The 144,179-nt window shown below is 38.2% G+C and overlaps 2 protein-coding genes and 1 non-coding gene across 11 annotated transcripts in view; all 3 read right to left on the bottom strand.

Annotated features, from left to right (window-relative positions):
- Positions 1-367: 367 nt before the first annotated feature.
- ANKRD26 (ankyrin repeat domain 26) lies at positions 368-105,588 on the bottom strand. Of its 8 annotated transcripts, none has more exons than XM_075997616.1 (35): positions 105,166-105,588; positions 100,341-100,455; positions 100,006-100,179; positions 98,128-98,234; positions 93,447-93,517; positions 87,792-87,822; positions 84,911-84,983; positions 80,508-80,568; positions 80,214-80,416; positions 75,151-75,271; positions 74,800-74,861; positions 71,383-71,476; positions 69,130-69,228; positions 68,500-68,528; positions 68,333-68,405; positions 62,338-62,408; positions 59,724-60,830; positions 56,336-56,496; positions 50,318-50,485; positions 48,143-48,176; positions 47,629-47,770; positions 43,485-43,698; positions 40,795-40,978; positions 40,124-40,261; positions 37,380-38,336; positions 35,555-35,707; positions 31,015-31,085; positions 30,588-30,681; positions 25,293-25,405; positions 23,604-23,733; positions 7,415-7,705; positions 6,629-6,846; positions 4,331-4,559; positions 1,634-1,679; positions 368-597 (listed from the first exon to the last, which is right to left on the bottom strand). In XM_075997616.1, the coding sequence occupies exons 1-35, from the start codon at positions 105,405-105,407 to the stop codon at positions 461-463; spliced, it is 6,213 nt and encodes a 2,070-aa protein (XP_075853731.1). In that variant the 5' UTR covers positions 105,408-105,588; the 3' UTR covers positions 368-460. The 8 variants fall into 8 exon arrangements, with proteins under 8 accessions (XP_075853731.1, XP_075853732.1, XP_075853730.1 ...); XM_075997617.1 differs by having other exon boundaries at positions 50,318-50,482; positions 62,338-62,411; XM_075997615.1 differs by having other exon boundaries at positions 62,338-62,411.
- Positions 94,627-94,734, bottom strand: LOC142864681 (U6 spliceosomal RNA). Its single transcript, XR_012915032.1, has one exon. It is a non-coding gene; the product is annotated as a U6 spliceosomal RNA (small nuclear RNA).
- A 23,436-nt stretch (positions 105,589-129,024) lies between the features above and the next one.
- Positions 129,025-144,179, bottom strand: part of YME1L1 (YME1 like 1 ATPase) — a 36,128-nt gene continuing 20,973 nt past the window's right edge. For both annotated transcript variants that reach the window (XM_012777304.3, XM_075997601.1), the window contains 14 exons: positions 144,175-144,179; positions 143,696-143,779; positions 142,234-142,316; positions 140,220-140,310; positions 138,007-138,159; positions 137,294-137,426; positions 136,126-136,188; positions 135,771-135,883; positions 134,312-134,467; positions 133,012-133,163; positions 132,445-132,571; positions 132,282-132,355; positions 131,185-131,271; positions 129,025-129,415 (listed from right to left, as the gene is read on the bottom strand). The exon at positions 144,175-144,179 is cut by the window's right edge and continues 146 nt beyond it. In XM_012777304.3, coding sequence (XP_012632758.2) covers positions 129,272-129,415; positions 131,185-131,271; positions 132,282-132,355; positions 132,445-132,571; positions 133,012-133,163; positions 134,312-134,467; positions 135,771-135,883; positions 136,126-136,188; positions 137,294-137,426; positions 138,007-138,159; positions 140,220-140,310; positions 142,234-142,316; positions 143,696-143,779; positions 144,175-144,179 — 1,465 coding nt within the window. In that variant the 3' untranslated portion in view covers positions 129,025-129,271. The remainder of the gene's footprint in view (positions 129,416-131,184; positions 131,272-132,281; positions 132,356-132,444; positions 132,572-133,011; positions 133,164-134,311; positions 134,468-135,770; positions 135,884-136,125; positions 136,189-137,293; positions 137,427-138,006; positions 138,160-140,219; positions 140,311-142,233; positions 142,317-143,695; positions 143,780-144,174) is intronic.

The following is a 144,179-nucleotide window of genomic DNA, read 5'->3' on the forward strand; positions in this document are numbered from 1 at the left end:
GCTGACGCCTGTAATCCTAGCTAGCACTCTGGGAGGCTGAGGCGGGCGGATTGCTCGAGGTCAGGAGTTCGAAAACCAGCCTAAGCAAGAGCGAGACCCTGTCTCTACTATAAATAGAAATAAATAAATTGGCCAACTAATATATATATAGAAAAAATTAGCCGGGCATGGTGGCGCATGCCTGTAGTCCCAGCTACTTGGGAGGCTGAGGCAGGAGGATCGCTTGAGCCCAGGAGTTTGAGGTTGCTGTGAGCTAGGCTGATGCCATGGTACTCACTCTAGCCTGGGCAACAAAGTGAGACTCTTGTCTCAAAAAAAAAAAAAAAAACACTATATAAATTTTCATCAGACATATATGATACAAAAATATTTTCCTTTAATAAAGATTTCTATGTATTATACAGTAAATAAAAAACAATTAAAATGTCATATAAACAGACCAGTAATAAAATTTTATCTTTTAGATCATATAATTTTTCTTTAAAATCTGTACATATTCCCGTGATGCTTTCCAAACTAGATCTTGATTTAGATTGGATTCGTCAGTAGATCCTATAGGAGAAGCTATATAGGATTCAGTTTCCAATTCAGCAGCAGCTGAAAGGAAAAAGAGAGAATTAGATTCTTTATCTATTTCACAAATAATGAAGTGAAAGTCAGTAAAAAGGAGTTGAGAACTTTATCAGCGTTAGTAAGAATGAAAACACGTATGCACAACTACAATACAAAATTACTATTAAATATAATGTGCCCATAGTTGTACACTGAGTTAATTATCATTGTGGTTAAGACACCATGACAGGTATAAAACAGGGCACTACTGGAGCACACTGAAGGGCCATCTATCCCAGTTTTGTGTCCATATTGTAGGCTTTTTTTTTTTTTTTTTTTTTTTTTTTTTCATATTGTAGGCTTTTTGGTGGAGGTATCTAGGTTGATACCTAGAGGACAAGGAACAAGTGTGGCAGATGGAGGGAAGAAGCAAGTGCAAAGAGCTGGAGGTGAGGAGGACACTGGGGAACTCTGAACAGTCCAGTCCGGCCAGATGCCAGAGCAAAGGGGCAGAATACAGTCAGTGGCAGGAGACAAGGCTGAGTAACTGGACAATAACGAAACTGACATGGGTGTTTTTATCCCATGCTAAGGAATCTAGAACTTTTCCCTGGGGGGAAAGTAAACCAAAGACAAAGTAAATGACTGGAGATTTGTCAAGTGACTGCTTATCAACTGTACTTGCTCAACTAAATATTACTAGATAAGTCTGGGGTCTTCTGGCCTTAAATCACTACCATAAACCTGAGAAACTGATGATGCCTTTGCTGAACACAGTGTTTGGTGTGCTGGCTGACAGCTCCACAGCGATGGCAGAAGGGAAGAAAGTGCAGAGCCAGAAATGAAGAGAAGCATAGGCTTCTTGAGAGTTTTTTAAAACTATGAAACATGAGGAATTAATGAGGCATAAGTATACTCCTCATGATGTTTATGTTTTCACATCCTTCATAAGATGTAAGAAAAAATATTTAACGTAGTATCTATTTACCAAACAATGAAAAAAAGGGATGTCATTTGCTACTCACAGTTTATTTGAGAAATAAATTAATCTAAATTTAAATCATATATTTTGGCAACATACCTTCTTCTAGTTCTCTAGTTATGTTTTTTTCCAACTCCTGCTGCATCTGAAATACATCAAATATTATTTGTAATGTTTTAAGTTAAACAAAAGATATTATGAGGGAATGATATATCACTTACAAAATGTGAACTTTTAATACATGGAGACTAGAACTTGAGGATTGCTTAAATAGGAAAATAATCACATAAATAAAATTCTTGGCTGGGTGTGGTGGCTCACACCTGTAATCCTAGCACTCTGGAAAGCCGAGGCAGGCAGATTGCTCGAGGTCAGGAGTTCGAAACCAGCCTGAGCAAGAGCGAGACCCCATCTCTACTATAAATAGAAAGAAATTAATTGGCCAACTAATATATATAGAAAAAATTAGCCGGGCATGGTGGCGCATGCCTGTAGTCCCAGCTACTTGGGAGGCTGAGGCAGTAGGATCGCTTGAGCCAGGAGTCTGAGGTTTCTGTGAGCTAGGTTGATGCCATGGCACTCATTCTAGCCTGGGCAACAAAGTGAGACTCTGTCTCAAAAAAAAAAAAGTTCTTACTTATTTTAACTTTAGATAATAGAGAACACATATGTATAATGCTGTTTATATTAATCTGATAAAAAGTACAATTAATATTGATCTATTGAATATATATTATTTCAGAAGGGATATTTCCTCTTATTAGTACAAATATTAAACAATTCATGTTTTGCAATGAACGTCATTACTTAGCAAAACTCTGCCCTTTATAAAAGTTTAATCAGTTTTTTCACTTTAATGGATTTTTTCCTTAAAATTAGCTTTTCATTCTCTACTTTTATAATATGAATATTTTAAAGCATGTACTATGCTATTAACTTTTCAGCACAGAATCTTAAATATATACATGCAGGATATGCCACTGTCATAATGTCATGTGAAAATTCTACTGGCAGAAAAGTAAAAATATGATGCTATCTGTATTATGATTAACATTTCTTTATTCATATGGACACAAATACTTCAGAAGGTTTACTTGAAAAAAAGGATTAATGTAGGTTAGAGCCAGTTTTTAAACTTAGTTTCTTTGATTCATGACTTTCTAGAATTAGAAGCAAGGAAAACAATATATAGCTCTTTAATTCTAACTTTGGTTTTGTTTCAGAAATTAGTACCAATTATTTGAAACATCTCATTATAGTTATCTACCTATCACAGGTGTAATCCTGCCTCAAACTGCTGGGCTTACTGATCCTCTTACCTCGGCCTCCCTAGGTAGCTGGGACTACAAATACATGCCACTATACCCAGCTTTTAAAACTTTCCCCCAGTCAAAAAACTGTCAAATGTTAGACAAATATCTTAAACTGGGTCAAGAAGAGTTGAATTATTTTTTCCGTACCAACTCTGCAACTGATACAGGTTGTCACTGTTGGATTCATTTTGAGATCTCCAGAAATGGATTCTTACTATGAGTGAAATCACATGGTTGGATTGGAAGGTGCCTATTACATCTCCAGGGGAGACAGGGACCATCTGTGGCTTGACATGGAATTCTGGGTAGAAAGAATATAACTGATTCTATTTGATACTACTTGCTATTTAATCATGCTTGATATCATTGCCATCTTAGTCATAAATCATTCAAGTGATGACAAGATAGACATAAATGAACTTCATTTTAAAAATTTAAACATCTGCTTGATTTAACTATTTAAAATCTGCTGTACAATTGCCCAGCAATAGACACAGTTTATAAAAATTGAGATAAAAATGGTGTAAGTACAACAGCAATTAAGGAGTACTCTTATGTAAGAAAATGACAAAACTTTTAACTTAAAAAGAAACATTAACTTCTTTAGTGTTACAGGTTTATTTAATTCATAATAAGTATTTAAGGCTGGGCGTAGAAGCTCACAGCTGTAATCCTAACATTTTGGGGAAGCCGAGGCGGGAAGATAGCTTGAGGCTATCTTGAACGACTAGCCTGAGTAAGAGCAAGACCTCATCTCCAAACACACACAAAAAATAGAACAGTTAGCTGGGCATGGTGGTGTGCACCTGTGTTCCCAGCCACTCGGAATGCTGAGGAAGGAGGATGGCTTGGGCCCAGGAGTTGGAGGATGCAGTGGGCCGTGATGACACCACAGTATTCTAATCTGGGCAACAGAGCAAGACCCTGCCTCAAAAAAACAAAAAAAAGTATTTATCTTGGATTTCTTTAAATAATAAACATTCAGATGTGTTTATTACTTAATTTAAAATTTTAAATTTGGATGGTGCTTTGATGATCTCCTTAAGTGTCTGGATGCCAATCATTCAACTTATGAATAGGGGTAGAAAACTTGAGATAGTGCAGGAAAATTTTTAACGTGTTATGAACGACAGCCAAACTAAAATGAATTAAAAATTAAGTCAAAGTATTTCAAAGTATGCCTTTAGTTATTAGCAATAATATTTGATTTCCAATAACTTAAATGCAGCTTTTAAAGAAATTTAAAATGTGTCCATTTTGTTACATTTATTGAATAAAGTTAACAAATGGGTATCTCTTGAAAATGATTGCTGTAGGGACTTACAGAAAACTATAAAACTTCTGTTTCGTTTATTAACACAGATAATTACGACCTTTACTTAACATGCATAAGTAAATTAAACAACTCAGTATTTTACCAAATTAAAAACAAAAATTATACTAGAAACATGAAACTCAAAGGAAGAAAGATAACATAACTAACCTTGGTCAAGTAGTTCTCCATGCTGTTATTTGAAGTCCGTGGGCTTGAGGTAGGGATCACTAAGTTTTCTTTTGGAATAAGTTTTCTGTTGAGAACTAAACTATTACTAAGATTTCCAACACAAGGTGACTCTAGGACTGGCCTCGTGGCAAGAGTAGTGAATAAAGATCTGGTCTGCTGTTTCTCCACAAGCAGTTTGGTACTGACCTCTGCTAGCTTCTCATTAGTTCTATGAAGATTACAAGAGACAAATGCTTAGTATTTCATGTTTCTCTAAATGATTCCTAAATGACTTGCATTTTTTAAAAGTTTCCATAAAAGTAAACAAAATTTTCCACTAAGTCGTTTTTTTAAATACTGAAAATGTATCACAGCATACCTACTATGTGCAATTATAGTTTAAAAACCATTCTAAAGAAGGACCTATATTTCTAGGGGCATTTCTAACAAACAAAGTAATTCAAACAAAGTGGGAAGAGGAGAAAAATGGCTATCAATGATGTATGATTAACAGGTAATACCTGTTGCCTTCTGGATGGGTCTACTTCTGACATTCTTAAGGATGCCATTAGAAATACTCAGGATTATCTATGTGTGATGATTAATATGTTAATTTGCTTGACTATAACAACCATTTCACTACATTTAAATATATCAAAACATCATGTTATACTCCTTAAGTATATATAATAAAAAATTTTTAAAAACTAAAAATACTTTTATTTAGTAAACCAGTTCAGAGATTTTTTTAAAAAAAAACATCCCTCAAAGACATTTTCATCACCCTTGTACATTTCACCCATTATCTGGGAAAAATTAGGCATTTGGCACTGAGAATCAATTCAGAGCAACAACTTCTAGGGGGGAGAACGAGATAGCTGAGATGGTGATAAAAAAAAAAAAAAAAAAAGAACTAAAAAGCAGCTCCAAAGGTAATTAGCTCCTAACACTGCTACTCAAGCATCAGAGGTGGGATCTGCCATTTCTATTTTCCACACATCCCCTCAGCCTGTCCAAGGTATTATGTTTAACAACTTTGTCAATTATAAGTCCCTTCATCCCTACCTTAATCATTCCCTATTTTACAAGTGTGACTTTATGTTGAGTGGAAACACTATAAAGGATAGTTTGTCTCAAGGGGCTCTCTAGTGACAATACCAAAGATCACAATCAAGGAAAGTTATTTACCAAGTGCCAGAACCTGCTGAGAGTACTATAGTGGTACTTGACTCTTTGGGTCTAAGTTGTAATCTTCAAGAAATAGTTAAACTCGGGCCGGGTGCGGTGGCTCACACCTGTAATCCTAGCTCTCTGGGAGGCCGAGGTGGGCGGATTGCTCAAGGTCAGGAGTTCGAAACCAGCCTGAGCAAGAGCGAGACCCCGTCTCTACTATAAATAGAAAGAAATTAATTGGCCAACTAATATATATATACAAAAAATTAGCCGGGCATGGTGGCGAATGCCTATAGTCCCAGCTACTTGGGAGGCTGAGGCAGGAGGATTGCTTGAGCCAGGAGTTTGAGGTTGCTGTGAGCTAGACTGACGCCACGGCACTCACTCTAGCCTGGGCAATAAAGTGAGACTCTGTCTCAAAAAAAAAGAAATAGTTAAACTCATTAATATTTCCATTTAGGGGAATGCTACAACAATATCACTGTTAAAACTATAAAGCTTTGGCAGGGCGTGGTGGCTCACACCTGTAATCCTAGCACTCTGGGAGGCCGAGGTGGGTGGATAGTTTCAGCTCATGAGTTCAAGACCAGCCTGAGCAAGACTGAGACCCCATCTCTACTAAAAATAGAAAATTAATTGGCCAACTAAAAAAATATATATAAAAAAATTGGCAGGGCATGGTGGCACATGTCCATAGTCCCAGCTACTCGGGAGGCTGAGGCAGGAGGATTGCTTGAGCCCAGGAGTTTGAGGTTGCTGTGAGCGAGGCTGACACCACGCCACTCTAGCCTGGGAAACAGAGTGAGGCTCTGTAATTAATTAATAATTAATAAAACTATAAAGCTTCAAAAATCTCTAGCTAAAATATTAATAGATCAGGCTAACTACATGAGACTATTAAGGCGGGGAGGAACATATAAAACGAAGAAAATGGGGAAAGATGAAAAACTGTCCCAGACTAACAGTTTAAAGGTAAGTTCATTTACTAGCATCATTTTCCAAATTATATTACCTAGTTAGGTTGCCTTTCCCAACAGTCTCATGAATCTGTCTCACTAAAAATGAGGCTTTCAAGGCAAATTAATGAGCTTAATTTATTTTGTCTGATTCTATGTTTTGACTTACTTGCTTAGTTTGGTTGCCAACGATTTTCTAAATTTCAATTCTTCTAGATAGAGTTGCTTGTATTTTTCCAACTCCATTTTATTAAAGTCTTCTTGAGAAGTTTTCATTTTGGACAGTTCAGATTCTAGATCTTTAATTCTGAGTTCCATCTGACTTCTTATTGAAGCAATATGATTCTCCCTTAACTGCTCTAAGTTTTCTTGAGATGCTGCTTGTGTCTTAAACAAATTAAAAGGATATATTTTTAAAGTAACTATAACCTGAATTTGTATATTTGTTTCCTTTAGTTTTGAGACAGTGATTCAAAGAACAATTTTAGGTGAAAAAAGAAGTTTAAAATATTTATCAATATCAAGTAAATTGTTAATTTAATCCACCATTAAATCTGAATTATAAAGAAATTTGAATCATTCATGTTAGTACTCATGTAACCTGATAATTCAAAGCTTAACAGAATCAATTTAAAATTTTACAAAATGAAGAATGTAACTTAAGAACATTCAAGAGTACACTATAATATCTAAATCGCAATTTTTTCTTTTCCTAATAGTCTTGTTTTATGTCGACCAGTCTTAATAATCAAATGATTCTCTAATGATAATCATTATTCTTAAAGATCAATTTAGCAATAATGATGGAAACTGAAATATTTAAATGGAGAAACAGCTGCCAACTTCCTTCTAAAAATCTACAAAACAAATTGCTATAAGTAGAGGAAACACAACGTGCACATCGAAAATATAATTTACAGTGAAATGAGTGAAAGCACATTACAGATAAACTAACCTGTAAAAATAAATTGACTTCTTTTAATTTTTCTACTATATCCTGTCTTGCTCTTTCTTCAATCTCCCGTTTATACTGTTCTACTTGACCAAGTTCTACCATATTCATTTCTATATGACTTTTGAGGTTTACTACTTCTTGTTCCAACTTTGTTTTATTCTTCTGTAGTTTTTCACATTTCTTCTGTATTGTTTTCATAGATAATAATTCCTGTCGAAGAGTTTGATTCTTTGTATCCAGATGCAGACATTTTGAAGATGCAGTTTCCAGTTCTGCTGTAAGATCATCAATCTGCATGAATAAAATAATACAGTTTGGTAATGAAGGAAGTAGGCTGAGAACAGTCTAACACAAAACCAATAACAAATTTAGAAATATATTCAGTTGCAATAAAATGTTATCTATACTATAACAGATTCTTCAAATGTGGACCCTTAAATTTCTCAGAAAATAAAAACAAGGTTAAATCTACCAAGAGTCACAAAAATATATTCTTTACCTTTCATTATTTTTGCCACCAACATTTGTACTTGATCTTAGACTTTTATTTTGCTATGATTATTTCATGTCTTTCCTCCTTAAAATGTCTCTAAGTCACCTCTTAGTAAAACGTCTCTTACCCCTTACTCCCATCATGACTGCCCATAACTTCTAAAGTTTTAAGGATATCCTATTCAGTTATTTAGGCCTGAGACAATACATGGCTTCCAGAGTAAGACTCTGAAAAGAAGACTCTAATTAATGAAGCCTATAAATATGGATTATAAAGCCATAAGCCTTTTCCTGAATTGCAAATGTTTTATGCTAATTTGAATTCCATTCCAAGAAATGACGATTCTCAAGGTTATGGAGCAATCATGTGTTCCAGTATAGAAGTTTAGTGACATGATCCATACTTTAAAAAAAAAAAAACAGAGTGCCTAATTCAATAGCACTATCTTGTAGTCCTTTGCTATTTTACACAAAATAAGGGAACACACCAAACAACAACAAAAACGTGTTGAAATTTCAATGGGGCCCAGTTGGAAAGAACTACTTTTTTTTAGAAGTAATGATTGTTTGATTTTTTTAACAAGTGAGTGTGGTAGTGGTTTTAAAACATGTCTATGAATTGACATTTTTCCCATGAAATTCCCTCTCCTGAATATGAGCTGGCCTTAATAATTGGTTTCTACTGAATACAACATGGTGGAACTGCTGTGTGACTTCTAAAGCTAGGTTAGATCACATCAGAAAATGATACAGCTTCCACCTGACTTTCTCTCTCTAGGGAAGCTTGCCCTTAGAATCTAGCCACCATAATGGTAGGACGGCCAAGCCACATGGTGAATCCTCATGCAGGTGTTCCAGCTGACTGCCCCAGCTAGAGTCCCAGCCAAAAGCCAGCTTCAACTGCAAACATGGGATTCCAGTCCCCAGTTTCTAGTCACCCCAGCAGAGAAAAATGAGCTGGCCCCACTGAGACCTGCTTAAAATGCAGATTGTAAACAAAAGAAATGTTGTTGCGAGACTGAACTTTATAGAGCAATGGATAACTGGTACAGATACTAACATTAATACGGGGTGCCACCATTAAAAGAAATCTAAACATGTAGGATGCCCTTTTTCCAGGAGGTTGATGAAAGCTGAAAGGAACTAGAAGGAGAAGAATGAAAATCAAGGCTTGCAGCTATAATACTAGCACTCTTGGAGGCCAATGCAGAAATATTGCTCGAGCTCAGGAGTTCAAGACCAGCTTGAGCACGAGTGAGACTCCGTGTCTACTAAAAATGGAAAATTAGTTGGGCGTTGTGGCACGCGCCTGTAGTCCCATCTACATGGGAGGCTGAGGCAGGAGGATCACTTGAGCCCAGGATTTTGAGTTTACTGTGAGCTATGATGACACCACTGCACTCTTCCCAGGGCAACAGAGCAACACTCTGTTTAAAAATAAAAAAAAAAAAAAAACCAGAATGAAAATCAAAAGGGCTTCAAAGAGACTGTTACTAGAAGCCTGATGGCCCTTGAAGATGCCAACAGGAAGAGTCTCAAGGCCAGAAAATGACATTGAAACTTCATCAAAATGAAAATGATATTAGAGGAAAGGGCACTGTTGCTACATAGCAGCTGAAAGCAAAGCCAATGTGAAAGACAAGCTCAAGAAAGACTATTAAATATAAAGGAAGCAGGACTTCCTGGTTTCAAATATCTGTTTACCATTTGTAGCTTCCTCATGTCAAACTGCCAAATGCAGGTGGTCCCTGACATAACAACTTTTCAACTTTACAATGCCACAAATGCTGAGTGCACTCCTTGACTTACAAGGGGATTAAGTCTGGACAAAGCCAATCATATATTGAAAATATTGTAAGTTAAAAACACGCTTCTGGCCGGGCGCGGTGGCTCACGCCTGTAATCCTAGCTCTTGGGAGGCCGAGGCGGGCGGATTGCTCAAGGTCAGGAGTTCAAAACCAGCCTGAGCAAGACCGAGACCCCGTCTCTACTATAAATAGAAAGAAATTAATTGGCCAACTGATATATATATAAAAAATTAACCAGGCATGGTGGCGCATGCCTGTAGTCCCAGCTACTTGGGAGGCTGAGGCAGAAGGATCGCTCGAGCCCAGGAGTTTGAGGTTGCTGTGAGCTAGGCTGACGCCACGGCACTCACTCTAGCCTGCGCAACAAAGCGAGACTCTGTTTCAAAAAAAAAAAAAAACACGCTTCTGCACCTAAGTGGACACATAGGTGCTACAGTAATAGGGTATTGGGCAGGTGGGAGGGGGGCGGGTATATACATACATAATGAGTGAGATGTGCACCATCTGGGGGATGGTCATGATGGAGACTCAGACTTTTGGGGGTCGGGGGGAAATGGGCATTTATTGAAACCTTAAAATCTGTACCCCCATAATATGCCAAAATAAAAAAAGGAAAAAATAAATAAATAAATAAAAAACACGCTTCTGGCTGGGCCCAGAGGCTTACACCTGTAATCTTAGCACTCTGGGAGGCTGAGGCAGGAGGACTGTTTGAGCTCGGGAATTTGAGACCAGCCTGAGCAAGAGTGAGGAGACCCCATCTCTACTAAAAAAAGAAATTAGCTGGACAGAAATTATCTGGACAACTAAAAATATATAGAAAAAATTAGCCGGGCCTGGTTGGCACATGCCTGTAGTCCAGCTACTTGGGAGGCTGAGGCAGAGGGATTGCTTGAGCCCAGGAGTTTGAGGTTGCTGTGAGCGAGTCTGACGCCACAGCACTCTAGCCTAGGCAACAGAGTGAGACTCTGTCTAAAAAAAAAAAAAAAAAAAAAAACAAAACAAAACAAAACAAAAAAAAATACACTTCCAACTTCCAACATTTTCACCTCTGATGGTTTATCAGGCCTTAACCCCACTGTAAGTCGAGGAGCATCTGTATTAGTAAAATCAATGGCCTCTGAGAAAAAATCAAATTCAGAGTGCTGCCAGGAAAATATGTTCTAAAGAGGAAGCCAAGACCATGACTGTAAAATACTTTGTTAAGACCTCAGAAAGATTTACCATGGTGCCTCAAATTCCCTTAAGGATTTAAGAGTATAAGAGTCTTTTTTTTTAATTAAATGTTTTTTTGTTTTTTTTTTCTTTTCTTCCTAAAAAGCATCGTGAATAATTAAATGTTTTTAATTAAACGTTTTGGTCTTGCTATGTTGCCCAGGCTGATTATTCTTTGATGTTGTTAGTGTTCCCTGTTTACTGTTTATACTTTATATGTAAACTGATGTGCTAGAGTGTCTCATACTTTTTAATAGCCACATTAGATTTTACTATACCATTGTGTAAATGTATCATTTATTTTTATTTTTTATCTTTAAATTTTTTTTAGAGGCAGTCTCCCTCAGTCACCCAGGCTAGAGTGCAGTGGCATGTTCATAGCTCACTGTGGCCTCGAACTCCTGAGCTGAAGCAATACTTCTGCCTCACTATCCTGAGTAGCTGAGACTACAGCCATGTGCCACCATGCCCTGCTGATTTTTCTTATTTTTTGTAGAAGCAGTTTCTCGCTATGTTTTTTAGGCTGGTCTCAAACTCCTGGCCTCAAGCAAGCCTCCTGCCTCAGCTTCCCAAAGTGCTGGGATTACAGGTGTGAGCCACACTGCGCCTGGCCCTGGTATAAGAATCTTTTTTTTTTTTTTTTGAGACAGAATCTCGCTTTGTTGCCCAGGCTAGAGTGAGTGCTGTGGCGTCAGCCTAGCTCACACCAACTTCAAACTCCTGGGCTCAAGCAATCCTACTGCCTCAGCCTCCCGAGTGGCTGGGACTACAGGCATGCACCACCATGCCCGGCTAATTTTTTCTATATATATTAGTTGGCCAATTAATTTCTTCCTATTTATAGTAGAGACAGGGTCTCGCTCTTGCTCAGGCTGGTTTCGAACTCCTGACCTCGAGCAATCTGCCCGCCTCGGCCTCTCAGAGTGTTAGGATTACAGGTGTGAGCCACCACGCCCGGCCTGGTATAAGAATCTTACAGTCACTGTCCTAGTACAGCTTCACAGGAAGCCCAAAGTGAAGAGCTTATCTCAAAAAGACTTCTGAAAGAAGCTTTTCTAATGACGTAAACCCCAGTAAAATTCACAAGAGACTCAAAGTTTTTAAGAGAATTGTAGTAGCAATAACACTGCTTGCTAGCTTAGACTAAAATAGTAAAAATGAAAAGAGGCCTTTGGTCCTCAGAAGTTCTATAGGGAGGAAGCAGCCTGAGAAAACGACTTAGCTGCACACCCAGGTGATTGCTTATGAACAGACAGAACAAAGAGCCCAGAGGACATGGTGAAGAGCCGCAGAGAGTGATTCCCATGTTTAATAAGTCCTAAGTGTTCAGTAAGTGTTTAAGCCGTGTTTAATAAGTAATAAGTGTTTAAGTCGTAATCAAAGAAGTAGAAGCAGGCTTCTAGATTTCAGTTTCTTGATAAACAACAACAACAAAAAAGAGGCCAGCATCAGGCTGTACTTCAAAACTAATAAGAGTTAGAGCCTCCTGTGCGCCTCCCATTTTCCCTCTGTTCAATGTGAGAGTCTTCGGCAGTTCAGGAGAATGTAGGGCGCGTGGGTGGTAGGCAACTGGGCCCTCTAGTTCTTAAGTCTTCATATTAAAAGGAATTGTATTCAAGGGCCTATACTCTAGAAACCACAACCCAGGTACATCACCTCCATCTAGACCTGATAAAAGTGGTAAGATCCTGCACTTTAAGCCTGAGTCTGATGCCATAATAACTGAGGTACTGGGGTACTAGGTAGGAATAAGTACATTTTTGAAGTGGGAGGAATATTTTTAAAAGGGTAGCCTAAGTGTAGATTGTGCTGGTTAAAATATATCTGTAATTCTTTATAATTCATCCCATAGATAGAAATGCCATCAAGATGGTTGATTGGTGGCACCAATCACTCACCTCCTTCACAAAGAAGGACCAAAACAGTGAGTAGATAAGTATAGCTTGAATAAAGCATCTAAGAGAGATCACTCGAATTCAGCAGGGAAGTGACAGGGACGCTCTGAGGCACAGAAGGAAAGGGAAGCAAAGCAGCTGGCTCACCCAAGGTCAGCTCCGAGTCAGGACAGATTCTCCATTATGAGGAAAAGGCAGGCAAGAGATCCCCAGTGGTCCACATTCCCACCACAGACACCTGCAATCCTAGCCCACCCCTCACATCCCCTGCGCCTAGTACAGGGAGCTGCCTGGAGCCCACATAACCAAATTGGTCCAGAGAGGGAACTGCATCATGGTGCCATTAGAAGAGCCTAGCCCCCAGACTACATCCTGTACTGAGCCCCAACAGCCTATGCATCTCCACCATCCCTGAAACCCTGCTGACATCTACCCACCCCTGCCCCCCATATACCTAGAGGGTGCAGCACTGTCCAGCTGCTGACCACTGGTCCAGCAGGTCAGCTGGACCTGGTGGTATGGCTGGATCCCTAGCACTCTATCCCACACAGCAGGCTACATCCCTGGGAATAGGTGGTCCAGCCGACCAGGGAGGCTCCCAAGATGAAGGAGCCTAAGCACATGATCCCCAGAGCCTGGGAGTCACCTGACCAAGGCCACTGCCACTGACATCAAACCTGCCCTCTCCACCAGAGTGGCCACTGCACACCTGTGCACGCCTTCAGGGGGCCTGAGGATTGCCCCACCCAACTTGCCACTGTTAGTGCCCATGTGCTGACCATACAGGGGCCAGAAGACAGGCCGATGCCACTTGCCACTGCCACCACCAGCGCCCCCACCCATATCAGGCCACTGCATCCAGGCCCAAGCACCTTCTGGTGTCTGAGAACAGGCCCACCCTACCTGCCACCACCACCACCAGCATCCATGGCCTGGAGGCCTGAGGATCAGCTTACTCTACCTGCTGCCCCTACTGCCTGCATGCACCGTCCAAAGGCCTGAGGAGAGTCCCACTGCCTGCAGGCATCCACATGCACAATCTACGGGCCCAAAGACAGGCCTGCACCACTGACCACTGCTGAGGGCTCCACATATGCCCACAGAGGACCTGAAGATAGGCAAGCCCAGCCCACCACCACTGGGACCCACCTAAGCACACTCCACAGGGGCCCAGCCAGTACACCACCAACACACTACCCAGGATCCAAAGGGCTGGCCCACAACTGCTACTGTTACCACCTGACCACAAATGCCATGCGGGGGCCCCAGGACTAGCCCATTGCTGCCACAGCTGGTGTCAGCGCACACCATATGGAGGACCAAGGAACAGCCTGCCCAGGCACCACGCCAACAATGCCAGTGCCCACATATACTGCCCAGGGGACCCAAGGACCTACATGCCCAGCCAGCTGCCACCATCGCTAGTACTTGCATGAAACACCCAGGTCCCTGTAGACTGGCCTGCCTGGCTTCCCTCACCGCCATCAAAGCCATGGCACAGCCTCCACTAACAACCATACCCAAAGCCACTGAGGAACTCACAGACACTGCTGGTGTTGATTACAGATGAAAAAATCATATGGAGACTAACACTACTGCGTCCATCCAGAATCAAGTCAAAGCATCTTACCCAACCAAAAAGGTAGATATTTCTATAGGAAAGTCTTTCCCTGTAAAAGCAAATCCCTAAAATTGGAAGAAGTGACTATTATACCAGATGTGCAGATATCAACAAAAGGTCACAGAAAGGAGGAAAAAGCAAAGAAACATGACATCTCCAAAGCAACAAATTAATTCTGCAATAACATCCCAAAGAAAAGGAAATCTATGAAATCCTTTCAAAGGAATTCAAAATAATGATTTTAAGGAAACATAGCAAGATACAAAAGAACACAGAAAGATATTACAAAGAAATTAAGAAAACAATTCATGATCTTAGTAAGAAATTCAATGATCAGATACAAAGCATAAAAATAAACCAAACAGAATTCTTGGAACTGAAAACTCAATGAATGAAATAAAAAATGCAATCTGGAACTTCAATAAGACTAGATCAAGCAGAAGAAAGAATTTCAGAACTTGAAGGCAGGTTTCTTGAAATAACCTAGTCAAACAAAAAGAAAAAATAATAAAAGAGAAGGAAGAAAGCCTATGTGACCCATGGGATACTATCAAGCAAACAAATAATTGAATTCTGGGAGGTTCCAGAAGGAGAAGAGATGGGAAAAGTCACAGTAAACCTATTTAATAAAATAATAGCTGAAAAATTTGCAAGTTTTTTGAGAGATAAGAACATCTAGATACAAGAAGATCAAAGATCCCCAAATAGATTCAATCCAAAAAGGTCTTCTACAAAGCAAAGTAAAACCCATGAAACCATCAAAAATCAAAGACAAAGAGAGATTTCTAAAAAGACTTTAAGAGAAAAGAGTCAAGTCACATATAAGGACATCTCCATCAGACTAACAGCAGATTTCTCAGTAGAAACCTTACAGGCCAAGAGAGAATGGAATGATATATTCAAAGTGTTGAAAGAAAAAGACTGCAAGTCAAGAATACTACACCCAGCAAAGCTATCCTTCAAAAATGAAGAAGAAATAAAGTCTTTCTTAGATAAGCAAAAATTTATTACCCTGGACTGACCATATACAAAAGGCTTAAGTGAGTCATAAATCTGAAAGCAAAAGGATGATATCTACCATCATGAAAATAAATAAAAATATAAAACTCACAGAGCAGATATGTAAATGAGAAAAGAAAAAGGAATCATACATTTTCACTACAGAAAGCAACCAAATTATAAAGGTAAACCGTAAAAGGAATGAAGGAACACAGGATACAAAAAACAATCAGAAAACAATTTAAAAATGACAGGAATAAGTCTTACCTATCAGTAAGAACCTTGAATGTAAATGGCTTAAATTCCCTAATTGAAAGATATAGACTGGTGGAACAAATAAAAAACAAGACCTACACTATATGCTGCCTACAGAAAACTCACTTCATTTATAAAGAAACGCAGACTGAAAGTGAAGAGATGGAAAAAAATATTCCACACAAATGAAAACCGAAAGCACACAATATTTATAATACATCAGTCAAAGTAGACTTTAAGTAAAAAAAAAATAAGTAAATAAAAAGAAACAAAAAAGGCCATAATATAATCATAAAGGGATCAATTCAGCAAGATACAACAACTGTAAATGTACATGAACCCAACAACTGAGCACCAAGATATATCAAACAAATATTATTAGAGCTATAGAGATAGACTCTAACACAGTAATAGTTGGGACTTGGGCACCACACTTTCAGTGTTGGACAGATCATCTAGACAAAAGACCAACAAAGAAACATCAAACTTAATCTGCACTATAGACCAAATGGATCTAACAGACACTTACAGAACATTTCTTCAAACAGGTGCAGAATACATATTCTTCCCCTCAGGACAAAGAACGTTCTCCAGAACAGTTTAAACATTAGGACACAAAACAAGCCTGGAAAAGTTTTTAAAAATAAAAGTCATATCAAGTATCTTCTCAGACCACAATGAAATAAAACCAGAAATCAGTAACAAGAACTCTGCAAACTGTACAAATACATGGAAATTAGACAACATGCTCCTGAATGACCAATGGGTCAATGAAGAAATTAAGAAGAAAATAAAAAAATTTCTCAAATCAAATGAAAATCTATCAACAACATACCAAAATCTATGTGATACAGAAAAGCAGTGCTAAGAGGAAAATTTACAGCAACAAACACCTATATAATATTAAGTAGGCAGACTTCAAATAATAATAATAAAAACCAAACAAACCTAACCTTCAAATAAACGACCTAACAATGCAATGTACTTAAAAGAACCAAAAAGCAAGAATAAATCTAACTCAAAACTAGTAGAAGGAAACAAATAATGAAGATCAGAACAGAGCTATAAAAAAAAAAAGACTAAAAAAATACAAAAGATCAATTAAATGAAAAATTGGGTTTTGAAAAGATAAATAAAACTGATAAATAAAACTGACAGCTAGACTAAACAAGAAACAAAAGAGAGAAGGCCAAATAAATGAAACCAAAAACAAAAAAGGAGATATTACAATTGATACCACAGAAATACAAGGATCATTAGAGACTATGATGAACAACTATATAACAAGAAATTGGAAAACCTAGAGGAAATGGATAAATTCCTAGATACATATAGCCTCTTAAGACTGAAAAAAAAAATAGAAAACATAAACAGACCAATAATAATTAGTGAGACTGTATCAGTAGTAAATAGTATCAGTAATAAAAAAGTTTCCAACAAAGAAAAGCTGAGGACCAGTGGTTTCACTGCTGAATTCTACCAAACTTTTAAAGAAGAACCAAACACCAGTTCTCAAACCATTCCAAAAAATTGAAGAGGAGGTAATTTTTCCTAATTTGTTTTACAAGGACAGCATTACCCTGATACCAAAACCAGACAAGGACATGTCAAAAAAAGAAAACTGAAGGCCAAATCCCTGATAAACATACATACAGAAACCTAAGGACTTATCCCAGGGATCAAGGATGGTTCAATATATGCAAATCAATAAATGTAATACATCACATCAACAGAAGGAAGGAAAAAAACATACGATTATCTCAACAGATGCCAAAAAAGCATTTGATATAATTCAACATCCTTCTTGATAAAAAACTCAACAAATTAGGCAAAGAAGGAAAATTCCTCAACACAATAAAGGCCATATATGACAACCCACACCTAACATCAAACTGAAAGACCTCTACAATAAAAAAAAAAAACCTACAAAACACTGATGAAAGAAACTGAAGAGTACACAAACAAATGAAAAGGCATTTCATTCTCATGGATTTAAAGAATTAATATTGTTAAAATGACCAGACTACTCAAAACAATCTACAAATTCAATGCAATCCCTATCAAAAATACCAATAACCTCCTTCACAGAAGCAAAAAAAACAAAATATGAAATTCGTATGGAACCAAAAAGACCCTGCAGAGCCAAAGTAATCCTGAGCAAAAAGAACAAAGCTGGAGGCATCACACTACTTAACTTTAAAATATACTACAAAGCTATGGCAATCAAAACAGCATGGTATTGGTATAAAAACATAGACCAAACAGAATAGAGAACCTAGAAATGAATCCATGTATTTATTGCTAACTGATTTTCAACAGAGGTGCCAAGAACATACACTGGGGAAAGGATACCCTCTTCAATAAAGTGCTGAGAGGAGGAGGATCAAGATGGCGGACGAGAAACACCGCCAGAAAGAGTGTCTCTGTAGAAATTAGAAAAAAGAGGCAAGAAGGCAAGCATATAGCAGACGAGGGCCGGAAGGAGGGGTACCTGAGACCCCGGGAGACTCCACAGGAGGACGCTTCGGAGCAGAACCGGAAGCTGAGACCGCCGGAGCAGCCCGGAGACCAGTGGGAAGGGTAGGTGGATAAATCACCTTTCCCCTCCCCTGCATTTGGGACTGCTGGTGGGCTCCCCAGTGGAAGGAGAGACCTGCGGACACCAGCCCAGAGACAGCCGCCTCCGGCTAGCAGTGAGCCTGTAGCGGACAGGGCACCAACTCCCAAATTCCTGTGCACCTCCGTGTGCACAGACCCAAGCTGCGCGGCAGGCACCATATTGCCTCCTTCTCCCCTCCACCAACCCTACCTGCGGCTGCCCATGGAGACAATACAGCCACCAGCCGGAGGCAACTCCAGGGAACGGGACCTTCCCTTTTGGGACCCTACAGCTGACTAAGGGGAACTCAGACTGTGAGCTCCCTACCCGCCAGCCCTCCCGGGTGCTGCTGGCACAGTGTTCCCAGGAGAACGGTGCCGACTCAGAGGCTGAGAGACACAGACACAGCTTGGGCTCCCTGTGGGTGAATTGGGACCAGAACTCCTCTCCCTGGTGGGGATACAGTTTGAACTCTGGGACCCAGAGGTCGGACCTGCAGACCAGATCCCGTGCACCAAGGTCTAGCATTGCCCGGGGCACAGAAGGGATATTTGTGAACAGCCTGCTGAGGTGTGTGTGCCTCCGGGGGCAGATCAGCATCCTAGAGGGCAACCCTCCCAACAAAGGGAGGCCGTGTGCCCAGCCCAGGCAGCGTTTCTGCGCAGGGAACCTCCCCACAGGCCTCACAATCCAGGGAGGCCTGGTGATGTGTGGTCTGGCCTGCTGGCAGAGGCCCAGGAATAGCTGCGGAGTTGGGGAGGGTGGAAAGAAGCAAGGCCTGCTCCAGACTGCGGGTCTCAGACAGCCCCACCCCCACAAGCAGACTTTCTGGCTGAGTGGGACCATTCCAGCCCTGCCCTGACAGCTTTTCCTGGAAGCAGAGAACAGAACTTTGACCCCTGCTAACGGCATTGGTGGTGCCTGAGGGCAGGCTTACCCAACCCAGCTCCGCCCAGAACAAGAGCTGATAACAGGACACAAAAACAACAGCATACCCTGTTCCTCCAAGCAAGCGCCACCTACTGACAGGGACGGCATCCTACACAGCCTTTCCACGGCACCCACTGACTCATTATACAGGGAGTGGTCGAATCTCACCCACAGACACCACCTAACGGCTCAGAAACTAAACAAGGCGTGTGAATACCCAAACAAAAACCTAAAGGAAAGAAACAACAGCTGATCGACATGGGAAGAAATCAGCGAAGGAACTCAGGAAATATGAAGAACCAAACGGAAAACACACCCACAAAGAGGAGCACCAGCCCCCTAGAAACGGACACCAACCAAAATCAGGCAACCAAAATGACATAAGAGGAATTTCAAATGTGGATCATAAGAACATTCACTGCTCAGTGCCAGAAAGGACCTTAAAAAAGAAAAAAATAAAATAAAAATTAAAAAAAAAAAAAAAAAAAAAAGAACACTCACTGACCTGCAACAACAACTCAATAACCAACACAAAGAAACCACAAAAAGCCTCCAGGACCTAGAACAAAAGTTCATTAAAGAAATAGACACAATGAAGAAAAGTTTAACCGAACTCCTGGAAATGAAGAATCAATTCAGGGAACTACAAAATACAGTGGAAAGTCTCAAGAACAGGGTAGATCAAACAAAAGAAAGAATCTCAGAGCTTGAAGATAACACCCTCCAACTAACTAAAGCCATCACAGAGATAGAGCCGAGCAACAAGAGAAAAGAGCAAAGCCTATAAGAGATGTGGGATTATGTGAAGAAACCTAATGTGAGGGTCATAGGGTTACCAGAAGGGGAAGAAGACAATACCCAAGGGTTGGACAAGCTATTTGAAGATATAATACAGGAAAATTTCCCAGGCCTTGCTCAAAATCTCGATATACAAGTTCAAGAAGCTCAGAGGACCCCTGGGAGATTCAATGCAAACAGGAAGATGTCACGACATGCAGTCATCAGACTGACCAAAATATCAACTAAAGAGGCCCTTCTAAGAGCTGTAAGAAGAAAGAAGCAAGTGACATACAAGGGAAAGCAAATTCGAATAACACCAGACTTCTCTAATGAGACTTTACAAGCAAGGAGAGACTGGGGCCCCATTCTCACTCTTCTGAAACAAAACAATGCCCAGCCTAGAATCTTATTCCCTGCAAAACTAAGCTTCATATATGAAGGAGAAATAAAGACATTCTCAGACAAGCAAAGTCTCAGAGAATTCACCAAGACAAGACCAGCCATACAAGAAGTACTCAAAACAGTGCTACGCACGGAACAACATAATAAAAACTCACGAATATAAAAACAACCAAAACCCAAAGATTAAAGGCCAGATAATACAATGGCTCAAGAGAGAAATCAAAGCAATAACATCCAACCCAACAGGATGAACAGTAATCTACCTTACCTATCAGTTCTCTCAATAAATGTGAATGGCTTAACCTCTCCACTCAAGAGACATAGGCTGGCTGAATGGATAAGAAAATACAGGCCAAGTCTATGCTGTCTTCAGGAAACACATCTAACCTGCAAGGATGCATATAGACTAAAAGTAAAAGGGTAGAGATCAGTATTCCAGGCAAGTGAAAGCCAAAAGAAGGCTGGCGTGGCAGTTCTAATTTTAGACAATTTAGTTTTTAAACCAACAAAAGTAGTGAAAGACAAAGAGGGTCATTATATAATGGTGAAGGGCACACTTCAACAAGAAGAGATAACAATTTTAAATACATATGCACCCAACTTAGGTGCACCCAGTTTCATAAAGCAAACCTTACTGGATCTAAGCAAAAGGATTAATAGCAACTCCATAATCACTGGAGATTTCAACACCCTACTGACGGCACAATACAGATTCTCCAAACAGAAAATTCATAAAGAAATAATGGACTTAAACAAAACCCTGGAACAACTGGGTCTGACTGACATCTACAGGACATTCTACCCAAAATCCACTGAATATACGTTCTTCTCATCAGCTCACGGGACATTCTCTAAGATTGACCATATCCTAGAGATTTACACAAAGTAAATCTCAAGAAATTTAAAAAAATAGAAATCATACCATGTACCTTCTCAGATCTCAGTGGAATAAAAGTAGAAATCAACCCTAACAGAAATTCACATTTCTACACAAAAACGTGGAAATTAAACAACCTCCTACTAAATGATTACTTCATAAATGAAGAAATCAAGATGGAAATAAAAAATTCTATACTCCTACACTGCTGGTGGGACTTCAAATTAGCTCAACCTCTGTGGAAAGCAATATGGAGATACCTTAAAGCGATACAAGTGAATCTACCATTTGATCTAGCAATCCCATTGCTGGGCATCTACCCAAAAGATCCAATGACACTCTACAAAAAAGACACCCACATTCAAATGTTTATAGCAGCACAATTCATAATTGCAAGGCTGTGGAAACAGCCCAAGTGCCCATCAATCCAAGAATGGATTAATAAAAGGTGGTATATGTATACCATGGAGTACTATTCAGCTCTAAGAAACAATGGTGATATAGCACATCTTATATTTTCCTGGTTAGAGCTGGGACCCATACTATTAAGTTTCCCAAGAATGGAAAAACAAGCACCACATATACTCACCAGCAAATTGGTATTAACTGAGCAGCACCTAAGTGGTCACATAGGTACTGCAGTAATAGGGTATTGGGCAGGGGGGAGGGGGGTGGGTATATACATATATAACGAGTGAGATGTGCACCATCTGTGAGATGGTCATGCTGGAGACTCAGACTTGTGGGGGGAGAGGGGGAAATGGGCATTTATTGACACCTTAAAATCTGTATCCCCATAATATGCTGAAATAAAAAATAAATAAATAAATAAAGTGCTGAGAAAACTGCATAAGCATGTGCAGAAGAATGAAACTAAATCCCTATCTACCAACATATTCAAAAATCAAACTCTAAATGGATTAAAGACTTAAACATAAGACCTAAAACTATAAAACTACTAGAAGAAAACACAGGGGAAATGCTTCAGGACATTGTTCTAGGCAAAGATTTAATAGCTAAGTCTTCAAAGGCACAGGCAAAAAACCAAAAATAGACAAATGGGACTATATTAAACTAAAAACCTCTGCACAGCAATCAATACAGTAAAGAGACAAGCTGTAGAATGGGAGAAAATATTTGCAAACTATTCATATGACAAGGGACTAATATCCAGAATACACAAGGAACTCAACAACAAGAAATAATTTGATACAAAAGTGGGCAAATGGCCTGAATATACATTTCTCCAAAATACATATACAAACAGCCAATAAGCACATGAAAAGATGCTTAAAGTCATTAATCATTAGGAAAATGCAAATCAAAACCACAATGAGGTACCACTTCATACCACTAGGATGGAATCTTTTTCAATCAAAAAGATGGAGAATAAGTGTTGGCAAGGATGCAGAGAAATCAGAACCCTCATACAACGCTGATGGGAATGTAAAATGATGCAGCTGCTTTAGAAAACAGAATGGCAGCTCCTCATAAGGTTATACATAGAGTTATCATATGACCTAGTTTTCCACTCATAAGTACACACCTAAGAGAAATGAAAACATATGCAGACACAAAAACTTATACATGAAAGTTCATACCAGCATTGTTAATACTAGCCACAAAGTGGGAAAAACTCAAAGGTCCATCAGCTGACGAGCAGATAGATAAAATGTCCATATCCATACAATGGAATATTACTTAGCAATAAGAAGAAATTAAGCACTGATATACATGCTACAACACAGATGAACCTCGAAAACATTATGCTAAGTGAAAGAACCTAGTCACAAAAGATATGATGATTCGATCAATCTGAATGTCCAGAGTAGGCAAATTGGTGGTTCTCTAGGGCTGAGTCAGGAAGGAAAAACTGGTGGATGACAATTATGGAATGTGTAGTTTGTTTTTAGGGTGATGAAAATGTTCTAAAATTGACTGTGGTTATGACTGCATATTCCAGTGAATATACTACAAGCCACTGAATTGTATACTTTAAATGCATGAATTGCATGGTATGTTAATTAAATCTCAATAAAGCTATTGCCAAAAGAACTGATTTGGTACTAGAGATTTTGGATCATGTGATGGTGTACTACCATTAGATCATTGGCCAGGCTTCAAGACATAAGAGAATCAACAGTATCCCCTTTTTATAGAAAAATGATGCAGTAAAAAAGCTATCCTTTCCATTAGAATCAAGTCCATAAAATGAAAAGAAAAACCTTTATTTTACCGCTCAAAACAATGAGAGATTTATGTTTTCCAAAATTAAGTGATTTTTTTGGAGGGGTTCCAAAATTGATTAAAAATTACCTTGTGTTTTAGCTTATTAATCTGGATATCCGTTTCAAATTGACTGGTTTTTAAGTCTCCATAGACACTAAACTGTCCATTTTCATATTCATTTAACTTCTTTCTCGTCATTTTTAAAAGGTTCTTCAATCTGCAGGAATGTACAGAATAAGTAAGTCAAAATTTTTAAGATTAAATATTTAATAATTGTTTAAACAGATATCATGTTCTGGCATATAAAAGAAACAAATCTATAAATTATGATCCTCTTTCATTTGCTTCAACCTAACATTGTTTGAAAACATTCTAACATTATAATCTTAGGTAAATAACATGAAGAAAATTTTTATGACATATATAGCAGATAAAGAGTTGATATTGTAACCATACAGTTTTTATAATTTATATCCATTTTAGTATGTTAATATAAAACATTAACCTATTATTAAATATCAGCTATAACCCAGAGATCAGTATACAAGCTAAAGAGAGCATACGTATATACAAACATTTTAAAAAGACCCAAAAATACATTTTGATATCTGTTGACCACAGTCCCTAAGAAGAAAAGAAATACATGTGAAAAACATCAAGATCATTGGAAGTAGAAGAAGAGACAGGAAAGACAACATCGTTTAAGTCTGAGTTGAGGGAGAAAAGAATATAGGTAGAGACTTAAAGGAAATAAATAAGGAGATAAAGTGCTAAAACTTGAAGACTTTTAAGAAGAGATCTAGAGATCTTTGCTAGTATCCTGTTAACAAAGCGAAAGGGATGCAAAACCATGTAAACAAAGACGACAAGAGACAAATACTGATTAGAATCAGAGAACAAATTTAAGTACTCAGCAAATAAACAGAAAAGCAGAGGGGGGAGGACGGGATGGGTAAAGTGGCTTCTAACATGTACAATACATACTATCTGTGTTATGGACACACTTACAACTTTGACTCAAACTGTACAAAAGCAATTCATGTAACCAAAATATTTGTACCACCATAATATTCTGAAATGAAAAAAAAAAAAAAGCAGCCATAATAGGGGCTTCAAAGACACTGGGAAACATTCCATTTTCTAAATCTGGGTGGTAGAAAGACAAGTGTTCCTTCTATTTTTCCCTCTTTAAGTCATACATGTATTTTTATATGTATGAGAGATATATGCATAATATTTTAAAACAAACAGAAGTTTAACAACATGTATACCTCACATATACATGGGACATACACACAGAAAAGAAATAAATTTCCATGATATATTTTATAATTTTAAAAACAGACAGAAAGAACATGTAATTAAATCAAGACAATTTTTGATGTTGTTAAAGAATGACACACATATTTAGATATTAAAAGATTTTAATGCTGAAAGGAAGGACACTACCAAAATAAGGAAAGATAACCATAAAACTATTAAAATAGCGCCAGAAAGAAAAACTCAAAGTAGATAATAAAAAGAGTACAGTTGGCATTATATGCAAAAGGCATTGCCATTATTGTTTTCAAAAAATCATTAAAGAGTAAGTGTATTATTTTGGCCACTGGAAAAGAGTTTCAGATTGTGTTTTAAGTTCTTGAAATAAATTTTTAAATGGAATAATTTATTTATAAAAATGGAGATATAGAATTAATTTTCATTTAGGTTTTAATAAAGTAAAATTATAGTTAAATGAATTAATAGATGAGATGATCTGAAATAGTAAAATCTTACCCGGATAATTCTTTTTCTAATTCATCATTTTTCTTCATTTCTTGATCCAAGTTATATTCCAGAGATTGTTTTAACTCTGTAAGTTTCTTTAAGTCTTCCTTTTCATCCTCACACTTTGAAAAAAAAATTTTTTTTAATTATGTTTAAAATCTAGAGATACTTTTCTTTCTTAAATATATTATTTCTCATCAGTTCATGAGTAATATGTGTTTGGACAGATTTATAAAATGCAATTTATAAACCTGATGCCAATAAAGACAGATTTCCAATCAAAAACACTTCTTAAAACTGCTGAAAATGATTCATACTCTCATCATTATTTTTTCTGGAATTTAAACTCCCAAAATTTATTTTTAAAAGTAGTGGTTTTTATACATAAAATGCTAAGTGTTAATAAAAATTTTTTAGAAGATTAGTTATGTTTACATGTTAATTTTCAAAGATGCCCTAGTAACATCATCAGTAATAGTTTAAGATATTCCAGAATTTGTTATATCTTCCTAAGACAATTTCTGGATAACTCCCACATGGTCCCCATTATATTTTTGATTGTCACCTGACTTGAGGATGAGCTAAATACCCTCATTCTCTGTAAACATTCTTCCATGGGATTCAATTTTTCTTGTCTTAATAACTATTTCTCTTGAAATAAAGTTTAAGTCTTCTCTATAACAAACAAAAACACAACTTTTGCCTAATTCTTGTGGCTTTTCTGTCATCCTGCTTCTCCCCTTTCATTGGATCCCAAAATTCTTTAATAATGGTCTTATCCAGAGATCTAATTTTTCATCACTTGTCATCGCTTCATTTGTGTTCTTTTATACTAAAATCTGATTTTTAATCCCATAATTCCAATAAAAAAAAACTCTGAGGACCTTCAGGGCCACCCTGTTCTTTAGTCCTTCATGTGCTTTACCTCTCAGCACCAACTGCCAGCACTAACCACACCCACCCTCTGCTCCCCTGACCACAATGCATTTCTAAATGCAGCATCCCTGATGTTGAGTCCTGTCCCTCACTATTCTTCTTTTTAAATTCTCTCAGAGCTCCTTAAAGCTCGGGACTTCAACCCAGATTCCCTAACCTACCTTTCCAGCCCCAAGCTCTTTACTGCCGGCTCCTCCTTCCAGTTCGCTACTCACTGATAATAAACTCAACCATACACCTGTCAACCATTCCTGGTATATACAGCTACTAGTCTACATTTGATGTTGATTCCTATCAATGTTATTTTGAAAAGTTGTGTTATTTTCTAATCCTGGGGGGGTACCCCGACTCTTAGGATGTGGACCAGCATACTTTGTCTTTTTTTAAATAATGAATGAGGGTCAGATTATCAATTGTTTGCCTTTGCTTTCTTGTGAATAATTTCCTTGTCCACAGTCTTATTGTAAAATTTCCTTCAGATGCACACTCAACTATATCACTTGGAGACTTTTGTCAACTAGAGTTCTCTTATCTTCCCAATCCAGATTCTTCACCACAAAATTGTGTCCTTCAAATATCTTAACCCAGGCAATCTCTGGCTTAAGAATTCATGAGATGAGAACCTCTGGAAGAAGTTAAGGGGTATTGACTGAGTTGGCTGAAAGCTGTTTCTTCTCTTTTCTTTTTTTGAGACAGATTCTCACTTTGTTGCCCAGGCTAGAGTGAGTGTCGTGGCATTAGCATAGCTCACAGCAACCTCAAATTCCTGGGCTCAAGCAATCCTCCTGCCTCAGCCTCCTGAGTAGCTGGGACTACAGGCATGCACCATGCCCAGCTAATTTTTTCTACATATTTTTAGTTGGCCAATTAATTTCTTTCTATTTTTAGTAGAGACAGGGTCTCACTCTTGCTCAGGCTGGTTTTGAACTCCTGACCTTGAGTGATCCTCCTGCCTCGGCCTCCCAGAGTGCTAGGATTACAGGTGTGAGCCACCACATCCGGCCAGAAAGCTGTTTCTTATGAAAAATTTGATTCACAGGGTGGACTTCAAAGTGGCTAACAATTCTAAGCCACATTCCTAACTCATTTCTATGGGAATTTATTAATACAAATTTTCTAATTTTAATACCTTAATATATTCATGTCTGACATACATGTAAGCAAACATATTCTGGCACTGTCATTCACAGAAGACTACTTATCAATATATTGTCATGTCCCTTGTATGAAAAGAATTCTAATAAAATGGTAATAATTTATATGAAGCCTAGAAAAAAAAACTTTTCAATGTTTCCTTGGCCACAAAGGCCAGTCAACAACAATGTTGTAGTTCCCCCATAGGTGTATGTATACAGAATTGACTTAAAGAAACTAGTTGGTAGGAGCATTTACCTCCGTGCTCCAATTTAGTATTCACAATGCAATCTTCTGATCTTCACTCCTACAAAGGAAAGCATGAATGACAGGGAAATCCTGTTCTGCTTGGTAAACAGTGATATAGTTTTCACCATACATCAAAAAATTGGTATCCTAGAATACACATCAATCTTTTCTGAGATTGGACTGTGAAGTCTTTGAAAGGCTGATGAACACAGGTGAATGGAAAAAAACTAGTTTTTGAATCTGCAATGCTAAGAGAACTACATTAACTCTATAATGTCCTGCAGAAGCGACCATTTCTACTTTTTCACTGGCATCTCTTTTCATTTTTAAAATTCAGAGAGAGAAAAACATTCCTTTTGGGGAGGAAAATGCTTGTAATAAAACGACCTAGTACTCATTCTTGATGGGGAATACAAATTACAATCTTAAAAGCAATTCATTGTCAAAATCTCACTGAAGGATTTAGATTATAAGAAAAACTCACAATTCTAGATCAAATCATTATTCAAATTTCTTCCCAGAATTTTATAAGGTATTAGAAATATGAGCAGGGACTCAAGCAGCTGTGCACCAGTGTCCACACCAGCATTATCCACAATAGCCAAAAGTTGGAAATGACCCAAATGTCTATCTATGGATGAAGGGATAAACAAAATATGGTATACATAAACTACTAGGCCTGGCTCAGTGGCTCATTCCTGTAATCCCAGCACTTTGTGAGGCTGAGGCAGGAGGACCATTTGAGACCGTAAGTTAGAGACCAGCCTGGGCAACATACTGAGATCTGCCTCTATAAAAAATGTTAAAAATTATCCAGGCTTGGTGGCACAGGCCTATACCCCTAGCTACTCAGGAGGATGAAGCAGGAGAATGGCTTCAGCCCAGGATTTTTTTTTTTCTTCCTGAGACAGAGTCTCACTTTGTTGACCGGGCTAGAGTGCCGTGGCATCAGCCTAGCTCATAGCAACCTCAAACTCCTGGGCTCAAGCAATCCTTCTGTCTTAACCTCCCAAGTAGCTGGGACTACAGGCATGAGCCACCATGCCCAGCTAATTTTTTCTATATATTTTTAGTTGGCCAATTAATTTCTTTCTATTTTTCGTAGAGACAGGGTCTCGCTCTTGCTCAGGCTGGTTTCGAACTCTTAACCTTGAGCGATCTGCCTGCCTCGGCCTCTCAGAGTGCTAGGATTACAGGCGTGAGCCACTGGGTCTGGCCCAGCCCAGGATTTTGAAACTGCAGTGAGCTATGATCATGTCATTGCACTCCAGCCTGGGGAACAGAGTAATAACCTGTCTCTAAAAACAATAAATAAATACTGTTTTTAGAGTATCATAATCTTTTTTTATTAAAATTTTGCCACCAAAATCATTAATTTCATGAATTCACTCAACTTCTATAAAATCAAGAAGACTTGCACTATAAGTAGCAAGTACTATCAACATGAAGGCAATAAATATTTTTGTCAATGAGACTTTTTATATTTTCCAAAATATTCTTTTTTTATTTTTTTGAGACAGAGTCTCACTTTGTTGCCCAGGCTAGAGTGAGTGCCATGGCGTCAGCCTAGCTCACAGCAACCTCGAACTCCTGGGCTCAAGCAATCCTCCTGCCTCAGCCTCCCAAGTAGCTGGGACTACAGGCATGCGCCACCATGCCCGGCTAATTTTTTCTATATATATTAGTTGGCCAATTAATTTCTTTCTATTTATAGTAGAGATGGGGTCTCACTCTTGCTCAGGCTGGTTTCGAACTCCTGACCTTGAGCGATCCGCCCACCTCGGCCTCCCAGAGTGCTAGGATTACAGGCATGAGCCACTGCGCCCGGCCCAAAATATTCTTATATATAAAGAGATCCCAACTTATGATGGCCTGACTTACAATTTTTTGGCTTTACAATGGTGTGAAATCATTGTAACTTTGACACACTTAAAATGGCTCAACTTAAAAAATTGTTTGACTTTACAATCGTTTGAAACCATCACAATGTCAATGTATTTTGAATTTTGATTCTTGGTCTTTTCTTAGGCTAGTGAGAAATTGTGAATATGTGGTACATGAGATATACTTTATTATATAAAGTTATTATATGCAATAATATACTATATATTATATAAAGTATTATATATACATACACTTTATTATAAGACAGACTTTGTATTAGATGATCTTACCCAACTATAGGCTAAAGTAGTGTTGTGAGCATGTTTAAGGTAGGCTAGGCTAAGCTATGATGTTTGTATCATATTAAATATTAGGCATATTAAACACATTTTCTTCATATGATATTTTCACCTTATTAATACAGTGGCTTTATTGGGATGTAACCCCATCCTAAATCAAGAAACATGTACACTACAGGTTGAGCATCCCTAATCTGAAACTGTGAAATCCAAAATCTTAAACTTTTTGAGTGCATGCATGATGCCACAAGTAGAAAATTCCACACCTGACCTCATGTGACAGTTCACAGTGAAAACACAGTAAGAACTTTGTTTCATGCATAAAATTATTTCAGAACATTGTATAAAATTACCTTCAGGCTATGTGCATAAGGTATATACAAAACATAAATGAATTTTGTGTTTAGACTTAGTCCCATCCCCAAGATACTTTATTTTATATATATATATATATATATATATATATATATATATATATATATATTCATTCCAGAGCCTACAGATAGGCTATTATATCATATATAATATTCCAGAGCCTACAGATAATTATATAATATATATACTCCAGAGCCTACAGATAGGCTATTATATCATATACAATATTCCAGAGCCTACAGATAATTTTGTATTTTTGAATAAAAAGACATTTGTACATTCCTAAAAAAATACAATATTCCAGAATCCACAAAAATCCACAATCTGAAACACTTTTGGTTGTAAGCATTTTGGATAAGGGATACTCAACCTGTACTACTAGAGAAATAAAATTTTCAGTATGACAGAAATTAAGATATTGACTTACTGAACTTGCACTTAACAAGTTTTTCTGAAGACGCTCAATTTTGTCCGCTTGCTTTTTGATTGTAACTTTTAACTTGCAATTTTCTTTTTCAAGCCTAAAATGTATATTTTAAAAAATTATTCTCACAGATACATTTTTAAAATATCATGTAATTTCGAAACAAACATTTGAATGTATAATTACATAAATTCTTAAGGATTTGAAAAGGACGTAATTTGGCAACTATCATTTTCTAGATCATTTGTAGATAACACAAAATTTAGAGTTAATGTACAAAAACTGTGCATTTCAAAATAATTTAAAGCTGAAATTTTCCCTTGCCTTCACAGAGATGTACTTATTATCATAACTGATACAATTCTCAAACTACACTGCTTATTTGCTTTATAAATACTCAAGTTATTTTGTGTGCTTCTTTCAATTGTACTTTTGCATGTGATCCTGCGTCTTCTCAGCACATCGTACAGCCTCTGCATGTTGATCCCGTGCTTCTTCCAACTAAAACAAAGAATAAAAAAAAAAAACACTTTACTAATAATCAAGTACAAAACTGCTTATCACCTGTTTTAGTAACTAAGTTATATTGGAACACAGTCACACCCTTTCAATCTGTATACTGTTTTGGCTACTTTTGTGCTGTAACTGCAGAATGGAATCGTTGCAATGATCTTACAGCCCACAAAGCCTAAAATAATATATCTGGCCCTTTACTAAAAAGTTTACCAACCTTGCTCTAAGACTAAAACACAACATTATTCTTCTTCTCAAATTATATTTTACCAGATTCTCAAATTTACAAAATTGTTAAAATAGGGGAAGATGGGAAATTACAGTAAGCATGTATATTTTTGAATCCCAAGTACTACCACATCAACCATAATTTTAAATATTTATATATGTGAGTGACCATGGCTATGCCAGTGATTATAAAAGTTAAAATTTGGCCGGGCGCGGTGGCTCACGCCTGTAATCCTAGCTCTTGGGAGGCCGAGGCGGGCGGATTGCTCAAGGTCAGGAGTTCAAAACCAGCCTGAGCAAGAGCGAGACCCCGTCTCTACTATAAATAGAAAGAAATTAATTGGCCAACTGATATATATATAAAAAAATTAGCCGGGCATGGTGGCGCATGCCTGTAGTCCCAGCTACCCAGGAGGCTGAGGCAGAAGGATCGCTCCAGCCCAGGAGTTTGAGGTTGCTGTGAGCTAGGCTGACGCCACGGCACTCACTCTAGCCTGGACAACAAAGCGAGACTCTGTCTCAAAAAAAAATAAATAAATAAAAAAAAATAAAAGTTAAAATTTATATCATGACATACTAGGTGACGACCACGTTTCATGAAATAGTTTGAGCGGCAGAATCTACACAGAAGCCAGAAGACCTGGTTCTGAAACCCAGCTTCACCAGTTCCTAACTGTGTGACCTTGAGCAAATAAACTTTCTGTGTCTCAGTTTGTTCATCTGTAAAATGGAGAGAATAATAGTATCTACTTCACTGGGACGCCGGGAACATTAAACTGGGGGATATATGCCAAGTACTTAGAAGAGTATGTGGCCCATAGTGAGCTACATATAGTATTTGCTATGAGCATTACTATTTTTATATTTTAGGCAGGTGGCATGCCAATGAAAGTGGCCTCCTACAGTTGCATTGAATCATTCTTCATACCACCCAAAATGGCAGCAATGGGCAGCCTGAGGCCCAAATACATCCCCAGTACTTCATAAAACTGTCACTAGTTTCACTAGTCAACAGTACTTTTGTGCACTTATAATCATTTATAGCTGGCTGGGTGCACTCAAGCCTGTAATCCTAGCACTCTGGGAGGCCGAGGCAGGCAGATTGCTTGAGGTCAGGAGTTCAAAACCAGCCTGAGCAAGAGCAAGACCCTGTCTCTACTATAAATAGAAAGAAATTAATTGGCCAACTAATATATATAGAAAAAATTAGCCTGGCATGGTGGTGCATGCCTGTAATCCCAGCTACTCGGGAGCTGAGGCAGCAGGATTGCTTGAGCCCAGGAGTTTGAGGTTGCTGTGAGCTAGGCTGACGCCATGGCACTCACTCTAGCATGGGCATCAAAGCAAGACTCTGTCTCAAAAAAAAAAAAAATTGGCCAACTAAAAACACATAGAAAAAAATTAGCCGGGCATGGTGGCGCGTGCCTGTAGTCCCAGCTACTCGGGAGGCTGAGGCAGAAGGATCGTTTGAGCCCAGGAGTTTGAGGTTGCTGTGAGCTAGGCTGATGCTATGGCACTCTCTAGCCCTAGCAGAGTGAGACTGTCTCAAAAACAAAAGAAAAAAAAAAAATATATATATATATATATATATATATATATATATATATATATATAATTTATAGCTTATTTTCCTCTCTTAAGTGGGCAACAATCACATACTGCAATGCACAGAGCACTTCCTGGACTGAGTAGTACAGAGCTTACGTGACCAGCAGAGACAGGCAAAAGCCAGTGACCTGAAAATATTGTACTCCATTGCTAAATCAAGGTTCCTGAATCAATTCATTTCCAGAAATTGTTTAGATTGGGCTGCTTTAACAAGTACTCTGATAAGTAGGTTAAGGTTATGCGTTACAGCAGATCAGAAAAGACAGGAACTCAGAGCTTTTCAGTTGGTAAAGTGGTATCAATCTATAAATTCCAGTAGGGGCTACATAATGAAGGAAGGTAAATTAAGACTTTTCTTTTCACAGTGAGAAACGGATGAGAATGTGATTAAATAATTCTCCTCTATTAGATTACTTGGCATTAATTTTATATTTAATTGCTTAAAATACATTTAGAATAAAACCTTTACTATGTCAATATCTCAAAGAAGAAATCATTGGTATGATATAAAGTATTTTATTTCATCTTAACAACTCTTAGGCTAAAATATTTTTAATTTATAAAAGGATGAATGACTTCCCTTAGGTGAATTTATAATTATACAAGATTATCTCTCATAAAAAAAATAAAAGCAACATAAAATTAAGGGCCAAATTGTTCTGCACAGACTAGACAATAAGCACTGAAGTGTAAGGTGCAAGAGAGAACAGTCAGAGAGAGCTTTATGAAGGGGAAATTGTGCACCAATCTGAATGAATGAAGCTAGAAGAACAGACACAGAACAGGCAGGAAGGACAGCATGAATAAGACAGAGAGATGATGATATCAGCCCAATTAACTCTGAGGATAAGATCCAATGGCAGGGAAATAAAAATATATGTCCACACAATAACTTGTAAATGAATGTTCACAGCACCATTACTCATAACAGCCAAAAAAGTAGAAACGATCTAGAGGTCCATCAACTGATAAACCTCTAGCTGGTGTAGCCATATGATAAAATATTATTTGACAATAAAAAGAAATGAAGTACTGATACGTGCTACAAGACAAATGAACCCTGAAAACATTATGCTAAGCGAAATGAGCCAATCATAAAGGACTACATATCATATGATTCCATTTATAGGAAATGTCCAGAACAGACAAATCCATGGAAACACACAGTAGTTGGTGGTTGCCTAGGACTGGGGAAGGTGGAGGGACATGAGAGGGATGGAGGGTGTTGGTGACAGCTGAGGGATGCAGGGTTTCTTTCCACGGTGATAAAAATGTTCTGAAATTGCTTGTGGTGATGGTTACAGAACACTGTGAATACATGAACAGGCAGTGAGTTGTATACTTTAAATGGGTGAATGGTATGGTATGTGAACTATATTTCAATAAACTTGTTTTTAAAAGTCCAATGGCAAGATCTAGGTAATTTTAATTTTCCATTCTGTAGGTACATATTAATACTATATGTGACCTGAATATTTCTATGCTTTTACAATATATTTAAAATGAAAGGAAAATGAAGGAAATGCCTTAACTTTTTAAATAGTTTGTAAATTAACCAAAAACATTTGCATTTTAGAAAACAGTATAATAGCCTTCCTGTACAAGTTAATCTGAAATCCATGAAATAAATATATACAGATTCTATATTCATTCACAAAAGTAAAGATAATAAAAAAGACAGGCCGGGCGCAGTGGCTCATGCCTGTAATTCCTAGCTCTCTGGGAGGCCGAGGCGGGCGGATTGCTCGAGGTCAGGAGTTCGAAACCAGCCTTAGCAAGAGCAAGACCCCGTCTCTACTATAAATAGAAAGAAACTAATTGGCCAACTAATATATATAGAAAAAATTAGCTGGGCATGGTGGCGCATGCCTGTAATCCCAGCTACTTGGGAGGCTGAGACAGAAGGATCGCTTGAGCCCAGGAGTTTGAGGTTGCTGTGAGCTAGGCTGACGCCACGGCACTCACTCTAGCCTAGGCAACAAAGCAAGACTCTGTCTCAAAAAAAAAGAAAAAAGACAAATTGATCAACATTTATGTGTACATATGGAAATAACATTCATCGGAGATCAAGCAGGTAGGAGGGGGGAGGAAGGGATGGGTAAATTCGCACCTAATGGGTACAATGCACACTATCTGGGGGATGGGCACACTTATAACTTTGACTCAAAGGGTACAAAAGTAATTTATGTAACCAAAATGTTTGTACCCTTGTAATATTCTGAAATTTAAAAAAAAAAGATAATTTTCTGGAACATTCCATTAAACATGATCCTCTGATCTGTTTAATCTGGCTTGCCTTACCGTGGCAATAGAGAAATCACTAAAAACTACTGTTTAACAAGAAAAAGTCTCTGAGAAATGATACATAATTCTCAACTTTCCTAATGGTAAATATTAATACTATAAGAAAACATGTATGTAATTATAAGAAAAAAATCAGAGTGAAAATGAAAGTTTAAGAAATAAGTGCATTATAAAGATAACAAAATTGTAATAAGATTAACTATAATGAAAATAAAAAAGAAAACCGTAATATCCTGAAACACTTTGTATTATTGAACCAGCTTTAGATTAATTGTTGACATGTTAATCTACATGACATGTTAGGATTTCATACATACTTGACTTCTGATTTGACCTAATTTCTTCTTTAAATCCTGTGTCTCATCTTCTAAATTAAGGCGATAACGGGATGTAACCTCTAGGGAAGCCTCTGACATAGACTGCTTCTTTAGGGTATCAGCCAGTTCTTGTTGTAGTTGTCTCACAACTACCTGATAAGATAATTTTTTGTTACTGATTTTATAAATCACCTTATTATTAAATTATGTCAATAATGTTTAACTCTAACATATATAATTTGAAAAATAACACCATATACATCAGTTCACCTTCTGTGTACACAGTCCTGCTTATTACTGAATTCAGTGAAGGACAACAGAGGGTGTTACCTTCCTGTCAAATTAGTATTCTGCTATTTAGACAACAGATTCAGCCCGATATTCATCCTGTCTCTTGGTGAATCTGCAATGCTTAACAACCTACTGAAGTCTCAAAAAGAAATGAGGATATGGGGGGTGGGGACTGGTGGTGGTAAATTCTGCACTGTGAGATGTTTTCCCTCTTTTTCATTAGAAGCTCAAATCAACCTCAGAGTTCTTCATATATTTAATATTCAACCGCATGCTCAAATCCTTCCAGTAGATTCCAATCTCAGAATAAAAGCAAAATTCTAATGGCCCTAAAGGCCATAGGTAACCTCCTTCCATGCCCTCCTCTTGCCCTCAACTGTTATAATTCTCTCCCCTACTTACTCCATTCCCACTATACAAGAATCCTGACAGCCTCATTAGTCTGAAAATGGACATCCAATGCCAAACTATTAGTAATAAATCACAGATAGCTACAATTATCTTTGTTGTGGACAAAGTTATATACAAATAGTAGTCATTGAGCCTTGAAATAAAAATTATTTGTAAAGATATTCATGGCAAATTATAGATACCAGTGAGAAGATTATATCAAATATGACTTTGCTAAAATTTACCACATGTCCCAAGTTATGATTTAATAAAAGGTAGATTCCTTTAAGGAATTGAGAGGTCTTATAAGAATACATAAATTGAGATTGAAATATTTTTCAGATTTAAGTCAAATTAACATGAAAAAGTAAAATTATACCAACTAAAATATATAAAGCTACTGAAGGAAAAGTATTACAAGATACAGCAATACAATTTAGTTCATCTGGGAAATGTGCAATTAACTGTCAAAGTAACCCACTTAATTGAATCTTAATTTTGAAATGCTCATTTCAGATATGAGCATTTCTGTTTATCAACTTCATCATGGTCCTATGACATGCCAACATAAGGACATTAAAAGTGTTATTTCAGGCCAGGGATGGTGGCTCACACCTGTAGTCCTAGCACTCTGGGAAGCTGAGGTGGGAGGATCGCTTGAGACCAGGAGTTTCAGACCAGCCTGAGCAAGAGCAAGACCCTGTCTCCACAAAGAATTAGCTGGGCGTGGTGGCATGCACCTGTAGTGCCAGCTGCTCCAGAGGCTGAGACAGGAGGAGCCCAGGAGTTTTAGGTTGCAGCAAGATAGGCTGACGCCACCACACTCTAGCCCAGGCAACACAATGAGAATCTGTCTCAAAATAAAATTGTTCTTTCAGGAGTATTAAGACAACACTGTTAATATTAGTCTATATCTATTAACAATTTATAATTTAACCTCTTAAGATTTCATAGGTGACATAATGTTTTATGCAATCAACTCTAACTGTCATTTGGTGGAAACAAGGTATGTTTCTAAGCTGATATAGTAAATACGTTTCTCATCTATGTTTATATTCAACTAATTCAACATTTATCCATAACCAAATATTACTCTAAATGTTCTTTCAGGAAGTCTGAAAAATATTTCTTTCTTGATACTTACTTCTCTTTCTGCTTTCTCATTTTCATACTGATACTGTCTTTCTTTCAAATGATTACATTCATTGATTAACTCTTTATTTCTTTCTTGTAGCATAAGACTTTGCTTCTCACTCTCAGTTTCAAGTTTTTTGACTATTGCATGAAATTGGTCCTGAATATTAATTACTGTCTTTTCTTTATTATCAGCTTTGTTCTGAGCATCATCCAGTTGCTGTCGAAGCAACATATTTTCACTTTGCAGTTGAGATAATCTCTCCTCTACAGATTCCTGCTTTCCAATATATTTATTAACTTTACCTTGTTCATTCTGATACATTTGTTCAATTTCCTTCATTTGACTCTGTGTTTGGCTAAGGTCTCTTTGTACACGTTCTAAAACCAAAGTCTTTTCTCTGAGAGCATCTCTTGTGTGATGGAGCTCAATTTCTAAGCTATTGAATTTGCTTTCAGTTTTAGAAAGTTGTTGAGAAAGAATCTCATTGTTATTTTTTAGGTTAGACACATCAAAATTCATTTTATCCTGTAATCGAAACCACTCCTCTCTTGCTCTCTGGAAAGCAAGTTCTAGGTCTCTTTTTGACGTCTGACTTTGATCACAATCATGTATAGCAGCAGCCAGTCTAGAACGGTATGATTCAACTTCTGTTTCCAGTCTTTCCTTAGTTTGTTTTTCATTCTCCAGTTTAGAATTCAGCATTGTATTCTCAGCTGTCAGAACACTAAGTTGTCCACTATACTGGGATATTGTTTTTGTTAATGTTTCCTCATTCAGTTTTATAGTCTTTTGAAGGTCATCATTCTTTTCTTTCACAATTTCAATATCCTCAAAATATTTCTTTTCCTTTTCCTGGTTCTGAATTTTTATCGTGTCTATTTCCAGTCGTAGCAAGGCAATTTCATCCTGCAGCATGTGATTTTTATGCAACAGGTCTTCTTCTTTTTCATGACTATGAGAAACCTAAGTAAAACAAAGGAAACTTTTAGCTAGCATTCAAGAACAATGACATATCATAATTCCCTATGAAATTAAAGAATAACCTGTATGTTTATACAATGAAAGTATTGTAATAAGTGGATATACAAATGGAAAAATCACTGGATCAAAACCTCAAACCTTACAGAACATAAATTCCCAAGAGTTCAAAAGTTTATTTGAATCACTGCATGTAATAAATAAACCACTACAGAATTTTTTTTTTTTAACTGTGGGAATTGTCCTAGTAGACTATAGAATTTTTAAGAATCTCAGAATTGGAAATGTCTTTCTCTGAATTACAACAAAACCAAAGATATAAAATAAAAGATTAATAAATTTGACTACATTAAAAAAACTGCGTTTATATTCTGATAAATAACCTACACACTACCCAATAGTAATAAGACCCTTAGCTCTGCATACATTAATATTTGAACAGATGAAATTTCCCCAAGTTGTAAGTTCCTTTTTCTTGAGAATATTCTATAGATATTCTACTTTCTTAACATTTTTATAGTCAGTGGTAAGAATTATATTTATTGGCCGGGCGCTGTGGCTCACGCCTGTAATCCTAGCTCTCTGGGAGGCCGAGGCGGGCGGATTGCTCGAGGTCGGGAGTTCAAAACCAGCCTGAGCAAGAGCGAGACCCCGTCTCTACTATAAATAGAAAGAAACTAATTGGCCAACTAATATATATAGAAAAAATTAGCCGGGCATGGTGGCACGTGCCTGTAGTCCTAGCTACTTGGGAGGCTGAGACAGAAGGATCGCTTGAGCCCAGGAGTTTGAGGTTGCTGTGAGCTAGGCTGACACCACGGCACTCACTCTAGCCTAGGCAACAAAGCAAGACTCTGTCTCAAAAAAAAAAAAAAAAAAAAGAATTATATTTATTGATAAATCTGGCAAGGTACTAAGCAGTTCTACATACATCAATGAACTCATTCTGAAAAGGAGAGGTTAAAAATGTAAGCGATCTGCAGGATTTTCCCCAAATCCTCTGACTATTTCTAGGGCTCCTCCACCAAATCACAGCTACTTCTCTGGTATAAACATATAAACACAAAAGAAGCCTTTGATTTCAAAACACTAATGGTAAATAAGATAAAATTTATAGAGTTCTTCTTAGAAAATCATGAGATTATTTGTTATTATAATAATTTTTATTTCTTTTTCATGTTTAAAACAATAGTAAATGTGAAATAGGGGGAAATACACCGAACTATTTTATTAGGAATAAAACACTTATCAATAAATTATCACTGTGTATATTTATGGCATATCATTCTTTTCAAAAGTTCTTTGTACTGAAATAATATACTACTTGGAGCAAACTGTTAACTCTTCTCAAAAGAGAGGAAAATGAAATCCAAAATATGGTCTCTAAGCTGGCTCTACTTTTCCTCCTTACCTGGTGGGAGTAATAAATCAATCTCTACATTAATATATTTAGAGCATCAAATTACTTCTAAAAACTAGAACATTTATTATTAGTAGCAAGGGCTTGGAGATTATGGAGAGATCATCAATTCCCAGGGAAAATGTTAAAAAGTTTTCCCTTGAATAAGGACACTGTGAATGTCACTACTTGACTGTACAGACAAATGGAGCTGAATTAAGAACATTATTCATCCAATGTGCCAAAAATGCCACCTCCACCACCAACCCCAAAATATGGTTTAAAAATCCTCTACATTCATATAGTTGGGTTTTTAAATATATACATATACAAATATAGAAACACACATACTTGAAAATGACTATGAAAATACCTCAGAATTCATTTTCTTTTGAGCCATTTCTATCTCCTTTTGTTTGCAAAGGTGATTTGTCAGAATCCCATCTTGTAATATTCTGGCATTCTGTTCTCGAGAAAGTTGCCTCTGAGTGTCATCTCGCTCTTGTACTACCTACAGATACATTAACTTTTTGATCTAATAGCACTGAAAAAAAGTCTAAAAGGTTAATTAAGAGAAGAACCCTTAAAAAAATCTGTCAAAAAGTAGCCTATTAAAACATAAGCACTTTTATTTATTCCTAAAAAAATTTAACTCCATAAATTATAGGTAATTTCATCAAAAAGCAGAAACGTTTCTTAAATACAGCCAGATATAGTATTGTGATATAAAATTTCTTTACAAAACATTTTAGTTTCATTATAATTTTAAAAGTAGCCTGTATTTTAACATAACAATGCCTAAATCAACATTTATATTAGTGATTAAATTCAACTTACCTTCCATTCCTTCATTCAGAAAATATATACTGAGCATTAAATGACAAGATTTATAATAACTGTAGCTATTAATGTCGTAGTAAATTTTTAAGATGAAATAACATTTTTGTTTGTTTTAAACTGACATTATATATATTAAATCAAAGGGATAAATAATATTGATGAAATAAATTAGAATTATAAAATTTTTACCAAAGATTGATTTACCTGATCCAAATTATTTCTTACAGTCCTCAATTCCATATCTAGTGTTCTGAGAGTGAGTTCAAGTTCTTGTTTTGCTTCAACTTCTTTTCTATATTGTTCTTCTTTTCTTCTTAACTGTTCCCTATTTTTCTCATACAACATATCAGCATTCCTTCTCTTCTCTTCTTCTTGTTTTAAGGTAAATCTGCAGTTAAATATACTTATCTTAACATTTATTTTGTTAAACAATAAAGGGTTCATTATGTGATCTCATTCTTCATATGTTGGTTTAATTTCTATGTTCTTAAATATTTTTCCTTTCTAGTTCTTAGATTTTTAATTTCTCACATCAATGTCTTCCAAAGGACATATATACTGTAAAAGTAGTGATGAAAGAACATTCTGCTAATTCATAAGTTTCTGTTACTAATAACTCCAGGAAATATTATGGAAAAGAATACTAGAAATTATTCTGTAAAGTTGTAAATTGAAAACTACCTTTTTCTCCCAGAGAGTCATAATTATACTTCAATTAGGACAGATCATTTAGAATTAACTAGTTAAAAAGAAGGTACTGCCGTGCGCGGTGGCTCACGCCTGTAATCCTAGCACTCTGGGAGGCTGAGGCGGGCGGATTGCTCGAGGTCAGGAGTTCAAAACCAGCCTGAGCAAGAGCAAGACCCCGTCTCTACTATAAATAGAAAGAAATTAATTGGCCAACTAATGTATATATATATAAAATTAGCCGGGCATGGTGGCGCATGCCTGTAGTCCCAGCTACTGGGGAGGCTGAGGCAGAAGGATTGCTTGAGCCCAGGAGTTTGAGGTTGCTGTGAGCTAGGCTGACGCCACGGCACTCACTCTAGCCTGGGCAACAAGCGAGACTCTGTCTAAAAAAAAAAAAAAAAAAAAAAAAAAAGAAGGTACTATTTATAAATAAGTTTATCAATTCTCTAGAAATTTTCTTTTTCATGAAATATTACAAATATACCTAAAAATAATTTACAGTGTAAGTGCAGTGGCTCACGTCTGTAATCCTAGCACTCTGGGAGGCCGAGACGGGCGGATTGCTCGAGGTTGGGAGTTCGAAACCAGCCTAAGCAAGAGCAAGACCCCGTCTCTACTATAAATAGAAAGAAATTAATTGGCCAACTAATATATATAGAAAAAAATTAGCTGGGCATGGTGGCACATGCCTGTAGTCCCAGCTACTTGGGAGGCTGAGGCAGTAGGATTGCTTAAGCCCAGGAGTTTGAGGTTGCTGTGAGCTAGGCTGATGCCATGGCACTCACTCTAGCCTGGGCAACAAAGTGAGACTGTGTCTCAAAAAAAAAAAAAAAAAAATTTACAGTGTAAGATAGCACATTCAGATGTCTTTCATACCACATGTATCTGCAGATTACTATAATCTAAGACTAGGCTAAATCTAACATCTGTTACCCCACACTTTCTATGTTTCTTTTCAGGTACTACTTTCAACTTATCTTGTTGATTATTATGTATTTTATAAACAATTTTAAAATTTTGGAACAACACAGGTCTTAATATTTAATTAAACAATAAAGAATATGTGTTTTTACCACACGTGTAGTCGAGGATATCTGGGTAAAAAAAAAAATTAAAAAAAAAAAAAAAAAAAAGAATATGTGTTTTCATCATAGAACTCTAAACTACTTTTACCTGCATAGGAGAGAAAGATATTGAATAAACTAATCATCAATTGCTTTCGACTTTGCTTTTTATTCTATATATATTAAGAATGAATTTGTTTTCTCTCAACTCTTTCATTACTATCTTAAAAAAAAAAGAATGAATTTGTATAAAATTTTTTCTAAAAATTATTCTGGGTTGAGAAAAATAGCCATTTCATATTCTGTTGGTAGAATTATAAATTAATATAAACTTTCTTGAGAATAACTTTAAAATGTTGATCAAAGGCCTTTCAAAAAGGTTCCTATATTTTAATCAAGTAATTCTATACTTAAGAGATTATTCAAAGTAAATACTTAGAAATGTAGAAAAAGATTTATATAAAAGATATTCCTTGTAGCATTAATTATAATACAAAAAGTTTTAAAAACCCCAAATTCAATGCCTTAAATAAATAATGAGAATTCCATATGGCTGACTTCCATATAATCATTACAATGATGACTTAGAAAAATATATGTAACTAATTATTGGAAGTATTCACAGATAAGAACTTGTTATGTTATTTCCTTCTAAGAATTTCATTTTCCACAGGACTAAGAAGTTTTCTCCTCTATTAAAGCCAAGAAGGTAAGTCAGCAATATAAAAATTCTGTTACATATCTTTAAGAAAACAGATAATTCAAATATTTTTTTCTTTTTTTTTTTTTGAGACAGAGTCTCACTTTGTTGCCGAGGCTAGAGTGAGTGCCATGGCATCAGCCTAGCTCACAACAACCTCAAACTCCTGGGCTCAAGCAATCCTGCTGCCTCAGCCTCCGAAGTAGCTGGGACTACAGGCATGCACAACCATACCCGGCTAATTTTTTCTATATATATTAGTTGGCCAATTAATTTCTTTCTATTTATAGTAGAGATGGGGTCTCGCTCTTGCTCAGGCTAGTTTCGAACTCCTGACCTTGAGCAATCCACCCACCTTGGCCTCCCAGAGTGCTAGGATTACAGGCGTGAGGCACTGCGCCCGGCCAATTCAAACATTTTTTAAAACTAGTATATCATACCTTAAACTGCAGAGTTCTCGTTCCAGTTCAACTTTTTGATGCTCTAATTGTGATTTGATTTCTTTTGTTTCAGATAGCTCCTTCTGTAGGACACTAACCTTATTTTCCATTTTTTTAATTTTTATTTTAAGTTGTTCACAGTGATTTTTTTTAAGTTCCATTAATCTTTCACATGAAAGAACTGCATCCTGGATTTTCAAAAGGCTAACTGAATCTGTACCAGAGAGGAAAAAAGAAATAAAATATATTAATATGAATATTTTCTAGACATAAAGGACTATATATTTTAATATTCAATCATCCATACACAAAACAAATATATACTGAGTGCGTACAATATGGAAGACATTATACTAAGCTCTGCAGATAAAACAAACAGGACCTCTGATCTTGGTTAGCTTAAAGTGTAGTAACAAATAAAAAGTGTATTTCTGTATAATAGCAATAAACAATCAAATTGAAATCTTAAAAATATCACTTACAACTTTATCAAAAAAATGAAATACAAGCTGGGCTTGGTGGCTTACACCTATAATCTCTCCCAGCACTTTGGGTGGCTGAAGTAGTGGTATTGCTTGATGCTAAGAGTTTAAGACCAGCCTGGAGAACACAGTAAATCGCATCCCTTCAAAAATATTTTTAAAATTAGCCAGGGGCAGGAGGCTGAGGTAAGAGGATCGCATGAACCCAGGTGCTGGAGGTTGCAGTAAGCTGTGATCACCCCACTGCACTCTAGCCTGGGTGACAGAGTGAGACTCTGCCCCTTAAAAAATCTTTTTTAATTTTAAAAAATGAAATACAGATAAATCTGATAAAATATGGAAAGAACTATACACCAGAAATTATATAATATTACTGTGAAAATTAAATACAACCTATATAAATGGAGAGATACATTTTATTAAGGAGTGGAAAGATTCGTTATTTTTGTTGTTGTTGTTTGAGACGGAGTCTCGCTTTGTTGCCTAGGCTAGAATGAGTGCTGTGGCGTCAGCCTAGCTCACAGCAACCTCAAACTCCTGGGCTCAAGCAATCCTTCTGCCTCAGCCTCCTGAGTAGCTGGGACTACAGGCATGTGCCACCATGCCCAGCTAATTTTTTTCTATATATATTAGTTGGCCAATTAATTTCTTTCTATTTTTAGTAGAGACGGGGTCTCGCTCTTGCTCAGGCTGGTTTCGAACTCCTGACCTTAAGCAATCCACCCGCCTCAGTCTCCCAGAGTGCTAGGAATATAGGTGTGAGCCACCGCACCTGGCCTCATTATCAATTCTCCCCAAATTATCTATAGATTCAAAATAATCCCAATCTAATTCCCACCCCAGCAAGCCAGTAGGCTTTTAAAAAAATTGACATGCTGATTCTAAAATTTATGCAGACATACAAAGGATCTATAATAGCAAAAATAACTCTGAAAAAGAACAAAATTGGAGGGTTGATTTCAACAATTATTATAAATCTATAGTAATCAAAAGATTGTGATACTGGTACAGGTTGAATATCCTTTATCTAAATATTTTGGATCAGAAGTGTTTCAGATTTTGGATTTTTTTCAGATTTTAGAATACCTGCATATATATAATGAGATATCTTGAAGATGGGACCCAAGACTAGACATGAAATTCACTTATGTTTCATATACATCTCATACACATAGCCTGAAGGTAATTTTAGATAATACTTTTAATAATTTTGTGCATGAAACAAAGTTTGTGTACATGAGGTAGGACGTGGAATTTTCTACATATGGTGTCATATTGGCAATCAAAACTTTTAGATTTTGGAGCACTTCAGATTTTGGATTTTTGGATTAGGGATGCTCAAGCTATATAAAAAAAAGAAAGCCAAATACAGATGGTCAACTTAAAATGGTTCAAATTATGATTTTTCAACTTTAAGATGAGCTGATTGGGGTATTAAAAATGGATTTTCAACTTAGACAATGGGTTTACCAGGATGAAACCCTTATTATTAATTCAAGAAACACCTGTAGATCAATAGAACAAAATCGACATTCCAAAAATAGACCCACATATACACAGCCAACTTATATTTGACAAAGGCATAATGGCAATGTAGTGGGAACAGACAGCCTTTCGACACATGGTACTGAAACTATTGTATATCCATATCCCAAAAATGAACTTGAATCTATACTTCACACCTTACATAAAAATGAATTCAAAATGGATCATAAGCCGGGTGCAGTGGCTCACGCCTGTAATCCTAGCACTCTGGGAGGCTGAGGCGGGCGGATTGCTCGAGGTCAGGAGTTCGAAACCAGCCTGAGCAAGAGCAAGACCCCCGTCCTTACTATAGGTGGAAAGAAATTAATTGGCCAACTAATATATATATAACATTAGCCGGGCATGGTGGCGCATGCCTGTAGTCCCAGCTACTCGGGAGGCTGAGGCAGAAGGATTGCTTGAGCCCAGGAGTTTGAGGTTGCTGTGAGCTAGGCTGACGCCACGGCACTCACTCTAGCCTGGGCAACAAGCGAGACTCTGGCTCAAAAAAAAAAAATGGATCATAGATCTAAATGAAAGGCCTAAAACTATAAAACATATAGAAGAAAGGACAGGAGAAAATCTTTATGACTTGGTGCTAGGCAAAGATTTCTCAGATGTGACACAAAAAGCAAAATCCATAATTGAAAAAACAAATTAGTCTTTATGAAAATAAAAAGGTCTGCTCTTCAAAATATACTACAAAGAGAATAAAAGTCAGCCTACAAACTAAGGGAAAAAATGCCTGCCAAAAATATAGTAAATAAAGGAATACCACATAGAATATATAAAGAACTCTTAAAACCCAACAAATAGGAATACAAACAACCTAATTTTTTAAATGGCAAAATATCTGAAAAGACAGTTCATGAAAGAAGATGTACAGATGCTCCACATTGTTAGGCATTAGTGATGCACATTAAAACCATGATGATATATGCACAATACACAGTCATCAGAATGACTAAAAATGAAAAAAATAATGACAATACTAAGTGTTTGTGATCATACAGAGCAACTGGAACTATCACATACTGCTGATGGGAATGGAAAATAATACAAGTACTTTGGAAAACAATTTAGCCATTTCTTAACAAGGCAATGCAAAGGAGCCTGAGGAGATTGTTGTTGGTGATGGAAATGTTAACTATCATGATTACGGTGATGGTTTCACATGCATATATTTTGACAAATTGTACATTTTATCTATGTGCAATTTATCATATATCAGTTACACTTCACTAAAACTACTGATTGCAAGAACAAACACCTAAGACAGTGGCTGGGACACAGAGATAAACAAGGGTATGAAATGATGCAGGACAAAGCTAGAAGACTGAGATCTTTAACCTTCTGGCAATGAGAAGTGATAGCTGGACTTTAAACTAAGGGGTAAAATGGTCAGATCTGAATTTTTTAGTATAGGATATGGTTGCAGAGTAGACCATGGTTTTGGGAAGTGAGGTAACAGGGAAAACAGTTCTAAGGTTATTACAGTATTCCAGGGGGCAGATAATGGTAACCTGACCTTGGGTAAAGGCACAGGAGAGAAGCAGAGTCAACTAAAAGACCAGGAGTGCCATTTACAGTGGAATTATCATACCTCCTTGGCTGAGAGTACACAATTACAGCAGTTCTCATTGTATTTTAACATAAAGAATATTTCTGAAATGAACATCACTGTAACACTTCAGTGTTCTGTGGTGCAGTGCTAAGCAATGTGTGCATACATTATTGCAGAATACATACATAGGTCTTAAATTTATGCAGTGGGCCGGGCGAAGTGGCTCACACCTATAATCCTAGCATTCTGGGAGGCCGAGGCAGGCGGATTGCTTGAGGTCAGGAGTTCAAAACCAGCCTGAGCAAGAGCGAGACCCCGTCTCTACTATAAATTGAAAGAAATTAATTGGCCAACTAATATATATGTAGAAAAAATTAGCTGGGCATGGTGGCACATGCCTGTAGTCCCAGCTACTCGGGAGGCTGAGGCAGGAGGATCGCTTGAGCCCAGGAGTTTGAGGTTGCTGTGCGCTAGGCTGACGCCACAGCACTCGCTCTAGCCTGGACAACAAAGTGAGACTCTGTCTCAAAAAAAAAAAAGAAAAGAAAAAAGAAATTTATACAGTGGCCCCTACCTTTACAATCCATTCCAAGTTGTTCAATGAGCAACATAGTATTCTTATAATTCCAGTAAGGCAACTCACAATCCTCTGAGGCTGTTTCAGATGACCGAGTTAAGTCATCAAGGTCATCCATAGAATGTATTTGCTTTTTGCCCTACAAAATAAATAACATTGTTTCAAAACATCCCCAAAATACTTATTGCATATACTAGGTATACAGAAGTGGTAATTATCCATCCTTTTATATGATCAAAAGCACAGGTATTTCTTAAAGGAACTATGTTTTGTTAAAAAGTTATCTTTATCAATGGCTACTGCTTGCTTCCTAATCACTTTTTCAAAGTAAATGTCATTACAGAAAAACATTCTCTATTTTTTCACTTTATCTCTTATAATGTATTTTTTTTGGCATATTATGGGGGTACAGATTTTAAGGTTTCAATAAATGCCCTTTCCTCCCCCTCCCCCCACAATTATAATGTATTTTTTAACAATAATATTTTTGGCAATTTATGTTTTACAATACCTTGTTCTTTTCATTAGATGTTTTCTTTCCAGACCTAAAAAAACAAATAATTCCTTTCAGGTTAATAGTAAATATGTAAACAGAAAAATATCTAAAACTATTTTTTTATATATAAAATCTATGAATTTGTTATATATTTCTCCTATTCATAAAGTTTACAGGCAATTGTTTTATAGGTAATTTAAAATACAATAATTTTCTACAAGGGGGATTAAACTACAAACAGCATTGTATTAAGGAACAAAGAAAACATACTATTAATAATATCATAACAAAGAATTAAATTTAGATCAAGCTTTCTGACAGTCACAGCAAAAGGAAAAACAATGTTATTTGCATTATTTGATAGAAATAAATATGCCAGATATTTTTGTTCTTGTTATTGTCCTTTTCAATAAAAACAAGTTTTTACTGGCACTAAAACCTATTTGAAAAATATTACTTATGTCCCTAAACGAGGGAAACCCTTTCTTAATGATGATATTAGTTAGCTTTTTCAGGACTTACTATGTACTTACTTTATGTTATTCTAAGCACTGTACATATGTTAAATTCATTTTAATCTTCACAGTTCTGTGAGGAAGGTACATAAATAGGTTTTGGTTCCAAAACATGCATTTCACAATATGCTGTGAAAGTAATACTTATTTGCAAGTGTTTATAAGTTATATGATAGCAGATGAATTCATATTATCATGTCATTTCTGGCTATAATTATAAACAATAATTTCTAAATTTTGGAAATATTTTTGTAAAATAAAAGGCTTTATACCTAATCAATTTTGGAAACCTACATTCAATAAATTTAAAATTTATTTATTATAGAGAAATTCATAAACAGGCATTCAGTCACGTATTAAACTGTTTATTCATGCATTCAATAAATATTTGTTGAGCGCACAATACATGCTGACACTGTTGTTACAGGGAAACCTGATTTTTATATTTCAGAACTTTATAATCCAAAGTTACAATCCAAAAGTAATAATCTGTGATATTAAATAGTTTGCTTTTCTATTGTATATAAATGAAATCCTCCCCTTCTCCCCAGAATCTAATCTCTCGAGATGATACGCCTGATACTTTAGAGTATCTACCCTACTGATATTCATGATGCTACTGTCAAAGATATTGTAATATATACAATCATCAAGAAATGTTTAAATTCTATTCAGTATGATCTAAGTGTTTGCTTATTAATTACATTATTTTAAAAAATCTATGTATGATAGTTTACTTTTTAGGTCATTTATATGTTCAGTTACATTAGGAGATTCCATTTCTGAACTAATTCTGAATGAACTACCTCTTTACCATAAAACTATACAGGAATACATAAAACTATACATGTTCTAAGGACAACTAGCTTACTATAAATCTTTTAAAAAATAATGTATCAAGGCCGGGCGCGGTGGCTCACGCCTGTAATCCTAGCACTCTGGGAGGCTGAGGCGGGTGGATTGCTCAAGGTCAGGAGTTCGAAACCAGCCTGAGCAAGAGCGAGACCCTGTCTCTACTATAAATAGAAAGAAATTAATTGGCCAACTAATATATATATATATATATATATATACACACATATATATTTAAAATTAGCCAGGCATGGTGGCGCATGCCTGTAGTCCCAGCTACCCGGGAGGCTAAGGCAGAAGGATTTCTTGAGCCCAGGAGCTTGAGGTTGCTGTGAGCTAGGCTGACGCCACGACACTCACGCTAGCCTGGGCAACAAAGCGAGACTCTGTCTCAAAAAAATAAATAAATAAATAATGTATCAAGTTTCCTAATGCTTAGACACACAAACACAATTAAATTTAATAAACATATCCTCTACTGGACAATTCCCAACAGTATAAAAAAATACTACAAAAAATTCTATATTAAAATAAAAAAGAAAACTCCTTTGAATCTCATAATCTTCATAATTTATCCTCCATTTCTCCACTGTCTTTCCCAGTAAAAATTCTCTCAACAGTTGTCTGTTTATCCACTACAGTCAGGGTTCCATGGCAACCATTTTGAAACTCCTCCTTGTCAAAGTCCCAGTCCTCATCTTAATCTTTCAACAGCATTGATATATTTGAGATTCTCTAGCTTTGGCAGATTATTATATTTCCAGAGAAAGCAAGCACTCCTAACATTCTTTCACAGGGAAAATAAAGAACATATAGATGTTACCTTCCTTCATCTTCCTCTAGCTCACTCAAACTGCTGTCATCATTCCCTCGTAGCAGACCGCCAGTGAGTAAATTGGCCTTCTCAAACACTGGTGTCATCGCAGATTCTGAGATCCATTTTTCATTATCATTTTTCCTTACGTCCTTCATGTGCAAAGCAGGACCACTACTTTAAAAAATCCATAAAAAAGCAAATGTTTTCTGATGATTATACTGACAAAGAATAAAAAAAGTTTGTAAAATTCCAACACTTCCCCATCTCAATTCATTTATCAACTCAGAAAACAGTTATGAAGTACCAACAACATATAAAGAAATGTAGGCCGGGCGCGGTGGCTCACCCCTATAATCCTAACACTCTGGGAGGCCAAGGGGAGGGGACTGCTCCAGGTCAGGAGTTCAAAACCAGCCTGAGCAAGAGTGAGACCCACTCTCTACTAAAAATAGAAAGAAATTATCTGGACAACTAAAAATATATAGAAAAAATTAGCCGGGCATGGTGGCGCATGCCTGTGGTCCCAGCTACTCGGGAGGCTGAGGCAGAAGGATCACTTGAGCCCAGGAGTTTAAGGTTGCTGTGAGCTAGGCTGACGCCACGGCACTCTAGCCTGGGCAACAAAGTGAGACTCTGTCTCAAAAAAGAAAAAAAGAAAAGAAATGTATATTATCTGCTTCAAAAAAAAAAGGTAAAAATAATACAGTTATGCTACAGTATGATATATAAGAGAAAATCTATGAAAAGTTCTATCTGAGCACAAGGAAGGCTTTACAGAAAAGGGAAAATATAAGAGGAGCTCCCCAGGTCAGCAGTAGAAGAAAATCATACTACTTAGAGAACAGAATGTGAGCACCAAGATTAGGTACATGGTATCTGGGTGTTTCCTAGGAACTTGAAAGGAAAAGTGTAAAATACATGGAAGCAAATCACAAGAGGTGAATCCTACACTAAACTTGAATGCTACACTAGAAGGCTGGTGCGCACCACCTGTGAGTGATGACTCTTAGACATGGGGCTAGTAATTATATTTGTGCTATATTTTTGTTTTTATTTTTTTATTTTTTATTTTTTTTTATTTTTTTATTCCCGAGTAGCTGGGACTCACAGGCATGAGCCTGACCTTGAGCGATCTGCCTGCCTTGGCCTCCCAGAGTGCTAGGATTACTGGCGTGAGCCACCCCGCCCAGCCCTATATTTTTGTTTTTAAATATAATAATGTTTAATTTAGGGCCGGGCGCAGTGGTGAAAATACTGTAGAGGGAAAATCTTACTTTTAAAATATGTATATGTCATTATATAGTTCAAGAATAGCAATATTCTAATTAGACATGATTTTGCTTGAATATGAAATAATTTGCTAACTTTTGAACACTTTTAGCCTAGTATTTAATCCTAATATAAAACACTGGATTTACCAGTAGAAAATTGTAATTACTTTTTTATAGAGCAAACACATACATAAGAATATTACTATCATATACCTATATAAATTTTCAGAGACTGAAATTTCCCACTAAAGATTATTATGTTAGGAGTTGAGATGAACCCCTTAAAATACCAAATAAATAAATAAACTAACCAACTAACAATTTACAAAAAACCAAAATTATGTGGATAACTCTTTTGGTTAAGAATAAACATCTTTTTTAAAAAAGGGTTGGGGGAGATCTTCCTAACAGCAATTATTGAACAATTCCTCTTAACCCAAACTTGAAAAATAAGTCTACAGTTCTGGAATAGTTTCATTTTGAACATACTTGATGGGAGGCAACTTTTAAACAGAAAACAACTGGTTAAAATTGCCTCAAACTTTAAAAGGGACTGATTTGTAGCCATGGTAGCAATGAGCCACCCAGAACCAGTTTTAAATCTAATCGGTCAATGACCACTGGCCTCACTCACCAACCAATGTCAGCAGCTTGCTTCTGAAAGCCAGCCAGTCAGACAAACTCACCGCAATAAACATGCCTGGGAGTGCCAAGCCATCAACAATGTCACTCAACCACATTGTTACAAACGATGTCAACCCACCTATGCTTCTGAAAGTCTGACAATCCTTAAATTCCACTTTTCCCGGAACCCCATATAAGATCAGCAGCTGCTCTGTCACAAGAGACTGTGCCTGACCAGCTCTCTTAATATAGAAAGTAAGACATTCGAAGTGCGTCTTTAATCCTTTGGCAAGAATTTTTTTTTTTTTTTTTGAGATAGAGTCTCACTATGTCGCCCCTGGCTGGAATTCGGCTGCACCATCATAGCTCACAGCAACCTCAAATTCCTGGGCTCAAGCGATCCTTCTGCCTCAGCCTCCCAAGTAGCTGGGACTACAGGCACATGCCACAGCACCCAGCTATTTTTTTCTATTGTTAGTAGAGACAGGTTCTCACTCTTGCTCAAGCTGGTCTCGAACTCCTAACCTCAAACAATCCTCCCACCTCAGCCTCACAGAGTGCTAGGATTATAGGCATGAGCCATCGTGCCTGACCCTGGAAATAATTTTTTAAGTCCATTCAATTTACCATCCTTATTATATTGGATTTTTCTTAATGAAATACAAATTAAGTCTTCAATTCCTTTGATCCATCTTACCATAATTAAAACTATCATAATTACCACTGTAAGAATAAATAATAACCACAATATTGGTTTTTTCTCTCTAAATGGAAAAACATTGATACAGAGAATATAGAGTATTAGAAAGAGCCAACAGACTCCCAAAAAATGCATATAATGGCCAGGTAAAATTGACATAATGAACCCATGTCAAACTGTTTCATCGGCGAGAACTAGTCTAAGGTTTAGGGTAAACTCCATTCACTCATTTAACAAGTATTTATTGAGTGGGATCTAGGCCCTCTTCTAGGCACTGAGAATATGGCAGTGAAACAGACAAAAATTCTAGTAAGAATGAAGTGAAAACACAATAAAAATAAAATAGGTAGGAAAACTATATAGTATGTTAATTATTAAAGGAGAAAAACTAAAGCAGGAAAATGAAATTTGTATGCATTGGAGGGGAAGGGTGGTAAACATATTAGGGTGGCCAGAAAAGGCCTTTCTGAGAAAGTGGCTTTATAGTAAGTAAAGAACTGAAAGAATGGAGGAAGCAAGCTGGCAAGATACCTGAGGGAAAAGCATTCTGGATGGAGTGAACTACCAAGTACAATGGTAAGCCTGGAGTCTTTAAGGAACAGTGAGAAGTTCAATGTGGCTGGAGCAGAGCGAAAGGGATAGAAAAATAGATAGAAGTTTAAGGCATACAGACAACAGGGTCAGATGATGTACTGCCTTTTAGGTATTAGGAAAAACTGAAACATACTGAGTGAAATGGGAGGCAATAAGAGGATTTTTAAGCAGTGGAATGACATAATCTGACTTTAATAGGTCCACCAGGTTAAGAATTGATGGTAAAAGGATTTTTTTAAAAAAGAAGAACAAGAAACCCAATTTGTAGTCTATTACACTCCTCTAGACAGCAGATGGTGGTGGCCTAGACACAGAAGATGTGACTTGCTTCTGGATATATTGTGAAGGCAGACCTGATAACAACCAAGATTTGCTGACAGATTAGATGTCAGGAATCAGGAAGAGAGAGAGTCAAGGATGACACCAAGGTTTCTAACAGAGCAACTGGCAGAGTTGCCATTAACACAAGTAGGAAAGACTGCCTGAGGGGGAAGGTATGAGGAAGAACATCAGCAGCTCAATTTTGGACCTGATTAAATCTGTGATACCCAACAGCTAACCAAAGAGAGATGTCAAGTAAGCAGTGTGGTACACAGGTCTGGAATTAAGAAGAGATATAAATTTAGCTGGAGATATAAATTTGGAAATCATTAGCATATGCAAGGTAGTAAAAGTCATGAGAAATAAGATCGAGGACTAAGCCCAAGGATACATCAATGTGTAAAAAGGGGAGATGAGGAGAAGCACGCAAACCAGCCTGGGATGGATGGACTACAAAGGCAGGAGGAAAAACCAGGTGAGTGAGTGACATCCTGAAAGCCAAGTGAAGAAAGGGTTATTAGGGAGGAGAGATCTTTCCATGGGGTCAAATATTGCTGATAGGTTCATTTAAATGAGGTCTAAGAAATTATGTCTAGATTTAATAAAGTGAAAATCAGTGGAAACTTTGAGGAAAATAATTTTGGAGGAGTGGTTTGAGTGAAAATTATTGGAGTGAGTTCATGATTGAATGGAAAAGATATTTGAGAATGTGAGTATAGAAAGTTATTTCAAGGATATCATACCTAAGTGGCATGATAGTAAATGATTTAATTGTCTTCTTATTTAGCTGCATTTTGCAATCCTTCTATAACAATTATATAGTATATTTTAACACTTGAAATGTTTTCTAAATTACATATATATATATAACATTTTTTAAATGTCAAACTAAGGTATAAAATATTCAATTCATAAAATTATGGCACTAAAAGGCCCCTTGAACATTTCTATATTATATAAACTGATTATCATTTTGCTCATGCTTATCTATAAGACTAAAAATTTCAAGGTCAGTAAAAATCATCTAACTCTAGGATTTATATACTCATCAAATTCACAAAGTAATCTATTTCAGTTACTAGATTCTATAAATGGAATAAAAGGGGAGAAATGCAGAAAAGAACCTTACTTTGTAAACTCATTTTTTGTAAATTATATAACACGAAGCCACTGTTGGAAAACATGCTATGGTGCATATTTACATACACTATCTTTTAACAGGAAGGATGCTGGCATGCATGCAGGTTGCCTTTAAAAAGCAGATTCACTGCATTGTCAGCACGTTGGTTTTGGCAGAAGGGTCAGCAAATTAGTGCTTGTGGGCCAAACAAATCCACAAGCCTGTCTGAATGAGCAAAGTGTTACTGGAACACAGCCACACCCATTCACTTATCCTGTATGACAGATTTTTTTTTTATTATTTTTATTTTTATTTTGGGCTTCCTCTTCTTGGTACTGTATGACAGATTTTAGACTACAATAGAAACCTTATGGTCCACAAAGCCTAAAATATTTACTATCTGACTCCTTACAGAAAAAGTTGGCCAATTCCTGGTTTAGTAGATCAAAGATCCTTGGATGTATTTTTAATAAGTTTTACCCAATATACTGAAATATTTCTATGGAATATGGATTCCCATGTACAATTCATTGGCAATATTCAGATTAATTTGAGGGTTCAATATTTAAGCACTCAAACATTGAGAATAAAGACTAAAAATTTAATAACTGGCAATTTTGTTGGTAACAAGGTAGAGTGCCATGATAGCATGTAGCTTTCTTTGGCAACTCAGTGGATATTACAAGAATTCTAACAAAATTTGCTTAAGATGTGTCATCAAACTAAATGCTTTAAATATGCTTTGGGAAATAATCAGTACACTACAGATCTAAACCTTATTTTTTAAGTGGTTGCATATAATGGGTATGACAATTTAACTATTTTCTTATTCATGGGTATTTTATTTTTGATATGGCAATGCTATAATAAATATCCTTAACACACATATACATGTAATGTCATATTTATATAAATATCCTTTACATATATTATACACCCTTAGCATAATGTTATACATATAATATATATGCCTATTGTATGTTATATATAATATATAATTAATGTCCTTAACATGTATTTACACAAGTCACGTTTTCCTGTAGGATCACTTGTCCCAGAAGAGAAGCTGTTAGGTTAAAAGAATAATATATTTGAAATTTTGATACATGCTACTAAATGACCCTTCAGTAAGGATTTACCAGTTTCATTTACCAACAACATATGAGAATGCCTTTTCCCTCCCATTTGCCAACACTGGCTGTTATTTTTGTAGTAAAATATCAGTATGATTGGAAAAAATGATATCTCATTATTAATTTGCACTTTTCTGATTATCAGATAAGGCTGAATATCCCTAGTAAAAGTATAAAATTTGTTAATCATGAATATTAGCCCAAATTAGAATTAGTTTTATGCTACAATAAAAATTATGTTAAATATTGCTATTGTCTTACCTATCACACTTTTCCTTCTCTTTCCTACTAAATTGCTGATTATCAGTTTTTCCACTCTTTCTTTGTTGAATTAATCCGCCATCATCATCATCACCACCATCATACAGGTTTTCTGATACGTCCATTTCCTGACTTTTGTGTTTCTTCCTTTCTTCTTCAACCTTTAATGAAAGTTTCATACTAAGGATAATTGTTATTACTCTATTCAACAAACAGAACTGTTTTCTTTTTGTTGAACTTACCACTTCACTCAGTTTAATTGTCATGATTTTAGTCACTAAAAATATTTTGTGCCTACTTTAATTTTATCACTATATATGATTATAATTACATATCACTATAATCATATATCACTACATATGATAATAATCATATATCACTATAATCATATATCACTATATATGATTATAATCATATCACTATATATCATATATAGTGATATAATTATTATAATTTTATCATTGAAATTTTCATAAATTCTGCTTCATTTCTATTTAAGTAAATGAAACAGAATTTTCCAAAATTTCCAAAAGGACTCTTGTTAGTATTGTGCTTTTATTCCCACCTACTCTTCAATATCTAATTTTAATTTTCACTGTTGGCAGAAACAGAGAAATAAAATGACACAAAATATGTCATCTTCTGCCTTTACCACCTGGATTTTACAATAAACAGCCAGATTTAGAGGATGTGACACTGTGGGGCTTTCCCTTTCTGCACTAAGTTATTCTTTTCCCTACTGCCTTCTACCATTCTTTTTTCATTTTCATCTTGGGATATCAAAAAAAGAAGGTGCTCACTGAAATTCAGGAACTAAAGCTTGCCACAACACAAGAAGCAAAGTGAAACTGCTGAGTTGCTAGTGTGGAATTCTGGAAAATGAGATGCTTTCCAAATTTCACAATCAGTAGGCATACACAGCTGGAGGATATACATTATAAGTAATTGTCCACTTTAGCCCTGTTACCTACTGATAATGGGAGTAAAACCAAGAAAGATTAAATGATTCATCCAAAACTTCTGAAGTGGCATTACCTAGCATTTATGGTACCAAAAGAGATGATACACTTCCATAATGCTGAACCAGATAAATTACCAGATTAAGTTCATCAAATTAATCAGATAAATTAAAAGTGTGACTCAGCAAAGTCATTTAATCTGTTCAGTGGGATAGGAGGCCTCATGTGCTTTTAGTTTTTAAATTTTTTATTTTTAATTATTCTGGGTACATAATAGTTGTATATATTTATATGGTAAATGTGATGTTTTGATACAGGCATACAATGTTAATTAATTAAATCAGAGTAACTGAGGTATCCATCAACTCAGGCCTTTATCATTTCTTTGTGTTAGGAACATTCCAATTCCACTCTTTGAGTTATTTTAAAGTATACCCTAACTTATTGTTGATTATAGTCACTTTGTTGTGCTACCAAATATTGTTCATTGTATCTATCCAACTATATTTTTGCACCCATTCACCATCTCCACTTTTTCCACCTCCTCCCTGCTACCTTTTTAAAGAATACCTCTAGATTTTTGTCTATCTTTAAAACTCAATGTGCAGAACTCAGCTTTCTCTTTTGGAATCAAATACTAAATTTTGGGTAAGGATTTATCCTACTTATATGATAAAATCATGCATGCCAAAACCTACCCTACTTTATTAAACAACATAATGTAAAGGTCTTATTCAACAGAAACATTTGAGAGTGATGATTTTTAAAAATATGTGTTTTGGCTTTTTCTAAAATTTTTGGATATAGGGTCACTCTGTCACCAAGGCTTGGAGTACAATGGCATGATTATGGCTCACTATAGCCTCAAATTCCTGGGCTCAGGCAACCCTTCAACCTCAGCCACCCCAGAAGCTGGGACTATGGGTGCATATCACCACATTTGGCTAATTTTTTTTTTTTTTTTTTTATCTTTTGTAGAGACAGGGTCCTGTTTTGCCCACGCTGGTCTCAAACTCCTGGCCTCAGGGGCTCCTCCTGCTTGGGCCTCCCAAAGTGATGGGCCAGATTTTCACTTTTATCTTTCGAGACAGAGTTTTGCTCTATTGCCTGGGCTACAGTGCCATGGCATCAGCCTAGCTCTCAGCAACCTCAAACTCCTGGTCTCAAGCAATCCTTCTGCCTCAGCCTCCTGAGTAGCTGGGACTCTAGGTATATGCCATCATGTCCGGCTAATTTTTTCTATTTCCATTGCCTAGCTAATTTCTCTTTTCTTTTCTTTTCTTTTCTTTTCTTTTCTTTTCTTTTCTTTTCTTTTCTTTTCTTTTCTTGAGACAGAGTCTCACTCTGTTGCCTGGGCTACAGTGTCATGGCGTCAGCCTAGCTCACAGCAACCTCAAACTCCTGGGATCAAGCGACCCTCCTGCCTCAGCCTCCCGAGTAGCTGGGACTACAGGCATGCACCACCATGCCTGGCTAATTTTTTCTACATATTTTTAGTTGGCCAATTAATTTCTTTCTATTTTTAGTAAAGACGGGGTCTCGCTCTTGCTCAGGCTGGTTTCAAACTTCTGACCTTGAGCGATCCTCCCACCTCGGCCTCCCAGAGTGCTAGGATTACAGGTATGAGCCACCACTTCTGGCAGCAGCTAATTTCTTTTCTATTGTTTTTAGTAGACACAGGGTTTTGCTCTTGCTGAGGCTGGTCTTGAACTCCTGACTTCAAGTGATCCTCCTGCCTTGGCCTCCCAGAGTGCTAGGATTACAGGCATGAGCCACCATGCCTAGCCCAGATTTTTATTTTTAAAAAAGGAAATATAGAACTGATTAAAAAGAACACTACATTAAAAAATATGTGTATTTGTTGTCAAAAATATTTAAGGTATCATGGTAGAGTTGTGAGCTCCAAGAGTTTGAGATAAACAGATAAACTTGCACACATAAAAGCACAATAAAGAGGTTCGTTTAGCTGGGAATACTTGTTGCAAATCTCAAAGTAGATATAGTTTTACATCTCTTCTCAATTACTGCTTGCTTCCCATTGTATTCCCATTTTATTGTTTAAATAAATGAAATTTATCTTTAAGTAAATAAGGGAAGAAAATCCCTACAGCTTATTATCCTTTTTTTTTTTAGCAATTATGTTTATGCTTAACCTGGTGCAGAAGGTAACATGGTATATGGCTAGTTTCCCAGCTCATATGCCATTCGAAAGATTGATAGAAAGACATAGGTTGATTAAGGAACGAAGACTCCGAGAATGTTTTCCTGAACTCGTATCATTTAGGCAGCAAAAATAATGTACTTCTATATACAATTACATATTTAGATAACCCCACTTTACACAAGAGTTTTTCGTAAGTAGAAAATCAGACTGAGTCAGAAAATTGATAAAGAGAAAACACAAGGAGTAGCAGCAAGTAAACCTCTACCTCTTTTTGAAGTTGAAATTTTTCTTTCTCCAAAACCAGGAACTCTACTTTTAACATGCCTATCTCATTCTTAAACTTTTGCATATCTTGCTGTAATTCTTCTTTTAGATATACTTTTGATGTTCTGTCGCTATGCAGCAGGGGAAAACTCACATTCTCTAATTCAGGTTCCATGCTTTTATAGTTATTAGCACTGCAATTATCAGACAATGGCTTCTGGAACAAGTCCTGTATTGGTTTTGTTTTCTTAAAAGTGTCTGTAACAGTTGAAATACTGTGTCTTTTTTTCTTATTCAAATGCTTCATTTCTTTGAAGGGAGTAAGCAATAAATCAAAAGAGCTTTTTGGATCACTAGATTGAGATATATGTCCGACGTCTAATGTCCAATTAGTGGCATTTTGGTTCATGCTTTCTGTCATTCGCATTTCAAATTCTTGGTCTTCTTTCATTTCAACTGTAACTACTTCTGGGTTCCTTACTTTTTTAGTTTCTGTATCATTACAAAAATTCTCCTCATTTGTGTTAAAAACATGTTCAGTGTCTGGGTTGTTATTATTTTCACTGTCTAATTTATTGTCATTTAAATAAAGTTTAGAAGATGACTGGCAAGAGTATTCCAGGGCCCCAGAGTCTGAAGGAGATAGAAAGCCATTTGTCAGACTAGGCTCATTTTGTTCAAGAAATGCCTGAAATACCACAGAGATATCAGTATCTTTTTTCTCACAATAGAGCTTATTATTTGTCAAATTAGAAGGCATTTCCTTTAAGTCTGCTCCTCCTTTAGCATTATCACGCAGTGGCTCTTCCTCAGGACAAGTGGGAATTTTGTATTTTTCACTAATTTCACCACACTTCAGCTTTAACTCATTTGTGCTGAGTTTCAATTTATTTTTCCACTCTAATTTGCCTTGTTTGATCCACATTTCCTCATCCTTTTTCACACAAAGAAGTCTTGAATATACAGATATATTCTCTCTATCACAATCCTTATCCATTTCTGGTTCTTGAGACTTTTTTTGCAGATGTAAATGTGGAAGATTAATTTGCTTGTTTTGTTTCTCAGATGTCTTTTCTGTCAGGGTACATGTTTTTAAAATAACTTTATCCTTAAGTAACCAAGTATGGGCAAAGAAAAATTAGAAAATAATTAAAAATTAACTGTTAAACTTCTTAATCTATGTTTAGCTACTCCTAACCCCCTGGATTATAACTAAGAAATAAAAAACAATTTGCCTTATCCTAAAATATGAGGAACACATAAACCAGCAAACTTAACTTTGTCATTATTTGTTTGGACTAAATTTAATTCATTATATATTAAAGCTACCAAAACCGAATTAGCAGATGATCTGTAGTATTACAGAGGTCCTCCTTTAAAAAGATTTTACCTCACCAAACCTTAAATAGTGAGCTGCTATAGTGTATTTCAGTACTGTTTCTAAAGATTTCTAACTGGAAAGTAGGCAAATTTTATATTATTAGGGGGAAAAAATCAACACCAATCAGAAAGAAAAGCAAATTCTTAAATTTTAATTCAAATTATATACCATAATATGATAATGTTATATATCTGTACAGATACCTGCTTATGTCCAAATTCTAATATTCTAATGTCCAGTAATGATAGTGGATAAAATAATTTTAATAATATTTACTGATTTCCTATATTGAAATAAGTTAGAAAGTTATTGTTTGTACCCTAACACCAAAGGTCCCATTCTGCAAGGTGTGATTCTCTCAACAGGCAGTTGAGTTGATTTTATGACCCCATTTTCTCCCTGAATGTAGACACCAGAGTCAATTAGAGACCACAAGGTAGAATATATGTTTAACTTTGGCATTAGTGACCAGCAATATAAAATTGCAAATTTTGAACCACTGGGGATGATAACTCCTTTTTTTTTTTTTTTGAGACAGAGTCTCACTTAGTTGCCCAGGCTAGAATGAATGCCGTGGCGTCAGCCTAGCTCACGGCAACCTCAAACTCCTGGGCTCAAGCGATCCTCCTGCCTCAGCCTCCCGAGTAGCTGGGACTACAGGCATGCACCACCATACCCGGCTAATTTTTTCTATATATATATATTAGTTGGCCAATTAATGTCTTTATATTTATAGTAGAGACGGGGTCTTGCTCTTGCTCAGGCTGGTCTTGAACTCCTGAGCTCAAACAATCTGCCGGCCTCGGCCTTCCAGAGTGCTAGGATGTCAGGCGTGAGCCACCGCACCCGGCCACGATAACTCCTTTAACATGAATCCAACTCAGAAGCCATCACAGTGAAACTGTTCAAAATTTCTATTACTTAGTAATATGATTCAATATTTAATGTTACCTTCTTTATCATGTAAGGAGATCATAAAAATGGAAGATCAAACAATAGTCAGGAAATTTTTTGCCTCAACTCCAAGGGTAAATGTTAGCTATAAGTTACTATGGATTCTAAGAATATTTTAAGCTTTATAACTAGTTAAAATATTTTTTAAATTAAATATTAAATTATGATCTAGTGATTCTAGAAGGTTAGCTGGAAAGGTCATTTCATTTGGATTCTGCTACATTCTTAATGTAAAGCAAACAAAACTAAACCAGAAATTTAAATTTAAATATTTTCATACCCATGGCTGGTTATTTTCCCTTCCTTCAAGACTTTCTTGCTCTTCCTCTGAAGTCACTTCTAAATCACGTTCTGCTGACAAATCCATATTTTGAGTTAAAATGAATGACTTAGAACAGTTAGATAAAAGCTATAATTATAAAAATTAACATTTATTTTTATTTTATAAATTGAGAATTTAAATGAAGCTTAATCTTTAGTAGACTATTTCCTTCTTTAAAAAATAGTTCTCATTATCCAAAACTCGAACAAGCCACTTGGGGAGACACTTGATATCACCAAATCCAAGGCATACAAACATCTCAAAAACTCACAAATTCATCCACCCAAAATAAATAAACAAACCCACCAGAAACAAAATTTTAAAATATAGTAGAAACATATAAAGTAATACTGTATATTGTTCTCTACTTCATAATAGTACCTTTTTAACAACAGGTTAAGTGTGTTGTTTGCTATTAATGGTTTGCAAAATTACTGCTACTGTTTATACCTTTATCAGTGTACATCTTACTACTTATTTCTGAAATAGTTTCCTTTACTATTCTGACAATTTCTTTTCATCTTTTAAGACTCCGATTGCTATGTGAAGTATTTCCTGATTCTGGCTCTTTCTCCAGATAAACAGGCATCTCCTTCCTGGGGACTGTCTCAGTGCTTTATCAATTTTTCTATTGTACCTCTTCCACCTGAACTGTAAAGTATTTCTTTACATCTCTCTCCCCTCTGCTCCTAGACTGTAGGGGACAATCTTTGAAATAATCGTTATACAGTCTTCATCTGTTTTACTCAATCATTATTTATTTATTGAGTTTCTGCTAAGAGGTAGGCACCAGGATTTAAAGAATATAAACAAAAGGCGTTAAGAATAGATGTTCTAGGCCGGGCGTGGTGGCTCAGCCTGTAATCCTAGCACTCTGGGAGGCCAAGGCGGGTGGATTGCTCGAGGTCAGGAGTTCAAAACCAGCCTGAGCAAGAGCAAGACCCCGTCTCTACCATAAATAGAAAGAAATTAATTGGCCAACTGATATATATATAGAAAAAATTAGTCGGGCATGGTGGCGCATGCCTGTAGTCCCAGCTACTCGGGAGGCTGAGGCAGTAGGATTGCTTGAGACCAGGAGTTTGAGGTTGCTGTGAGCTAGGCTGACGCCACGGCACTCACTCTAGCCTGGGCAACAAAGTGAGACTCTGTCTCAAAAAAAAAAAAAAAAAAAAAGAATGGATGTTCTAGAGATAATGCCTGAGCTGACACTTAAGGAGTGCATTTAGCCAGATTAAAAGGGGGAGAGGGCAGGAAAGCAAGGCAGCAGCAAGAGAGTGAGAGAAGCATAAATGCTATATGCATTTGTATAAAGTACAGGAACTGGTGAGGAGGGCATCACCAGTAGCTTAGAAATGCCAGAGAAAAGGGCAGACAGGCAGGGGGAAAAGGGAAAGATGGAGAGTTGGGCAAAAGTCAGATTATGAAAGCCTGACATGTTTTAAGATGCTTGGATGTTAATGTTTTAAAGGGCGGTTCATGGTCCTGTTTGCACTGGAGATAGACCACTCTAAATGCGTGGGAAGGACGAATTTTCGGGGAATACAAATAAATGGAAAGAGATGAATTAGAAAACAATATCACGAAATAAAAATGATGCAGGCCTGAACTGAGGGAGTGTTTCCAGAAATATTTAGGATATAAAATATCAGTGGTCAGTATACAATGAATTTTTATTAAATAAATAAATGTACAAATCTGGTTCTGTGGAGAACTAAATTCTGCTCATTTAAAGATGGGATCAAATGAGAAGTAAAATGATCCCCAGGAAATATCTAAGTTTTTCATGTTTACTTTGTAGTTCTGTTTTATGTCTTCCTTTGTTGAGGGAACTCATTTAGGTGTTTTGTTTTAAAAGTGTTGCTTTACAGATCTACTAAGCTCATAAATAAATAAGAGCAAACAAGTTACTGATTGTGATACAGATGGATATTTATCATGAACTTTCAAATTCTCAGATCTTTAACAAGTCTTATTATTCAGGGTCAAACTAGTAGAATAACAATCTGAAAATAAAGTTTTAACTTCTTAGAACATAAATAAAAATTTGATAAACTAGTATAAGTCCTTTCTTCATAGCAACAGTACCATGTTCTACTAGCCCCACAAACATACTCAGCTGAGTTTAATTAACTATTGATTATCTCAATTTTTTCTGTTTTTAGTACTAATTACATGGATTTGCTCAGAATCTCCATATTTTGTTTTCCATAGAGCTTTGTTTATCAAAATTAAAATTCTTTAGGGAAGAATTTATCTTATTAACAGTATTACTGTCTAACCATTTTAAGTTTGAATATGCTTTTTTTCTTTTTTTTTTGAGACTGAGTCTCACTCTGTTGCGTGGGCTAGAGTGCCGTGGTATCAGCCCTGCTCACAGCAACTTCAAACTCCTGGGCTCAAGCGATACTACTGCCTCAGTCTCTCGAGTAGCTGGGACTACAGGCATGCACCACCATGGCTGGCTAATTTTTTTTCTACATATTTTTAGCTGTCCAAGTAATTTCTTTCTATGTTTAGTAGAGACAAGGTCTCTCTCTTGTTCAGGCTGGTCTTGAACTCCTGAGTTCAAATGATCTATCCACCTCAGCCTCCTAGAGTGGTAGGATTACAGGCGTGAGCCAACGTGCCTGGCCTCAATATGCTTGAGAGTACTGCGTGTGTCTGTGCTCTAGAGACACGGGCTTTAAAAAAATTTTAATGACTATATTTTAAATAAAATACCAATTACAATGAGATGGTCTTTCCTCAATGCACCTATATCTTTAGAATTTACTTCTTAATGGCCGGGCACAGTGGCTGACGCCTGTAATCCTAGCACTCTGGGAGGCCGAGGCGGGCAGATTGCTCAAGGTCAGGAGTTCGAAACCAGCCTGAGCAAGAGCAAGACCCCGTCTCTACTATAAATAAAAAGAAATTAATTGGCCAACTAATATATATATAGAAAAACTTATCCGGGCATGGTGACACATGCCTGTAGTCCCAGCTACTCGGAAGGCTGAGGTAGGATCACTTTGAGCCCAGGAGTTTGAGGTTCCTGTGGGCTAGGCTGACGCCACAGCACTCACTCTACCCTGGGCAACAAAGTGAGACTCTATCTCAAAAAAAAAAAAAAAAAAAAAAAAAGAATTTACTTCTTAACCCTTGGATAAATATCAGAAAATTATATGAAAAATGATACACTTAAAAGGGACCTAATTGTTCCCACCTAAAAACAGGATAAGTCTAGTCCACACTAGATTAAAAGAGTACAAAGAGTACCATGAGACACGAAATGAATATATGATTAAAATTATTTTCCTTTTTTTCTTTATAAACAAAATTGCCGTATTTAAACTTTTTCACACAAGTGAAAGGAAAAAGCAAAAGCACAGAAGTGAAACTTTAAAGGCCATTTCATGCCGGGCGCGGTGGCTCACGCCTGTAATCCTAGCACTCTGGGGGGCTGAGGCGGGTGGATTGCTCGAGGTCAGGAGTTCAAAAAACCAGCCTGAACAAGAGCGAGACCCCGTCTCTACTATAAATAGAAAGAAAATTAATTGGCCAACTAATACATACAGAAAAAATTAGCCGGGCATGGTGGCGCATGCCTGCAGTCCCAGCTACTCAGGAGGCTGAGGCAGTAGGATCGCTTGAGCCCAGGAGTCTGAGGTTGCTGTGAGCTAGGCTGCCGCCATGGCACTCACTCTAGCCTGGGCAACAAAGTGAGACTCTGTCTCAAAAAAAAAAAATAAAAAAATAAAGGCCATTTCATCATCAAGGGCTCATTTATCATTTGACATCCATGAACTATATATATGGTTTAAAATGATGGTTGCTATGCTGAGAATCCCTGGAGTTCAAGGTCTTTTCAGGGGATCCAAGAGATCAAATAATACAAAATGTTATTTTCCATTTTCACTCACATTCTAAGTGTATGGTGGAGTTTTTCAGAGACATGATGCATCATAATGTCATAGCTCTAATGGTTAATGGGTCATAGCTCTAATGGCTATTGGAATGTATGGCTGTCCATGCTTACATTTTAAATTTTTCTGTTTTAATTTCCAATATAGTAAATATCAATAGATACAACCCACTTAAACAAAAGCTCTTTGGAATCTGCAATCATTTTTATTTTTATTTATTTTTTATCAGCATGAACAGAGTTTAATTAAACGTGGTACAGTCATATAATGGAACACTCTAAAAAAAAACTTACACAAGAGCTACTTGTGGGCCAGGCAGGGTGGCTCATGCCTGTCATCCTAGCACTCTGGGAGGCCAAGGCCGGCAGATTGTTTGAGCTCAGGAGTTCGAGACCAGCCTGAGCAAGAGCAAGACTACATCTCTACTAAAAATAGAAAGAGATTACTTGGACAGCTAAAAATATATAGAAAAAATTAACCGGGCATGGTGGCACATGCCTGTAGTCCCAGCTACTTGGGAGGCTAAGGCAGGAGGACTTCTTGAGCCCAGGAGTTTGATGTTGCTGTGAGTAGGCTGACACCACGGCACTCTAGCCTAGGCAACAAAGTGAGACTCTGTCTCAAAAAAAATAAATAGATAAAAAGCTACTTGTGTCAATATGAATAGATCTCAAAAATATAATGCTAAGCAAACCAAAAAAAGTCACAGAATGATGTGTATAGTATACAACCATTTATATAAAATTTTAGGACATCAAAATCTACATATTAAACAAATTCTACATATTATTTATGACCACACACATCTATACTTAAATGTTTTAAAAGTGCTTGGGAATGATAAACACTTAATTCAGGGTGTTGCTTACCTGTCTGCAATAATTTTTAATAATATAAAAGGACCTTAAACCCAACAGTTTCAGAATCACTGTTTTAAAAGACTGTGTCTACCAAATAGTCATTAAGGAATGATAAATTGCTTTCTACATTTTTAATAATCAAAGATACACAAATCTGCCTGCACGCACACGCGTGCACACACACACACACACACACACACACACACACACACTCTGCTAATCAGAACATTTGACTGGCTTTATATCATCAGTGTAACAACACTAAGATGAAATAATTAAAGTTAAAACGCAATTGACATATTAGCCAGTAAAGCTTTCCTCTAGGTAATGATCGGAATGCCAACAAGCATTTGAAACAACGGAAAAACTGCAGAATCCCGTAACTCACCTCAGTGAATACCTAACAAGGGATTCCAAACTGGGAATTTTAGGGTGTCAGAACATACCAACGAAAGTATCTTACTTAAAGCTTACATTTTTTGGCCGGGCCCTGTGGCTCACGCCTGTAATCCTAGCTCTTGGGAGGCCGAGGCGGGCGGATTGCTCAAGGTCAGGAGTTCAAAACCAGCCTGAGCAAGAGCGAGACCCCGTCTCTACTATAAATAGAAAGAAATTAATTGGCCAACTGATATATATATAAAAAATTAGCCGGGCATGGTGGCGCATGCCTGTAGTCCCAGCTACTTGGGAGGCTGAGGCAGGAGGATCACTCGAGCCCAGGAGTTTGAGGTTGCTGTGAGCTAGGCTGACGCCATGGCACTCACTCTAGCCTGGGCAACAAAGCGAGACTCTGTCTCAAAAAAAAAAAAAAAAAAAAAGCTTACATTTTTAAACTTTCTTTCTTTTTTTTTTTTCCTTTTTTTTGTTTTTTTTAAAGACTAGTCAAGTGCAGTAGTGAGGAGGGGGGAAAGTAGTAGAACAAGGAGTTCAATCTGTAACTGACTGTGAACAATCACGTGAGATAACTCACTACCTTCGGACCAGCCTAAACTTTCTTTCTTATACTTGTAAGTATCCTTCTTCCAAAAATGGATACCAAAAATAACATCTGCATTATTTATGTCAAATCCTTCCACTGACTTTGGAAAAAACATTGATTAAAGAAAAAAATTAGGAATAAGACTGAGCATTTCAAATATTTTAATGTGCATCTTTCCAGAGTTAAATTTGTATTGCAAAATTTACCTGATCCATATGTGTGTTTGTCCTTTATTCCTACTGCTTTGTTCAGAACAAAGTCTTTCGTTTCAATGGTAGGCTGAATGGGTTTTGAAAGAAAATGATTAATAAATAATGTATATTTTTTATAATATGTAGTTAATAATTCAAGATAAAAATATAAAAGTTATTACCTTCAAGTGAGGAAATTTCTTAGGAGACTCTAAAAAGTAAAAGGGACATATAATCAATTATATGTAAATATAACAAAGCCAACCACACTTTCATGCATAATTAGTATCAAGCTGAATCCTCATGCTTGGCTTTGAAAATGATTACTTTAGGTTTTGAGGTGGTTTTTTTTGGTTAGAACAACAACATGACAGAAATATAAGGAAGGAAAATTAGGAATACAGGTTTAATAAAACATGCAGTTAGGATTTTTAAAGTGAGACTATGTTTCAAATGACTATAAACAGAAAAGTACATATAATATACCAATGTTTACATGCTGATTGATGAGAAAAGTGATCCTTAATCAAAGGAGCAAATCATGATCCTGAGAGGATAAATATCAAAGCTGATGGCAGACTGCTACAGAATATTTTTAATGTTACACAGCAGAATCATTTATACCATTATATTATGAGTATTTATGATGTTCTTCAATTTGTCCTATAATTTAGGAATTACACAGTTGTGAGGACAGTTCAGTTTAATGGATAATTCATTTCTCTTCAGAGAAAGTGTTCTGAATTGATCAGCTTGGATATATACTTGGATATAGAATAATAGTTAATAAAAATATTCATTTTTTTCCATACCCATGTGAGGTACTGGTATGTCTACATTTCTTCTATCCTCTAGCTTAGCCATCTTAAAGTTTCTTGATCCACTCATGCAAGAAGGTATATAAAACACATCTAAGAAATAATGTATAATAAATTTTTGATATTGAAATTTTTATCAAAAAGGAAAAAATTGAATTCTCCAAAATTATTAGATATAACATTTTATATTTCAAAATCAGTGCAATATTTATTGAAAAGAACAATTTTAGTATTCAATGAATGACATCTATAATTTTTTTGTTTCTAAAATTAGTTTAGTTTGTTATATCACATTAGTCTTAAATGGACTTTTATGAAACAGCTATCTTATCAAAAACTCAGCTATCTTAAAAACCAGCCAATGCTTCTATGTTCAGATTAATCTCATTTGATTAATTAATATCAATACAACATATATCTTCCATATCTGAGAGTTACGGAGAGCAGGTATGTGTCACTGTGGTTTACCCCAATTCTAGTACTTCCTCCTATTTCTACTCATTTCTGAGCAATAATCTAATCTTCTGGGTGAGTGCAAATATACTGAAGCCATCCAAAGTGAGTTCTCTCTCAAGATTCCTCATCATTAACTACAAAATTAGCTGGCTCCCTTCTTTCTATCCTCCCTCCTTCCCCACTCACAATCCCTCTTCCTTTGCAAAAGTAATCTCAAGATCTGTGGTCTTGATTCTTCCACTTCTACCTGGGTGGGATTATTCCCACCAATTTTTTCCTCTTTATTTAGCAGTATTATCTTATATCTATAATTTTGATTTTAAATTTCTTTGCTCTTTTCCCTGTGGCTAGAAACATGCTCAGAAATAAAAGCAAAATAATGCTTTCCCTTGGTCCTGCAAGGTTTGAACTGTTATCCAATGGGTCTTCTTCCAGATTTCTCCACAGGGAAGTCTATACCCTTGCTACTCAGAGTGGTCCAAGGACCAGCATCATCAGCATCACCTGAAAACGTATTAGAAATGCAGCATCCCGTACCTGCTGGATCACTCTATGCACTGTTAACCAGGTCTCCAGTTGATTTGGTAACATTTGAGAAGCTCTGGTCTATACTGAGTGTGCTTCTATACTACCGTACCTGAACTTAATTACCCTTTTGGAATCTAGCCTCAAGTTCCTCCCTATCACATCCCCAAATTGAAACTGCATGACAGATCGTAAAGTTTCTAATGGACTTTGTATCAGGCTATAGCTTCCCTCATTTCCCCATAACCAACCCTACTCTTTTCTTTCCAATTCCCTTATTTTGGCATATATGATACTATCCTACGAAGTAACATGATTTTATATGACATTACATTATACCCACATATGGCTGACCATATATGCTTATATTCCTCTGTAGTAGGTAGAACATAGCTCTGCATGATCAAGGACCTCAATCCTTAACACCTTCCCAACAGTGAGGAAGACAGGAAGAGTGGGGAAATTTTGCTCTATTTCTCTGAGCCATTTTTAGTGCTGGAAGCTCACTCAATATTCTTCCCACCTTTCTAACACCCTGTTTTTCCTTTTATTAAGGAGTTATTTTATTTGACCATCATGCATTATATACACCTGTTTCTTTTCCCTTCATGTACTTCCTGTATGTACTCTCTTCCTTCCTTTTTTTTTTTTTTTTTTTGAGACAGAGTCTCACTTTGTTGCCCCCGCTAGAGTGCCATGGCCTGAGCCTAGCTCACAGCAACCTCAAACTCCTGGGCTCAAGCAATCCTGTTGCCTCAGCCTCCCAAGTAGCTGGGACTATAGACATGTGCCACCATGCCCAGATAATTTTTTCTATATATTTTTAGTTGGCCAATTAATTTCTTTATATTTATAGTAGAGACGGGGTCTCGCTCTTGCTCAGGCTGGTCTTGAACTCCTGAGCTCAAATGATCCACCCGCCTCAGCCTCCCAGAGTGCTAGGATTACAGGCATGAGCCACCGCGCCTGGCCCCTTTCTCATTCTTTATTCCCTTTTACTACTTTCCCCTTCCTCATTTCCTGACTTTCCTCGGATCTTAGAGCATCTTAAAATAGAACTAATAATTCAGGTCCTTTAGTGGCACTCTCAATTTAATCTATTGGTGACACCTGACAAAACATACAACTTATAATCATTTCACTTCTCTCTTTTCTTACTATGCATTTAATAGGTGATTTTCTCTGGCTATTAGAATAAATCAGACTCATGTTTTTAAATAAAGATTCCATCAAATGACTTTTTACAAATAAAAATCCAGTTTTTACCTTCTACTTGTCCATTTACTGTGTCATCTTCTTTTTGATCTGCAGCCCCAGATAAATTATCAACATACTTCTGTGGAAGATTCTCAGAAATACTCTGTTAAAATTAATATCAATAATGACTTCCAATTCAGAAAAATAAAAATGAGTTGCTAAAGACTTCCTAATCACTTTCAAAAATAATCTACATTTCTTATTTTAAAAGCAATCAGACTTAAAAATAAGAGCAGCATGTACTGAAAACCAAAACACTTTAACAGAGAACTCATATATGCTCTCTAGATCAAGCTTATCATGTATATTCATATGGCTATTGACTCTGAAAACCCAGCAAGGAAAGACAAAGGAAACATATTCACAGATAAAGGATTAACTTACATGTGTATTTCAAAAAGAAATGAACTACAAAATACCTAATTCACTTTGCATTCCCCATCAAAAATGAGAGCATTTTTAAAAAATACAATACAATTACTATCATGCTTACAGCACTAACCATTTAAAACACTTCCAATTATGAAAAAAAATTTAGTGCTAAAATAAGATACTTGGCATGATAAGCTATGAGTATGATGAATACAAACAGAACATTGTAGGCTGGGCGTGGTGGCTCACGCCTATAATCCTAGCACTCTGGGAGGCTGAGGCGGGCAGATTGCTCGAGGTCAGGAGTTCGAAACCAGCCTGAGTAAGAGCGAGACCCCGTCTCTACTATAAATAGAAACAAATTAATTGGCCAACTAATATATATAGAAAAAATTAGCCCGGCATAGTGGCGCATGCCTGTAGTCCTAGCTACTCAGGAGGCTGAGGCAGCAGGATTGCTTGAGCCCAGGAGTTGGAGGTTGCTGTGAGCTAGACTGACGCCACGGCACTCACTGAAGCCTGGGCAACAAAGCAAGACTCTGTCTCAAAAAAAAAAACAAAAAAACAAAAAAAACAGAACATTGTAGAAGCTGCTTCACATTTAGGTAAACAAAGACTTGGAAAAATCTAAATACTTTTTGATATAATTTTATTGATAGGAAAAATGGTTAAATAAAATGATAAAGTAGTAATAAAAACTCTGTTTCATGTTATGTTTAAATAAAACAAGTAAATATTAAGTATAGTATGCAACTCTTTACCAACTGAGAAATAACTCCAAAAAAGTATAGCAAGGTTGGCAGGGCTCAGTAGCTCACACCAATATACCACCTCTTTGGAAGGCCAAGGTAGGAGGATCACTTGAGGCCAGGAGTTAGACACCAGCCTGAGCAACACAGCAAGACTCTCATCTTTACAAAAATAAAAAAATTAGCCTGGCACAGTAGCACACACCTGTAGTCCCAGCTACTCAGGAGGTAGAGATGATATGATAATCTGAGCCCAGGAGTTCTGAGGTTACAGTGAGCTATAATCCTATCACTACACTCCAGAAATGGTAACAGACTGAAACCCTATCTCTAAAAAAAGTTTTTTAATGAAAAAAAAAAAAAATATATATATATATATATACATAGCAAGCCTTAATAACAATGGAAGAATAAGAACATTTATTTGTGAAGCATCTAAAACAGGGGTCCTCAAACTACAGCCCACGGGCCACATGCAGCCCACAAGGACATTTATCTGGCCCACCGGGTGTTTTTGCCACCACTGCCTGTCCTGCTTAGCAGCCGACTCCACCAGGGCCCACAGTGCACATGTGTGGAATGTGCGCCACACTCTCCAATGGCCCTCCAACAGTCTGAGGGACAGTGAACTGGCCCCTGTTTATAAAGTTTGAGGACCCCTGTTCTAAAATGTGCCAGACACTAATTTGCACATTTTCTTTTCTACACAATAATAAAAGTGATTATGAAGATAGTTACCCCACTTCCAGCTTCCTGGTCATTCTAGGATGTTAAGAATAAAATGATGAACAGATGTGACCCATTGTTCTCTATGTCCAGAATGTCCTCCTCCTAGACTTTCACACAGCTAAGTCCTTCTCATCCTTTAGTTGACAGCTTTAATGCTACACTCAGAAATATCTCCTCTCACTACAGAATTCCACTCCCACTCTCATCCCCATCCTAACTACAATCTTCCTCAATATTCTCTAACCAAACATTCAGTTTTCTTCATATGAAGCACTTATAGTGACTCAATAGTGTTTGTTGTTTTTTCTGTTCCTCCTAATATAGCATAAGCCCTCATCTTGTATATTCAGTGTCTAATGGTCTATCACATAGTTGATATTCAATAACAGACATGTATTTAAGGCCTAATGAGATTTAAAATCTCATTAGGAAGGTCAAGGGCCGAATCACTACATTCCTATAGGATATCTCCAGCAATAATCTGCTGAACCTTAACATACCCTAAATTAGAAATCCACATACCCATTCTAATTTCCCAGCTTTCCCATTCTTTCCTTGACACTACTGCCTTTAGATTTCAAAAAAGTATATTCAATATTTATTAAGTCACTGAATACCACTGTGATAATTTTGTCTTACATTTATCTTACACTTTATAGCTTATAAAGTTTTTACATTTTTTTACCACAATTGTTTCATAACACATATCTAAGAAGTAGGTATTAGGACCATTTTTATGAATGAGGTTACAGACATTTGAATAGGTTAAATAATGTTTTCCAAGATTCATGGCTAGAAATAACAGAACCAGGACACTAATGTGTCTTCTGACCTCCACTTGATGCTGGTACCACTATGTGGCAGGTGTTTCTAAGAGGTCAGGCCCTTCCCATTTCTTTCCATAGTTGTCATCTTAGAATATGTCATTATTTTATACTTTTATTACTATAAGCATGGTTGCCACAAAGGTATTCGATATGTTTTATTTTTAAAAATGATTTCTACTTATTAAAACACCATTAACTGTTGCTATTATAGTCCCACACATTTCTATTCCCTATGTTTTTCCCTCTCCTGAAATGTTCCTTGCAGATCTATACTGGGCAATCCAAATATATTAATACTTTCAAGTCCCAGGCACTATCCCCTCTAATTTCAAGTTATAACAATGCAAAATCCAAACTGCTCCTCTCTGAATCTCATAAAGACTTTTACATATTCATATATGCCACAGAATCATACATGTGGCCAGAGGTTGACCTGAAATAATTCTTTAGTTTTTAGATAAACTTAACTTGAGAACCCAAACCACTTCCTTGTGACTTGTATGCCTTATTTGTTTGTACTATAATAGCCTGGTTTCTTAAATAAATCCTGTAAATTATCAGAGTTGTACCATTCAGCAGTTACATTTTTAGTAAATAATTACTTTATTAATTATGGGCCAAAAATGTAAGAAAATAATTCCTTATGGGTATATGCAGAGCTGAAAAAGTAAACTCAAAGCATTCCCTTTTATGTTTTAACATCACTCAATGCTTACATTTTAAAATAATAACAACATCAACAGTAGTACCTCAGAATCCCAAGGTGACTCTGTATCTTCTTCTTGTCCTAATCCTAATGCAGACATCATATCTATAAAATGTTATTCACAGATAAATTCATGAGAACATTTATTATTATGAATTTTAAATACACATACAAGTCTATTTCCATTCATAAATATTTCAATAAAATAAAAGTGATAGCAAAATGGAATTCTATAAGGTTAAAGTAATTTCAGAAAGAAGTTAGTAGTATGAAGAAAGACAATAAAAGAAAAATATTTAAAAGACATAGATATTATATTTGAGTCTATACACATTACATTTTTTTATAATAGCATTTAATCACTGAATAATTTCAGAGATATTCCCTAACTTACCGTTTCTATTATTTTTGCGCACTCCATCCAAAGTCAAATTGTCATCTGTTTGCTCTACTGTAGGACTAGCAATACCGATACCATTTTCTTTTTTTCCAATTGCTGGCTTTGCTGTTCCTTCCTATTAAAAACAAAACAAAACACAACTTCAGAAAATGCTGTATTTATTCATTCACTCACCCACTCAATCAGTAAGACAACAAACATTTATTGTGTCTGTCAAGTCATAGGCACTATCCTGGCAGAAGTTGAAAAAATTGAATTGGAAGACAGATTCTGCCCTATATTCAAGTGGAGGTAGAGATATATGAAAACAAGTAAGAAGAGGAAGATCTAGTTCATTAGTTCTACAACTGAAGTAAATAAAGTACAGTACATGCACAAAGGAAAGAAGAGTCAGATATACCTGGAAATCTCAGGAAATGCTGGAAAGGCACGGCCATTGAAAGACAAAGTGCAGAGCAAGGATGTGAGGGATTTCTAGACAGGGCAGCATGAGGAAAAAGATGAGGCATGAAACAGCATGACAAATGAGGGGCACCAAAGTAGTGTGGTAAAAGTGGGACACAGTTACAGAGAATGGGATGAAAAAATAAAACAAAGGAATCAGGCCAAACTACAAATGTGAACATCCCCCTTCACATAGTGGGGATCTATGCAATAGGCAGAAGAGTTCGATCCTCACACATATTCTTCAAAAAGGTCACCTGGGCCAGGCGCGGTGGCTCACGCCTGTAATCCTAGCACTCTGGGAGGCTGAGGCAGGCGGATTGCTCGAGGTCAGGAGTTCGAAACCAGCCTGAGCAAGAGCAAGACACTGTCTCTACTATAAATAGAAACAAATTAATTGGCCAACTAATATATATAGAAAAAATTAACTGGGCATGGTGGCACATGCCTGTAATCCCAGCTACTCAGGAGGCTGAGGCAGGAGGATTGCTTGAGCCCAGGAGTTGGAGGTTGCTGTGAGCTAGGCTGATGCCACAGCACTCACTGAAGCCTGGGCAACAAAGTGAGACTCTGTCTCAAAAAAAAAAAAAAAAAAAGTCACCTTGGCAGTATTGTAAAGACAGATGAACAGGGGGAGGGGAAAAAACTAGAAAAGAGCATTTCAAAATCACAGGTCAGAAAGTGAATTATGGTAATGAAATATGAAAAATGGCAAGCAGGGAGAAAACAGAACCTAGTGAGTGACTAGACTGGTGATCTAAGGCAGGGCTGGAGTGCAGGATTTTTCCTGCTTCAATGTTTCAGTGCCTTTTTTTTTTTTTTTTTTTTTTTTGAGACAGAGTCTCACTTTGTTGCCCGGGCTAGAGTGAGTGCCGTGGCGTCAGCCTAGCTCACAGCAACCTCAAACTCCTGGGCTCGAGTGATCCTTCTGCCTCAGCCTCCCGGGTAGCTGGGACTACAGGCATGCGCCACCATGCCCGGCTAATTTTTTATATATATATATCAGTTGGCCAATTAATTTCTTTCTATTTATAGTAGAGACGGGGTCTCCCTCAGGCTGGTTTTGAACTCCTGACCTTGAGCAATCCGCCCGCCTCGGCCTCCCAAGAGCTAGGATTACAGGCGTGAGCCACAGCGCCCGGCCGTTTCAGTGCCATTTACTAGGTGTTATTTACGAGGATGGGGAAACCAGATGACAGAATAGATTACAAAGGGTCAGGAAAGAGTTAGGAAAGGGTCAGGAAAGGGTCAAGGGCAATGTCTTCAATTTGGGAAATATCAAGTTGAAGGCACCTAGAGGACTTACTTAGAAGATAGATCTGGATAAATACATTTGGAGTAAGAGTAGATGACCTTACTCAAGAAAAGCATATAGTGTTAAGAAGATAAATATTTGTAAAATATACTAAACTGGTAGAATTAAATAATGCAAACCTATACAGAACTCTGAAATTTTGAATATGAAAACAAAAAGAATTAGCCAAGTGCGGTGGATCACACCTGTAATCCTAGCACTCTGAGAGGCCAAAGTGGGTGGATCACTCAAGGTCAGGAGTTCGAAACCAGCCTGAGCAAGGATGTAAGGGGTTTCTAGATATCTAGCAAGGATGTCTAGAAACCATCCAGCAAGGATGTCTAGAAACCCCTCAGATCCCTGCTCTGCACTTTGTCTTTCAACGGCCCTGCCTTTCCAGCATTTCCTGAGATTTCCAGGTAGATCTGACTTTTCTTTCCTTTGTGCGTGTACTGTACTTTATTTACTTCAACTGTAGAACTAATGAACTATTATAGAATCATAAAGATGGAGCAATTACCAACAGAGAATATAAAATTATCTATGGAAGATGATGATGATGATAATGATGACGATTTTAAGAGATGGGGTCTTGCTCTGTTACCCAGGCTAGAGTACAGTGGTACATTCGTAGCTCACTGCAGGCTCTAATTGCTGGGCTCAAGACAGTGCATGCCACTATGCCCAGCTTTTCTTTTAAAAATGTCTCCGGCAATGGGGGCGTTTTATATTATTCTCACAAAGCTTTTATAACTTCAGTATTCATGGTTGTCAAATCTTGCACATAATTTTTTAATCTTGAAAACTTAGGAATTTCTTAACTTGATTTGTTTAGTTTTTTCTTCTCTCCTCATGTAAATATTAGGTCCTGCTTAACAATCATAGATATATTTGAAGACTTTAAAATCTTCAACTTGAAAAAAAAATCTTCAACTTAGATAAACCTAGCTGTATTTTTTTAATACTAGGTCCTTTCTTCAATTTTTAAGTACCATCCTCTATGGTATGAATAGATAATTAGAGCTATTGTATGTTATTTACAGGGGAATAAGAATACCATACAAATTTTAAAATAGGATTTTATATTTCTTTCTGACATCACAGAAGTACTTAAAAATGTCTCATAATTCTATAATCACATAGGCATTTATCTTCTACAGCTTAAAACTTTTAAGACTGATTTTTACAAAGGAGTCTTGCAGCATCTTGAATTGGTGTTTTAGCATTAAATCCTTTCATTCAATTTAAAAATGTAGTTTACCATAATATTACAGAATAATTATTTCCATATATTAACAAAAGTATGGCTTATATCCTTGAAAAAATGTTGAAATACATAATGGAAAATTGAATCCCATGGATTTTTCCCTTCTTTATTTTTTGTTTTTTTTTTAAACAGAGTCTCACTCTCTTGCCCAGGCTAGAGTGCAGTGACATCAGCCTAGCTTACAGCAACCTCCAACTCCTGGGCTCAATCAATCCTACTGCCTCAGCCTCCTGAGAAGCTGGGACTACAGGCATGCACCACCATGCCCAGCTAATTTTTTCTATATATTTTAAGTTGGCGACTTAATTTCTATTTTTAGTAGAGACGAGGTCTTGCTCTTGCTCAGGCTGGTTTCAAACTCCTGATGTCAAGTGATCCTCCCGCCTCAACCTCCCAGAGTGCTAGGATTACAGGTGTGAGCCACTGCGTCTGGCTCAAGAAAACTTAAATAAGAAACAAGAATGAGGCCGGGCGCGGTGGCTCACGCCTGTAATCCTAGCACTCTGGGAGGCCGAGGCGGGCGGATTGCTCGAGGTCAGGAGTTCAAAACCAGCCTGAGCAAGAGCGAGACCCTGTCTCTACTATAAATAGAAATAAATTAATTGGCCAACTAATAGATATAGAAAGAAAATTAGCCGGGCATGGTGGCACATACCTGTAGTCACAGCTACTCGGGAGGCTGAGGCAGAGGATTGCTTGAGCCCAGGAGTTTGAGGTTGCTGTGGGCTAGGCTGACACGATGGCACTCACTCTAGCCTGGGCAACAAAGTGAGACCCTGTCTCAAAAAAAAAAAAAAAGAAAGAAACAAGAATCAACAATTAATAATTCATAATAAACCTGATAAGGCCTAAAACAAATTTCACTTTGTATTATCTATGAACACAGGTTTTACTGGATCAAATATAAGCTATCGCTTTACTAAATTTAAAAGAAGTGAGGATTAAATTTTCTTTGCTGGTTTTTTACATTTTTTAATGGATACATAATATTTTCAGGGTACATGTGAAAATTTCATACATTCATATAATCAAATCAGGGTAATTAGGATATCTATCACTTTCTTTTCCTTATGCTAGGAACATTCAAATTATTCTCTTTTGGTTAAATATACAATAGATTAATCTTACCTATACTTACCCTTACATTCTTCATTAAGATCAGCTATAAGTCATTCAGAAGAATCTAAGCATTTTTTACATGACCTGGCTTTCTTTTCTTAATTTGCATTTAAAATAATTTTTATCATATCTGAGGGCCGGGCGTGGTGGCTCACGCCTGTAATCCTAGCACTTTGAGAGGCAGAGGCAGGCGGATAGCTCAAGGTCAGGAGTTCGAAACCAGCCTGAGCGAGACCCCGTCTCTACCAAAAATAGAAATAAATTAATTGACCAACTAAAAATATATATACAAAAAATTATTGAATCTGTAAGTCACTTTGAAAAAAAAAAAAAAAATTAGCCGGGCATGGTGGCGCATGCCTGTAGTCCCAGCTACTCGGGAGGCTGAGGCAGTAGGATCACTGAGCCCCGGAGATTGAGGTTGCTGTGAGCCAGGCTGACGCCACGGCACTCACTCTAGCCTGGGTAACAAAGTGAGACTCTGTCTCAAAAAAAAATAAAAATAAAAATAAAAAAATAATAATTTTTATCATATCTTATAGAGATCCTGCTCTCATTTAACCCCATTATTTTTGTTGTGTTTTTACAATAATCTCTCTCATCTCGGCTCTCTTATTCAATCTTTATAGTTATCTTGCCCTTCTTGAATAAATTCTTCCCCTTCATTCCCCTCCTCATCTTTATATTTGTTGAGCTGTTCTTCTGAGTTACTTTCTAACCCTTTCCTTCCATAATGGCAAATCTAAGCACAGTTTACTCCCACCAACTTTTAATAATATCATCCTCGTACATTCTCCCCTGTTACTATACACATTTTCTATATGATCATGAGGACTTACATTTCTTTCTAGGATCCTTGTCATCATTATGAGGACTGGGGGATGATATGTGAGAAGAACATGAGGGAAAAACTTTTTTAAAAAAACAACTTACCTCTGCTGTAAGACCAAGGTTTGCCAGAGATGTGAGGGAAGGTTTATTAGGACGAGGGCCAGGTGATGGAAAGGCAGGATGAGCAAAGGCCTGGACTTTGACTGGTCTAGCAGAAAGGCCTTCAACCACATCTTCCCTTGGAGAATTCCTATCCTCAATCAAGATTGTACTTTCTGTCTTCACAGTGCCATACTGTGCTTCTACTACAGTAAAAACACAGTTAAGAGCACATGAAAATATTTGTAATTAAGAATCAATAAATAACACAAGAAAAGGCAGTCTTAAATAGCTTACAATTTTTCCTGGATTGCTGAGAAGCAGTCATTAGCTTTGTTAAACTTGGTTTGGGGACATTCTAGAAAAAAAAATAGTTTTAAGAATAATACGTATCAAATTTGATAAAATAATTATAATATTTACCATTAGTATATGATCTAACACAAGCAGTGCAGGTTTCAGAGTCACTGAGATGTAGATTCAAACTTTAATTCTGCCATTTAGTCATTTACAACTTCTCATGGGGTAAGGATTCTGAGAGATGATACAGATATCCCCAAAATGTTACTCCCCTCACCCGTAGGCGACTATTATACAAATACTATGATATTCATTAGATTATTTTTTTAACCAAAATAACCTAAAACAAAAAATTTTCCCTAAGTAACAGAGTATTACTGAAAAAGCTAACATTAAGAAATTTAAGGCCGGGCGCGGTGGCTCCCAACTATAATCCTAGCACTCTGGGAGGCCGAGGCGGGCGGATTGATTGAGATCAGGAGTTCGAAACCAGTCTGAGCAATAGCGAGACCCCGTCTCTACTATAAATAGAAAGAAATTAATTGGCCAACTAATAGATATAGAAAAAATTAGCCAGGCATGGTGGCACAAGCCTGTAGTCCCAGCTACTCGGGAGGCTGAGGCAGCAGGATTGCTTGAGCCCAGGAGTTTGAGGTTGCTGTGCGCTAGGCTGACACCACAGCACTCGCTCTAGCCTGGACAACAAAGTGAGACTCTGTCTCAAAAAAAAAAGAAATTTAAGTTAATTGTTATATTTTGAATTGTGTTGGCATGATTTATATTTGCATGAATTAACTCTTGTGATGGAAAACAGGATGGATTGTTTTGAAGTAGTATCTTATTTAAATGGGTTATCATTGCAAACAGTATAAATTGCTTCTGTTTGTTTGCCCAAAAGCTAAACACAAATGATTATATAGATTTAGCTTGTTCTAAGAAAGAGGAAACAAAAATGAATAAACCTGTGGGGCAACGATCAATGAACAAAAGCCACACATAGCTACTAAATAAAAAGCTGTAACTAAATATGCTGACAATGGAGACAGAGATGGACTGAAAGAACAGACACTGAGAAAATGTGTTCTGCAAGGAAAAATAAAGGCTGGGGTAAATCATTTTTAAAAGGTGAGGGAAGAGGAAAAAACAAAGAAAAAAAGAGACATAACCAGCTAATTAAGTTTTAGCTCAAGCCAAGGAAGAAAAGGAAAAATATTAAGTACCATAAGGTATGTGGATACAATGCGTGGGATAGCCAAAAAGAAAAATAAATAAATAAATAAGGTACGTGGAGAAATACAAATATAGAGACTTTTGTTCATTGCATATCCCTAATAATACTGATTAGCATTTACTTTACAATCAATTCTTTGTAAATACTTCTAGAATGAAAAGTTTAATTTTATTACTATAAAATAAGTCATTCAAATAGTCAAGCATGGTCACCTACCACTACCTGAAAGCTATAACATTATTACTACTGAGAAAGAAAAACAGAAAAAGAAATGTTCCACGAACTTTCCACTTGTAGAAAAGAACTGGTAATCAGAATTCTAAAGAGTAAAGTATGGCTTAAAAAGATATATTCAATAGAACCTGGGCTGGAGCTAAAAATAATTCAAGAAATTTTAATCTGAAATCCTAATCTAAGTTTACTGTTGGAGGATACTAGAAAATATACTGGAACCCTCTTTTCTATTTATGAGATATTTTTAATTTATTTCCTTCTTATATGCAGTTCCATATTTTAGAAATGCAATAGATTGAATTATAATAGTAGGCATATTATAATACTTATAACACTTCATTATATAGAAATCATTTGTCTGTTCATTTATTCACATACAAAAACATTAAAATGCTTCTTACAGGCCGGGCGCGGTGGCTCACGCCTGTAATCCTAGCTCTCTGGGAGGCCGAGGCGGGCGGATTGCTCGAGGTCAGGAGTTCGAAACCAGCCTGAGCAAGAGCGAGACCCCGTCTCTACTATAAATAGAAAGAAATTAATTGGCCAACTAATATATATACAAAAAATTAGCCGGGCATGGTGGCGAATGCCTGTAGTCCCAGCTACTTGGGAGGCTGAGGCAGGAGGATTGCTTGAGCCAGGAGTTTGAGGTTGCTGTGAGCTAGGCTGATGCCATGGCACTCACTCTAGCCTGGGCAACAAAGCGAGACTCTGTCTCAAAAAAAAAAAAAAAATGCTTCTTACATGCAAAACTTTATCCTAGGTACTCCAGGAAACACACAAATATGTTTCCTAACCTCCAGTAGCTCATACTAATACCGGAGCTTTAAAATAATTATTTAAATAACTAAATACAAACTCTTCTGAAATAGAGTTTTATAATGTGATACAAGGACATTAAGGAGTTAGTTTTAAAAACTACAATACAAAAAATTTCTGAAATTAAAATCTTACCATATGGTTATTTAGAGTATCTACTTCTAGAACTGGCTATTACTTGGGGCAAAACATGTATTCTTCAATTAGACGAAGAGTTTTAAATATCTACTTAATAGAATGACTTTAAAAGTACCCATGGAATCCCTTTTTAATAATGATTCTGAGAAAGAGAATTTAAATTTCTAAATTTCTACAATTTCTTTTCTATGTTTTTTTAAATTAGAGATGAAGTCTCACTATGTTGCCCAGGCTGATCTCTAATTTCTTGGCTCAAGCAATACTCTCACCTCAGTTTCCCCAGGTACCAGGACTACAGGCATAAGCCACCATGCCTAGCTAAATTTCCACAATTTCTAATGTTATTTTAGTCTAATTACAGAACCAAGGATAGAAACAGAGAAAAAGCTCTCGCCTAAAAAGTATACAATACCTGGTCAGGCATGGTGGCTCACCCCTGTAATCCTAGCACTCTGGGAGGCCGAGGCGGGATGATCGCTCAAGGTCAGGAGTTTGAAACCAGCCTGAGCAAGAGTGAGACCCCGTCTCTACTAAAAATACAAAGAAATTAATTGGCCAACTAAAAATATATAGGGAAAAAATTATCCCGGCCTGGTGGCATATGCCTGTAGTCATAGCTACCTTGGGAGGCTGAGACAGAATGATTGCTTGAGCCCAGGAGTTTGAGGTTGCTGTGAGCTAGAATGATACCACGGTACTCTAGCCCAGGAAACACAGTGAGACTGTGTCTCAAAATAATAATAATAATAATAAAATAATAAAATAAAATACATACTATACCAAAAGTAAAAGTGTCCAAGAAAAAAGGAAACTATATGTTATATATTGCACAGTTTTGGAACAGAAAGACACCAGGAGATTCCATTATTACTATAATAAGTAATTAGATCCATTAAAGATTTATTTAGGCATAAATATTATAAAAGTCATGTTAGTGGCTGGGCGCGGTGGTTCACGCCTGTAATCCTAGCACTCTGGGAAGCCAAGGCAGGCGGATTGCTCAAGCTCAGGCCTTCAAAACCAGCCTGAGCAAGAGCGAGACCCCATCTCTACTATAAGTAGAAAGAAATTAATTGGCCAACTAATATACATAGAAAAAATTAGCCAGGCATGGTGACGCATGCCTATAGTCCCAGTTCCTCGGGAGGCTGAGGCAGGAGGATTGCTTGAGCCCAGGAGTTTGAGGTTGCTGTGAGCTAGGCTGACGCCAAGGCACTCACTCTAGCCTGGGCAACAAAGCGAGACTCTGTCTCAAAAAAAAGTCATGTCAGTATCATTTAAAAGTCACAGTAAGAGAATTTATGCAAGTAAACCTTGACCAAATTTCATTATTTCCTCTTTATTGATTGATTGATTGATTGATTGAGACAGAGTCTCACTCTGTTGGCCGGGCTAGAGTGCTTTGGCGTCAGCCTAGCTCACAGCAACCTCAAACTCCTGGGCTCAAGCAATCCTCCTGCCTCAGCCTCCAGAGTAGTGGGGACTACAGGCGTACACCAACATGCCCGGCTAACTTTTTCTATATATTTTTAGTTGGCCAATTAATTTCTTTCTATTTTTAGTAGAGACAGGGTCTCACTCTTGCTCAGGCTAGTTTGGAACTCCTGACAACCTTGAGTGATGCTCCTGCCTCAGCCTCCCAGAGTGCTAGGATTACAGGCATGAGCCAACATGCCCAGCCTCCTCTATATTTATATAGAGAGGATATTGTCTTCACTGTGTATTTTCCAGCTCATTTTTTTCAGCCCCCACCCCCTCAAAGTATTTACCAATCTTTCATTATCTGCCAGAGTAAAAATGCGAAAAAAACAAAAAAAAATTTCAACTAGTCATAATTCTATAAATTGGTTTCCTCCTACCTCCTTTCCATTACAAAAAGAAAACAATGATAGGTAGACCACTGTTAAATTTAAAAAGTAAATACTATAAAAAACTAGAATCAAAGTGAGAAAATTAATTTCACAAGAGACCACTTTACCTTGGTATCAAAATCAAAGTCTTCATCATCTGAGGTAGGCCACGAATCATCAATACCCGGTTTATCAGAAAGCCTTTAGCACAAAAACATACAACAAGATGAGCAAGTTCATTTCTTTAAAAAGAAAAAAATCTGCTGGTTCACCCTCCAAAAAACAAATACAAAAACAAAAACAAAATCTGGTGAAAGGTCGGCTATCTGTATATTAAAAAATTAAACAGTGTCTCTTAATATAATTAGAATTTGGCCTATTTTAAAAAACTGTTCTACAATAGTTACCTATTTCTGTCTCTAGCACTCCTAAACTATGAAATATTCCGGGAAGACTCACCTATAATTCCATAATCAATAGTGACAACCAATATACTGCCAAAGCCTAAGAATAATTTGTCTTCATAAACTGTCTCCCCTGGAAGGTGAACTAAAATTCCAATTAAGAGCTTACATACCTTTTGTTACCTGAACTGGAACAAACTTGATGACCTGAGGGAGAAAGATACAATGCCCTTTCTCCATTATCTATCTCTGGTTCAAAGACTAATCTTTGTTATTCAAAAATGGTGGTCTTGGTTCTTCAGCATGGAAACCATTTAAGAAGGCCCCATTGCTTCCCTCTACCCTAAAACAGTACAGGGGGGGTCCCCTGAAATGTTTGAAAGCTAAATGTACAAAAGTTAAGGAACAGGCCGGGCGCAGCGGCTCACGCCTATAATCCTAGCTCTCTGGGAGGCCGAGGCGGGCGGATTGCTCCAGGTCAGGAGTTCGAAACCAGCCTGAGCAAGAGCGAGACCCCGTCTCTACTATAAACAGAAACAAATTAATTGGCCAACTAATATATAGAAAAAATTAGCCGGGCATGGTGGCGAATGCCTGTAGTCCCAGCTACTTGGGAGGCTGAGGCAGGAGGATTGCTTGAGCCAGGAGTTTGAGGTTGCTGTGAGCTAGGCTGACGCCACGGCACTCACTCTAGCCTGGACAACAAAGTGAGACTCTGTCTCAAAAAAAAAAAAAAAAGTTAAGGAACAAATGTGCAAGCTATTTTTAGGAATACTCTTCCCAGAAAGATTAAAACATTAAAAATTATAAAATCCAATTATTTTCCCTATATAAGTCTTACCTTATTCAGGTCCACATAAACTAGCAAGCCCTTTAAAAACCTTCAGAGGCACTCAGATACCCAAGCACAGAGACTGTTAGAAAAACAGAGTCCTGGCAGTTATAATTCTATTTCTCTAAGTTCTATCTAATCATCTTCCTTTCAATGGGCTCCCACTTCCAGATCCCTCTTCTGCAGGGCTCCATGACAATCTCCAACCTTTCAGTCTTCAGCCTATGAAAGTACAGGCTCCTGAAAAGATGGGTTCAAATGACTAAGAGTAGGATCTATTTCCCTGCTCTTGGAAAACAAGCTAAACAGAGTCTCAGCCATCTGTCCCTAGCACAGGCACGTTACCAAGTACTCAACTGAACCTTCATGACCGATTCACCAGCCAGTCCTACCCCTGCCATACCCTATATGTACATGGGAAGGACATCAGTGAATTGGGAAGAGGCAGAGTGGGGGAACACCTGCTCTGGGCCATGTAATTTGGCAACCTCCAGCCCCGTACTACTCGAGGGGCTCTAAGCCACCCCTCTGTAAATTGGGTGCAAATAGCTGATGCCACATTTCTATCTGCTGAAGAGACTCTTCCAATGGCTCAATTCTTTTACCAAGCTTTCAATAGAAAATTTCAAGTTTGTCAGTTACTCCAATTAAACAAACAAAAAAGCAGCAACCTGTTCAGGACTTCCATGAATCCCTTATTTTAATATGCCTCTCTAGATAACCTTTCATTCCATGATTTATCTTTATCAAATTTGTCATAACACCCCAATCTTCTGATTTTTTTCCTAAAAGCCTTATTCCTATCCAACACAGTGTTGCTTCTCATCAAACTTAGCCTTAGCCAGCTAATCATTCTTATCCTCCTCCAATGTGTTCACTAGACCCACCTTCCCATGCTATATTATGTTCTATATGCAGATATCCTGCACTTACAGTAAAATAATTCCTCTCTAGGACTTGCCTGGTCTTACTTATATAAAACTTATAGTGCTAGGGCCACAGCTAAGTATAGTCTGGACTAAAACTTTGATGGTTTTTAAAAAAAGGGCCAGACACGGTGGCTCATACCTGTAATCCTGGCCCTTTGGGAGGCTGAGGCAGGAGGATTGCTTGAGGCCTGGAGTTTGAGACCAGCCTGAGCAAAAGCAAGAACCTGCCTCTACCAAAGAGTAGAAAAATTAGCTGGGCATGGTGGTACACACCTGTAGTCCCAGCTACATGGGAGGCTGAGACAAGAGGATCGCTTGTGCCCAGGAGTTGAGGTTGCAGTGAGCTATGTTGATGCCACTGCACTCTAGCCCAGTCAACAAAGTAAGACTCCATCTCCAAAAAGGTACTGGTTACCACTGCAATTGTCGAATATATGCAGACAAACTCTTGGACTAACCAGGCTTTCTGAATTGATCTGACTGGGACCTGGTACTTTGATACCCAGCGCTGCACAGGCCTCTAACAATCTATGCTGAGGGGCAAGAGAAAGGATTTGAGTGAGAGCCAGGCAAGCTGATGGTCAAATTATGGGTCAGCTACTTGTTAACTATGGGATCATGGGCCAATTAATCAACTTCTCTGAACCACAGTTGCCACAGTTTTTTAATAAAAAGTAGTACATAATAGCAAAGATACTTTGCAAAGCTATTGTGATGACTACACAAGATAATAAATGTTAAGCACAATATGGTGTCTAACCCAGAGAAGAACACTCAACAAATATTGGCTTCTTTCTCTGTATACCCTAGATAACAAAATTTTTTAAAATCTGTAAAATCCTACCTGCTTAAAGAGTCTTCAGAACTTCCATCCACTATTAAAGAAAAAAGTAAAATACATTTTAAATCAACAATACAAAAATACTCTAAAACTGTTCTTTTAAAAAGGATACCCCCAAAGAGCTTTTAAAAGTTAATCCAACTTACTTTTTAGTAAGCTTACTTGTTAGCACTGATATTCCCTCCTTGAAATTCTCCTTTTTCAAAAAAATTTCTGCAACATCCTTCCTCTGATTCCTCTCCTACTTTTTTCTAGCCACTGCTCAGTCTTCTTTACTAATGCCTTTTCCTCTGGGAAGTGTTGACATTCTCAGGGTTGTGTCACTGGCGTTCTTCTCATTCTACATCTTCTCTATCTTGTACAAGCTCATTCAGATCTACGACTTTGCCTAATAATTATAAGATTATTTTATGACTGTATCTACAACCTCAGAGTTCTGTCCCCAGCTAGAAATGCCTATTATTGGTTACCTATTGAAAATGCCCTACATGAATATTCCATTAAACTTGAAGTATATTTAATGCATAGAATAAGCTGGTCTTCCCTGCTGACCTGCTGCTCATCAGTTTACCTGACAATTTCTTACCCTTTCTTCATGTCAAGTTTAAACACTAGTGTACAACCTGGAAACCTATGACATCTGAAATTTTCCTCTGCCCCCTAACTTTTTATATCTAATAATCACTAAATTGTACTAACTGTACCTTTTTTAGCTTTTGCTTTATATTTCCACTGCCACTGGAAATATAAACATATAAAATGGATACATTTATATTTCGTAAACATTGGATCTTAACTGATGGCTTTCACAGAGGAAAAAAACCCACCAACTATGAAAGTCATGTCTTAAATTAAAAAAAAATTAAGAAAACAAATGAAAAAGGCATAATGCCAAGAAAAAAGAACAGCATTTAAGAATGAATAAACTGGCCGGGCACGGTGGCTCATGCCTGTAATCCTAGCACTCTGGGAGGCCGAGGTGGGCGGATTGCTCGAGGTCAGGAGTTCGAAACCAGCCTGAGCAAGAGCGAGACCCCGTCTCTACTATAAATAGAAAGAAATTAATTGGCCAACTAATAGATATAGAAAGAAAATTAGCCGGGCATGGTGGCACATGCCTGTAGTCCCAGCTACTCGGGAGGCTGAGGCAGAAGGATTGCTTGAGCCCAGGAGTTTGAGGTTGCTGTGAGCTAGGCTGATGCCATGGCACTCACTCTAGCCTGTGCAATAAAGCGAAACTCTGTCTCAAAAAAAAAAAAAAAATGAATAAACTGAGCTTCCTAACTTTATTAATTTCACCATGGATAAGTGAAAACCTGATAACAGATTGATACCAGTCCAAGGATTGGTGACAAGGAAACTTTGGGTTTGCCTACTACAAAAGCCCCCATTCTCTCCCAGTTTCTTTGGGTGGTTACAGTACATCTATCCTCTACATATGAGGGGTCAGAAAACTACTAGTCACAGGCCAAATTCAGCCTGCCATATGGTTCTGTAAATAAAGTGTTAACTGCAGCACAGTCACACTTTTTCACTTACATATTACCTCTGACTGCTTTCACTAAAATGGCAGGGTTACATAGATACAACAGAAACCACAAGGCCTACAATATTTACTATCTGGCCTTTTACAGAAAAAAAAAATTGCCAATCCCTGCTTTCTATTAAAACCAGAATGCCCCCTAGCTCTCTGGGAGGCCGAGACGGGCGGATTGCTCAAGGTCAGGAGTTTGAAACCAGCCTGAGCAAGAGCGAGACCTTGTCTCTACTATAAATACAAAGAAATTAATTGGCCAACTAATATATATAGAAAAAATTAGCTGGGCATGGTGGCGCATGCCTGTAGTCCCAGCTACTCGGGAGGTTGAGGCAGGAGGATCGCTTGAACCCAGGAGTTTGAGGTTGCTGTGAGCTAGGCTGACGCCACGGCACTCTAGCCTGGGCAAACAAGTGAGACTCTGTCTCAAAAAAAAGAAAACAAAAACAAAAACAAAAAAAAAACCAGAATGCCCTAATACTCAAATCTAATCTTATGCCTCCCCTGCTCAAAATTCTCCAATGAATTCCTGAAGCAAACATTGCTGGCGTCCTACTCGACAGCCATTCTTCATTCTTTCTTGCTGTAGAAACACAATTCTATTTGGCTATTTATCATCCCAATATACCTCCCCAGCTCCAAAAAGAGAAATGATTATTCTAAGCTATTCACAATGATTACATCTGCTTTCCCAATGACAGGTTTAGGAATAAGCATGTGCTGTAACCCAGCCAATAAAATGTGACAGGCAGTCCAGTGCAAGCTTCTGAGTTTTATTCCTATTTAAAAGAAAAATGTGCCTAGCTCTCTGGGAGGCTGAGGCGAGAGGATCACTCAAGGTCAGGAGTTCGAAACCAGCCTGAGCAAGAGTAAGACCTCGTCTCTACTAAAAATAGAAAGAAATTAATTGGTCAACTAAAAATATATAGAAAAAATTAGCTGAGCATGGTGGCGCATGCCTGTAGTCTCAGCTACTCGGAGGCTGAGGCTGAAGGATTGCTTGAGCCCAGGAGTTTGAGGATGCTGTGAGCTAATAAGCTGATGCCACGGCACTCTAGCCCAGGCAACAGCGTGAGACTCTGTCTGTAAGTACATACGTGAATGAATGAAAGAAAGAAAGAAAGAGAGAGAGAGAGAGAGACAGAGACAGAGACAGAGACAGAGAGACAGACAGACAGACAGACAGACAGACAAATATGAAGGAAAGCAACCCTTCCAGCCTTTAGATACTGTCTTGTGAGAACATGATGTTTGGAGCTGTTGCAAATTAGCCAACTATGAAAGGAGACACCACCAATAGCACAGCTAAAAGAGTGAAAGAGGGACAAATAGGATCCTGATGACATCACTGAACCACCAAAACAACTCTGGTCATCTGGTTAAGTCATCTATTATTTGCACCCCAAAGGATTCTAACTGATAAATTTCCCATAGCCTACCTACAGGATAAGATCTACTCATTTCTACAGTATTGAAAAGTCTTTCCTAGGCTTGCCTTAGCTGGGTATTTACCTCATTCCCAACCTCTCCCACATCACACTTTTTGCACTTGCTAAATGTAACTGCTCATAAACCCTGCCAAGTTCACACATGTATCTTAGCATTTTGCACTTGCTGTTCCTTCTGCCAAACATGCAATCTTATTAGATATTCCTTCTGCCAAGCACCATCCTTCTGCCTCTTTACTCACTCTATGCTTACCTTAAATCCTACCCACTTTTTTTTTTTTTTTTTTTTTTTGAGACAGAGTCTCACTTTGTTGCCCAGGCTAGAGTGAGTGCCCTGGCGTCCTAGCTCACAGCAACCTCAAACTCCTGGGCTCGAGTGATCCTTCTGCCTCAGCCTCCCGGGTAGCTGGGACTACAGGCATGTGCCACCATGCCCGGCTAATTTTTTTTTATATATATATTAGTTGGCCAATTAATTTCTTTCTATTTATAGTAGAGACGGGGTCTCGCTCTTGCTCAGGCTGGTTTTGAACTCCTGACCTTGAGCAATCCGCCCGCCTCGGCCTCCCAAGAGCTAGGATTACAGGCGTGAGCCACAGCGCCCGGCCCTACCCACTTTTTTAAAGCTGCAATTCCTTACCACAGGCTAAGTGTCTGGCACATATTTAACATAATAAATGATAATTATAAGCTCCTATAGGGCATCTGGTACACAGTAAACACTGAATACAGTAGTAAATAATAAACAAGACAATGATAATAACTAGCTCCTGACTGTATTTGTAAAATGTTTGTATTCTGTAACATTAGAAAAATGCTTAGTACCTAAAAGACACTTAATAGTTATTCAAGTGGACAAAGTAAATAAATGAATAAAAATTTTTTCTTTGAAAATTCTGTTGAAAAAACACAGAAATTTAATAGAGAGCTCTATTCTAACATGAACACCTTAAAGACCAAGACTATGTCTATTCAATCTTTATGTCTCCTGCAATTAGCAAAACCTAACTTACAGAAGTTCTTTGATAAATATATACTAAATTAAAGGTGTCCTCATACAGTTTAGATTGTATAATGCATTAGATGTCACATCTAAGTAGCATGGTAATTTTTGGTTATTGTGAAACATGTTTGTAATTTTATTATAGTTTGTTGAGCTCATAGTTCGACATTAAGAATATCTATTATGATAATCTTTTGGCTAATGGTAACTTGTTCTACCAAAATTACTGTTATCCTGACAATTATCCAGCAGATAGAATAACATATCTTGTTTTAACTAAGTAAATATATCCCATTTGATCACAACTTAGGGGAAATGAAATCCGTAAGAGTGAGACTTTGTTGGTATAAGAATATGTAACATGACCTGTGCTTCTCAACAAGGAATTGCTTTTCTGACTTCTGTACTCAGTAAGTATTGTTAAAAAATAATCTCCTATTGGTATTGGTACACACTGCCTAAGTTTTACAGTTCTTATTGCCATCTGTTTATGGTAACACAGTTAATTTTAGTGACATAAATCACTATGCAAGGCCGAGGCAGGATGATTGCTCGAGGTCAGGAGTTCGAAACCAGCCTGAGCAAGAGTGAGACCCCGTATCTACTATAAAATATAGAAAGAAATTAATTGGCTAACTAATATATATAGAAAAAATTAGCCGGGCATGGTGGCGCATGCCTGTAGTCCCAGCTACTCGGGAGGCTGAGGCTGCAGGATTGCTTGAGACCGGGAGTTTGAGGTTACTGTGAGCTAGGTTGATGCCACAGCACTCACTCTAGCCTGGGCAACAAAGCGAGACTCTGTCTCAAAAAAAAAAAAAAAAAAAATTCGTGTTATTTGACAGTTTATATTATCTGTCAGGCTTCTGGTCAAAGGAGGGCATTAGAAGTTAAGTTTTCAGGGAGTCAAAAGTTATGCACAGATTAACCCCTGTGATGTTCTAGGGTCAACTGTAATTAACATTCTCCTAAATGTAATCCATTTATCATAAAAATTAAATAGATCAATTTTTATAACAAGTCCAATTAGTTATAATGTGACTATAAAAAACAACATACTAACTCAAAAATCTTTTTTCTTATTTATGCAAAAATTTCATACAGTATTTTAGGGACCAAAATTAAATAATAGTTTTTGGGGTTTTTTTTAGATAATACTGTTTGAGATTATAAATGACCTACAACTAACTTCTTAATATAATTCTAAATTCTAGAGTACTGAGAAAGAAATTAAGAAACAATATACATTTACAAATTGAGCTTTGTTTTTTGAGACAGAGTCTCCCTTCATCGCCCTAGATAGAGTGCACAGTGGTGTCATCACAGCTCACTGCAACCTCAAACTCCTGGGCTCAAGTGATCCTTGGGAGCCTGAGCCTCCCAAGTAGCTGGGACTACAGGGACACATCACAATACCTGGCTAATTTTTTTCTATTTTTAGTTGAGACAGGTTCTCGCTCTTGCTCAGGCTGGTCTGGAACTCCTCAGCTCAAGCGATCCTCTCTGTCCCTGACCTCCCAGAGTGCTAGGATTACAGGCGTGACCACGGGGCCTGCCTACACATTGATTTTTTTTTTTTAACTGCTCTTTTGTGATAAAAAACTTCCTTAATCTTCCTTTTTTATCTAAGGTACGACCACCAAGAGTAATTCACACTATTAAAGTCTTACCTGAATTGCTATGTTCAGAAAGATTTTCAGGTATCTTTTCTTCTTTATATTCAGAAATTAGTTGGTAATTGCTATGTATAAAAAAATGTAACAAATAAAATTAATATTTTAATGCTGATATGAAAAACATTTACCAAATATATTAAATTCTTAGAGTATTTCAGACAATATCAGAGCTAATATCAGAACATTAATGATCCCTTACACTTCAAATTTAACTTCTTATTAAGCTTGTTATTAAAGAAACAAGGTAAGGAGGATTGCAGGGGTCATGAATTGAGGGCAGTATGGCTCAGTAAATTAACCAGAATTAGCCTGACATAATGGAAAGTGTCCCAAGCTCAAAACAAGTGCTAGCTCTGTGACCAAAAGCTATTTGTTCTTGGACAAGTTGCTTCTCTTAGGCTCAACACCTTCTTCAAAAAAATAAGGATTTTCCTCCCTTATTTCACTAGGCTGCTATGATAGTTTAACAACATAACATTTTCTAAATGCTCAGAGAAATAGTGAAGCAATGGAATAATCTGTTCTTGAACTTTATTGCCGAAAATATTTTGGAATTCCCAAATAAAATCGAATGTGTATTTTTTCATAGGTTCTAATACTGTTTTCAGAAAATGTTATTAAGTTCTATTTTTGGTTATTAGTTGTTCTATTCTTTGTGCCTTATAATTCAAGGCACCTCAGCTATTTTGTAATTTGCAACAAAATTTATTTATAAATATATTATCTCATTAAACTAGATAACATAATTGTCCCCTATTATTGAACTGATCAGTCACACCAAGGACAGAAAACTAACAGATGTCAAGACCTGGCCTGGACTACTACTACTGCTTCTCTATCTACTCAAAACTCTGACTGAATAGATCGTTGTTAGAATGATGCTTAATTTTCATGTTTGTTTCCAACTGATGTGGAAGACAAAACCCTACATTTATTTTAAGTTCCATGAAAGAAATGAAAGATGACATTTTCTCACTTTTGAGATACATACAAGATATTGCACACAACATCGCACATGTTACTCAGCAATGTTTTCATTTCATAGATCACCTTACATGAATATTTTTGTAGTGAAAATTGCAATTTCAATACTGGGTCCTACCTGTTTTGTTTTGACTCACAATGTTTCCTTAGAGCCAGTAAGCAAATAGTCAAATGATCTTCAAGCACTGCACAAAATATGGAATGCTTCCCAAATTTACATGTCATCCTTGCCCAGAGATCATTCCTAATCTTCTCTGCATTGTTCCAGTTTTAGTATATGTGCTGCCAAAGCAAGCACAAAGCCCTACATTTATACATGCATACTGACTGAGTCATGGTTTAGCTCTGTTAGATCCAACTAACCTACTTCAGATTCTGAGAATCCTGCTGAATGGATTCTTGATAAGGTAGAATTTGAAAGTATTTTTAAAACTTCAGGTAGAGATGCAAGTACTAAGAACACAGATCACTTCAGGGGCCAACCCTAAGTTGTTGCCCACTACTCTGGGAAAGAACAATATGGGCCCTTCCACTACCAAGGAAAGGTGCTACCCAGGATATAAAGGAGCCTGGGAGTACAGATCTGGTAACAAAGAAGAAAGTAAACTCCCATCTTTTCTTGCAACATTATTTGAACCTCTCTGACTGTTTAATAGAATCACGACTAATATTTAATAGAGAAAAGCCAAACAAGGGCCTCAAAGGATAACTTACCATGAAGGTCTAGGCTAAGTCTAAGCTGAGACGTGGGCTCCACACGAGGTTTTCAGTATGCGGGGAAGGGTCACTTTGTTCACTATGTGTGTGGCTAAAGCCAGGAGGCCCAGCTGCCAAAGCAGGGTGCTGGTGCTTTGTGAGCCATGGTTGAGCACATAAGCATATGTATGTGAACTAAAAAAAGTTATAACTTTAAAGCCTGGCCGGGCGCGGTGGCTCACGCCTGTAATCCTAGCTCTCTGGGAGGCCGAGGCAGGCGGATTGCTCGAGGTCGGGAGTTCAAAAACCAGCCTGAGCAAGAGCGAGACCCCGTCTCTACTATAAATAGAAAGAAACTAATTGGCCAACTAATATATATAGAAAAAATTAGCCGGGCATGGTGGCGCATGCCTGTAGTCCCAGCTACTTGGGAGGCTGAGACAGAAGGATTGCTTGAGCCCAGGAGTCTGAGGTTGCTGTGAGCTAGGCTGACGCCACGGCACTCACTCTAGCCTAGGCAACAAAGTGAGACTCTGTCTCAAAAAAAAAAAAAAATAAAAAAAAAATAAAAAAAAAAAATAACTTTAAAGCCTAAGTATGGATCCCTGTGAAGACTAAGGGATCTGAATCAGTAGGAACATCTTGGTAGCAAAGGTCAATTATTAACACACTGCGGGATCACTTTCAATAGCAATAATGCAGCAATAGAATCAATAGAAACCACAGAATGATGAGAATGTCCTTATTTCCCCCCTCCTGACTCATAAAAGAAGACTGTCTTCCTTGGACTTAGGGAGCCCCTTAGATACTTGAAAAATTTGGAAGTAGGAATAGGGAGATAGCCCCCAGGGGATAATACAAGATTTTTCTAGACCCAAATAACTAATTAGAAAAATCAAAGATGTGACACTATTTCCATCCCATGCATAGGGTTATACTTGGAATGAAATGACCAACGTTGGCTGGGCGTGGTGGCTCACGTCTGTAATACTAGCACTCTAGGAGGCCGAGGCGGGCGGATTGCTCGAGGTCAGGAGTTCAAAACCAGCCTGAGCAAGAGCGAGACCCTGTCTCTACTATAAATAGAAAAAAATTAATTGGCCAACTAATATATATAGAAAAAAGCCGGGCATGGTGGCGCATGCCTGTAGTCCCAGCTACTCGGGAGGCTGAGGCAGTAAGATTGCTTGAGCCCAGGAGGTTTGAGGTTGCTGTGAGCTAGGCTGATGCCACAGCACTCACTCTAGCCTGGGCAACAAAGAGAGACCCTGTCTCAAAAAAAAAAAAAAGAAAAGAAATGACCAACATTGAGATCCCTAAGAATCTCAGGACTTAAAAGTCTTGGGTTAAGGAATCCTGCACCCAATGCTACTCCTAAAAGTCTAGCCTTTTGCTTGATTTCTGGCTAATAAAGTGGACTAACTCACTGCCATTCCAAAACTACCTGTACCAAGCTATGAAATCGCCAATGATGTGTAAGATGCAATATTTGTAATTATTTTAAGCCTCAATTTAGTGTTAACTGGCCTTTAATATAAACACATTTAAAACTACAAGCAACAACAAATTCTTCTGTAGTCCATCCACAGACATCTTAAGAAAAGACATCAATACTTTGTTGAAGAAGCCTAACTTAATTTGATAGTTTGTAATAATGTACAGCAAGCATAAAGAGCTGTTCTAAAATAACAGAGATAACTTCACGCTTAGGTACTTTAATAAAGTTATTTAAACAGCTAATTTGAGATTCTTTACCAATTTAACGTCTTGCTTGTCTATAAAGACTACTTATATGTATTAACAAACATAGGCATCTTAGGTGCTCAAGTGTTCATTTCTGTAAATTACTGCAAAGATTAAAAGGAAGGGACAAAAAGGAAGCCCCCTGTCCCACTGGGTTTTACCTAGTAGAAGTTGCTGAATGAAAGTCCTTTGATGGGCAAGAAGCTATTCTGAGGTCACTAATCTAAAGTAGGCAAAGATTCCTGTAAAGAATGCTGCCATTTCTTCCCTAGTGTGATAAAATATATTAGAATTCAAAGTCAGCTAGGGGTCAGATTAGAAGAGCTATCTGCAGGCTTAAAACAATAATATTAATAATAGTAGTAGTCACAGAACTTTCCATTAATGATGATGATAAACATGTGCCAGGCACTGAACTAATGCTATGTACATAAATCACAACAACCCTTGAAGGATGTATTATCTTCCTTTTTATATCAGAAAATATATCTGGTGATGAGTAATGTTCCCAAGGTCAAACACCTAGCAAATGGGAAAGCTAGAAATTCAACCCAGTCTTTTAGAATCTAAAACCTATCGCTTTTCTCTTTATCACCCACATGGGTTTTTGTCTTCAATAAAGGAAAAGTTTATCCAATTAAAACTATAATTCTTCCCTCTGCCCATACTAACTAAAAATAAAAACATCAAAATACACTACAAAATGAAAAAGGAAAAAAATTGATAAATCCACAGTATCTGATAATAGCAATTAATAGTCATTTAGAATAACAATATTCTTCAAGGAAAGTAGCTTAAAGCAAAGAGTCATCCAAAAGACAAAATGATTTTCAACTCCTATTTATATTTAATATCACATTTTTAAAGAAAAGCTATATAAGAAGCATACGTTAGAAAAATACTATAAAAGGGTTAAGAAGTTCAATATTGATTGAGTCATAAACAAAAGTTAAAGTCCACACTTTATAAAACTAACAAAATTAACATGAAACCCTTTTAGCTAATATAAGATCATGTGACAAAAAACATCAGATTACAAATAACAGTCAATAGTATAAAAGAATAGTATATACTATAGTTCCTGCTATATGTTGTTATGTTGCCCAGCCCAAGTAACTACTTTTCTACCTGATGATTTGTGTTGATATTTTTTACTATATCCCAACATTTAAGAGCTAATCTTATTAATTTAATATTTATAACCTGAATGACTATAACCACTCTAGAACAACACTCAAGTTTAAAAAAATACCTTTTCAACTTATCGACTTCATTTATATTTCCTTTTTTCTGTACTAAAAATTCCACCATTTGCTGTTTTTCTCCATTTATAGCAAGCAAAAGCGGTGTGAGTTCAGCCTGTAAAACAGCAAAAACAATAGTTCACAAAATTAAATATTCCTCAACTGAACTGAAACCTTATGTAAGATTCCATGAATGTACACACGTAATATATAGAAAGTAAATAAAAAGCAGCCCCTTCCTTCTCACTCCTCTGTGCTTTCCCATGTGCTGCTCTTTTCCTTGGAAACACCCCTCTTCTGCCTCACCACATTTACTCTGGTCATCTCCAAAACTCACTCCAAGTTGCAGGACTCTGCTTCTATCACAGCATTTACAATGGTATATTATAATCATTTCACTGTTTCCCATCCAAACCAGGAGCTTCTTGAGGCCAGGGGCTTTTCTCTCTGTATCCCTAAACCCTAAGACATAGTAGATGCTTTAAGTTTTAAAGCATTTAAGTATTTTTATCAAATCAATGATCTAAACTATTATCTCTAGAGCAGTGGTTCTTAAGCTATATTCCAAAGAATATTTACTTTACCAGAAGTTAAGGACTATATCCCAACAGAAAGATTTCATGATCATCCATGTTTGAGAAATAGTACACAACTGTGCCTTATATGTCTAGTATTAAAGAAATCTCTTAAACCATGCCTAATCCCTATTTGACACCATTTTTTTTGTGTGTAACAAACATTAACATTTGAGGAGTTAGGTTTCCAGGGATACAGTTTTAAAAGCTTTCCAATAAAGGTGGAGGTTTCCTCTGGGTGACAGCTTGACTGTCTTCCATCAATGGTGTGAGGATCCTAGACGCCAATCAGGCATTACTGCTCCAAATGGGTCACTAAGGAAAGGAGCTCTGAATTAAAATGACCTTCCAGAACTTATTAAATGGGAATGGTACATGGGTTTTCTCCTATTACAAAATCATAGATTTTACTCTTCCCTGTTAGAAAGCTCAGTAAGAAATTTTATTCTCAATTATAATGATAATCCTGGAACCCTAATGCATATCTGCTTTTTATGATCCATTTTTATTCTGGTTTCCATTTAAATCTCTTTCATATAAATTAATAGGAACTGGTCAACAGCAGCCAAGATTTCCATTTTTTATAAAATGCTTTTATTTGAGTTTTAAGATAAAGCCTATATCCAGGGAAAATTTTGCTTTCCTGTGTTGTTTTACACACAGATTAAGAATAAAAAAAGCTGGTGGGAAAAAAGTATTTGGAAAAAAAAAGTTTTACCTTTAACAAATTCAATGTTTTCACAGCTTTACCATAAATGCATAAAAGAACGCTATTCCTTCTAATACTTCTTTAAAAGTATTAATATTAAAAGTTAAATCTTAAGCCGGGCGCGGTGGCTCACGCCTGTAATTCTAGCACTCTGGGAGGCCGAGGCCGGCAGATTGCTCGAGGTCAGGAGTTCAAAACCAGCCTGAGCAAGAGTGAGACCCCATCTCTACTGTAAACAGAAAGAAATTAATTGGCCAACTAATATATATAGAAAAAATTAGCCGAGCATGGTGGCACATGCCTGTAGTCCCAGCTATTTGGGAGGCTGAGGCAGGAGGATTGCTTGAGCCCAGGAGTTTGAGGTTGCTGTGAGCTAGGCTGATGCCACGGCACTCACTCCAGCCTGGGAAACAAAGTGAGACTCTGTCTCAAAAAAAAAAAAAAAAAAAAAAAAAAAAGTTAAATCTTAGACAATTAAGTTATTTCAAAATATTTTCACTCAGGGAATGTTTGAGCGTCCAAATATGGAAAATTGACCCTTACATTTGTCAAGGTTAAAACAAATGCATTTCAAATATTTTGAAAATTAAGTCAATCTATACCTTGTTTTTTGCTTCAATATTTGCATTGTGTAAAAGCAGTTTCGCTGTTATTGGTATATTTTCATTGTAGACAGCATAGTGGAGAGCAGTGTTGCCATGGACATCTGTAAGATTTGGATCTGCACCATGTTCTAGCAGAATAGTTGCACATTCCTCTTCCTGGCATTGTACGGCCTGTTAGTATTACACCAAGAAATGGATGGTAAATTCTAGGAATTGAAAATAAACATTCCACAGATTTCACCCAGTAGTTATATTTAAAGCAGATAAATTCATTTTTATTCTATGTATTTAAATCAAATCATCTCATGCTGAAATAGCTGGCTACCATATACCTTCATCAGAGCTGTCCTGTTTTCGCTGTCACACATGTTAAGCTGGCATTTTCTGTCCACCAGGAGCGTCACAACTTCTGAATGGCCGTTGGCACAGGCCAAATGTAGAGCAGTCCTATGAAAGGGAGAGGATGTTTTAGGAAACTGTAGTGTGCTACCTCAAAATATTCATGTAATTATAAACATTAAGTAGCATGTTATTCTTCTGCCTTCAAAACAAATATTTAATTTTCTTCTTAAAAAGGCATAATACTTATTAGCTGTTATTACCCACTACACTAATGAGAGAGTAGCCTATGTGAATCGAAAGAGCTTGGCCTCTGGATTCAGTTCAACTTAAGTTTGGATCCTACTTTAAGTTCTGTCACTTAGTAGCTATCACTCAGCCTTTCTGTGCTCAATTCCTCATCAATAAAATGAGGACAAAAATAGTAGCTGTTTACTGCTACTATTGCTGATGTCTAAATTAGAATCTATGCAAAGTATTTAGAACAGTTCCTAGAAAAAATAACAGCTTAATAATTCTTAGATATTCTAATTATTACTATTACAAATACTTAATAAAGATATTTTAATTAAATAAAATGATACAATTGTATCTAATTTTGCAGTATGTTTTAAACATCAGTGATAACACTTTCTTCCAATGATTCTAAGATGCTCATGTTCTCACATTTTGACATCTCTTTGGAATGCCACTTGTAATTCATGACTCATTAAAACTACAACTGGCAACATTTAAAAAATTCTTATTGATACATAAAATAAATGGGGCATCATACAATCCATGGTGCCTTACATTAAGTCAAATATGGCCTATACAACAGTCTCATGGCAGTTCTACTCATTGGCATTTAAATAAATTTTAGTTTTAAAAAGTACTATGAGGCCGGGCACAGTGGCTCACGCCTATAATCCCAGCACTCTGGGAGGCCGAGGTAGGTGGATCGCTTAAGGTCAGGAGTTCGAGACCAGCCTGAGCAAGAGTGGGACCCCATCTCTACTAAAAATAGAAAGAAATTAATTGGCCAACTAAAAATATATAGAAAAAATTAGCCGGGCATGGTGGTATATGCCTGTAGCCCCAGCTACTAGGGAGGCCTGAGGCATAAGGATTGCTTGAGCACAGGAGTTTGAGGGTGCTGTGAGCTGGGCTGATGCCACAGCATTCTAGCCAAGGCAAAAAAAAAAGTACCATGGATTCACTTGACCAGCTAAAAAAGCAAAAAAAAAAAAAGCAAAAAAGAAGTACTATGGAAAAAGAGAGTTGAAATAACAAATTTTTAAAACAAATTAATTCTTACTTTGATTTTCAAGAAAACTTTAACCAAAAGGAAATTCAGGATTCAAATGAATATTATTCAATATTTAGAGTTATAGAATATATGCAAATCAAGATGTTTCTAATGATTAACAGTAGTTAATACTGTTATAAATTTTCAAAAGGGCAGTTAAAGGTTTTCTTTTACAATTTTCTAGCTTTAGAAATACTTTTGTTTGAAAGGAGGGAGAAAAAGCGTCACTTGAGGCTAAGTCCTAATATTCCAATTTTAAATCTCTCAACTTTCACAGGCTAAGCAGGGAAATACAAAGTTTTCAAGGATGGAAAAATCCTAAGAGATAGCAGAGTATGTCTGCTACAGAATAGTATTCAGGTTATGTTTGATTAATAAATAGAGTGAAAGAATGGATAAATAAAACTTGGGAGTTCAATATTTTTAAAGAAAACTCTTATAAAGTAAAGCAATATTTTTGCAATAGTAATAATCATTTATATTTGCTGTTTTTTATTTTCATAAGGACACAACTTTTGATTAATTTATAATTTTTTACACATATAATAAATCTATATATAATAAAAACGTGTATATGATAAAATGTATACATCATAAAATCTACAAAATGATTCCCTTTACTTCTGGAATGGATGAAAGTTAACAGAGGACACCAATCCACAAATATAATTTTAAAAGTTAATAGAAAGAAATTATTTTTATCTGTACAAGATTCATATTCCTACTCTTCCCGAGGATTATTTCATTAATAAAATTTTACTAGAACTTTTATATATGCTTATTGTAGAAATCACAGAAAAGAAAAACGAAAAAATTTCACTTATTAATACAAATGCCCAGCCGGATGCGGCAGCTCATGCCTGTAATCCTAGCACTCTGGGAGGCCGAGGCAGGTGAGTTCAAAACCAGCCAGAGCAAGAGAGAGGCACCGTCTCTACTATAAATAGAAAGAAATTAATTGGCCAACTAATATACATAGAAAAAATTAGCCGGGCATGGTGGCGCATGCCTGTAGTCCCAGCTACTCTGGAAGCTGAGGCAGCAGGATTGCTTGAGCCCAGGAGTTTGAGGTTGCTGCGAGCTAGGCTAACGCCACAGCACTCACTCTAGCCTGGGCAACAAAGCGAGACTCTGTCTCAAAAATAATAATAATAATACAAATGTCCAGAAATAACATATTTTATCACGTTTTGTACATATTTTTGGCTAACATAAGACCATCCTCTCTTTGAGTGTATGAATAATCAAACTGATTTTTTTCTCACTTGTTATACTAGGGTACATTTTTACATGTCAACATAGTTTGGGGCTGGGCGTGGAGGCTCACGCCCATAATCCAGAGGCGGGCGGATTGCTCAAGGTCAGGAGTTCAAAACCAGCCTGAGCAAGAGCGAGACCCCATTTCTATTATAAATAGAAAGAAATTAATTGGCCAACTAATATATATACAAAAAATTAGCCGGGCATGATGGCACATGCCTGTAGTCCCAGCTACTCGGGAGACTGAGGCAAAAGTATCGCTTTAGCCCAGGAGTTTGAGGTTGCTGTGAGCCAGGCTGACGCCAGGGCACTCACTCTAGCCTGGACAACAAAGTGAGACCCTGTCTCAAAAACAAAAAAAAAACACCAAAAAACATACTTTTATTATCTATGCCACTTATAATGTTCACATATTATTCCAACCTATGCATGCACTGAAATTTATTCATAAAATCCATTATATGGGTTCTTCTTAATAAACTGCTATTTTAAGCAGTGCTGAGAAAAACCAATTGCATGCATCTCTAAATATTTCCTAGATATTTTAGTATAATAGAATTGATGAATTAGGGCATAGACATTTTTTTAAATGCAGCAAACTGTCCATTCAAAAAGTCATAAGCAACTTAAACCTTAGGCAACAAAATACCTCTGCTCTTCAACCTTCCAAACTTCATGGATGGAAAACAGTATTTCACCCCTCTTTTAATTTAAATTCCTTCTCTTACCAAGGACACTATTTTTCCCTATGTGCTTAACTTGTACATCTGCAAAAAGGTAATTTGCCCAATTCTAAATTCAAGTTTAGTTTTTGTTTTGTTGACTTGAAAGAATTATCTGTTAAATAAAGATAAGTTTTTCAACTGATTATATATGTTGTAAATATTTTGCAAGTATGTTGTCTTTTGTTAATTTTTTTCTGATATACAGGGGGTTTTAATTTTTATTTTGCTCAGTCAACCTTCAGAATGCTTGCTTGTGAGGTCATTCTTAGAAAGGTCTTTGTCAACCATTAAAATGTACCTGTATAAATATGCATTTGTGTTTTCTTCTAGTACTTTTCTCATCTTGTATACTTAAACTTTTTAATCTATATTCCATCAGGAACTTATTTTTGTGAGGTAAACATCTAGCTAGTTTTCTCCAAACAGTTAACAGGCACTTGATTTATGAAAAATTCATCTAATCTGAAATGTCACCATTATCAAGTTCTAAATTCTTACCTATATTTGGGTGTCTCTGGATTTTCTATTCTGTTCCATTCATTTACCTGTCTTTTCAGCTATTAGCAAATGGTTAATCTGTGTAAATTAATAGTGCATTTTGATAGCTAGAAGGGCAAGTCTTTGTTTACTCCATTACAAATATTTTCTTAATGCCTTCACTATAGTAAAAGACAATGTGTGTAACTAAAAAAATTTTAAAACCTTGATATTTTTATTTGGTTTATGTAAAACTCATAAACACAGAAAAAGCTCACATTTTAAGAAAAATGAGTCTTCCCACCTCATAGTTTCTTTCTGGGCCTCTCAGTAAAGAACATATATTCATAGAAGTACACTGATATAAAATGGATATTGGATTTTATCCGAAGAATTTTTAGCCCAGAAATTGACACATTATGGGAATTATTTCTCACATCACGCATCTTTCTATAACATCTTTTTAAATGTGTACTTTAAAAATAAAATGCTGTATACACTTAATTTTGTTAGTTAAATCACTTAAAATTTTTCAATAAAGTGCTCTATAAGGGGAATTATGAGGCCGGCGCCCTTTAATACTAACACTCTGGGAGGCTGGTTCGAAACCAGCCTGAACAAGAGAGAGACCCCGTCTCCACTAAAAATAGAAAAAAATTAGCGGGTCATGGCGGTGGCGCTGCCTGTCACCTGTAGTGCCAGCTACTTGGGAGGCTGAGGCAGGAGGATCCCCTGAGCCCAGGAGTTTGAGGTTGCAAATGGACTATGATGAAGCAAGCCACTGCTCTCCAGGCCGGGCGACAAAGCGGAGACTGTCTCAAAAATAAAAGTGGAGGGGTGGGGATTATAAGTGGATAGGAAAGCAGCTAAAAATCTGTGTTTGTTTTGCCGCTCATACGGACGGTCTGGGCGCTCGACCCTCCCCGGTTTCCACGTCCCAGGTGCTGAGAGCCGTGGAGGGAAGAAAGCCGGGCACCCTCGGTGACAGGGGGCTCGGGTTCCCGGCCCAGCCCGGGAAGGGGCGCTTGCCCCACATCCGCCGGCAGCCCAGCTCGCAGTTCCCATTACCTGCTCATCTTGTCTCTATCATTCAAGCCATTTTTCCTCAGCAGAAGGATCTGCTGCACTTTCGCCACCTGACCCAGGCTGGCGGCCTTGTGGATCTTGCCGAGGTCCCTGTCCCGGACGTGGTACCCGGGCTGCGAGTAGACGCCGTTGCCATGCTCACAGCCGACACCCGCGCCGGTCCTCCGCCGGCCGGAGAAGGAGGCCAAGGGCGACTCGCCCTTCTTACCAAAAATCTTCTTCATGGCAGGGGCTACTGGCTTCAGAGACACCTCATTTTGCCCTCGGGTGTTAGCTTTTGTCCACCGCCGCGGCCCAGTACTAACAAACCAACCCGGCGCGCCCACAGCCTCCAGCAAGGAAACTCCGCGGTTTCCAATCTCGCAGAACCCCAGACCAGCGGCCAAAATCGGTGAACGGAAGTGCGCCTGCGCGCCTCAGAAAGCAACGTCACTGCGCGTGTGCAAAAGCACTTGGCGCGCAAGGGTGCTCAGTGCGCATGTGCATAGCCCTAGCTTCGCAAATCTCGGCAGGTGTTTGTAATCCGCGCTGCCTGAGGTCCTGTCGGCGGGATTTGATAAGAGCGTTCAGGTCATTTGCTAAAGGAGGACTCGCGCCTGTGTGAAAGCAGCCTTGACACTCCACTAGGCTGGAGTAGCGTGGAGCTTTAAAATGCTGAAGGCCTCATCCCCCTAGAAAACGTCCCTGAGAAACTCTAAATCTCCTTATCCTTCAGTTTATTCTCATTCCCCATCCCAGATGGTCTGCATAGGAATTTAGCAGATGCAACAGCAGAAGGCTGTTTTCGTGGTTTCAGAGACTGTGCCAGTATGTGTCATTATGTGCAAACTTAGGAGGAGAAACCAATGAACATTCTCCAGAAGACATAAAAGCGCATTTCTGCATGTCTCCTTCCCTCCCCTTGGGCCCGGCCTTAGGCCTGTGTCCTTTATGCTTTTGTGTTATTTTTGCTTTTATTTCCCAGCTTAAATTTGTAATCAATCTATGACTTACTTTGGAGCATGGTATAACATTTAAGAACTTTTTTTTTTTTGAGACAGAGTCTCACTTTGTTGCCCAGGCTAGAGTGAGTGCTGTGGCATCAGTCTAGCTCACAGCAACCTCAAACTCCTGGGCTCAAGCAATCCTCCTGTCTCAGCCTCCCGAGTAGCTGGACTACAGGCATTCGCCACCATGCCCAGCTAATTTTTTCTATATATATTAGTTGGCCAATTAATTTCTTTCTATTTATAGTAAAGACGGGGTCTCGCTCTTGCTGAGGATGGTTTCGAACTCCTGACCTCGAGCAATCTGCCTGCCTCGGCCTCCCAGAGTGCTAGGATTACAGGCGTGAGCCACCGCACCTGACCCATTTAAGAACTTTGTTAAAAATTGCAATTCACTTGTCCCAAATAATCCATCTCTTCTCACTAGGTTAAAGTGCCATTTTATCTTACCTTAAATTCTTAGGTATTTTTGGTTTCTGGATTTTCATTCTTTTCTATTCAATGGTCTCCTTGCATCATTACTCCACTATTTTAACTTCTTTAATTATAGAATATATCTTAATAATTGTTACAAAGTTCCCCTCCTTATTCTTTTTCAGTATTCTCTTGGCAGTGTTTACCTCTACATTGCTTTGTTTTTTTTTTTTTTTGTTTTTTTTTGAGACAGAGTCTCGCTTTGTTGCCCAGGCTAGAGTGAGTGCCGTGGCGTCAGCCTAGCTCACAGCAACCTCAAACTCCTGGGCTCCAGTGATCCTTCTGCCTCAGCCTCCCGGGTAGCTGGGACTACAGGCATGCGCCACCATGCCCGGCTAATTTTTTTTATATATATATCAGTTGGCCAATTAATTTCTTTCTATTTATAGTAGAGACGGGGTCTCGCTCTTGCTCAGGCTGGTTTTGAACTCCTGACCTTGAGCAATCCGCCCGCCTCGGCCTCCCAAGAGCTAGGATTACAGGCGTGAGCCACAGCGCCCGGCCTTTACATTGCTTTGGATGAATTTTTAATCCTATGCCAAGTTTAACAGAATTGTTGACATATTTATGTCTGGTCTTTGTCACTTTTTTATTACGATGGTGTGTTTCCATTATAATTTGTTCTTAAGAGGTTATTGTTTTAATATCTATGTATTGATTTTAACAGTGTAAGGAATTATTTTAAGCTATAATTTTGTAAGAGGAAGAGTTGACAATTTCTAGCAAGTACTTAAAGAAGGCACTAATTGGACAGTAGAGATTTCACCCAAAGGATTTAATGTGGAAGAATGGCATGATGCGTATGAAAAAAAATCATATAAAAATTGAACAATATGGTTGGGTTTTATTAAAGGGCAAAATAATAGCTAAAAATTTATGAATATATGATAGTTATTTTTTCTCAAATCCTTTTAGCCAAATTTTCAGTGATTACCTAGCTAATAGGGACATCTAAGTTTTTTGTTTCTCCTTAGTGTTTTCCTTCGTTCCATTGCTCTATCCATCCAAATTCATTCCCCATTCCTGTATCTAATCATCATACTAACTTTGTATAGTTTTATTATCCCTGTTGTTATAAAGCCTCTTGTGCTATATACACTTTTCAACTACTCTTTAATATCTTACAGTCTTACAGTCCAAGATCAATTCCCCTTGCTTTGTTCTTTCTCAATCTGCAACTCTTGTGTTTCAGTCTTTATTCTATTTCTTAGGAAGGCAAATTATGTTGACTCCATACTCCATAGAAACTGGTATAAACAAGTGAGTGCATACAAAAACTTTTAATTACTTGATTTAGTAATTACTTCCAGTTGGACGATGGTATTGTTGGTGAAGCAGACAGGAGCAGCAGTAATCCCACAACAACTAAAACACAACCAGAAACCCAAAGCTCACCAGGTTCCTGTGATATTTATTAACAATTTCAAGAGTTAACCAAAATAAAGAGCAACAGAAATCGCGATTGCATAAGATGCACCAACAAAATTTGAAAATTTCACAGCTATATTTCACAATGAGACAAATTAATAAGATTAATTATTCTTCAGAGGCCATATAATGCCAATTTTTTAATTGAATAATTTGACAATAAATTGGAATTAGCAACTCAGAGGCCAAAGTATCTCGACCTTCAGGAGAAATTGCTGCTGGAACACACCTACAGAGCTCTGTAGAGTGCCAGAGTCCCTGCCCAGGAGGGGCTGGTTCCAGCATGGGCATCTTTATTGGTGAGAGAGCAATAAGCAAAAACAAATTTTAAAAACTAGCATTCTCAGGCCTAATCAGCTTATCTAGGTCAAATGGTTATGGTGTATGTGGGAGGTGATTTAAACTATGATCACTAAGCATTTGTCTCCTCCACTAGCCCAGTTAGAAAGTTACCTTGTCCCTATTTGTCCCTTCAGGGTAACCTAGGAAACTACCCAAGGCTTTCCATAGTTGACAGCTGAACAGAAGACTCTGACAGTTCCCAGCACAGTCTTAAGTGGGAGTTAGATCTTACCAAGCTTTAGAGACAGGAATCACATACCAGGCCTCTGAGTAGGTTGTAGAGATTTAGTTGATGCTAATGTTTTTGTATAGACCAGAGATACTCAAGGAATATATGTTAGTCCAACTCTGAGCTGCTGCATTTGTTGGTTAAATGCTATCTGGATCCCCAAAGAGTTTCTTGGGGTACATTGAAACCTAAGCTCTCTCATTCCCAGACTTCTGTGGAAATTAATTTCAGATCCAGTGTGGACACCCTCTATAAAGTTGTCACTTAGAACTTCCATGCCTATCTAAGGCTTGAATAATGCCCTGGTCTATAACCTATAGACCTATAGACCTAGCTTTCCTGTAACCTCATGTAATAGTTATGTTAATGGACTAATAATGACTTAGATAAATATTTGTTTTAGGCTGAGAGCGTGGCTCACGCCTGTAATCCTACCACTCTAGGAGGCTGAGGCAGGTGGATTGCTTGAGGTCAGGAGTTCGAAACCAGCCTGAGTAAGAGCGAGACCCCGTCTCTACTATAAATAGAAAGAAATTAATTGGCCAACTAATATATATAGAAAAATTATCCGGGCATGGGGCGCATGCCTGTAGTCCCAGCTACTCGGGAGGCTGAGGCAGCAGGATTGCTTGAGCCCAGGAGTTTGAGGTTGCTGTGAGCTAGGCTGATGCTACAGCACTCACTGTAGCCTGGGCAACAAAGAGAGACTCTGTCGCAAATATACACACACATATATATATATGTGTATATATATATATATTTGTTTTATGAAGAAAAACAACTGAGATATGGATGCCTTAACAATTCATTTAGCTAAAGCTCTCAAATTCCAGTTCAAGGCTGTCACAAATATATTCTCCTTTTAAGAGCTACCAATATAGAAAGCAATGCAGATATTTAAAGGAGAAAAAAAAGAAGAAAAAAAAAAAAGAGCTACCAAGAAACTAATCGAATACTTTTTCCCATAGCTCGTTGGTTCTTTGTTTGAAATGTGTCTTTCCATGCATTCTACTATATCTGTTGAGGAAAAATGAAACTGTAATTAAATGTTGATTAGAACATAAGAGTTCAAATATGTAGATCTGCCTTTGTCTACTGAAGATCCATAACCTGGGAGAATCACAGTAAGGACACCAAAATATTAAAACAGAAACATGTACTGAGAACCTTATTTGTTCTAGCCATTGTGAGAGTCAGTGAAGAAATGACGGACATATTCTTGTGTTCAGGGAGGAAGGCAAATTTTATATTTAATGCCACATTAAGAGAGAGGAGAAGTCCTATAGAATCACTACAAGAAAACGGTGGTAAGTCAAAAAAAGATGCACAGGAAGAAGTGAGGTCAAAGCTGAAACTTAAAGAATGGATAGGAGTTAGTGAAAGAGGAGAAAATGAAAAAAAGTACATTCTAGAAAGAAGAGATAATGTATCAGTCAGGGTCCAATTAAGAGAGAAATGACTTAGAAATTGAACAAGGAAAGTTTAATGTAAAAAATTATTAACTAGGCCGGGCGTGGTGGCTCACGCCTGTAATCCTAGCACTTTGGGAGGCCGAGGCGGGCGGATTGCTCAAGGTCAGGAGTTCGAAACCAGCCTGAGCAAGAGCAAGACCCCGTCTCTACTATAAATAAAAAGAAATTAATTGGCCAACTAATATATATATAGAAAAACTTAGCCGGGCATGGTGACACATGCCTGTAGTCCCAGCTACTCGGGAGGCTGAGGCAGTAGGATCACTGAGCCCTGGAGTTTGAGGTTGCTGTGAGCCAGGCTGACGCCACGGCACTCACTCTAGCCTGGGCAACAAAGTGAGACTCTGTCTCAAAAAAAAAAAAAAAAATTATTAACTATTGAAGCAAAGCACAGTGGCTTGCGCCTATAGTCCCAGTTACTCGGGAGGCTGAGGCAGGAAGATTGCTTGAGTGGAGGAGTTCAAGACCAACATGGGCAATATAGCAAAAAAAAAGTTATTAACTATAACAGTAGATCAACTCTAAAAGTGAAAAGAGAAATCTAAAGAATTCCATAGGGTGAGATAATACCCAAAGTAGGAACAATTTAAAATGGGTAACTCCATAAGGCTGGGATTCAGATCTCATTGGAGAAGCTGTAGTTACCAAGGCCAGAGTTGGTCCACTTCATCAAGCAAGCAGGAAATGCCCTTCAGGAATACAGGGGGCCCAATCTGATAGCTGGGTGTAATAGAGGGTATTGGGGCACAGGAGCCCACTTCCCAGCAGAGCAGTGCAAGGACTGGGGGGTGTCAGAAGCCTGCTTACCAGGGCCCTGGTGTCCATGGTAGGAGGGTTACTGGCTGGGATCAGAGCTGCAAGGTGGTAAAGGAATTTCATATTTCTACATACATCAGTGAAGATGAATTTTTATTTAACTGAATGGGAAAATTATTTTAGAGTATATTGAATTGGCTTTTCAACCAGACTGTATTCTTGAAGTGGCTTTATTATTAAATAAAATCACCTACATTTTTCTAATAAATGAAGCTGTGTATGGTCTTCATTGAAGAAGATGATTCTAGTTAGAGGGAGCTTGTAACATGATATTCTTGACCTTTTTTTGGTAATCTTAAATTTTGATACAATTTCAAACTGACAGAAATATTGCCAGAATAATACAAGGAACTCTCACATACTCTTGATTCAGATTCACACAAATTGTTTCATTTTCCTTATTTGTTATTGCCTCCAACTGCTCTCTCTCTATCTCTGTATATGTATGTATATATGCATATACACGTATAAAGCACTGATAAAGTCTTATCTGTCTTACTTAAATTTTTTTATAGATTTATTGAGGTTTACATACTGTAAAATTCACTCATTTTAAGTGTACAGTTTAAAGATTTCATTTCTTTGTATAATCATCACCACAAACAGGTTTTAGAAAATTTCCATCACTCCCCAAAATTCTATCTTGCTGGTTTGTGGGTTAACTTTTTTTTTTTTTTTTTTTTTTTTGAGACAGAGTCTCACTTTGTTGCCCAGGCTAGAGTGAGTGCCGTGGCATCAGCCTAGCTCACAGCAACCTCAATCTCTGGGGCTCAGCGATCCTACTGCCTCAGCCTCCTGAGTAGCTGGGACTACAGGCATGCACCACCATGCCCGGCTAATTTTTTGTATATATATTTTTAGTTGGTCAATTAATTTATTTCTATTTTTGGTAGTGACGGGGTCTCGCTCAGGCTGGTTTCGAACTCCTGACCTTGAGCAATCCACGCGCCTCGGCCTCCCAAAGTGCTAGGATTACAGGCGTGAGCCACCATGCCCAGCTGTGAGTTAACTTTTTAAGAAACTGACAAATTTTTTTGAAAGTGACTGTACAATTTTACTTTCTATCCAGCAATATATGAAGGTTATATAATACTTTCTCTACATCTTTTGCAGTACTTCTTATGTTAGGGACCGAACTTCCACAGCCCCACCGGACAGAAAAGCAGAGACATTGAGGATGCAATCATACAAGAGGAGGTTTATTTTCTGGCTAGCCAGGGTCCAAGCCCCAGAGCACCAACGCAGTGGCCACTCTCGCAGGCAAGGACCCCGACCTGAATTGTGGGGTGCCTTTTATCCCCCCCCCAAAGGGCCCTAGCAATGCACAAACTAATCACGCACTGGTCATGAGCTGACCTTTGAAGTGATTAATTTTCTTTGTATTCTGCGCGATCCCTGCGCATCTCACCTCCCTTTTGCCTTTTTTTTACAACCCAAGAGATAACCGGAGATATGAGTATAAACAGATGTGTGCTGTTTGCTAATTGCCTCACCCTATTTTATACAAAGGGGGGGGAAATTCTTTTCTTGTTGTGCCACTGAGACGCCGCCGAGGCTCCATCGAGGCGCCCCCACATTTCCCCCTTTCCTTTACATCGCCGAGGAGCACTCTTGCTCGTCTTCTGGGTAATTTATAAGTCTTAGGTCCGCATTAAGTCTTTGATATTGCTGTTGCAGCACTAGAAGCTGAACAGCACTGACTCTGTCTTTTATAAATTTTATGAGTTTGTTTAATATGCAGGGCCCAAATGTTAGGGTTAAGAGTAAGATTACTAGTGGTCCTATAAGCGTGGAAATTAGAGTAGTCAGCCAGGGGGAACTATTGAATCAGGACTTAAACTAACTTGTTTGTTTTTTGTATTTTTGTTTGTGACGAGCAAGCCCTTTTTTTATTTTGGCCATGGACTCTCTTTCCACTCCTGTGTGGTCGGCATAGAAACAGCATTTCTCTCGGAGGGCCGCACATAGCCCTCCCTGTTGCAGGAACACCAAGTCTAACCCTCTCCGGTTTTGCAAAACTACTTTTGAGAGGTAGGTTAAAGACTTTTTTAAGTGTGAAATTGAATTTTTTATCTTTGCAATATCTTTATTAACAGCTGCCCTCAGAGTATTAAACCTTTTTTGCTGCATTGCCAGAGAAGAGATATTAGTTTTTGCTCTTATTGTCCCTAAGCCAAAAAGAGTAGCCAGGGTTATGGCTATGAAGGACTCTCTTTTTTTTTAAAAAATTAGGTTGGTGACTCTTTGCCCTACTATGTCCTCATATATTATTTTTTTAGTGTGGTATATTATTTTTGGGAACACTAACACCATTATACAGTAATCTTTAGACCCATGTAAGGTTATGGGGTTGGTGGGGGTTTGGGGCAGTAAGTATAGCTGTAGGTCTCTATCTCAAAAACATTGGACCAAAAACACAACATCTCTAAAACACAATAACTAACCCCCCACCGCGACCCGTCTATGTTTGTCACCCAGTCAATCTTTAGATGCCACAACCCCAGTCTAAGTCTGTGTTAGCAGTCCTGGGCTGTCGCTGCCACTTGGGTCAGTCTGGTCTTTAGAGGATTTTTTGGTTCTGCAGTTGCTTTTTATATTGGTCCTGGCACCGCTCTTGGTCTTTTTTATTAGCAGGTCTTATGTGGGAGTGGTGTATCTAGGTCGCTACTATTTTATCAACGTTAAGAGCAGTGGGGGTAACAAGAATAATTTGATAGGGGCCCTTTTATCTCGGTTTTGAGGGTTCTGCTGTTATGCCGTTTCACCCACACCCAGTCCCCTGGCTGGTGTGGGTGAAACGGTGTCTGGCACCCTCCTCTTCAGGCCGGTAGATAGCACGGAGGCCCGGCCATACTTGACTGTGGACACGTTGCAGAGCCTGCACTGCTTGTAACACTTTTTGGGGATGTCTCAGAAGAGCCTCAGGGCTCATCCTAGGAACTATAGGAGGGGGTGTGCCATATATGATTTTAAAAGGGGTTAAACCCAAGTGATAAGGGGTGTTTTGGGTTTGGAACAGGGTGAAGGGAAGGAGGGTCACTCAGTCTCTGCCAGTTTCCAGGGCCAATTTAGTCAGGGTCTCTTTTATTGTTCTATTTATTAGCTCTACCTGCCCAGAGCTCTGGGGATTATATGCACAATGTAATTTTTAATCTATCTCCATAGCCTGGGCCAGCCCTTGACTAACCTGACAGATAAACGCAGGCCTATTATTTGATCTTATCCCTTTTGGCAGTCTATACCTGGGGACTATTTTTTTAAATATTTTTTTAGCTACTGCCAAAGCTGTTTTTTCTTTTACGATCCTCTCTAAGTATGCTGCCGGGCTCTCCTCTGGCCCCTGACGAACATCTCTTATCTTGGCCAAATTGGTCGGCTTTTGCGCCGCCATATGGAGACCGGCCATCAGAGTCTGGCGGTAGACCCAGAGACGCTCCCTACCTTCAGCCTCATTGTAGTCCCAAAGCGGCCGTTTAAGGGGAAAAGTTTGGTCGATGGTTGGCAGGTTTGTAGTAGGTCTGCCGTCCTCCCAGGGGAACCAGCTTCTGGGCCTGCCCCTGAATCCTTTTTCTTTTTTTTGTTGTGAAGAGCACCTTAAGCAACTGCTGGCAGTCATCTCAGGTGGGCTGATGAGTAAAAAGAACAGAGTCTAAAAGATTAATTAGGTCTCTCAGATTCTCGGAGATTGGAGTCCGGCAACACTGGCGTCCCAACGGACCGCGTGCCCTCTCTTTTTTGGCCTCTTTAACTGCCAGAACTTCCGCCTTTCCCCTCGGGGCAGGTAGGAGGGCCTTCAGCCAGGGTGGCGGGTCTAGAACCAAGTCTTGCCAGACCACAATATAGGGGATCTGATCAGGGTGGCCGTGGTGGCCAAATACTACCCCTTTTACTTTTTTGATCAAGGAGGCATCAAACGAGACCTCCTGGCCCACCCCACTCTAAACGTGGGCCACTCAGCTTCACAAAGGGTAACAAACTTTTCCTTCTTGACCTCCAGGGACAGGTTGTGTGCCCTTGCCCTGACATCCTTAAAATGGCTCACTAGGATGGACAACGGCATTGTTAGAGCCTGTCCCATGGCTAGTCAATAATAGGCAGATGTGCAAACTGATATTCTGCAGTTGGGGCCCTGGGGACAAGGATCTGAATCCCTAGCCTTTCACACTCCCTACGGAGGTAACGGCCATGCCCCTCCCGCACTAGCCACTTGTGGCGCGGGCGGCAGGAGATCCACTGTGCACTGCCAGCCCATGCAGGGGAATACTCACCTGGAGGTTCTAGTCGCCCCTGTGGATCTTTTTGTGGGTCCCCTGATTCCACGGCCCCAGCCCGAAAACCCATGCAACCCTGATGGCTTTTCGGGCTGAAACCACAGAACCCAGAGACTCCAACAAGCCAACGAGAGATGTCACACTCACTCACACACACACAGAAAGCCGGCGACAAACAAAGCAGACAACAGACAAGTAGACAGTGAGGTAAACACACAACCTAACCTGGTCTGGACCTGCTCCCCGGTATCCTCCTGACCGAGCCCTTGGCTACAAGGTCAGCTCCGGAGTCCCAACGGAGCCAGAGGACGTGACCGAGCCCTTGGCTACAAGGTCAGCTCCAGCTCCTCCTGACCGAGCCCTAGGCTACAAGGTCAGCTCCGGAGTCCCAACGGGGCCAGAGGACGTCTCTGCCTGGCTCCAACCGGCGACCCACCAGCGCGTCCGCCTAGGTCCTGTGCCGGCGTCCTGATCTGGGGTCCTGCAAGGGGATTTTGCGTCCCTTGCCCAACACCACACCTGGCTAGTCCGGGGTGGATTTTTACACTCCTCCCTCAGCCCTGAATTCTATCTGGTAGTCTGTGGGGAAGGCAAATCCCCGACGAGCCCCCAAATGTTAGGGACCGACCTTCCACAGCCCCACCGGACAGAAAAGCAGAGACATTGAGGATGCAATCATACAAGAGGAGGTTTATTTTCTGGCTAGCCAGGGTCCAAGCCCCAGAGCACCAACGCAGTGGCCACTCTCGCAGGCAAGGACCCCGACCTGAATTGTGGGGTGCCTTTTATCCCCCCCCCAAAGGGCCCTAGCAACGCACAAACTAATCACACGCTGGTCATGAGCTGACCTTTGAAGTGATTAATTTTCTTTGTATTCTGCGCGATCCCTGCGCATCTCACCTCCCTTTTGCCTTTTTTTACAACCCAAGAGATAACCGGAGGTATAAACAGATGTGTGCTGTTTGCTAATTGCCTCACCCTATTTTATACAAAGAGGGGGGAAAATTCTTTTCTTGTTGTGCCACTGAGACGCCGCCAAGGCTCCATCGAGGCGCCCCCACACTTATAGTCTTCCCTTCTTGATTATGGCCATTGTAGTAAATATGAAATGGTATCTTATACCACTCACATCCAAATTATTCTCATCCAAATTTTAATCTCATCCAAATTAGATAATTTCCTTGTGACCAATGACGTTGAGTATCTTCTGTGCTTCATGGCCATTTGTATTATCTTCTTTGGAGAAATGTCTATTTGATTCCTTTGACACCTTTGTTAGTTTGGTTACTTGTCTTCTTATGAGTTACAAGAGATAATATATTCCAAACGCAAGTCCTTTATCAAGTAGATCTTGTTTTTTTATCCAGTTTGACAATATCTGCCATTTTAGTGGGATGTTCAGTTCATTTGTACTTAATCTTATGGATACAGTTGAATTTACACCTGCTGTTTGCTACTTGTTTTCTGTTTTTCTCATATCTAAAGAAGTTCCTTGGCCGGGCCGGTGGCTCACACCTGTAATCCTAGCACTCGGGGAGCCCAAGGTGGGCGGATTGCTCGAGGTCAGGAGTTCAAAACCAGCCTAATCAAGAGTGAGATCCTGTCTCTACTATAAATAGAAAGGAATTAATTGGCCAACTAAAAACATATAGAAAAAATCAGCCGGGCATGGTGGCACATGCTTGTAGTTCCTGCTACTCTGGAGGCTAAGGCAGGAGGATCGCTTGAGACCAGGAGTTTGAGGTTGCTGTGAGCTAGGCTGACGCCACTGCACTCTAGCCCTGGCAAGAGAGTGAGATGCTATCTAAAAAAAAAAAAAAAAGAATGGGAGGTAAAGAGTTGCAAAAAGAAACTACTGCAATGCTACTTATATTTTTGTAATAAACCCAGCGATGCATCCATATCAAGACAGCTTTAATCTCACCTCCAGTTTCTTTCCCTTAACAACAGTTTGAATCTTTAGCATTAAAAGAGAGCTCAAGAAAGCTTCTGCTGGATTGTTATGCCTGTTTGCATGAGTTTTCCAGATATGTTCTGCTCGTCGTTCATATGAGTCCTGAAATAGAAAAGCAGGTATGTAAGAAACAGAAAGTGTAGGGGAAGCAAGAACCAAAGTCAATGGGGAAAGAAATAAAAACTTTATGGACCCTAAAATATGTAAAATCTGTTGGTTTAAATTTACAAAAGCATTTAATATCTTGATTCTAGAGTATAATTTGTGCATACTAACATAAATAGTAAGGAAAGGAGAATAAACATTCTGGGAAGGCAGAAACCTCTTCTCAAACACTTTCTAAACCTTTTCATCATACAGACTTTCCATATTCTTCACTACTCTAAAGCATTTCTTCTATCACCTTGAATTAATCAAAACCTGGCTCTCTCCTGCTGAGAATGCTTTTCCCGAGCCCTCTCAGGGGTTACTCAGACGTTTCAGGGTAAAGACGTGAGCTCTTTGTTCCCATCACCACTTTTTTTTTTCTTTTTCATTTTCAGTTTCTTTTCTCTCTTTTTTTTCTTTTCTTTCTCTTTTTTTGCTTGCAAATGCCTGTCTGAAATCATCACCACTTTGAATACATGATAATATGTTAATTCAGACTGTTCATTGTGCATGGTAATTCCTAAATGTTCACAATTTTAATTATGTGTGCAGTAATCCCCTGCAAGTGTATTAACTCTGCCTTTTATTTTCTTTGGCATCCCGGGGCCTTGGTGACTTTAGTTTGCCCCTCCCAGTTTGCTACTGCTCAGAGAGCAAACCACTTCCCTATGATATTACTTTTTTTTTTTTGAGACAGAGTCTTGCTTTGTTGCCCAGGCTAGAGTGAGTGCTGTGGCGTGAGCCTAGCTCACAGCAACCTCAAACTCCTGGGCTCAAGCAATCCTCCTGCCTCAGCCTCCCGAGTAGCTAGGACTACAGGCATGCGCCACCATGCCCGGCTAATTTTTTCTATATATATTAGTTGGCCAATTATTTCCTATCTATTTATAGTAGAGACGGGGTCTCGCTCTTGCTCAGGCTGGTCTTGAACTCCTGACCTTAAGCAATCCTCCTGCCTCGGCCTCCCAGAGGGCTAGGATTACAGGTGTGAGCCACCGCGCCCGGCCCCCAAACTTGTGTTTTAAAACATGAGGAAGTTCCATCCGTAGCGGGACGGAGAGCGGACCCCAGAGAGCCCTGAGCAGCCCCGCCGCCCCCAGCCTAGTGACCGTCACACCCGGTGGAGCCGGAGGAGCAGCTGCCACAGCCGGCCCAGTCTCCTTCCCCGCAGCCGTGAGCGGGGAGGCCGGCCCCGCGCCCGCCACGCCCGGCACCGGGACAGCGGGACAGGCCGCGGCGGCCCGGGCAGCTGCACATCAGGGCTCCTGGGGCTCGGACAAGAAGGTCACCCCAAGGACGATGTGGGGAAGGGTGAAACGGTGTGACGTAAAAAACGGATACGGGTTCTGAACAGAGGTTGCTTATAAAGGGAACACTGTGTGGTTTGGGACAGGGATGGGAACAAGTCTCTTAAATATTTTCTGTTTTCAAATTTTTAAATTATATTTTGTAAAAACAAAACAAATTGGAGGAAAAAAAGGACCCCTCCGGCCCTTCCCGCCGCTGCGCTCGGCTCCCCGCCTGCCTCACCGCGCGCCGCCCGGCTGCGGCTCGCCCGACACAGCCGCCCCCGCCCTCGGCCCGGCGGCGGGCGGGAGAAACAGGCCTCCCGCGCTCTGAGGCGCGGCCTCCCGGGCCGGGGCGCGGGAGCCAGCGTGGGAGAGGGCGGTTCCGCACGGTCCGACCCCAGGTCACCGCGGCACCCTTCCAGGCCCCGGGGACGGGCGTCAGTCCTGGAGGAGGAAGTCCCGCTCCCCTGGGGCGCGCCGTGGAGCCGCAGCCCCGCCGGTCGTTCTGTCGGGCGGCGAGGCTGTCGGGACGGAGGGCGGCGAGGCTGGGGGGGGCGGAGGGCGGCGAGGCTGGCGGGGCGGAGGGCGGCGAGGCTGGCGGGGGCGGAGGGCGGCGAGGCTGTCGGGGCGGAGGGCGGCGAGGCTGTCGGGGCGGAGGGCGGCGAGGCTGTCGGGGCGGAGGGCGGCGAGGCTGGGCGGGGCGGAGGGCGGCGAGGCTGGGCGGGGCGGAGGGCGGCGAGGCTGGGCGGGGCGGAGGGCGGCGAGGCTGTCGGGGCGGAGGGCGGCGAGGCTGTCGGGGCGGAGGGCGGCGAGGCTGGGCGGGGCGGAGGGCGGCGAGGCTGGCGGGGCGGAGGGCGGCGAGGCTGGGCGGGGCGGAGGGCGGCGAGGCTGGGCGGGGCGGAGGGCGGCGAGGCTGGGCGGGGCGGAGGGCGGCGAGGCTGGCGGGGCGGAGGGCGGCGAGGCTGGCGGGGCGGAGGGCGGCGAGGCTGGGCGGGGCGGAGGGCGGCGAGGCTGGCGGGGCGGAGGGCGGCGAGGCTGTCGGGGGCGGAGGGCGGCGAGGCTGGCGGGGCGGAGGGCGGCGAGGCTGGCCGGGGTGCCATCAGCAGTGGCAGTTCCCGTCAGCGCGGTGCCCTGGAGGCGCAGAGCTGTGATTGGGACCTTCCCTCTGGGGTCTCCTCCGGGGAACACGTCCCTCCAAGTCCGACCTGAGGCGGCGCAGCATGACCGCGGGGACACATGCCAGACAATAAGCTCCTGCGCTTGTCATGTGGGAAAACCTCTGGGGACGCTGAGGCACAGACCCCGCTCCAGCCGTCGGCCGCGGACCGGAGCCTCTCCCTCCCGTGATGTGCCGGGTCTCCCGCTCCAGCGACATGAGCGACACGAGAACCAAGGACCGGAGGGACGGGGGAGGGATTCACACTTATCGACGGGGTGCATTGAACACTGCTCTGACGGGCACCCCGAAAGCCCTGACTTTGCATTACACAAGATGGCCGTGCAATAAAGACACTTGTCTCCCATTAATTGTTTTTTTTGGGGGCCGAGAAAAAGAACAGTGCAGCGCAGCGCTATTTTCTCCAAACCCGCGGCCCTCGCCCCCAGCCCCGCCTCCCGCCCCTCAGCGCGGCCCCTGCCAGACCCCCGGCGGGCACTCACCGCGGCCCGAGTCCCCCCAGGTCCCGGCCGCAGCCAGCCGGCGCGCACCGCGGCCTGAGTGCTCCCAGGTCCCCGGCCGCAACCAGCCGGCGCGCACCGCGGCCCGAGTGCTCCCAGGTCCCCGGCCGCAGCCAGCCGGCGCGCACCGCGGCCCGAGTGCTCCCAGGTCCCCGGCCGCAACCAGCCGGCGCGCACCGCGGCCCGAGTGCTCCCAGGTCCCGGGCCGCAGCCAGCCGGCGCGCACCGCGGCCCGAGTCCCCCCAGGTCCCGGCCGCAGCCAGCCGGCGCGCACCGCGGCCCGAGTGCTCCCAGGTCCTCGGCCGCAACCAGCCGGCGCGCACCGCGGCCCGAGTGCTCCCAGGTCCCGGGCCGCAGCCAGCCGGCGCGCACCGCGGCCCGAGTCCCCCCAGGTCCCGGCCGCAGCCAGCCGGCGCGCACCGCGGCCCGAGTGCTCCCAGGTCCCGGGCCGCAGCCAGCCGGCGCGCACCGCGGCCCGAGTGCTCCCAGGTCCCGGCCGCAGCCAGCCGGCGCGCACGGCGGCCCGAGTGCTCCCAGGTCCCGGGCCGCAGCCAGCCGGCGCGCACCGCGGCCCGAGTGCTCCCAGGTCCCGGCCGCAGCCAGCCGGCGCGCACCGCGGCCTGAGTGCTCCCAGGTCCCCGGCCGCAACCAGCCGGCGCGCACCGCGGCCTTGCCGCCCCGCTTCCCGAAGCCAGACCCCACCTCGGACGGCGCCCACGAGGGTGCAAGACCACCGCGGTTGGCCGTTGAGCAGGAAGTGCTGGCAGCCTGCTTGGCACCCGTGCGCCCCGGGATCCCGTCCCTATGAAACATTTCCTTCTGGGAAAAGTGGATTTTTCAGCTTCTTTGGGGGTAGGTTTGCGTAGACCTGCTTACCTGGTAACAGTCTTTCCGTTTGGAGGCTAGTGTTGGCCTTCCTTGGCCACCCTAAGACACTAGCTTTGTGGGTGCAACTTGCACCCTTCCAGAGAGCCGCGCTGTCCTCCATCTCTGTTCCCTCCGAGCCAGTCTGGTTTCCAGCTGGCAAGTGACAGAACGCACAGAGGGCCGTGGGAAGAGCTTTGTGTTGAAGCCAGATGGCTCCGGGTCGAAATTCTGCGGTTGCTAATTAATAATCCCATGTAAATGGCAGTCTTGTCTTTATTATTTCTGTATTTATTTTTGAGGCAGAGTCTCGCTTTGTTGCCCAGGCAACAGGGCAACAAAGTGAGTGAGTGCCGTGGCGTCAGCCTAGCTCACAGCAACCTCAAACTCCTGGGCTCAAGCGATCCTCCTGCCTCAGCCTCCCGAGTAGCTGGGACTACAGGTATGCACCACCATGCCCGGCTAATTTTTTCTATATATTTTTAGCTGTCCAAGTAATCTCTTTCTATTTTTAGTAGAGATGGGGTCTCGCTCTTGCTTAGGCTGGTCTTGAACTCCTGACCTCGAGCAATCCCCCCGCCCCCCGCCCCGGCCTCCCAGAGTGCTAGGATTACAGGCGTGAGCCACCGCACCGGCCAATAGTCTTGTCTTTAAAATGAGAACTGTAGCCGTCTGCGGGTTTTTATGAAGACTTAATGAGATAACGTGTGTAACACGATCAACACGATGTCTGGGGCATGCGTGGCTAATAAATGGTTGCTGTTTTATTGCTGTCTCTCCGATCGGACGCTGTTGTGCGGGTAAGGAACGGGCACAGGACTGGAGAGGCTGGGGCGTGGGCCGCGGAGCCGGGCGTTGCAGGCCGGCGTGGGTCGCGGGGAGGTCGGTGGCGGCTCGCTCCCGGCTCCTGGCGGCGCTGTGGGGCGCCGAGCCGCCGCGGGAGCCCGGCGACAGGTGGCAGCGCGGGCGCAGGCGGCAGCGGCCCGCCCGCACCGTGGAGCTGTCGTCCCTCCCTGTCCGGGCCCGTCCCTCCCTGGCTGCAGGGCGCTCCCACCAGGGGAAACCCGCGCCGGGAAGGAGGCGGGCGGCGTGGCTCGCTCCCTTCGCGTGCGAGGCCGGGAAGAAGCCGGGGTCGCCGCGGCTCGCGACTCCCTGGAGCCAGCCCTCAACGCCCTGCTCGCCGCTCCGCGCCTCGTGCTCCCGCGCCGCCCGGAGCGCAGGCAGCGCGCACCCGCCGCCCGGCGCCGCGGGGACTGCGGCGACCGAGCGCCGCCTCCGGCCAGGAGCCGAGGCCCTCAGGCCCACTGGTTTCTTAAATTCCTTGGCTAGGTTATTAGTTTTTAAAATGAGAAAAGGAAAAAGACGTCAAATGTAAAGCTGATAAAAGCAATGGAGAATCTGATAACCAAGATTGCTACTAAAGTGACCAATGGCGGGTAGCATCCAGAGTCAAGGTGTAGACTATTTCATCACCTCGTTTCCTAGTGCTCCTTTGTAGTCAGGTCTCCCTTTGACAACCAATCTGTTACCGAGTCTTCTTCCACTTAGCACAGTGCTTTTGAGTCATTCGGTGATTTGCTCCATTTAATTGCTGAGCAATATTCCATTGTGTGAGCGCACCACTTTGTTTTTCTTTGCTTATTTATTGTTTTTCTTTGCTTACTTACTCACCAATGGTGGACCTTTGGGTTGTTTCCACTTTTTGACAGTTATGAATAAAGGTGCTCTAAAAATTGGCATTTAGGTTTTATTGTGAATGTATATCTTCATTTCTCATGTATAGTTACTTAGAAATAGGATTGCTGGGTTGTATGGAAAGTGTACAACTTGAGTAGAAACCGCCTAAATGGTTATTTAATTTTATATTCTCATCTGAGTTTCAGGTTTTTCACATCCTATCAGCATTTGATATTGTCAATTTTTGGAGCCATTGCAGTGGTAGCTTGAGATTTTCATTTCCTTAGTGACAAATCATGTTGAGTTTTGTCCATTTGTTTAATTGGGTTGTATGTATTCTCATTACTGACTTTTGAGAGTTTGTTGCATATTCTGAGTATGAATCCTAAATGTGTGTGTGTTTGGCCTTTATCAGATACATATTTTATAAGTATTTTCTCTTGGGCTGTGGTTTGTCTTCATTTTCTTAGTATCATTTCAAGACCTAGAGTTTTAAAAATTGGCGAGTCTAATCATTTATCACCCTTTCCTCTTATGGTTCAAGCTTTCTGTGTCCTAGCTAGGAAATCGTTGCTTAATTCTTTGCTTAGTTTTTACTGAATCCTTCCTAAATTATCCCCAAATTCTCCACCTTCAGTGACCAAACATACCAGGCAATGGTGATGGGGTGGGAGAGGTCCAGGCAAAATATGGACTAGGGGTCAAATCATTCCCTCCCTGTTTTTATAAAGTTTACAAAGTGCCACAATGGCAGAGTTGAGTCAAAAAAGACTGAACAAAAGGCCAGGCCCGGTGGCTCAAGCCTGTAATCCTAGCACTCTGGGAGGCCGAGGCGGGCGGATTGCTCGAGGTCGGGAGCTCAAAACCAGCCTGAGTGAGACCCCGTCTCTACTAAAAATAGAAAGAAATTAATTGACCAACTAAAAATATATATACAAAAAAAAATTAGCCGGGCATGGTGGTACATGCCTGTAGTCCCAGCTACTTGGGAGGCTGAGGCAGGAGGATCGCTTGAGCCCAGGACATTGAGGTTGCTGTGAGCTAGACTGACGCCACGGCACTCACTCTAGCCAGGGCAACAAAAGTGAGACTCTGTCTCAAAAAAAAAGTGGCTAACACCTGTAATCCTAGCATTCTGGGAGGCCGAGGCGGGAGGATTGCTTGAGCTCAGGAGTTCGAGACCAGCCTGAATAAGAGCGAGACCCTGTCTCCACTATAAATAGAAAGAAATTAGCCAAAGAAAGAAATTAGCCAAACAACTAAAAATAGAAAAAAATTAGCCAGGCACAGTGGCGCGTGCCTATAGTCCCAGCTACTCGGGAGGCCGAGGCAGGAGGATCACTTGAGCCTAGGAGTTTGAGGTTGCTGTGAGCTAGGTTGACACCACAGCACTCTAGCCCAGGCAACACAGTAACACACTGTCTCCAAAAAAAAAAAAAAAAAAAAGAGAGAGAGAATGAATGGGCCTCAAAGCTTAAAATACATATTATCTGCTCTTTACAGAAAAAAAAGTATTTTGACCCATGACCACCTACCCCCAACCTTTTCTTGAAGGTTAACTCCTGAGCCCCTTGCACTTGTGTGTCTGTCTGGTAAGGTTGTTTTAAAAATCTTAGCTACTGTCCTGAAAAATTCTGTTCCTGTCTCCCATGTCAGATTCCCTGTTTCTGGGATCCAAGTCTTTCTTGGTTTATTTCATTCCCTCCTTCTGATGGGGGAGGTGTCCTTAAAAAAAAAAAAAGTCTACCTGTTAAGTAAATTATTTGATACCACTCTTGATGGAGAATTCTAGGTGATTAATCATTTCCCCTGACATTTGTGAAGACATTGCTTTATATTACCTTCCAACTTCCAGTGCTGCTGTTGATAAATCTAAAGACTTTTCAATCTCTAGTCTGTTGAGGCTTATTTTTATTTTGGGATTTTTCATTATACCCAGTGTTTTACAGAGAATTCTGCCATATTATTCATTTTTGAAATCAAATATGCTAGATATACAATAGGCCCTTTTTTTTTTTTTTTTTTTTTGAGACAGAGTCTCACTTTGTTGCCTAGGCTAGAGTGAGTGCCGTGGCGTCAGCCTAGCTCACAGCAACCTCAGACTCCTGGGCTCAAGCGATCCTTCTGTCTCAGCCTCCCAAGTAGCTGGGACTACAGGCATGTGCCACCATGCCCGGCTAATTTTTTCTATATATATTAGTTGGCCAATTAGTTTCTTTCTATTTATAGTAGAGACGGGGTCTCGCTCTTGCTCAGGCTGGTTTTGAACTCCCGACCTCGAGCAATCCGCCTGCCTCGGCCTCCCAGAGAGCTAGGATTACAGGCGTGAGCCACCGCGCCCGGCCACAATAGGCCCTTTTAATTGGTTAACTCATATTCTGCGTTTTTCTTTGAAAATTATCTTCCCTTATTCAATATTTCTAGAGTACATATTGATCAGATGTTATATTTCTTAGAATACTCTTCTTCTTTTTCAAGATTTCTAGTTTCTTTTTATGTGCTTTCTCCCATTTATTTATGAAAATATAAATGAGGATTTTTTATTCTTTTATCTGGAAAATTGGAAACATAAAAAAAGAATAATATAATAAACCCACAAGTCCCTGTCATTCTCAACAATTATTAATTCATGAGCAGTTTAATTTTGAAGATTTCACACACCATACATATCTCACTATATCGGCAAATATTTTAGAATGTCTAACAGGTAAGGGTTCTCATTTTTTAAAAATTCATTTAGTTTCATAAAAATTCCTTAAGACCATCAAATATACCATCAGTGTTCAACGTTCCAATGGTTCATACAGCATTGTTTTTTCTTTTTTTTGAGAAAGGACATTGTTGTGTCTCCAAGGCTGGAGTGCAATGACCCCATCATAGCTCACTGTAACCTTAAATTCCTGGGATCAAGTAATCCTGCCTCAGCCTCCTGAAGTGCTGGGATTACTGGCATGACTTGCCATGCCTGGCCCATGTATCAGTTCAAAAAAGCTTTTGTTTAAATCTGGATTCAAATAAGCTCAATTTGATTGATTAATGTGTCTTTTTAGTCTCTTCATTTGATTGACCCATCTGTCTCTGGCTCTCATATGCACATACAGATTTACTAAACACATCTGATTGTACAGATTTTCTTACAGAATTTATTTTGCTGATTTGCAAGTTAAGAGGCTTAGCAATATCGCAATACAAGTTAAGAGGCTTGTATATATAACATGTATTGCATATAAGGCATTCAGAAGGCTTATATAAATGGTAAAGATAATGATAAAAATCATTGAAATTTCTTTTTATCTAAGTAAATATGTATGGTGATTGTAACTTTTGTGTTATCAAAACCTTTAAAGGAAAACCTTATTAAAGTCAACATTAAATGAGTTTACTAATACATATTTTAAAACCGTTTAACTTAAAATTACTGATATTAAACTAGACACTTTAATTATGCAGGACATGTCATATCAAACATATTAGAATATATTCTGATACATCCAAACAACGAAATGCTATAAGATCAAAGATTTGCGTATTAATATGGAATACTTTACAAATATATGTTTAAGAGAAAAAAGCAAAGTGTACCAGCCTGAGCAACAGCCAGAACCTGTCTCTACTAAAAATAGAAAGAAATTACCTGGACAACTAAAAAATATATAGAAAATTAGCCGGGCATGGTGGCATATGCCTGTAGTCCCAGCTACTTGGGAGGGTGAGGCAGGAGGATTGCTTGAGCCCAGGAGTTTGAGGTTGCTGTGAGCGAGGCTGATGCCACGGTACTCTAGCATGAGCAACAGAGTGAGACTCTGTCTCAAATAAAAAAAGAAAAAGAAAATGAAAAAAAACCCCAAGTGTATAATAATGAGTATAGCATACCATTTATGTAAAAAATAATAATAATATATATATATATATACACACATCTATCTCAAAAGGGGGATAACAAACCATATATATATAAACTACCCCCAGGACATGTAACACTTATTGCCTCTGGTGACAGAAGCTGGTAACTAGGTCATTCAGCAGTGGGAAAGAGACTGAGATTTCAGAATTTTATATTGTATGAAGATGTAAATGTACCTATTCTCCCCTCCAGCCCCATTAAGTTGCTCTAAAATTTTTGGTAGGATTTTATAACTCATTTTTTAAATGTATAGCAGCTTTATTGAGATAAATTTCATATACCATTCAATTTACCCATGTGAAGTGTACAGTTCAATGGTTTTTAGTATATCCACAGAGTTGTGAAACTATCATGACAATCAATTTTACATTTTCATCCACTAGCAGTCACTTACCATTCCCCCCTCCACAAGTTCCCTAGGCAACCACTAATCTACTTTCTGTCTCCATAGATTTGCCTATTCCATATAAATAAAATCATACAATATGTGGCCTTTTTTGACCTACTTCATTCACTTAGTATAATGTTTTTTGAGGTTCATCCATGTTATACTGTGTATCAGTACACAATGTTTCCTTGTATTGCTCAATAATTCATTATATTGCTATACAGCATTTTATTTATCCATTTATCAGTTGATAGACACAAGTTATTTCTACCTTTTGGCTTTTTTTTTTTTTTTTTGAGACAGAGTCTCACTGGGTTGCCTGGGCTAGAGTGCTGTGGTGTCAGCCTAGCTCACAGCAACCTCAAACTCCTGGGCTCAAGCAATCCTCCTGCCTCGGCCTCCCAAGTAGCTGGGACTACAGGCATGTGCCACCATGTCCGGCTAATTTTTTTTTCTATATATATATATTTTTTAGTTGGTCAATTAATTTCTTTCTATTTTTTTTAGTAGAGACAGGGTCTCACTCTTGCTCAGGCTGGTTTCGAACTCCTGACCTTGAGCGATCCGCCCGCCTTGGCCTCTCAGAGTGTTAGGATTACAGGCGTGAGCCACTGCGCCCGGCCTACCTTTTGGCTTTTATGAATAACACTGCTATGAACAGTTGTGAAACAGTTTTTGTGTGGATGTGTTTTCATTTTACTTGGATATATAACTAGAAATGGAATTACTGGGTCATATGGTAACTCCATGGGAATACAGTTCACTTTTATAAGCATTTAGTTTACTATAACTGACAGTCACATCTATTTAGAAATGGTGCTCTGAGAAAATCTAATGTACAAGTGTTCTCAAAGGTAATGGAAATTTCACACATATTTATGATTAACCTTGAATATTTTCTATAAACAGGCAATTAAACATTGATATTTTGCAAAACTGTGGAGCCTATGTTTTATTTTAAGAGCCAATAATTCTCGGGTGCCCTAGGAATTGTACCTATGCACCTACATGCTAAAACCCCCATCATTCCAAGATTGGAACTCAGAAGAAAGCTAAAGGAAATTAAGTTTCAACTTTGCAGATAATTTATGGGACATAATCTGGGTTGTAATCCAATCACTAGTAAGGTACAGAAATAAAAAACAAAGACTCATTTTTATGAGTTGTCTAACAGTGTGGAGGTAGAAAACAGTGAAGTAGGTGTGGTTATGTTTCTTCCTTTGCCCTCTTTCACGTCCTTATATAAAGTCTCCAGGAATAAGCTGTTATCGTTTACACAATTCCAACAAAAATGAAGAAACTTAAATGTATTAGTTATGAGCTTTCTAGCGGGCAAGGAAAGATTGTAATAGACCATTTCAGCATACTTTCTACTGTTGGTTTCTCAGGTTTTGGTACCCCTTTTACTAGGCCAGCGCATCTCTCTCCTGGGCTTCCAGATTTTCCATCTGTCAAAACATGGATTATCATTGCATCTGTACCCATTCTATCATAAGTCTATTGGTCTCAGCAGAGAAGTCTGTGTCAGTCTGACTCCATAAAGAATATGAAAAAATGCATGCTACATTTTAAAAGGTTATAATCATTTAAAGTCTGATTGTACCTATTTACAATTCTCTAATATCATATTTTAAAAAACCATTTTAGATGTGGTCAATCTGGACCATACTTCATGGTTCTTAATTAAGTCTCCATTAAGGTACACAGAAAGATGACTTACCAACAAAAAAGTCATCATTTCATTATCAAAGACAAATGGCACTATCAAGAGAAAAAGATAATTCTTCCACAACTTTAGCTTGCAAATTAAAATATTCCCCAGGAGCTAAGGGCACCCTTTTTATTAACATCTAGCAGAGTAACCAACCATAAAATCATTACTCACTTTCAACTCAATAACTGATTGACATTTCTCAAATGAGCTATTTTGAATCCTGATAGTTCTTTATTTTTTTAAAATATATTTGCTATAGGTTGCTAATTTGCAACAGGTGTCATCATGAGAGTAGCCAAAATTAGATAAATGTGAAAAAAGAATGAGACAGTGTCTCACACTCTTGAATTACACCAACTCAAGAATTGGAGGAGAAAGCACTGCAAAAGGAGACTACTATAATGTTTCTTATATTCTTGCGATAAAACCAGTAATGCACCCATGTCAAGAGAGTTATCATCTCACATCCAATTTCTTCCCCTCAAGAACAATTTGAATCTCTTTGGCATCCAAAGTCTCATAGGTTAGTAAAGCTTCTGCGAGATTCTTATGCTCTTTTGCATGAGTTTTCAAGATATGTTTTGCTCGTTCATATGAGTCCTAGAACAGAAAAGCAGATATGTAAGAAGCATAAAATGTAGGGGGAAAAAACACCCATACTCAATGGAAAAAGAAATAAAAACTTTATGTACTCTAAGAAATGTGAAATTATTAATAGTTGATTTATATTTATAAAAGCAGTTAAAAGCCTGGTTCTAGACTATAGATACTTTTGGCAACATAACAGAAATAGCAAGGAGAAGGAAATAAACATTCTGGGAAGGCAGAGACCTCCTCTCTGAAATGTTTTCTAAACCTTTCCGTTGTACAGACTTTAAACAGACTTTAAGTATCCTTAACTACTCCTTTTACCTCCTTGAATTAATCAACACCTGGCCTCTCCTGCCAAGACTGTTTTCCCTAAGCTGTCTGAAGTGCTATTTATTCACTCTTATCCCAGATCCTTCAGGGTGAAGAGGTGAGCTCTCTGTTCCCATCACCACTTCCACTAACCCACCCTCTCTTGTATAAAGCACTGTTCTTTGAATTCCAAACCACTCAACTAAAGCCCTATCCAACTCCCTTCATTGTGCCATATCATAAACACCCCAATTACACTCCTCATTCACCAAAGACCTCGGCACTCATCTGGGTCTTCCTCTTTCATTCCAAGACCTGCCTTAATGATGGGTAATTTCAACATCCAAATGGAACTCATAGCTAATTTCTCCACTAAGGTCCAGACATACACATCTAGTTCCAACTCAAAATCTTTACTACTAAGATTCCTCCAATTCAACATGTATAAATTGAACTCATAGAGCCAGGCACAGTTGTGTGCTCCTGTATTTCTAGCTACTGGGGAAGGGTAAGGTGGGAGGAATGCTTGAAAGCAGAGTTCAAGTCCAGCCTGGGTTGGCTGGACACAGTGGCTCATGCCTGTAATCCTAGCACTTTGGGAGGATCAGGCAGAAGGATCACTTGAGGACAGCAGTTCAAGTCCAGCCTGGGCAACACAGTAAGACCTCATCTCTGAGAAAAAGAAAAACAAAAATCTGCACTCATGATCTATCTACTTCCAGCCTCAGGTGAGTTTAGTCTCCAGTTTCTTCACTGAATGGCACTCACAATCATATAGTTGTAGGAGGCAGGCAATACCTTTAACTGCTCCTCAGCCATCATATCCAAAATATCACAAAGATATACTGATTCTACTACAATAGTATCTCTTGAACCAACTCAAGTTTCTCCATTTCCATCCTCACCAACCTAATCCGACTGTTCATTTATCATGCCTGGATTACCACATACACTACCTCATCCCACTGACTCTACTCTTACATATTCCTTTATCCTAGTCTCTAATAAACCCTGTAGCCCAAGGAACTTTTGTTTTGTTTATTCTGTATTACTCTCAGCACATACACAATGCTAAGCAAAAAGCAAATAATCAATAAGTAATCAATCAACAAAGAACAGTATTTGTTGAATAAATACATGTCAGAGTGTGAAAACGAGACAGAGACACAATAAACAATGTCCCCTATTCTAAAGCTTCGTATGGCTTTCCAGCTAAAGTAGGACTGAAATTTCTTAACCACAAATATAAGTATTCTTGGCCCAGAATCAGAATAAAATAAGAACCAGTTCATGAGCAGAGGTTCCTTAATAACAGAGTAAATCACTGCTGCAGTGATACACCTACTATCTTTATGTTACAGAGTGATGTTGCTAATGAACAGAGAAACATCATTTCTCTCATTTTTTAAAGTATTTAGGGCATATTGTGTCTACAAAAATAAATAAGCATAGAAAAATATTGTTATTACCCTTAGAAGGATTCTTATTTCTTGTTCAATAGCAGATTGAGTTTCTGGACTGAGTTTCCCTGTATCACTGTAGGTCATAACTCCAAGCTAAAACCAAAGGGAAGAAAGTAGTTGAACCGAAAAAGCCCCAAAACACCAACAAAATTAACAGAGAAAGTAGTATTCATGTGTAAGGAATCAAATACCATGGTGGCCAAAAAAGAAATATAATATAACCATCCATTTGAGGGCAAGGAAATGTCATCATTCTTCTAGAAGTGTAAAGGCTAAAAGCAAAATACCCATAGTATAAGCAAGAAAGAAAATTTAAAATCATTTTAAGTCTGGTTCTGAATACTTTCTTAGGTAACCTAGGCAGCCATTCCAAATCCAGAAATCCAGAAATCAGGGCACAGAAATGCTTCTAGGAGTCAAAACGATGATGTATGAATGTCAAATACACGGGAAGGGTAAAGTAAGCAAGCTCAGAATGTAAGCTCTTTTATGCCATGTGAAAAGGCTATAGGCCGGGCACGGTGGCTCATGCCTGTAATCCTAGCACTCTGGGAGGCCGAGGTGGGTGGATTGTTTGAGCTTAGGAGTTCGAGACCAGCCTGAGCAAGAGCGAGACCCTGTCTCTACTAAAAATAGAAAGAAATTAATTGGATAGCTAAAAATATATAGAAAAAATTGGCCGGGTATGGTGGCGCATGCCTATAGTCCCAGCTACTCAGGAGGCTGAGGCAGGATTGCTTGAGCCCAGGAGTTTGAGGTTGCTGTGAGCTAGGCTGACGCCATGGCACTCTAGCCCGGGCAACAGTGAGACTCTGTCTCAAAAAAAAAAAGAAAGAAAGAAAGAAAAAAAGGAAAGGCTATAAAATGTACTTTCTTCTACCATTTGGCTAACTCAAAAAGTTATAGTTACTGTATGAGCAGCTAAAAAAAAGTGCTACATTGTTGTTACTCAGAATAATAAAATAATGTTCAGAAGCAGACTCAAATCCATTTGGAATGAGACAGAGAAAATGTAAACGTTAACAATTTATAATCGGAACCATCTCTCAAAGAGACCTATGGCACAAGAGTGATACATGGAAAGGATTAAAATTAGCACTTACCTTTTCACTCATTCCAAATTTGGTAACCATTCGCTTTGCTATTTTAGTTGCATTATCAAAATCACTGGAAGCACCTAAAATAAAATACATAAATAGATAATTTTTAAAACTATCTTTAACCCTACAAACACAGTTTCAACCAAAGTCATACTTTCAAGCAAACCTGTTGTAATATGGTCAGTTCCAAATATAAGTTCCTCTGCTACTCTTCCTCCCATACTAACATCCATTTGTGCAAGCAGCTGGGCTCTAGTTTCATTCCATCTGTCATTCTCAGGCAACAGAGACACCTAGACAATTAAAAAAATAATCAGATAATAAATGTTGCACAGAAATGCTTCAAATGTCTACAGTTCAAAAGATGATATAACTTGTACTAAATGACAATAATCTTACAAAAACTACTGAATCTATTACTATAACACATAATTTCTCTTTTGGGGGAGCACAGCAGTTAGGTAGATATTTAAGAATTATAGTTAGCTCCCACTTTTCAATTAAAGTTCACAATGTAAATACATAATATGAAAAAGACTTAAGGAATACCCCATTAACAGAAAATTTCCACAGATGTCTGATTTCCAGATGGTTCAGGAAGTAAAAGAAGAAAGTATCAAAAGCCATAGGAAGTAGTTGAATTTTCTTTCTAAACGCTTAAACCAGCAATTTCCTCCATAAGCTCCAGGGAAGCTCTATTTGAAAACAAAGAAAAAAAACGATAAAAACTTACATGTCCAAGTGTTGGCCCTCGGGGCATGATTGTAGCTTTGTTGATAGGCATTGCATCTTTTGTATAATATGCAATAATAGCATGACCAGATTCATGATATGCTGTGATGGTTTTGTTTTTGTTATCAATTTCCACACTTCTTCTTTCAGGCCCTAAGATAAAAATGTAATGAAGTAAAAAAGACTCCATTAGAAAGGTGTATTTAAATCAATGATACTCATTTTCATTTCCAAATCAAATACAGTTGCCCTCCCTATTCACATGTTCCAGCCATTTAGGGATCAAAGATATTCAGGGAGGAAAAAAATGATAAAAATGATAAAACCCAATACAGTATAACAACTATTTACAGAGTACTGACGTTGTATCAGGTATTACTAGCAATCTAGCAACGATTTAAAGTAGCTGGGAGGATATGCATAAGTTACATGCAAATAGTAGACCTTTTTACATGAGAGATTTGAGCATCCTTGATTTCTGGTATCCATGGAGCTCCTGGAATGAATGCTCTCATGGATACCAAAGGGACACTGAAGGATGAAAGTATCCAATAAAAAAGTAATATAAAAAAGATTCTCCTTGAAGCCATTCTTAAAGTAACATAATTTAATATTATTAATAAATATTTTAAACACAATAAAAAGTTTTAAAAAATGGGTAGAATTCACTCTACAACAGAAACTATAATAATTTGTCTTCAAACAAAAATGGTCAAAACTATTATCTTAATCCTTACATCAAAAGGGAGAACCTTATAGGAATATCATAATTAACCTGTTTATAAGCCAATTCAAGATTTGAAATTAAAATTAAACACAATATAATTGAAATTAACTATCCCTTTTATCAGTAATATTTTAGAAGAGAAAATGTAGGGGTAATTATATAATATACTGAAATGTATTTGTTCTGTAAGAGGCCAAATAGTATTATTTTCAAGTTCCCAAAACTGTTCCTTTTTTTTAACCTTTTTCTCTTTTCAGTCAGTAAAAAAGGTCTTCTCAGAAAAAGACAAAACTAATGAATGTGCCACACTATAAAAGCAGTTCTACATCACTGACATGATGGGGTCTAGTTAAGAAAGTGTTACTGTTTATTGGAATTTGACTCTCAAACCATGAATTTATGAAATTATTTATTGTAAATCTTAAATACTCAGACACTGAAGTTTTAGAGTAAGATTAGATGCAACACTGCCATGGCCTTAGCTGTCTGAATACAAAACCTGCTAAAAAAACAAAGAATTTATTATCTAACATAATGAAAAGAGACTGAAAAAAAAAAAAACATAAAAACCTACCCATTAGAATTTTGTCTTTTGAAAACTCTAGTTCCTTCATTGTTACCATTTCTTTTCCATCAACAGCTGCCTTTAATGCAGCCTGGTTCACAAGATTCTCCAACTCTGCTCCAGAAAAGCCAACAGTACCTCGAGCTATGATTTCTGGATCAACCGCTAATGTAAAAAGAAAACACAATACTAGCAGTCCACAACAGCTAAAAGAAAGCTCATCACAAACAACTCAGGGTCCAAAGAAAAAGACAGTTATTCTCAGCCATAATTAATCGTAAAACTTAAATGAACTGAATTTATGAAAATTCCTAGGGAAAAAGCCCATTATTCTACTGAAATTGGCACTGGGACAAATCACAAAAGGTCTTAAATTTAAATAACTTTGTGAAAAATAATTAAATGCAGAGCTACCTTACATCAATTAGTAACTTCAAATATGACCTATATTGTTACTAGACTAACCATAAACTGAAAAACTGTATCAGAGACAACATTCTGTTCTACAAATTTCAGCTTGAAATTAGTTGGATGTAAAAGCTCCCTTTATTATAAGAAACATATTTAGTTTTCTGAATTAATTCAGCTATTTCTCAAAATACTACAGCTTTATTTATTGCTCAGGTGGGTCCAGCATATCTCCATGTGTTGTTTTATAGTTGGCTTTCCTCCCATTTGGCGCCAAACTGACAATATCATCATCTACTGTTTATAGAGCTTTTTCTATTATTTTGTATTTCACATTCATCTAAAAAAAATGTGTACATATATTAATCTTCAAATATTATCTGTCTGAATACTCTAAAAGTCTTTGGAAACAGGATTCAAAGCAACAAAATCTCTCAGATACATGCTAATTGAAGAATGAGTTTCATCTTGCTCTGTCATCTATGCTGCAGTATGGTGGCATAATGATTGCTCATTGCAGCCTCCAACTCCTGAGCTCAAGTGATCCCCTTGCCTCACCATAGTGTATAGTTGGGATTATAGGCATAAGCCACTGTGCCATGGCTTAGGCAAGGACATGTAAATGGGGAGAAAAAGAACATAAAAATGAATTGGTCTTTTAATATATTTATCATGTAAGGAACACAAATGGGGCAGATGGATACATTACCATTTTATAGAGGTAATAATGTCTGTATTAAGGAATTCAACTTAGGCTAGGTGTTGTGGCTCACACCTGTAATCCTAGCACTCTGGGAGGCCAAGGAAGGAGGACTGTTCGAGGTCAGGAGTTTGAGACCAGCCTGAGCAAGAGCGAGACCCCATCTCTACTAAAAATAGAAAATTAGTCAGACAACTAAAAAATATATATAGAAAAAATTAGCTGAGCATGGTGGTGCATGCCTGTAGCCCAGGAGTTTGAGGTTGCTGTGAGCTAGGCTGATGCCACCACACTCTAACCCGGGCAACAGAGTGAGACTTTGCCTTAAAAAAAAAAAAAAAAAAAAAGAATTCAACTTACACTGATCAAACTTTATTTTATTGAGATACCATTTTAAAATTTCCGTTCGACCTCTTACATCTGGTCTTGGAACTGTAACTTGCATGTCAAAACGACCAGGACGAATTAAGGCACTAAAGGAAGAATGCAAAATGAAAACATAAATCAATCAATTCATTACGCTAAAATTAAACAAGACTGACACACTAAAGACATGATGGTAAGAGAATGGCAGACAGGTTTGAACATAAATTTTCAGTTTCTGGACATTCTGTATAAATGAAATCATACAATGTGATCTTTGTATTGGGAATTCTTTTAGCATGATCGTATAGCATGTAACAGTACTTCACAAAAGTTTTATTTCAATACTTACTTATCTAATGCCTCTGGGAAGTTTGTGGCTCCAATGATGATGACACCTTCATTGGGTTTAAAACTATTTAGGGGAAAAAAGAGAGTACCTTTTCACTGAAAATTGAAGCATATCACACATATAGCAATGCTTGACATCATACTGTTTATTATTAATCTTAATAACAACCAAGAAAGGCATTGATAATAAAACACCAATCATCTCTAATTACATACCTGGTCTACTAGGGAAAAAATACCTTGACATGAAAAGGTATCTTTTAATTAATCAGGGGCCTGATTCATTTTGAAAAATGACTTTGAAGTACATCAATTCAATTTAGTTGCTCCCAGACTTCTCATTTCATTTCAAAATATCTTATATCGACATGAAGCTACTTCCTTCAAAGCAATGCTACCTCTTGCTTCTTGTATTATGAACATTGATGTAAGTTTTAAATATACCAAAAAACTCAAAACTACTCATAAATTGTGTAGAAACCAGGATACATACCCTTTATTTCTTCATATAGAACACCAGGCTGAGCTAAACCATTGATTTTCTATCTTAAGTATAGCAAGTGAATAAAGGTATAAATATCTCAAATTAAATGAGTTTATGTTCAAATACTCAATTAGTAATAAAAACAATAAACTACTAAGAGAAAAGCCTGTCCTGACTTCTTACATGAGGGACTATCCTATTTTTTTTTTTTTTTGAGACAGAATCTCTCTTTTTGCCCAGACTAGAGTAAGTGCCGTGGCATCAGCCTATCTCACAGCAACCTCAAACTCCTGGGCTCAAGCAATCCTTCTGCCTCAGCCTCCCAAGTAGCTGGGACTACAGGCATGCGCCACCATGCCCGGCTAATTTTCTGTATATATATATATATTAGTTGGCCAATTAATTTCTTTCTATTTATAGTAGAGACAAGGTCTCGCTCTTGCTCAGGCTGGTTCTGAACTCCTGAGCTCGAGAAATCTGCCCACCCCAGCCTCCCAGATTGCTAGGATCACAGGCCACCACACCCAGCTGGGACTATCCTATTGCCTATTACACATAATGTGTCTCATATCTCTAGAATGTTGTCAAAGGCTTTATGGGAACAATTTACATAAGATCAACTATAAAGGGTATCAAATGCTACAAGGCATCACCATATTCTATACAGAAAGGAAAATTCAATTACCCATCCATTTCAGCAAGAAGCTGATTTATAGTCTGCCTTGAATATGGATGCATTGGAGATTCAATTCTCTTCCCACCAACAGAATCTAATTCATCAATAAATATAACACAAGGAGCATTTGCTTTCGCTTCCCCTAAGAAAACAAAAAATATTCAAGTAAGTTAAAAGAAATCAATACTTTTTAAACAAAACCAGATAAATATTAACCTGCAAGACTGTTTTTTACTGATTTAAGAATACTAGCTCTGGGGTGTGGGGGCGGGGAACATACTGAAAAGAATAATATAAAATAAAAACAATTGGTTATTCATTTTCCAACTGTAGAAGTGTCACATACAATCATGTCTGAGGCTAATTAATCCTGAATTACATATTTCTTGGTAAAATCTCAAAAACAAATTATTTTATTTATAAAATTAAAAAAAATCCTTAATTACATACTAAGGAATCGATGAATAAAATGAAAAAAAGCTAGGAGCCTTTTGCCAGCTCCCAACGTCATCTTGCACCTTTCACTAGCTCTTCTGATAATTCTAACTATTTAGAAAAGGAAGACACTCTCTTTTAGCTCGTATATGAAATTACCTAAAACCAGGACAATATCTACTTCAGCTGACTGTCAATCAAAAGCAATTAGCAAAAAAGGGTAAGATACACTTTTCCCCTAAAATTAGAAAAGTTCAGCATTTTATAAAAGATACAGCAAAACGTACTAAAAAGATTTCTGATACGGCTGGCTCCCACACCCACAAACATCTCATCAAATTCTGATCCAGAAGCATAATAAAAAGGAACATCAGCTTCTCCTGCCACAGCTCGGGCAAGAAGTGTCTTTCCTGTCCCTGGTGGTCCAACTAAAAGAATGCCTAAAAGAAAAAGAAAACAAGAATGATTAAAATTGCTTTTTAAAAAAATCCTTTGATAGGAACTTATAAAATAATTATTAATTTATATAATTTGGAAGTTGAAGGCACACCAATAACCAATGTTTAGAAACAAAGCAGAACATATTTGTCTCTGCTAATGATTCACTTTAGAATCTTCTCCAACACTAATTTTCCTATATCATTTAAATACTGCTTACATATCAACAACAGACAAGACAGGACAGATTCTTGAGTCAAAGGAATATAAACCCATTTATTACTAAATAAGCAGGAGAAATTCAACAGAAACAGATTGAAAGACTAAACAAACAAATGTAATACATGAAACCTGATTTGATCTTTTTCATTAAAAACAAAGAAATTTAAGGACATTTGGTGAAAATTCAGATAAATGATCAGAGAAGTACACAATGTTAAAGAAACAGTATTAATTTTCTTTGGTGGGATAAGATTATTGTGTTTACTTAGGATAATGTCCATATTGTGAAGTGATGTAACAATGAAGTATTTAGAAGTAAAGTAGGTGATGTTTAGTTTTCTCAAATGTTTAGGAGAAACATACATACACAAAGAAAGCAAATATGACGATATGTTAACAAGTGCTAAGTCTAAGTGCATAGTATATGGATGTGTTAACTACTCTTTGAGGTTTTCCAAGTTTGAAAATTTTTATAACAGTAAGTTTTTCATATTAGTTTGAAAAATAGATATCCTTAATTTGTATAACTTTTCATAAATGTATAAACAACATAAAAAAGCAACAAAGCTGTATTTTAACATAAAAAATTTTTTTGAGGGAAAGCTCAAAAAAAGCCTTAAGACCACCCTAGTATTTCCATGTTTTAGTGATATCTAACAGATTTAAATAACATAAATTTATGTGGATTATATGTAGGTACCTGAGGATTTTTCTATAAATTTATAAGGGAAGAGTGTAACTACTTCTATGGTTTCAAACACTCACTGTATGATGTCATAGCATTGATTTAATAAATGTGCCCTCAAGTAGCAAAGGGTCATCCAAACCATCTCACATGCTGCTGACCTCTCAGTAGAGATATTTGTCAGTACAAAATGAGCCCTAAAAAGGAGTGTCATTCTTTAACTGGGAATTCTATTTCAAGAAATTTTTTCTAAGGAAATAATTAAGCAGCTAGGCAAAGCCTTGAGTTAAAATGATCACCACAGTGCTATTTTCAATAGCATAAACGTGGAAACCATAAAAAAAGTCAACACAAATGGTTAGATAAATCATAATACAACCATAAATTAGAAAGACACCATGAAGTCTTTAAAATCATGTTTAGTAACTGTGAGAAAACATCAGACAAAGCTAAACTGAGGAACATGCTATAAATTGTCTATACTCTTCGCTGTTGTAAAGATCATGAAAGACTTTCTTTCTCCCACCTTCCACAAAAAGGCTGACGAGCTGTTTCTTATTAAAGAAAAACCTCCATGTTAAGTGTGATCCTGGAGTGGATCCCGAACCAGGGCAGGCAGTGGCAGTGAGGGAGACACTACGAAGCATACTGGATTGGAACAAATGCTGACATTTGAATATGGCTGGGAATTCAGTAATGGTTCTGTATATATGTTGAACTTCCTGATTTTAATATTAACAATTATTTCTGGAGTTATGTACAAGAATATACTTATTCTTAGGAAATACACACGTAGGAGTAATTATGCCTACAATTTACTCTCAAATGGTTAAAAAAATGTTAAGTATATAAAAAGATAAAGTGAATGCAGCTAATGTTAAGATGGAGCAGATCATTAAAATTGGTGAGACTGGCTTAAGGATATGAAGAGTACTCTTTGTACTATTCTTGCAACTGTACTTGAAGTTTGTAATTATGTAAAAATTGTAAGTTACAATAAAGGTTGAAGAACTGTATACGCAGAATGAGCATTTATTTTGTAAAACAGCAACTGAGAACTAAACTTTAATTAGTTAAAAACTGATAAAATTAAATTAGCAATAAATTACAGCATTTTTTAACATCAAATCATGGTAAGGGAAGAAGATACCTTACCTTTTGGAAGTTTACCACCCAGCACAGTAAACTTTTGTGGATTTTTCAAGAATTCAACAACTTCCTGTAATTCTTGTTTAGCTTCCTCCACCTAAAATAACCCAATTTACCAAACAATTTAAAATGATGTTTAGATTTTATTAGTCAATTCTGGCTTCTTCCTTGAAAATCACAAATTTGGGTATGGAATTAACTTGGCCTTCTCTTTGTTTCAGTGATGGAAGTACATAAAAATGCCCCCTCATAAACATACACAGGGTTTTCTCCTGACCATTATTTCCAATTATGCAAAGTCTCCTTATTATTCCAACAAAAATCATTCTACATTTCTTCAATTTCTCACTGAGAAGACAGAAGTCAAGTATATTCTGCAGGGTTAAAAAGAAACTACCTGAGGCCTGGCGAGGTGGCTCAGGCCTGTAATCCTAGCACTCTGGGAGGCCAAGGTGGGCGGACTGCTCAAGGTCAGGAGTTCAAAACCAGCCTGAGCAAGAGCGAGACCTCGTCTCTACTATAAATAAAAAGAAATTAATTGACCAACTATATATATAGAAAAAATTATCTGGGCATGGTGGTGCATGCCTGTAGTCCCAGCTACTCGGGAGGCTGAGGCAGGAGGATCACTTGAGCCCAGGAGTTTGAGGTTGCTGTGAGCTACGCTGACACCATGGCACTCACTCTAGCCTGGGCAACAAAAAAAAAAAAAAAAAAAAAAAAAAGAAAGAAACTGCCTGAAGAGGAGAATACTAAAACATGGAACCCATCTTTAGGTCAAAGGACATTCTGAAAACCTAAAATTTAAAGTCAGAATTGCCTTATATTTCTAGAAATTTTCCAGAAATATTTCCTGGAAATATCAGAATATTTTTTTTTGTGAGACAGTCTCACTTTTGTAATTCTGGGTAGAGTACAGTGGCATGAGGCTAGCTCACAGCAACCTCAAAACTCCTTGGGTGAAGTGATCCTCCTGCCTCAACCTCCCAAGTAGCTGGCACTACAGGCACATGCCAGGATGCCTGGCTAATTTTTCTATTTTTACTAAAGATGGGGGTCTCACTCTCAGTCAGGCTGGTCTCAAACTCCTGACCTCAAGTGATCCTCCCACCTTGGCCTCCCAAAGTGCTAGGATTACAGGCATGAGCCACCGTGCCCAGCCATATTCTGTTTCTTGAGGTAGGTACTAATAATATAAACATGTTCACTATGCAAAAATTTATTGAGCTATACATTTATGATTTGTGCACTTTTTTGTGACTATGTTAAATTTCAATAAAATTTATGGTTAAAAGAGATTTGGCTGGCATATTAAAAGAACATATTTTTAACAAGTATTCAAAGATGGACATGTACTAAAACTAAAATACTTTTAGTCAAAATAATATATAAAATTCCAACTTTGAATTGTAGGAATGAATAAAAGAAATTAAAGATCATTTGCTACTCATATAAACTATATTCTCTCCCCAATTTCTGTGGCAAGACAATTCCAAATTGAGGAATAAAAGATCTATTGAGAAAAATAGGATTAAGGGGATCAACCCATGATGAAGTTATAAAAACCCTTTACTAATATTTTTAAGGCTGTATATAAAAGTATGCCTATATATGCTCCCGCATCCGTCTCCCAAAGTGCTGGGATTATAGGCATGATCCACCGTGCATCCACCAGATGTATTAACTGTCTATTAAGTGCCAACCACGTTATCTATATGTAATTTGTTCAAGGTCACAGGCAATAAGTATAAAAATGAATTTGAAACTTTAGTCTGCTTGATTCTTACATCCACATTCATTCCACTATACCATTCTGCTCCTCCACAAATCAATACTAATCCCTGTCATGAAACAAGATTTGATCCTCTGCTATGATCATTTGCCCCAAATATCAAAGTTTCAAATACTTTGGGATACAATTTTACCAATTCCAGAATAACCTTCGAAATCAAGTATTGACCTTTCATAGAATATCAGTTACATAGTATATGATGAAGGCAAGCAAATTATCTTAACTTACTCCTTTTACATGTTCAAAGGTGACATTTTTCATCTGGACTGGATCTACTGCAGAATCAAGCCCTGTTGTTGTCCGGAAACGGACTAAAGGGGAGAAAAGAAATGTTTTTATTTGATAAAGTAATAACATTCCAACCATCCAATTTTTCAGATGCAAGAAAGCAAAACCTAAGAAACTTAAATATGTGAGAGTCCTAAGTTCCCATATTAAATCAGAGTGAGGAGCAGAACCTAGGTCTTCAGATTTCTAAATCATATTCAAGGAGTAAGTGATTCACATTAAAAAGACATGTTTGTACTTTCCAGTTTAAATCAAGAATTATTTTCCTCTTCTTGAAATACTGAATGATAGATATCTTAAATCAATGGTTCTCAAACTCTGGCGTGAATAAAAATTGAGAAATGTGTTAAAATGCAGGTCCCCAGGTAATGGTGCAGATGAATGGTTTATAGATTTAAAAAGAAATTTGTTCACAATGTGGAGGTTAAAAAAATAGATTTAAAAAGGGGCCCAGGAGAATCTGCATTTTTAACAAGCACCCTTAATGATTCTGATACAACTGGTCACAGATCTACACTTGGATCTATACTGCCTTAAACCTAACACAAAAAATTGGCACACTCATTTAAAAACAAATAAGACTTAGCAGATGTTACCTTTCTTCTTCCTCTAACAACTGTTATTACTTGTACTCAAATAATGTATCAGCAATGACATCATTAAGTATAAGATAGAACAAGTTTGATCAGAGAGTAAAATATTTGAGACCACCTTTAGCAAACTATTACAAGTCTCTCCCACTGGCATAAAAACTTCCAGACTAGAGCAGTTGTATGTAAGCGAGGAAACAGTAATTTCTAATTTCCTCAGAAGCCCAAAATGCTATCATTAAGATAGACTGAAATGCAGAATAAAAAACAAGTGGGCAAAAATACAGGGTGAAAAAGAAATGCTTAACACATTAAGAATGTTAAGTTCAGAAAGCAAATTTAAAACTGTATTCTAAAATGGACACTGACAGTTTTAGCCCACCAAAGCATTTTCTAAAGATTTATATAGATCCTTAATCATAAAGAGATCACAGGATAAAAACTGAATGATAGTTGAAAAAGTAATTGGAACTATTTAAACCTAACATTTTTAGTTTACTTCAGATAAACAAACTGAAAAAAAAAGGGAGTCATTTCATATAATTTTAAGAAAAATTTCAATTTATTAATATTTGAAATAGAACACTGTTACTTTGTATTGTTATTATAAAATTTTTCTATATAACTTTTAAATTTTATAATTGGACAAGTATCATTTTCTAAAAAGCTGGGAAATTACTACGAATCAAAGCTTACATAGTGTAACTTTAAACAGTAATGTTTTCTTTATATCTAAGATAGACTAACCATAAAATGGAAATAGATATTTAAAACCTAAAAAATTAATAAGTCAGATAAAAAAGAGATTTTACCAGATAAAAATGGATTTTTTAGAAGTCCATATATGCCAAATAGGAGCAGAACAAAGAGAATCAGACGGGTTCGTCTTAGGGAATCTAGAAGAGAAAGTAAAAGCTTAAATCAAATGACATTAATGAAATATGACAGCTCAATGAAATGGAAATATTAGTTTATCGTTGATAATCATATTTCATCCCCGTGGAATCTTGAAATATGGCATTCTTCTGCACAATTGCTATAATTTCCTTTCAGGGCGGAAAAACTTCATGAAGTCACTCATGCTTCTATCCTTTAATTTGGTTTTTCTCTTGAGAAGGCGAAACTGTCAACTGTATTTCCATTTCCATACAGCTTAAGTTACAAATATAGTGGAATATAACCAGAGAATAGATGATTTTAGAAGTTATTTTTAACTTAAATATAGTCACATAGGACTATGACCTCCTTTTAGTTATTTTCCTGAAACACGGACAGTGTCAAATCAACTTACCATTG

The sequence above is a fragment of the Microcebus murinus genome, chromosome 25 (assembly GCF_040939455.1).
Source record: "Microcebus murinus isolate Inina chromosome 25, M.murinus_Inina_mat1.0, whole genome shotgun sequence".
Taxonomy (NCBI): domain Eukaryota; kingdom Metazoa; phylum Chordata; class Mammalia; order Primates; family Cheirogaleidae; genus Microcebus; species Microcebus murinus.

Coding starts and splice junctions, on each gene's coding strand:
- ANKRD26 (XM_075997615.1), bottom strand. CDS start 105,407: ATGAAGAAGATTTTTGGTAAGAAGGGCGAGTCGCCCTTGGCCTCCTTC. Junction 35,708..37,379: donor ATGAGAAAGCAGAAAGAGAA/GTAAGTATCAAG, acceptor TTATCTTATCAG/GTAGTTGTGAGACAACTACA. Junction 7,706..23,603: donor TTAATAAGCTAAAACACAAG/GTAATTTTTAAT, acceptor TTATTCATGCAG/ATTGATGATCTTACAGCAGA.